Consider the following 142,482-nt stretch of genomic DNA (forward strand, 5'->3'; position numbering starts at 1 on the left):
GGATAGGCATATAGGTAGGTGGAGTGTAGAACTGACAGCAGGGCAAGACAGTGGCCTTGGTGTGCTGATCCTTGGTGGTATAAATTGCTTGTTTTGACCAATGAAAGTATATCAATAAATGTTTCTTGGTAAATCTTATTAATTCAACAGAATGATTATAAATAAACTCATTTGACATGCGGGGGAGCAGTGGTACTATATTTGAAGGTTTTATTTTGAAGGTCCACACAGGAAATGAGTTGGGCTCTCTATCAAGGCTGCTTCTCAGAAGCTTCAGGAGACTTCGGCTCCGCTCGGAGGAACAGCGCCGCACTGTATGGTGGAGAACCGTTTTACCTTTTTACCTTTTTTCTGGAGACCGGCTGTATGATTAAGCTACAATCTTCAATGAGTAAGCATATCCCAGTAAGTAATCGGTTTTATGTGACTGCCATATTGCTTTATGTTTTCTATTTATTCGTCTTGTGTTGTTAAATCGGTACGTTCACCAGCTGGCCTTCACGTTTCTCCGGTGAAATCACGGCCTCCTCCACACAAACCTTGACTTATATCTCTGTGACTCGGATGTTTGGTGTTAATTCGCCTATTCGACGACAACCTCTTTAAAATGCACGTTTGTTTGTGCTGATTATTGAAGGTAAACTGAAGCTTCGTGTGTTCTTCGTCGTCATGGAGAGAAAGCGGCTCGCAGCTCCTGACTCGTCACTGCAAGTTTCTGTCGGTGAAAATCGACGCATTTTAATGCAAAATAACTTAAAGATAACTCGCTGACATTTTATGCATTATATGCGGATCAAACTAGCCTTCTGCTGCTTTAAGGAGACGTCGTGTTTGTCGCCTTACAGAGACGAGTATTTGTCCCCCTCTCGGCTCCTGTCAGGGCCTCCAACGTGAGATGATGGCGCCCAGTCTGTCCTCACACAAAGGGCAGCGAGCCGGCCTTCTTAACAGCAAACACACTGACGATAAGGCGGCTGTTCACCTTTTCTGTGTCGGAATGTGATTTTTTTTTAAATCATTTTACACCTAATGGTAACCATTAGTACATTTTATCCATTCGTTTTGACTCTGTGAGCTATGCGACCATCATCATTTCTAAGAAATGTCTGCAAGCCGAAAACAATTATCCAACCAAGTTTATCAAACATTCACCTGTCAATCCTGGAGAGAAATGCAGAGCTTATTTAAATAACACAGATACACTAAAGAACCTTACCTGCTGTATGATGTGATAGTGAAATATTTATCTTGTCTTTGTATTTTAAGCCGAGCAGACGTGGTGTGAAATACATGAAACATTGGAGCTGGGGTCTTTGTTATGTGAGGGGCTTTAATCTCAGTATTGTTCGATTCCAACCGTCTTCCTGTTTTATTATATGATATCTTAGTATATTGTTGTACACTGGATTACTGGAGAATTAGATATCTAATGGTAATGGCAAAAATCTGATGTATATCACAAAATTGAATGTTCAAAAATGTATTTTTATACATTGTAAAAAAAAAAAAAGAGGATGTTGTTGTGAGTGGTAAAACAAACAAAGGAGCTTAAACCTCAGATTAAACCCAGTGATCTCTCTTTTTCTTTACTGAGGAAAACGATTCTTTCAATCAGTGTTTCACCTTTCTACCCCTTCTTCTGGTTTTTATGGGAGTAGATGGCAAAAAACGTGAAGAACTAAATGACAGTGGACACATTTGTGAGATCTCTGAGGATGTGTGTGTGTGTGTGTGTGTGTGTGTGTGTGTGTGTTTAAAGCCCCCTCTAAAGGCCTCGTGGTGAGCTCAGCTCTCACTAATATAACCTAGATGTCAGAAATGACACATCCCTCCTATTGTACATCAGCGGCCATTAGGTAGGATGTAACACAGCACTGCAGTGTGGCTTTATGTAACAAAATCAGAGGTATAGTGGATTGTTTTTGTCCCATATTTTCCACTGGCGCTCTGTAAAGCATTACTTCTCTTTATGTAAGCTTGTTGGAAAAACGTTCCTATACCACAACAATTTACACCAGCCTAAACCTGTAGCGTTTCAGTAACCCATGAGTACATGTTTTTATTAACGCATATCACCAGGGAATTTTGAGGAGCATTTTGTTTGTCTCAATCACAACAAATCTTCATTGAAAAGATAAAAAATAATCAATTGACACCTTGAAGATATCTGAAGTGTCTGCATGAGTGTTGACTACAGACTTTAGAGTGATTAAGAGCTGTTAAGGTAAGTGATGGTTGCAATTTAAACATCATTTTACTTTGAGTTACTAAATCATCATCACAAATGATTCTTGTGCTTACTGGACTGATGAGACTGTTTTGTAGATAAACTTTTTGGATCTTCAGACGTGATAAGTGTTGGTTCTTTGAGGGGTTTTTTTTTGTTGGCTGGTTAAAATATTTACTCCCATCAAACCAAAGCCAATATCCAGAGTAACCAGGAAAACAAACTTTGAAAAAAAAAAAGGGAAGACGAGCCATTTAACAAAAGTGACCTCACCAAAACAACAAGAGTCCACATCAGTCCCTCTGTTCTCCTGCCTGTTCTAATGCCGTCTCCTCCCTCCTTGTCCCCCTGTGTGTCCTGCAGCAGTTCTGTGGTGTTCTGGGTCACACATTTATGGAGTTTCTGAAGGGCAGTGGGGACTACTGCCAGGCTCAGCACGCTGCCTATGCAGACGAGTGAACAGCCAAACTCGCCATCGATCCGACGCACTTGAGCCAAAGGAGGGACCCCGGAGAGTTGGCAGGACCGGGACGCCTCCCAGAACCAGCGACAACTCGGCCTGGATGGGGTAACTTCACCCGCTGCACACTGCCCTTGTTGGCTTCTGCCTGGTCAGAACCAAGGTGGAACCAGCCTTGGTTTTTCCCCCCTTCTTTTTCTTTTGTTTATTCCAAAGGAGAGGGTTTTGAGTTGTTTCTCTGGTTGTCTACTCTTTTTGTTGGCCGAGAACTACACAAATTTCCCTGTTTTTTTGGTTTTTGGTTTTTGCCCATCGCAGCCTTCCTATTTTTTGTCAGCCTTGCCAACCCCGAAGGAAGGAAGAGCGAAGGATTTATGTTTCTAGGTTTCTAGGAGCACATTTTCTGTTTGACATTCCCTCCGAGTTTTAACTCCGTGCTTACATCAGTGTTATTACTCTGTGGAAGACTTTAGTTCTGTTTAAGTTGTCACAATGGCTCGTATGAACAGACCTGCCCCCGTGGAGATCACTTACAAAAACATGAGGTTCCTCATTACCCATAATCCCACCAACGCCACCTTGAACAAATTCATCGAGGTGAGCCAAGTGTCATTCTTCTTCAGTTCTTATTTATGTTGTCAGATATCAGAGTTGACTTTCTTTCCCGACTTCTTTACCGAACGTGGATTTGTGTTCGTGCAGGAGCTGAAGAAATACGGAGTGACCACGGTCGTGAGAGTTTGCGAGGCCACCTATGATGCCACCCTGGTTGTGAAGGAAGGAATCCAAGTTCTGGTAAGTTCCGTTGATATCCATACATCTAACCAAAGTCATTATTCTTTTTGACGTGCTTCTGCTCTAGACAAGGGCTTTTGACAATTATGTTGAAAACCTTCCAACAATTAAATGAAAATCTTCATATTGTGTTCTCATCTTGACCTGCTTTTTAGTTGCCAACTTGTTGAAGGAATCCATCAATTGAATCCAAACAAACCAACATTTATGATTGATGTTTTCTATACAGTCTGCCTCTCTTTAAGCATGTGTTCAAGTTATATGGAAGGATTATTTTCTATCCCCTGTTTATTTGATTTGGCAAGGTCAGTAGAACAGGAAGTCAGAAATGAGTATAAAGTTGATCAGTACAGTTTCCAAAAGCCTGAGTTTGTATGATCAGATTGCTTCCTTTTAATCCAAAGATATATTTTTAAATATCTCGTCGTAAAAACCATCTACGTCTCTCAGTTAAAAACATTGATGAGATCTGTTGATGGAGTTAGCAATCACTGACTCTTTTTTGTTGCAGCACCAAATGAAACCAACCTGCTCTCTTTGGTTCAGCTAAAAACATCAACAGCTGTGTGTCTCTAAAGTGTTGGACAGATTTGTTCTGAAACTTCAGTGTTATTTTGATGAACACTTAATGTGTGACCACTGAAGAAAAAAAACAAAGACACTTTCTAGAACATTTTTGTTTCCCTGCAGATGGTTTCAGCTTTCACACTTCTTTTGTTATGGTTTCCGAGAAACTGGGCAGATGACATCATTTCCCTCTTTCTTCCCCCTTCTTCTCGTCTAGGATTGGCCGTTCGACGATGGAGCTCCTCCCTCAAACCAGATCGTGGACGATTGGTTGAACCTGCTGAAGCTGAAGTTCAGGGAGGAGCCCGGCTGCTGCATCGCTGTCCACTGTGTGGCAGGGCTGGGGAGGTGAGCGCTCGCTGTGGAGGAGGATTAAAGTATTATGTTCTTATCACACAGGATCATATTTTACACGTGATTTCTGATGCGAACGGTTTGGCAAATGAAATTGTGGCACTTTTAGTACTTTCTCTGAAGAATCTAAAAATGTTTATGGATGAGTAGAAAATAAGTCAACTGCAGTTTAAATTTTGTATTTATTTAATAATGTCTGGTCCTAGCTGTGTTTAGATTTTATTTTTTTCTTCGTGTCATTGTAATATATTTTTGGAGTTTAATCAAGATTTTAGGCTTCAAGAAATAAGAAGCTTCATTTTATCAAAAACTAAAAGTGTCTGAAATGCAGGCGTTAGAATCTGTTTGTTCTATGAAAATCTTTTTTGAGATTTTGAAATTTATAAATGATGAACATTTTAAAGACCTTGATATTGATCGTTTTCGTACCGTGGTGTGGTTTGAAGTTTGGATATTGCAAAGAGCGACAGTGTGTCATCTGTTGCAAACAGCAGGAGAGTTAACAGTCACATGGGTTCCTCTCATGTTTCTGTACATGACTCATAAAATCACTCGCAGTGGTCCCACTCGTGTTTGCTCAGCTTTGATAACCTGCCAAACTGCCAGACCTGTTTTTTATCTGGTTTGTTATAAACTGATCCAAGACTCAGAGAAAATTAAACGTCAAGTCCCCTACGTTTTAAACGTGGTGTTTTCAAACATAACTGATGAAAGACAAAGCTGCTGTCTTACTAACTATGGTCCGATCTTTCTTTACATATCAAAGGATCCTCATGTTGTCAGACTGTAGGTGACAAGAACAACAACCTTAAATGAACGTGTTGTAATCTGACACTATGTCATCATGGATTATGATGCAGCAGTTACAACACACTCAAACCCCAACTGTTGGTCATTTGTTTGTTTGTTTGTTAATGGAGCTCAGCTTAAAACACCTGAATTCCTATGTCAGATCAGATTTAAATGTAGGACGTTGAATTCCTATGAAACCCCTTGAATGAATGTGTTTCTGTTGATAAGAGAAACTGGACATAAACACTAAAAAGACTAGTTTATGAACATCTTTTTAACCAACGTGGTCTGCTTTGTTCCTCTGCAGAGCTCCTGTTCTGGTGGCGCTGGCCTTGATAGAATGTGGGATGAAATATGAAGACGCTGTCCAGTTCATTCGACAGTAAGAACACGAGACTTTTTCATGAACTGAACTGCAAGTTTGCTCAGAAGTTGTTTTTGATGATTCTTACCGATGAGTCTAGCGAATCAATTTTTCAGTGTTACACTGTCTCCATCTTTAGAAGAATGTTTTTAATAATGTCTTCATGTATGTTTTTCGGTATAAACCAAAAACACTCAAATGTTTTAAAGATACTTAAAATATGGTTCTCGAGTACAGGATGTGCAGGGAGCAGAACATTTTCCGGTTGAATACTTCATTTCTTGGAGCTCTCTGTTGTGTAAACCTGCGACCCCTCAAACATGCAGCTTTGTGTCCTTCATGCACAACACATACTTTACTTTGTACGATCCACCTGCCATACACACAGGACCCAGTTTATACTATATAGGCCACCAGTTTAGAGGTCTTCCTGTAAGTCATATTCTCACAGAATCTGAATGTTTGTGTTAAAGCAAGCAGCTATGAGTCAGAACCGTAAATAGCCAAGGTATCAGATGGTGAGAGGACAGTGATTCAGTAGGAGTGTGATGAGTCACCCCTTACAATGTTTTCAGGTCTCACGTGTATATTTTGAAATGATAGTTTGGATATTTCTTTATACAAAGGGAAAATATTAACGTTTAACATGAAACATATTTTGGCCTTTGATTTGAACGCCATGTCAGTTGGATAGTCTTTTACACTTAATAATTACAAGCCGCTTCTCCTAATTATTTTTATTTAATCTGACGATGATTTCTCTTAAGAATAATTTAGTCTTAAAGTAAAAAGTAAAAAGTAAAAAAAATTGCAGATTGATAACAGCTCCTCAAAGTAACGCGTATAAATCTTTTAACCGTTTAAAGAATTGTCATAAGCTACAGTTAGCTACAGCTCGGCTAACTAGCCCTACTGCAAAGCTTTATTCAGCTTATTTAATGGTTTTCATTTCCAACTTGATTTCTTTTGGGAAGGAGGAGAACGTTCCAAATAATTGCACTCGGTGTTAAATCATTATGAAGGATGAGCCTGTCAGGTTATATAGGGTATATATCTGTGTGCTTTCAAGTATGAATATCAAACTTTTGCTGCTTTAAGCTTTTGAAAAGTGCTGATTTAGTCTAACATTGGACATTTTTTGGCTTCTCTCCTAATGTTTCTAATTTCGTCTTTTCTTGTAACTTAGTGTACAAAAACTGCATGGCACACATCTCTGAAAGGACACAATATCTTCACTGTTTTCAGTGTTATATAATCCAGATGTTCAGTTTACTTCTTCTTGTGAGAAAGATTAAACCGTGATCCAAATCTTCTGAACTGATCTTTATCCGTGTCGTCTTGTTTCCTACAGAAAGCGTCGGGGAGCATTCAACAGCAAGCAGCTGTTTTACCTGGAGAAATATCGTCCAAAGATGCGCCTGCGCTTCAAAGATTCCAACGGCCATCGAAACAACTGCTGCATTCAGTAAAACCAAACCACGAGCCATGCCAACCCCCCACGAACCATCCACGCCCAAGATCAGAAAAGTTCAATTCAACCTCACTGGCTTATCATCTGGCAGTCTTGTTTTTTTGAGTTATTGTGTTGAAGGTTTTTGTTTTTTTGTTTTTTTTTAAACAGTACCCTTTCCTGCCCAAATGTCATAAAAAAGAAAAGAAATGATGTGTGTGTACTGGAGTCACCGTATTTTCTCTTCATGTGCCCGAAAAAAAGAAATAAAAAAAAAAGAGGATAGTGCAGAGCTGTGTATCATTGTAAAGTGGGATGAAGTCTCTGCATCCCAAAGATTCTGATTGGCCAGTTTACATCACCTGAGAATGTACTTAAATAGACCACGGATTTAACTTTCATGTTACAAAATATTCTAATCCCTGTACAATCCATGGAATCCGTTTCCAGACTGACAAGACAGAGGTATGCCTTCCTTAAGATCAGATGGTTCATCCATAAATGCCTTACAATCAAAGTGGAACAAAGGCAATCGAGGCGGGAGTCATCCCTCTCTGGCATTTGGTAAAGGTGTTTCATTTTTCTACTCGGAACAAAAAAACGTTGCCTTTGTCTTGTGCAGGAAGTCTTACACTCACTTATGCCCTTTCAGTAACTATTTTTGAATATAAAACGCTTAATTGTTGCAATATTTATTTGTCAATTGAAAGTCTAGGACCTTGTTTCATTTCAAACCTGTTAATTAACTGCCATGTCAGAAAATGTGATTTATTTTTTCTTTTCTTTTTTTGCTTCAAACTGGACTTCCAACGTCTGCGATATTTTGTATGCCTTTTTATTTGATGTCCGTAACTTAAGACTTGGATACTTGATGATTTTATGTATTTGAAAATGTGTACTATTATTATTAGGTTGGCTATTTATACTATCAATGGATGTGTGATTTAGTACCGTGAGCGACAGTTGTAACTGTTCACCAACTTGTGAGAGTACATTAAATGATACACTGAGAAAGAAATGCATCGTGGTTATTTTTAGATATCACATCTTATTTCAACACTTTGCAAATATTAGACAAGGAAGAGTTTCTAGACTTGTCTTAGTAACTTTTATTGTCAGTGACTTCTTCACAGAAATATTGCAACACACCTTTCAATCTTCCTGACATCCTGTCAAAAACAAACCTTATAACCAGCTCTGAACAGAAGGCAGCCTTGTGTGAGATGTGATCCATGTTCAAGTTAATGTAAGGTTGGACAAACCATTAGGGTGTTTAGAAAAAGTGCTTCTTGTGAGATCAAATTGCTCAAAGGTCAAGCTTCTTGGAAAATGCGCAACAGAATGTAGTCAAACAGAAGTGTTATCAATTCGCATTTACGCTATAACTCAATTGTTTTGCATGATGGGGTGCCCTCTTGTGGTTATTTCTAACAATGCATCCTTGAGCATTAAAATCCCAGAGACAAAGTTATGTCCATGTTAAATAATTTCTTGTTCTCATATTAAAATCCTTTAGACGATATTAAACCTAAGAACTTTGTATTTGCCTTGACATGACAGCATCATCTTTAATTGACAAGTCGTAAAATAAACTCAGCTCACTACACAGATAAACACTTCAAAGAACTTTACAGTTTTTCTGTCCATATTGATTACTTAGTTTTTTTCTTTCCCTCAGGTTTAAAAGTCTGGGCATCATTCTCCACAGCGCACTATCATTCCAACCTCACATTAAACATTTTTACTCAGTCCGCATATTCCCATCTCCATAATATGAATCCCCTCTGCCCTTCCCTCATACCCAACAGGACCGTCACTCTCGTTCACACCCTGGTTACATCTCACATTGATTACTGATGCTCCCTTCTCTTTGGTCCTCAATACACAAACTTCAACTGGTCCAGAGTGCCCTTTATTAATCACATAACTCCTGTTCCTCAGCAGCTCCTTTGGCTCCCAGTCAAACATAGTATAGACTTCAAGATTCTGCCCCTCACCCTGAAGGCCTTGAATCAACGTGTGCAATTATCACAGCCTGAAGCAGTAAAGTATTCAACAGGATGAAGCACAGCATTTATATTGTATGATACACTGAATCTTCTGGCATACAATACTCTGATTGTTTTAATAAATTACAACACCATTTTGAAAAAATGCTAGGTTTTTATAAGAATTTTACTCGACATAATAACGTGTAAGGTAAACTTCACTTGCACATGTTTAACCTCCCACCTTAGGTTTGCTTTTAAGGAAGAAGCGACTTAAAGCTGTGAACACAATGATCCAAAAAAATGTTCACTGTTGGTAATTTTTGGCCAGGCTTGGTTGTACAAAACATGCAAAAGGTTATCAAAATGTGTTTATTTCCTACTTTGTACAACTTGAAGATGTCACTTTGAACTTTGGTATAATAAATAAGAAGTCATATAAAACTGCTAACCACCATCCAGTCACAAAAACAACAGTCGTAATGACAGAGAAACCATTAAACATATTCAAAAATCGGGGAAAAAAGGGATTTAAGTGGATAAACAACAGAGATGCAACAAAATGTATGTCATCCAGCAGTGTAATTTGTGTATTGACACATTTACATAAACATACAGAAAACTTTTAGTGTCTCATTGTTCCTCAGATAGAAATGGGACTGGTAGGTTTATACAAAAACAGTGAGTTCTTAATGTTTCTGCTTTTACTGTACAGAGATGGAAACATTGAGGTAAAATGAAACTTTTTTTATGCAAAGGAGCTTCAAAATGCGAGGTGTGCTGTTCATTGTCCTCCTTTATAACCACAAAGATGGCTTCAAGAGACCAAAATAACTTCAAAACAAGAGGACCAAATCAAAAGAAGAAACACACAAACCAAGTGACAAAACCAAATGGTTCTCCTCCAGTCTCTCAGATTTCTCCTCTGACTCCAGCTCACATCTCATTTGGGCCCTTCATGCCGGAGTCTTTTGCAGAAACTGGTGATGCCACCATGGGCAAGACACACTGTGATGACTCACAGTATCCATTCAGACCTGGAGTACCAGGAGGCCCAGGAACGCCCACTGCTCCAGGAATACCACGGGGCCCTCGCTCTCCATCACGGCCATTTGTGCCATAAGCTGCCCGACCGGCATCACCTGAAAAAAGAGAAACAAAGCCGTTCATGCCATTAATTACAGTCATGAGTCAAATCATTAAAACTTTGCTGATGCATCCCATTTTCTAAATTTAAAAGACAAGTATTTTAATCTCTGACTTTTAATTTCACATAAGCAAAAGCTAAAACCTTAGTTCTAAAATGAGATATGTAAATGAGATGGTTGTCATTTACCTGGTAGACCAGGGGCACCCGGAGCTCCTTTGGCTCCTCTCTCTGTAGGTCCTCTATCCCCTTTGTCCCCCTGATCACCTGCAGAGAAGAAGCATGATAACTAACAGCAAGAGGATAACATTTAATTTAATTGACCACATTTAGCAGAAGTTCGAGCTCACACTTCAAACCTCATCTTTTAATAGCATGTATAACCTTTATCTAGTCTTCTCCATACTTTACAGCTGTAAACTTTCTCATTATTACTCATAACACTATCTGCTGTCGACTCTTTTAAGATTTTGGTCTGAACGTTACCTTTGGGCCCTTTACGACCCATCACCCCAGCTGGACCCTTCAGACCGGGCAGTCCTCTTGATCCGGTGTGTCCAGGGAAACCATTCTCTCCGGTGACTCCTGGAGGTCCAGGAGGGCCAGGGGGACCGGGAAGCCCTGCGATACCTGACTCAGGTCTACTGAGGCTGGCTGCTAGCTGGGCCAGCTGCTCTGTGACACAAGAGGGCAATTTAGACATTTAGATTCATAACATGACAACAAAAACAATCATGAAGATTTAGAGGTCACTTTTTCTTCATTATAAAGGAGCTTGAGTAAAACTGTATAATCATACATTTAATGAATCACCTACATGAAAGTATCTGTACATAATATGTCAAATAGCTTTAATACGTGAATGTCTTTTTACTTCTGATCCAAGTTTAGATTTAGTTTGGAGAAACCCACACATATGTAAAATAACAATCAGTTAAAAAAAGAAGAAAAAAAACCAAACTGAGTTTGGTGAGAAGTTAACAAACACTTACCTTGCATTACCCTCATGCAGACTTGTTTAATGTGTGTATCTGTTGGTGATTTTCCCTTAAAAGAAAGAGATAATACATAGAGATGAGTCATTTTTCATTATTTATACCGTTCCATTGTTTAGTTAATGATGTGCATGAGGTTTTTTTTTTTCGTATTATTATTTTTTGGTATGTGAAGTATTATCACAGCTTTGTCGGTAGGATTTTGATTCTGAACATTGGCATGCTTCTTGTCATCTTAAACAGAACAGAGACTGTTGGCCCTGATTTACAACAAGCCAGAAGCATCTCTGATACAGCAGAAAGCTGTCACACAATACTCCAAAGATAAAATGTCTCACCGCTGGGCCCTGAGACCCTGGCAGGCCTGGCACCCCCATGTCTCCCTGCATGCCGCGGGGTCCCGGCTGGCCCAATTTGCCTTCTTTACCCTGCTGTCCTCTGCCACCCTCAGGTCCTTTATTTCCTGTCTCTCCTGGTGGACCTGTCTGAAAACAACAGCAACAGTATAAGATGACTTGATGGCAGCAGACACCAGCACTTTAAGAGATCAATGAGCAATGGCATGTAAATATATGTTTCACATTCTTTCTTTTTTTAAACACTTTAACAGAGAACATGTTGGTTATTTGTTTAAATACAAGATTGTATAGGTGAGATGTAGGAGTGGGATTAGAAACAAGAAGGAAACGATGTCAGTTGTGGTCTGCTGCCAAAAAAAACAAAACAAATCCAGACAATAATGTACCAAAAAGCTTTTGACTGTCCAATGTCCTTTTGTTGCTCCACAGTTAAAACCATAAACCGTACAGAACACAGTCTCAGTCTAAGTAATGTCTTTCAAAGACAGTAATGATGTCAGTTAAAATGATGTAGTTATGGTGCTTTGTGTAGGTCAACATACCGCTCCTTTCTCTCCTGGTTCTCCTTGATCACCCTGTAAGATTAAAAAAAAACTGTTACTGATACAGTTTATGTGTCTGCAGAAAGTTGAATTCAAAATTTGGAGCTACAGCAATGCTACAGAGCCAAAGTAAAATGTATGCTATATATAACATACAAAAACATTGTTCATGTCATAGTACCAGAATTGTTTTATATCTTAACAACGGTCAGGATACAATGATTTAGTATGCCTTTTAATTCTGTTACAAAAACAATAATAGAAACTTCAACCTTTTCAGGACTCTGTTTGTGTGTTTGCATCATAGACTGTAAATAATACAGTCTACGGTCTGCATCAGATCAGATGAGTTATGAAAAGTTCCCCTCAGTTGTCTTCCCTGTGTTCAGTATTATATCCTTTTTTATTTACTTAATCTTTTTTTATTTTTTTTTGTTTACTTTCCCAGTGGTATGGTATTTGGATTGTTGAGTTGCTTGTTGAACCGTACCTGTCGTCATGGAGATTATCAGTGTCTTTAAAAGGCAGAGTGCTTGTGTGACGCAACACCTTTTCATATGACTTAACATTTTGTTATGTTTTGTCAGGACAGAACTCAGCACTGTCCTCCCAAGTAATCAACTCACTTTCATGATCCTTATCTCCATATTGGATAGTGTTGTTTATGCACGTTGGAGTGGTGTAAGAAAAAGGAAGAAACTGAGTTTTTAACTGTGAAAAATGAATGAAAAGTGTTAGAACATAGAGCTGGAGAAATGTTGACCTACAATTTTCCTCCACAGAAACGTGGTGGCCAACTGAAAAATATTGGGTTGATGGTAAATCCGATTTTTTGCCTAAATGTAATGTAGGCATGTAAGTTATTAGCTACTGTTTCTTGTTCATAAAACATGACCGAGATTAAATTGGAGAAAAGCACCCATATCATATTTTCACCATACAACTTAAAGTTTGTGAACGAACCCAAGTGTGAATCACAGCTCATGGGGACCATATGAAGACAATGTCAATGTGAGATCGGCCTGTGGGGACTCCACCCTGTGCCCTTTTGTGTTTAACCTGTGTCAGGATTCCCTGCATTGTTTTTTTCTAATTTCTGTTCTTGCATTTTGCCTTCTTTCTGACTGTTTTGTTTTCTTGTTGTCTGACTGTTGTGCAATCAGTCTTGTTGTGACAGTAAAGACCATTTTATATCACCTCGTTTTGTTCTCTGCATGGGGCATTTGAGTTCTGTTAATCCCTCCCAGTTCCAGTCGTTACATCTTCTCAGAGACACACTGATGTCTGTATGAAAATAAAGTAACATGTTTCAGTACTCCATCACTCACCAGGTCTCCGCCCTCTCCTGCTGTTCCTTCAGCACCTGAAGGTCCCTGAAATGAAGATGTGTGATAGATTTTTGGCATTTTCTGTTCTCCATCTCAACGCTCATTGATCTACAACAATCATCAGGTTTAACATTACCATGAATAAAACATACCTGCTCTCCCCTTGGACCATCAAGACCAACACCCCCCTGAGAAAAACAGAACATGAAGAACACTTAACAATCAAAGCTGTTGAATTAATCGAAGCAATTCGAACTGTAAAATCTATTATAAATTCAGAACTCTGACTATCTCCACACAATCTTCATCAAGAGTGGTTCGTTCCTCGTTGAGTTGGATTTAACATTTAATTCAAACCTTCATATATGAGACTCGTGGTTTTGCTGACTTTTATCAGTTTGTGGTCCTCATATTGAACTCAACAACAGCAGGCTACTTGGGATTTTTGGCTACTTGGGAGCAACAACAAAAAAGTGAAGTAAAAAGTGAAGTTGATAAAGTCGTCAACGTTGTATCATATATATCAAATGGCTGTGGTCATTTGAAATCATGTGTGTCCACATAACCAGCTTTGACAGGATTCGCCCTTCCCCCAACCATCACCATTAATATCAAAATACATTTCACACACTGTCAGCCATGCCCTTTGCAAACAAATTACTATATTTGTAGAATTTATCTCAAATTTATATTCAAATACAGCCAACATATGTCTCCTTTTTTACCCTGGCAGAGCTTAGAAACAATAATGTGGACAGTTAATGATGCAAAAAGGAAATCCTTTGTTCACCAGACCTTGTCATCTCAGTTTAGCCTGAGTGGTTTAGTCAGATTACAAAGGCACGGCCCCTCAGAGGATGCAATCCCTGGGACACAGTTTATAACAACCTTCAGTACCTGGACTGAGTGTGGCGTCAAGGGAAAATGGCTGCTGTGCGAATACAGTCAATGAAATCAGTGTGTTCATTTATAATGCATTTTTATGACGTAAGCCGGTGCACATTAAAAAAAAATATATATATATGTAGATCTACAAGGTCTTAATCTTCAATCAATCTTCACTTCTAAAGTGCATTTATAAGGCTCTTTTTGAGTTTCTTACTCTGTCGCCCTTCTGGCCACGATAACCAGCTGGACCTGGAAGTCCTGGGAGTCCTGGAGCCCCTTTGCTTCCCTGTAAATACACAAGTATAAAAAAGTAAAGAGCCCTCAAAGTACCAGTTAAATAGACAGAAAGCACATGCCCACATATTAAGTCTTAACACAAGACCAAGTGTGTGAAGCTCAGAAAACTTGACCCAACCACAGAAAAAAAGGAAAACATTTTGAGCGTCACATCATCTGAACGGCGAGCTTCAACCTGTCCACCCTCCCTCACATGTTTCTGGGTGTGTGCAGGTCCTGATTCTAGTGAACTGTGGGCCAACAGGTTTCAGGAATTCCTGGGGAACAGAGAGCTCTTTCAGGGGTTCTCAGCTTCTTTTCCTGCCCCAAATTCCCTGCTGATCTGCAATAAACCCCCCTTGGGCTTTTAGATTTCTCTAACAAGGGGCTATTCATGCCCGCTCAGCGTTGGATTAGAGACCTTACTGCAGGGACAGGAGTTCATAAAAGAGCTGCCACTCTTTAATAAAAGAGTAGTACAAGGCTTCACTTCCCAGATATTGTACAAAGTTTATCTTGGTGAATGATCCTCATGTTGAATAATACATTTCAGGATAGTAGAAAGTATTTGTGGACACTAATTGCTTGCTTTGTATTTCAGGGTTCTAATCTCATGGCCGGATTGAGCAAAACTCTGAAAAAACACAGAGCAGGAGGTTCAGCTTGAACTTTGTTATTAAATTTTACCTTGTCCTTATTTTCATGGATACAATTTCCCATATCAGTATTACAATAATCGTTTTGTTATTCCTCTGAAGTTTAATTGGTCTTAACCCTTGACGAGATCTCAGAAACTCCAAAAACCTTCCAGAAAGATTTAAATCGACAAAGTAATAGTTAATAATAAAACCTCTTTTGGGCTCTGTGAAATGTATTATTTCCTACATCTATATGTAAATACAGAGGGAGAATGTGTACTAATGGCACAATATGAAACATGGGTGTGATACAGGTTTTCAGTTCCAACAAAAGCCAAACAGTTTGCAGATGATGGTACCGTAATAGTAAGTGAGTAAGCTTGAAGTATCACTAGCATGTTCTATATAACTTTTTGTATGACATTACATCAACTCTAATTCAACATAGAGGTGTTATCTCTAGCATACTGTGGAGCCACATCCTTTATGAGAACTTATTTAGGGTTGTTTTGTTTTTTTTAAATCAACTCTTGGTACCACTTTCTTTCTTCATCTTTACATTTTGTTCTTTATTCATATATAAAAGTATTCAGATCATTATTAAGTTGATCTGATGAAATCTGATGTGTACATTAATGAAATACATTTTACAGCAATCAAATATGTAAAGACATGGGCTTGTCTGATCTCTCCTTGATCAAACCTGTGGGACTTAAACTTTTAAAGCACTGAGAGAAGAGAGAGTCAGTCATTTGTGTAAATTGTATTTGAAGTGTTGTTTATACTTTATCCTTTAAAATGTAGGCTATTAATTACCCTGGCTCCTGGTAGCCCTGCAGGTCCCTGGTGTCCCCTTCCTCCTCGTTCTCCCTAAAAGAAAAGAGAGAGAGAGAGAATCGTAAAATCTGGGTAGAAAACACAAATACATGCCAAAATGTACTGATGCTTCACACTGTTGTAAGTTTTTGCTGCAGCTTTGCTTGCAATCCAGTATCAGATGTTTAAATAGTGGCTTTGTCAAAATCTTTCTGTTTAGAGGAAATGTAATTGTCCAGTTTAGCTTCTTCTGGCTTTTCTTTTTTGTTATATTGTGGTTTTCTGCGCAAGCTTTTTTTTTACACTTATAATCTATCTGGGCAGCTTATTTTAACACATTTGGAACTTGAATGATGTTGTATTCTTTCTAATGAAGGACTAACATAGCACCTGAAAAAACGCATGAACAAAAAAAAAAATTGCACTGGCTTCATGTTTTGCGTGGCCTTAAGGGAAATAGGACTTTGACACTCCGCCCTGTATTTGGCCCTGCAGAAAAACGGTTCTTTTTGGCCTCATCAGCCACTCTAATCAGACAAGCTTTACAAGCGAAACATTTCCGTCATAAACTAAAGAGAACTACGTGAAGGAGTATTTTTCAGTATCAGCCTGTCTGTCCATATGTATGCTAATATGTATGTAATTCAATTAACATTAGTGGATCTGTCTTACACATCTGTCAGTCAGTTAGTTACTTGTGACTGTTCTAGTTTTACATATCTTCATTGATTTCTGGGACACCCATATATTTTCCTATGTCAGGGGTGGAAACTGTATCGTACAGTTATTTTGTGGATTAAGTTCACTTACGGGTCCTCCTCGGGGTCCCACAGGTCCGACTTCTCCCTGCTCACCACGCTCACCCTGAAAACAAGAAAGTCATCCAATCATTATCAGAGCATAGAAACAGAGTAAAAGTACAACAAAGTGACACAATTGATCATTTTTTAAGTTGAGGAAATAAAAAATGCAACATTTAATGGCTAATTCATTGTTTGAAAGACGTCTTCATGCTTTTTAATTTAAAGCTGCTGAATTATATGAACTTTTTTGTAAAAACAATAAAAGTCTTAAAACGTACTTGTTTTCCTGGAGACCCCATCTGACCTACAACACCTGGATCCCCTGTGACACCCTAGGGACAAAAAAAAGAGACAGCTTTGTTTGTCGACATTTGGCCGACTTTTATAGTCCAAAAAGCTGTACATTTCCTAATATTGTATACATTTTAATCATACCTGTACACCAGCATGACCTTTTTGTCCATAAGCGCCTGGCAAACCCTGCAGGCAGATATAGGATCAATATATAAACTCAAAAGTCACACTGATAATAATGCATCAGGGGTCAGCGGTTACACTTACAGGAAGTCCTTGTGGGCCTGCATCACCTGGAGCCCCACTTTTGCCTGGAAGACCCTAAAAACAGAAGAAATGTTATGTATTTAAACTGCTTCATCCTAAAGCAATCTTCTTTGACTCTTCAGTTGGGAAACACTGCCACTGTTCGCACAAACTACTGTGAAATGTTAAAAAATGAAAAATAGAGTTGTTACCTTTGAAGCTGGCAGCCCAGGTATTCCCTCACGTCCATCAGGACCAGCAAGGCCCTGTCAACAAAACAAATCAGAGGTTGATATAACTGATTATACAAACGAGCCTCTGTTAAAGAAATAAAAATGAGTCAGGATAAAAGTGGGAAAAAGTATCAAGTTGTAGAGCCACAAAGTATTTTCAAGCCAATTTGTGAAAAACGGTAATTAGGATGTATTTTATTTAAACTTGTTTTATTTGTAAATGCCTGCCCTTAATCCACTCAGATTATTCCAGTCCAGTTTTAGACTGTAATAGATCTCTTAGATGGCTTACCTATACTTCTAATTAACACAAGAAAAGAAGAAATAATCACTCTGTTATACTAATTTAGATAAAATTCCCCAAACTCCCAAACCGTAAAGAAAGAAAGATAAGATGGCTCATGAGAATAAACAAAGTAACAATATAATATTCCCATTTAAGAGATGTAATTCCATTAACATGAAAAATAAATGTTAGAGGGCCATGAGTTAAGACAAAAATGAGATATATTGATTTGTAGGATAAATCTCACAGGCTCTCCTTTTGGCCCGGGTACTCCTCTGATTCCAGGTGGACCAGGATCCCCCTGTGACGAGACAAAAAAGTAACCAAAAAATCAATACCAATGCTGTTTATACATCTTCAGTGTAAACAGGATTTAAGGTGATGACATTAGTGTTAAGTCAATTAGTGTGAAATGTGAGCAATGTGTTTTCTGTCAATGCTGTTGTCGGAGGGTTTATTCGTCTTTAACATCTTACATGCACTCCTGCTGGGCCTGGCTCGCCGATGGCTCCTCTTTGGCCTCGATCACCCTGGGAAAAAAAATATTGTTGCTGTTTTTATCCGACTTTTGTCCAAATAAATATGAGGTGTTTAACAGAGATTATATAAAGATGAGTACTCACTGGAGCGCCCTGTATTCCCTGAGGACCTAAATCACCAGGTTTTCCCCGACCTCCCTGTTTGTACAAAAATATAACAGTTAAGCACTTGAAAGCATATTGAAGGTTTAAAGTTAAAAAAAAATTTAAGTTTGTTGTTGTTATCACAACACATTACTAGTCCAAGGAAGGATATTTCTACACTTCTGAGACGCCTCGGTTGGAACGTGTGACGCACAGAAGCAAAACAGAGGGCCGAAGACATTTTGTCACTGAAGTTTAACAGAAGCGTAATAGGCGAGACAGTGGCAATGTGTAACATCGGCAGGGCAGAGCAGCTCTGTGTGCGTGTGTGTGTGTGTGTGTGTGTGTGTGCGCGCATGCCTGGGTGTGTGTGTATGTGAAGCTCCTGGTGTTTGTTCTTTGTCTCTCATCTTTCCGCAGTGCTGTAACACATTGCTTTCTCTTGTCTCTGCCTTCTACTGTAGATCCTGCACCCCTTGTTCCTGCCCTGATTGAACTCACCTGTAGGTCCTCATCCCCTCATTGTCTGTGTATTTAATCCCTATGTGTCCTGCAAGTTGCCAGTGAGTTACTTTTTTGTTTATGATCTCTGCTTGCATTTTGACCTTACCTTCACCTGCTCTTTATTTTTTATTTTTGCTGATTATTGTACCACACCGAATTGAATCTAGACCTATCTGCTTATACTTCCCCCTTCGAGTGTTGCTTGTAAATCCATTGTTCTGAGTGGTTGTCCTTGTATTGTGTATTGTATTGTACTGCCCTGTAACTTCCAGCCCTAGACATTATGCCTTTACTTTTTTTTTTAATTGCGTTACTTTCATTGTCTTTACAGGCATTTATGTTTTTGCCTAGCAATAGTGTTCTCTGATTAAACCATGTGACACAGAGCATATCATGCACTTTATTTCCAGTGTTGTAACCAACAGTGAATGAGTTACTTTAAAAGGCAACTTGAATGATTCTACAAAGTACTCTTTGAGCTTTTGTTTATACATTTTAAAGATGATATATTTGTTATTGGATTATAAAAAGGTGCTGTACTGAGCCTCGAGCCTTTAAGATACGGTTTTATGTCCTGATAAAAGCAGCATGCATTTAAATAAAATTAATAAGTTAGTTGTGTTGCTAAGTTATGTTTAAGCCTGTGGACTTCAATATTATGTAAATTATGAGGTTATGTTGAATTCATGAAACATTTCTGATTGCGATGTTACATGCAATGTGATTTCTTACCCTGTCCCCTTTGGAGCCCAATATTCCTGGGAGACCTCTTGATCCACCTTGTCCCTAAAATTACTCAGCGGATAGAGAAAAGACAAAGAAAATGTCTCATGTTAACATGTTCAACTGTGCAGGAGTCCAAACAGGCTTCTTATCGAGAGGTGTCAAAGAGAAAAAAGGTTAAATATTTTACTGGTAGTCCTTGAGCTCCAACTTCCCCTGGCAGTCCTTGATCGCCCTCTTCTCCCTGATAGAGGGCATAGATGCAGTTTTAGTGTTTAGATTTTAAAGCATCTTCTTTTCCAGCTACATCTTCATTATTCACTTTAGCAAAAGCTGCTTTAAAACAATTTTGCACATGGGGAATTTTAATTTAGAGAATTTTGTATCAAGAAAGGTACAAGGGCTATTTGGGCACACACCATTCTCATTTAGTAAAATTCTTTTGTTGTGGGTATACTGTATGTCTATAATTCTGCACAGTGGGAGAGGAGAGGACTGTACCTTGTGTCCTTGTCTTCCAGGCTCACCAGATTCCCCCTTAACTCCTTTATGGCCCTACAGGAAAGAGTAGCAAGGCAAATTAATACAACAGGACAATACTAATGCTAGATCTAACGTGGTGTGAATCAAAAAAGTATTGTCAGGATCAATATGTTTTACCCACCTTCATGCCAGGAAGACCAGAGTGTCCATGTAGACCAGATGGGCAGGCATTGGGACACTGAAAAACACATCAGCCTATTTGAGGTCATGGAAGAGCCCTGCCACTAGGGGGCTCCACTGACAGTGAACCTTTGACCCAGCACACATCGGATTTTTAATGGCAAGATATCATTTTAAAAAGTATCTAGAGTTAAAGGAGTTCTTGGTTGATGGCTGTTTTTTTAAAGTTTGAGAAATTGGAGCTTAACGAGCACTTGAAAAAGCAGCTCTCTCTCTTTAAGCTGCATAACAACCAAGGGGTGTTAAAAATGAAGCAAGTGAGGATTGGGGGAAACGACAGTTCCTTAAGTTTGAACTAGGCTGGCTACAAAAGATCTAAATTAAGTCCCATGTTTAAATGCACAACAATACAGCCTAGTAAACATGCTTACTCCCTGGTTCAGTCAGTTTAATAATATATATTTTTTAAAGGTGCCATTCAAAAGACTTAAGATCACCTTATAAAGCAGAGATAAAAAAAAAAAACCAACAAACTTAGATCTCATTAGCTCATTTCTCCATTTATGGAAACTGTGCAGGGGTGAAATTCATTAAAAAAATTGACATAATTTTTCAAGATTTTTAGCATAAATCATAAATAAAAGCATAAGTGTACTTGAATATATAGTAGTCAATTCTGGCTCCTGAAGACTATCCTGGCAGTGGCCAAATGCCAAACCTGATATAAACGTTTAAGAAAAAGAGAGCAAATTTGAAAAAAGAAATTATATTGGATTGGATCAAACTTACCAGGTCCTCGCCTTGATATACTCCTGGTGGACCCTTGATAAAAGTACAGTAACAACATTTAGTTGAAATATAATAATGTTTCCTCTGAATGTGTTTGACAGCAGTACAGATAAAAGCGGTGATATTTACTCTTGGCCCAGCAACACCAGGAAGCCCAACAGGACCTCTCTTTCCTCTCGCTCCCTGTGAGGGACAGACTTTTATCAATAAACTTGTATTTTTATCTTCTATCATATTTTCATAATATAAGAATAAGAATAAGAATACAATAATATTTTATGTTATATTTGAATTCATAGCATCAAAACTCCACTCACAGGAGGTCCAACTTTTCCTAGTTCACCTGGCAGCCCATCTGTTCCAGGAATACCCTGTAAACACACACAAAAACATTATCTGACAAACTCTCCTTTTTTGTAATACAACTTCTAATATGATTACAAAAATGTAGGCATGGACTGCTACAAAAGACTTTGCATTAAGTAAATAAAACGGATCTACAAGTCATGACACTTAAATCAAGTAACACTAAAGAGAAAGTTATCACTCAAAGTAGTTTATTTTCTTCTCTCTGGCGGTTAAAGTTGTCACCTTGCTGTCAGAGTGTACTGTGGGCTCGCTCAGGGCACTGTGACATCACTTGGTCTATGAGCCAAAAAATAAAAGAATGTGTTCATATGATGGGGCATCTGGGGCTCAGTGGTAGAGTCTGTCATCTTTGAATCTGTAGGTTAGTCTGTTTGAAGCCATCTCCTGCAGTCCACACGTTAAAAACGTTCTTGGGCAAGACACTGACCTTGAATTGCTCTCTACTACCGCATATCTGACAGTGTGTGACTGAGTATGAATGGGACTACTTAATAATATCGATGGGCACATACATAGCATCCTTTGCCAGCAGTGTATGAATGTGTGAATGTAGCATGTAGTGTAAAAGGGCTTTGAGTGGTCAAAAGACCAGAAAAGTGGTATATAGGCGTTATATAGATAAAGCTATTGTACTCAATGTACAACTCAATACTTTTAATTTGCATGACATACTCTACGTGGCCTCAGTAAAACTGTAACGATGGGGCTTTTTTTGGTTTTAGTTCTTAAAGTATACTGGAGGTTTATGCTCATACATTTGACGGGATGCTCCTTTTCTGTATTTTTTTTTTTACTTTTAGTGTTACTATATGAAAATAGGCAGCCTATTCTACTGACCTGCTGACGTGTTTTTAATTGTGAGCTAATAACTAACCTATTGAGTATATCCTCTAAATTGTGATACTCACATCGAGCCCATCAGGTCCTACACCCTGTCAGAGAGAAATCATAGAAGGACAGTGTCAGACTGAAACTGGTCAACAACAGAAGCAAATAAAGAAAGCTGGAAGCCTTCAATGCATCATAAGGCAGCATTTCTCTTTCATTTTATTATTTTTTCAAACAGCAATAATGAAGAATGTAAACTTGTTAAAAAATTAAATCTGTATTGTATTAAAACGTAATGTTTATGTGACGGTTAATTCAAATTAATGTTTGTACTTACAGGCTCCCCAGGAGGTCCTGGAGGGCCAGAATCTCCCTGCAAAAAGAAGAGCACAGTCATGATCCGAAGACAGGGTATGAGTCATTACACTGTTGTTTTGACAAAAGAACATATTTATTGAAATATGTTAATAATAATCTTACTTTGAGCCCCAGTTTTCCCACTGTGCCTGGATCTCCAGGGGGTCCGACAGGTCCCTATATGAAAAAATCAAAAAAAGGTTTTTTCATTTTCTTTTTTTAAAACATTAAAAAACATTTTCATTTTCCTTTTGAGAGCAACAGTTCAACTTTTTTTCATTGTCAAGGCACCTAGGGATATGGATCCCTATCAAGGAATTTTGCTTCTATAGGTTTCACAACAGATAATATCTGGAAAAACAAGCAAATAAGTTCTCAATTCTGTCTTAGCACACTTAATACACTTCTGGTAAGGATGATGGTAAGGACGAAGTTATTCAAAACAAAACAAGAAGTTTTGGTATCTCCTGACTTATTTTACCTCTAATTATTGTAAAAACAGAAATTTAAAATTAATGAATTAATTTCATGATTGAAGACCAATTATCACATCCAAATACTGAAACGTTTCTTCTTTCTCCCTTAATTTTATCTATAAATGGAACTATACATTTTATCACTTCAACTGCTCTGAAGCATCACACATTGTGCTGTCACACCTACCCCCCTCTTAATACATGCATTTGTGTTTTGAGAAGCCAAAAACCCTGACTACTGACTAGGGATGGTACTTTTCCCCCATATTGGTAAACATGACTCTGCAAGCATCTTCAGCCTGTTTTGCAAACTGTTATAATGTAAATGGGCTGTGGCTGAATGGCTACACTGGAGAGAATCATTCATAATGTTATTTGACATGTTATTTATATGCAAACCTAAGACATAACTTTAGCTCACTTTCTGCACCCGGTAAAGCTGCTAAACATACACAGCAATGATACAGATAATGATACAACCTAATGTCACATTGCAATCCATTATGAATAATATCTGCAGTGATGTATGCTATGCTTATGTCTGTCTTCTTGCTCATTCTCTCTTTTTCTCTTCATAGTTTCATCTGTAATCTTCTTCTTCGACTCACCAAGTGTATCAAACAGTACAGAGATGTGCTCATTGGCTTTGTTTTTATAACTGAAGGCTTGTGTGTGAACTTGTGCCATAAAGTTGCTTTAGCAGAGAATTTAGCACTATATTGAAGAGACTACAGCTTGCAGAAAAGCAAAAGTGCACTTGACCTGCAGGGCACCAGTTCTTTATAACAAAATACAGTAACATTACAACCTGCAACTGGATGGACAATTGGGTGCAAGAAGCACAAGATTTAAACAATCAGATGGTTGGAAACACCAGTAACCCTGTAACCTTAACTTCTTATTTAAATGCCTATGTATTTCTTTTAGTTGACCTGGACTTAAGAGATACAAATAAAATATCAGCTTTCTGGTCATGTTTAGGTTGTTGTGCTGAGTTACACTTCAGTCTCTGGTGGGTAGCATACAGTATGTGTCTATGTTCAAATTTATCAGAAAATTAGGCAATGAAATATCTTGTCTTCTCTCCAACTAAGCCAATTGCTTGCAAAAATTAGCATCCAAATGTATAAATACAGATACACCATGCTGAGTAATCAGCTGGCTCTGGACTTAGCTGATGACCTAGCATTCCTAACACCTCCATCCATTCAAGCTCGATCAGTATATGGTCACTTCTCAATAATTAAAGAAGACAGTAAAGGACAAAGTCAAAGATTCAACACAGTAGTTCCAAAGCATATAGGTTATATCCCAGAATATGGTATATGGTGCAGTAATTCCACTTTGTTTGCTTCTTTTGCATTAGCTTTGCAACAGCCTGAATACTGAAAAAAAGCAATTTGTCTTTGCACGTGGCGTCACCATTGGAGATCAAATGGGTTGGGTACTGAAGTCAGGATAAGAAAGACTTAAAAAAACTACAACTTCTCAATCATCATTTATGACCTGGTCCAAAGTGGCAGCTGCCTCTAAGTTCAGAATCTCTGCCTTCTGTCTGTATTTTTGAATCTGAGGTCCAGCAACTTGCAGGGCTGACAAATACAGCCAACATGAACATTGGAAAAAGTTTGCAGTTTAACAAATAAACTATTTCAGGTAAACTATTTGAGGCTGGCTCCACAAACAAGCCAATCTGCAAATATCTACAGCCTTCAGAATATAAAGGTTTTGGTTTCAACACCTGGGGAGCACAAGATTACTCAAAAAATCTATGACAAAAAGGGGTGTAATACAAAGTTGTCGATCATTTGTTGATTACATCATTAATATCTGTCCATGCAAAACAACGGCTGCAAAGAAACGCCTGAACAAAACAGAACACATTGGTGGCAAACAACCAGTGCAACACTATTGTTTTCTAATATATCTAAACTCTCGGAACAATTGATCCTTGACACTGCAGAAAAACGTTTTCCACTGCCCTACTTCAGAGTCCCAACTGTAGTCAAAAAGCACAAGGAAGACTCATTTTTCTTTCGATTTTTTTCATTGCGATTAATCACATGCTATTTTGTCCTTTAAGGCGCACCATGGATAAACCTCTGTCGTGTCTCTCTGTAGTCGATGTAAAAGAACAACATTGCTACATCTTTGAATGTCTCATTTCACTTTTAAAAACCTCTAAACAGCTCATCTGATGAGTCAAAAATATTATTCACCTTTTGACATCAGAAATTTCATCTTTTCTTCCTTTAGACCATTTTTATTCAGTTTGTATTCACAATATATTTCTTTGTCTCAGGGTTAAGTTAATATTGTAACCTTGATCTACCAAGTCCTTACTTTATTTCAAAATAAGAGCAGGGTTTAATTAAAACAGCATGTAAAGGACCCTCAGCTTAAGACAGAAAAAGAATAGAAACAAAAGCCAAACAATTTCTATTTTTAAATGCAAATTAATGTCAATTTCAAACGTGCAATTAAAAATGTGATTATTCACGAATAATTTTTGAAAATAATCTTGATTAAAAAATGTAATCATTTGACAGCCCTACTTCATATCCAACAAGAAAATGTGGCTGGAATTCAGATTTAGAATGAAATATTTTTAGTTTGAAAGAGTAATGTTGGATTTAAAAGCTTACAGCTATCTATTTAATCAACTAATCAATTCAGTAGTCAATTGATCACTGCCAAAATAGTCCTTAAACGTAGCCCTATTCTATAGCTTTTCCAGTTCGTGACACTTGCTTTGCCATAAATAACTCATTAGAATTATTAGGGCAGGGGCTGCATTTACTGATAAATTGGAGTTTGCTTGGTTTTACGTCAGCTAATGTGAGTCACTTAGTTTCAAATCCTCAACATCTCCCAGCTCATTAAAAAAAATGTCAGTTTTAGCTCCAAAAAGCAATATATCAACAACCAAAAATGACGATTTTACTGCTTTTGTTTTTTACAGCATCCCTAAACTTATGTATTTGATTTTGTTTAAATAATTGTGTAGTTATTGATTGAAATGAAATCCCAAACTACAAAACAACATCTTATTATATTGTTTTAATGGCAAACATGGAGCCAGAACCGTCTGACATCTGTTCATTATTCATTACTAACTGGACTGGACAAGCTAAAAAAAAAAAAGATTAAACTCTAAATTCAAAACATGATTCAAACGCTGGTCTTATCAGGCAGATGAAATTCTCTCTGCCCTTGTTACTTTTTTGAGAATCAGAGAAAATAGTGTGGTCTTCCTTACATTCTTAAGCCCCTCCCCTCTTATGTCTCCCCCATGAATAATCCGAATAACAATCTTCACCTGGTCAAAGGGCTTCACCAAGCGATGGGAAACAAAGACGCCTCAGAGGCAATACTGTAGTCACCAGTTCAGAAACTGTGGGTTCAAATCCGAACTCAACCCTTTCCTGCATTTCATTTCCCACTCCCTACTCCCAACATTCCCTTGTTCTCTTCAGCTGTCCTGTACAATAAAGACAAGCAAGTCTTAAACACAAACAGATAATTGAACAATGAGGAAAAAAAGTAACACATCCCAATAAAAATGCTGTCTAATACTGGATAGTTTGAGTTCTAATTTTTTGAACAAGACCCAAATAGAGAACACAACCTTCTTTCATACTGGATTGCTTTTGTAGTCTATTTTTTATTACTGTATACACATGTGACTCTCTCCTGCTCATATTATATCTGTACACACTCAGAGTAATGTCTTCTGTCTTTCAGCCTACATGAAGCTATGACTCTGCTGGTCTGTCCTAAACACCATCACCACAGCAGACACACTGGGTCCTTTCTGCATCACCTTCACCAGCACACGTTCTCTCTTGTCAGCCATCTCTGAGCAGCCAGTCCCCCCCCCCCCCCCCCCCACACACACACACACACACACACACTAACCCCTCCATCTCACACAAAAGACCCCTGTTTCTGTCAGGAAGCCACTCGAGACGTTCCCCTAAATAACCACATTGATTTATCCAAGCAATGCTTTTTTTTACTCAGAGGAAGCCAATACAAACTGCTCACAGCAGCAGATCTGAATGTCTCAAGTCCTCCAGCTTAGATCATATAGACATTTAATACATCCTCCTATTGGACTCTCATCTAAGGGATTAAAGCAGAATCTTTTGTTATTTCTACAGGTTTTTTAGAGTCAAGCCAACAAGACAAGTTGTAAAATTTGTTAAATTTAAAAAAAAGTCTTGTGCAAAGACCAGACATAACCAAGACCTTTCACTCTGTCTCTGATGTTAGACACCAGTGTTTTAACATGTTGTTTCACTTACATCTGCGCCTGGAAGTCCTGCAGCCCCTGGAGCGCCGTCTTTACCGTTATCACCATCAGCCCCCTGAAAGCAGAACAACTCATGTAAACAACATTGTATTCTGTAGGTGCAAAGGCAACATCCTTGATTCTATATTTTATATGTGAGGGCATAAAAAGTCCACTCACTGGTCCGCCGTTAACTGTTGAGTCTTCTCCTCTGTCGCCCTGGAGATACATAAAAAGCATGTTCACATGAAGATAATTAATCCACTTTTAGCCCAAGTGTATCACTGGAAAATATTTTTTTTAAATTATACTATTTACTTTTTACACAGGACTTGCAATGCATTGAGGGTTCATGTTTGTCTGCATATTTCCTTGTCAAAGTAAACCTTGCTGTGGCCTGATTGCAGTTTTTTTAAGACTTGTGTACATTTTTAAGTTGAATGACCACTAAAGTAAATTATTCAGAAACTACTGTACACCATTTGAGTTAATATTGAGGAAAAGTGGCGCAGGTTTAGCTCAGTACCCCTAGAAGTGGAAATTAACTCTGACCCTTGGCCCTTAGCTGCATATCCTTCCCCCACTCTCTCTTCTGTTTTTGCCTCTATCCATGGTACTATGCATGACGGATGATGACTCAAATCCAGGTTACGGTCCTGTGGTCGGACATCATGGAATCAGTAAAAAAAAGTATTGTTTTCTTTGCAAACATGGCGATGATTTCATCTTGCAGTTTAACCAAAAAAATAAACATTACCATATTGCACATCATTATCACAACAGCTGCTCACACATTAAAACGTGTTTAAGCAATTTCTGTGACTTGGACGTGACACATCACTGTTTAGAATTAAGGGAGCTATTTATTTATCAATAACATTGTTGAAATAGCTGCAGCTTCTCTCTTTCTTGTGTTAAATCCACATCCCTGTTAAGCTGATTAACCCAGAAGTGAACCAGTCGCTGTGCTGACCAACATGAGAAACCTGACGTTTTTGACTAAAAAGACTTGACTTACATCGATGCCATCCACTCCGGGCACGCCGGCTGCTCCAGGCGGCCCTGCAAGGCCTCTGGGACCAACTGGGCCCCTCTGCAAAGCAAACACAAAAATCAGTTTGTTTTTTTCTCACTGAAATTCATGTCTTAATATCATCCAGTACTGCTGCTGGTGTGAAGGGTCTCACACAGAGTCTCTTTGTTTGCTTGAATGTAAGGGGAAAGGTCATGAAACTAAACCTGGTGTCCCATTTTAGTCCCATTATACCACCTAAGTAATCACGTGTTCCGATTACTGGTAATGCAAGAACCTTATTGGTACCAGATGTGCACATGGGCATGAATCGATGACGTTTGGTCCAGATTAAAGTCTCAAAATATGAAATTATGTGTAAAATAATGCTTTTTTTAGAGCCAAATGCATCTGAGTTACACCTCAAACAACACATTTAAGCAATCAGGTTCTCCTAAGAGGTACAGCATAAGGATATCCAATATTAAAACCATAGATATTTAAATATATAGAAGAGATTTCCTCCTCTGTGAAATCTAGGAAATGTTCGGAAATGGCATTTATGTGGGAATATCTTATTATTACTCACTAGCCAAACCACATTAGTTTTCTGTTTTTTTTTTTACCAGGGATAATATCAGCGTTTTAATAAACATAAACAGATACTAACTACCAAAAACTACAAAAGAGTCTATTTATTACTAAGCAAAACAAATCAGCTGAAAGGTGCTGATAGCAATATAAAATATGATGCCATAGGAGATTCAAAACATAGTTATGTATAATATTAATTAAATTAAAACAATTAATCTCTCTATAAATCCCTCACTGAGCCTTAGATGTGTCATAAGCACATAGAAGAAGAAATACATCAATATACATGACTTTCCTTTCCAGTATGGGATGAAGAAGAGAAAGAATGAACACCTATGTCTCACCTGAGCCGAGCAAATCAGCACAATTTGCAGTAAAATCACCAGCAGAGACACTCGACGGATCCTGGAGAGAGGCATGGTCTTCCCAGGGCCGACGAAGACGCTGAAAAGTCCCTTGTACCCAGATTAGACGGGGCTCACAGACGGTTCACTTCTCAGCCTCCCCCCTGACTGAAACCCCAGCGGCTGCTCGAAGGCAAGGATGTTAGTAAGTCCTGATTATTCATGAGACACTGAGGCTCTGCAGGAGGAGGAGAAGGTGGAGGAGGAGGGCGTCCCTGCACAGTCAGAAAAAGACAGTTACATCAAGTTTGAACACAAAATTGACCATGATAGAAAACTGCTTATTATTGTCCCTAATCTGGTTTCAGGACATACAGTATACATTGATTTTTGTGGAAAAACAAAATCAAACAAATGCTCTGTATGCTGTATGTTTGGGGTGGAAAAAAAACATTTTAGAGAAAAAGGGGTTATGGAAAACTTTAAGGGAATATAATATAATTAATTAAAAGTTTAACTTTCAGAACAGATTTGAACTACATTGATAATAAGAAACATAACAAGTGCATTTAAATGTTACTAGAAGTATGCAAACAGCGTGTTTTCCTAAAGGCCTATCTGATGTCTTTGGATTCTTGCTGGAACTGGTTTGTTGTGTAATGCCACTGTAGATGTTTAAGGTATAGCTACTTTTAAGTACTTTGGTGGCTTTTTTACATTATACAAGACTGAAGTGTTACAGTCCTGTGAGAAACACATGGCTTTAAACAGTCCACTTCTCATGAGTTCAGAAGGATTTTATAGCTAATCCAGGAGGAAGCTCATTGTTTATTTAGCGAAAGAAGTAAGAGAATTTTCCAAATCCACAAAAGAACTCTTAATTCTTTCGTAAAATCTCTACATTGAGTACATCAACACTGATGATCAAATTTTAGCATGGCGGCTGACAGTAAGTTAGTCTGTGAGTACTTTTAGTTTTAATGATGTAAGAACATTTGATATTACAGTATGTTAATTGACCATGGACTCTTTATCGTAACTGAGAACTTCGTTGGTATTGTTTATTTTCGTTCCATAAATAATTTGAATACTTCTTCTGGTGCCAAATGTTTGCTGCAGATGGTGGATAGATGGCGCTCCAGCACACAATTCTACTAATAAAAACCACGAAGAAGAAAGTCACCGGAAGGTTTGAGAAGGGCGTCGTTTTTAAAGCTCGTTAACGGCTGTTGTCTTGGAGCTGTTTGGTAAACAAAACAAGAAACACATGTTGTCTTAATAAACTCAGCTGGAAACGTCGCCGTGACGAAGGCAGTGTAACGGAGAAGTGGCTCACGTGCAGGTGAAAAGAAATTCGTGAAACGTTTCACTGGTTTACATTTCTTATTGTCTTTGAATGCTAACTGTTAGCCTAGCTTACTTCTGTGTTCATCGTTGCTTTTCTGACAGTTTAAAACAACTTTAATTTTATTATATTTTTAAGGGAGACTCGCATGATTCCTGTTATACTACAAGTGAAATATTTGGGCTATTTCAACTCTTCATAGAATAGAAGAGAATGCATTTATTGTCATTATTCAAATTGTACAAAGAGATTACTTGGCTTCACCTTAAAGTGCACACAGCTAAAAACAACAAGAAGAATATAAAAAGTGACTCTAGTTAAGGTAAAGTGGGATATGTGTGGTACTGTAGGACTCATTTGCAGTTAGCAGCATAATAAATTAGAAAGTTTATAGCAGAAATATCAGATTAGTTATTGCAAGGTACGAAATAAACTATAGCAGGGTATAGCAATATAAATATTTGCACTTTATGAAATGTAAATTTTGCAGGATATAAAATATTTGCACTGTATGAAATGTAATTTTAGCAGTATATAAAATACTGTAAAGAAGATATACATATTTGCACAGTATGAAATATAAACTATAGCAGGATATAAAATATAAATATTGCATCGTATGAAGTAGACTATAGTAGAAATATACAATATAAGTATTGCATAGTATGGGGTAAATTATTATATAAATAAACATTACAGTCTTAAATGCCAGTAGTGTGTGAGAGTGTGTGGTAGAGGTAGGATGGTCAATGCATGTCCAGGTTCAGTGTGGTTATGGCTCTGGGGAAGAAGCTGTCCTTGAAGAGAGCTGGTGTTGAGTGTGCGGGTGGAGGACACGTGGTTGTCAACTAACGAAAAACACAGAAAATAACACAGAAAGGGAGAGCCATGAGCCGCTGCATCCGTGCGCACCACCATCTATTCTCTTATTGGTAATTTGAGCCTCTTAACTTACTTCATTTAGTAAAAATATCACATACCAAAATTAACCAGCTTTTATTTTATAAACTACATTAATGTGTATGATCTGTCAATACTTTATTTACTTTATTTCTTAGATATTTGTTATGGTTAAAATGTTTACCATGTCTCTGTTTTAAAAACAATACGTGAACAATAATAAAATTAAATGTAATATTACAATAATAATAATGATAATATTAATAACTTTAATTGACAGATTTGTCAAAAGTATTCCAGTATGAAAGCATCAACACTGACTGCTTGATCATTTTCATGCACTTTATATCAGTTAACCCGGTCGCTGCTTCATGATCACAGTCATTCATGAATCCTTTAACTTGTAAATAATCCTCCCGTCCTTCCTCTCCTAAGCCTCTGTTGATTTAAGAATTCATTTTATTATTTGTTTTTAAATGGTAAAATGGATTAGTACATCACTACAATTTTGACCTCTTCCAAATCCATATCCCTTCTGGTCTGTTGTTCAGCTTCTCCTTGTTGTCGTGAAGACCAGGCAGACTTATTTTTTATTCTTTGCCTTTTGTCTCAGCATGAAGGTTATGTGCTTTGTGCCTTTTACAAGAATGTAAACTCATTTACATTTGTCTATGTGCTTTAATGTGATGTCAACAATGTCATGTTGAAGGTTTTTTTCTGGCTTATTGGCTGCTTTGTTTTGTGTTTTTATTTCTGCATTTTAGTCAGTGTGTGTGCGGCTCCTCTGTATATGTCAATGTTTTTAAAAATGTTCTTTATCAATAAAATTGATACATAATTAAGTGGATTTGATTGGGTGGATCGGTATACTACCACCTATTTTTCATTTGTTAATGTTTTATTGTAGAAAGTAAAATGTGATTTTTCTGTTTTCCCTTTAGATGTTGTGAGTCCTCCTTGCCCTGAAGAAAACATGAGCATAGACAACCTGGATTTCACATTAGAGGAAATTCAAGAACAGCTGGAGCTGTTGGGATACAAAAACATACCAAAACACAGGCTACGTGAATTCAAACATGGTTAGACTCGATAGTATCTTTCCTTCAAGTTATTTAGTAGTCATTGTATTGTTGGAATTCTATAAAACACAGATACTGTCCATGTTTAGACTCTTCTAAAAGAAATCCCTCTTTTTGTTTGATGTCAGATCTAGATGAACTGATTCAACAACAAGAATGGAAAAGCCTGACCTCACCCACTCAGACAAAGTTTACAAAAACACACACCGACACATCTCGACCGAGTCCTCCTGCCTTCATCAAAGAGAAAGGTCAGGAAGCCTAACTAACTATTAGAAACAAGTATCAGCATTTCTTAACACTTTTCTGGTGTCATTTTAAAAGATTGTCTTTTGAAAATGTTTTTCTTTACAGTTAGCCAAAGTCACTTTGAAGAATGCAGTGAAGGGGTTTTCACAAATGCTGGACAAGCTTACCATGACAGACAGGTGAAGATTATCTAGCAGTAACAGCGCACTGTTTGTGAAGAGGGCTGTAACAAATTATTACATTTATTGATTCATCTGCTGATTATTTTTTCACCTTATCATTTAGATCTTTGATATCATGAAATGCCTTGTTCTTCTACATTTAAGTCATACGAGAGGACAGAAAACTTTTACATTCCGAAGAATTTGGAATCCGAGAGAAAAATCTCAAAGTGATTGATTTACAAAATAGTTGTTGATGTTAGCTGAGAACATGTCACTTTAGTGTTGTAGCTCCATATGTAAATAGTTGAGCTGAACAGCATCATGTCCATGTTGTGATTGAGTAATCCAATTAATAATTTACCACAGGTCCTTACCACCTGTCAGGACAGAGACTACAGATGGCAGAGGGGACTCTATGACTCGTACGCCCAGCACTCGGTGGCTTCAAAGGTCCAGCTGCCTCCAGGCGCTCCCAGCCGACTGCAGGTGGAGCCAGATCCTGACCACACTCTCCACCCACTCACTGATAGTTACACATCCAGTCCTGACACCCATGGGAGAAGCTTCATCAAGAGAAAAGTCCTCAGGTCAATATTGTTATTATTACATTTGGCAGACACATATTTTTATTTGTTTGTGTCACTGATTAAACAGAGGTAACACAAATGTTTTTTTTGGGACTTGAGAACAAAAACATCAGAATATCAGAAACACAATAAATGTGTATACTATGTCCATAAAGATGCCTTTTGGTCAACAATTTACCTATAAATTAAGTAGAATATTTATATTTAGAGTCATTCGGTAGTGATAATTATTTTGTATTGATGTGTCATTTTCTGGTAATTTCCCCAAAATGACAGCAATAATGACAAAATCACATCAAACTCAGATCCATTTTTAAATGAACTCATTTTTTCTTGATTTGAACATTTAATTTAAAAGTAAATGAAAGTTCCAGATCTGACAAAATCAGTGACGCAGGACAGATGTTAACTCTTCAATCTGTCACTTCTAAAGAGATGATCTTTGCTGAAGATACAACAAGAATAATATTGTGGCTTTTCTTCCATGCAGGAAACATAAAGGGCAGTCTCTTGTGTGTGATGAATCAGTCTACAGTGAAGATTCAGGTAATCTACTCTCGACTCATTTTCTGATCATAGTATTGGAACATTTCGTTCTGTAATTATTTAAGGGGTTCACTTGGTTCAAAGTTGTGAAGTCTTTTGGCCCCACTGAGCCTCATCTACCGAAAGTTAAAAAAAATCTACTTTTCAATTTTGAACAAACAGGGAGCAACAAATCATGAAAATACAGTTCAGAACAGAGCACTCACAAACTCAGTGACCCCTTTTTGTCACTTACCGCTCATTTTCAAATTGACCACAGTTGTTGAATTAGAAATTATAGAATCATTTAGAATAAGTAAATAGAGAAGAACACAGATGTAATAGCATTGGTCACCTGCAGTTGGAGCTGTTCCAGCTTTGTGAACTTGCAGGAGAGGAAGTTGAAGCTCCTGATATCAGTTTAATCCTCTTTTCTAAAGCCGTCTGCCTCCGCAGAGCTCACACTCCAAACACTCCTCAGCAGAAAGGCAAGTCACCAACATGTACAAAATGTACAACACTCAGAGTGATAAGGACGACGACAAGAGCTCGCTTTACTCCTCTTTTTGGTCTGACAGTGAGAGGCAGGAAGATGAAGAAGAAGAGGAGAAAGTGGACATTGGGCGAGGCAGCAGAGAGAAGGATTTCAAAGCTGTCAGAGATGTGCAGCATGATCTCCATTTGGGTTCGGGTGAAGAAAAGTGTGAGCTGAAAACCCAAGAACAAAAGAGAGGGGAAAATTCAGAAAGTGGAAATGATGAAGATGAATGGGAGGAGGAGGAAGTAAAGGCTGGGCTTCTGGTAGGAAAAAAAGACCCCAAACCTATCAGCAAGACTGATGAGTCTCTTCAGGAGGATTCAGATGTGGACAAGTTTAAGTCAAACGATGAAGAAGACTCGAGCGAGGACAGTGCAGAAGGTGGAAGTGAAGAAGAGTCAGAGGAAGACGAAATAAGTGACAAGGACTCTAAAGCTGTTGACAATACAGATGATTCTCTCCAAGAAGACTCAGAGGAAGAGGAGAAAACTGAACTAAACATGAGGGACAACACAAGTGGGGACAGTTCAGAAAGGGAAGAGGAGGAGGATACAAGCAATGCAGAGGATTCTTTCCAGGAGGCTTCAGAGGAGGAGAAACTTGAGTTAACCAACCAGGAAAACACGAGCGAGGAAGGTTCAGAAGTTAGAAGTGAAAAAGAGGAAGAGGAGGATAAATATATCAGCGAGGAAGAAGACCCCAGGGAGGCTGAGGAGAAGAAGCCTGCCTTTAAAAACCCCGAAAACACAAGTGGGGAAAGTTCAGAAGGCGGAAGTGATGATGAGGAAGGAGGGGAGGATATCAGCGAGGAAGACAACAACTATTACAGGGATGCAGAGGATTCTCTCAAAGAGGAAAATCCAGAGTTAAACCAGGAAAACACAAGGAGGAACAGTATGAATGTTGAAAGTGAAGAGGAGGAAGGTGAACACGTGGACGAGGAAGATCTTAAACCCGTCTCTCCATATGAGGCTTCAGAGAAGGACACTCCTAAACTCGACAACCTAAGCTTGGACTATTTGAAAGGCAGATGTGAAGAAGAAGAAGAAGAAGCAAAAAGCAGTTGCAGCAGTTCTGACAGTCCCGCTCCAAGTCTAATGACCTCGGGCTACGGCACGTACAGACCAGAGGAGCATGAAGGCGGGGACTACAGAGACGACCACACCATAGCTGAGTTTGATCAAGACAGCCGAGGAGATCTGTCTGAGATGAGGGACGAAGAGGACGATCGTTCAATCTGTAGCTTCGGAGGGCTGGACTTCGAACAAACACACAGAGACTACAGGCAGACTCAACCACTCAACCTGTTAGCAAACAGCAGGTTCGAAGGTTATCCTAAGTTTTGTAGAGATGATAAAGAGGCGGGCATCGAGGACATGAAGCCGGAGGAAAACAAAGAGCAGATGGATGAGAAATTTGAAGATCTGTATGCAGCATCCAAAAACAAAGTGACATCTGAACATCACTTTAAAATAGAAAGAGACGATGAAAGGCATTTGGAAGATGCATGTGTTGACGTTCAAGCATCAGAAAAAGAGAGGCACAAAGATAAAGAAGAGTATTATGTGGGGGGAGAAGCTGAAGACAGGGCTGAGTCAGACGAGTCTTCAAGCAACAAAGATATTAAGTTTATCGACTCCAAAGTTGGTGCCAGCTGGATGACTTACAACAAAATGTATGAGGAGTGGGAAGGAAATCTTAGACCAAAAAAGGGTACATTTCCTCTCAATTTTTCTATTTTATTTACTTGAGTTGCGTAAAACCAGAATTTTAAACATTCATACAAAAGAAGTCTTAGAAGAAAATGTTTTCCATGGCACACAAAAAATCAAATGAAAAAATATACAAATGAATTGAGTTGAATGATGCTTGCTGATCTCTCTCTCTCTCTCTCTCTCTCTCGCTCTCGCTCTTGCTCTCGCTCTCTCTCTCTCTCTCTCTCTCTCTCTCTCTCTCTCCTTTACAAACGCAGCAAGCTGTCTGGAGGATCGGCTGGCGGATCTTCATTTGTCCTCGCCAGCTCAGCGCGAGTTTGATGCCGAGAATGAAGACATCAGCAGTCCAAGTGAAACACTGAGCTCAGAGGCAGAGGGAATTTCTATGAGTGCCTTTGAATCCTACTTACGAGGCATGGTGGGTAATGTAGTCCCACACAATGTGGTTTCAGTGTGTGTTACTGTAAAAAGTGAAGAGGCGTTTATCTGCATTAAGAAATAATCAATCTTTATTTGTATAGTGCCAAAACGTAACAGAAGGTTTAGACCTGACTCTTTGTTATGAGAACAGCACTAAGCAACATTTAGCAAATGATAAATGTTTAGTACTTCTTGCAATGGCTCTAAATATCCTTTCACTGATTCATATGGACAGACTCGATCTCACAGTGATGGAGACATCAGACCAAAGCCAAAATCCTGTGAGCAAATAAAAATAATTCATATATTCATTTAACCTACACCTTTACACTAAACTGTTTTAATTGGTTTATTTTCTGTTTCAGTCATCAGACCAGTGATGAACCAGCAAACACTGAAGAAGACAGACCCAGTGGCCAAGTAAGTTGTTTTGTATTGGTTAATTTTAAAATTGTCGGCCGATTTCCCAAACTTTAGAGACCACACACATGGCGATAAATAATCTGAGGTTTTACAGTTTTGGTTGTACACAAACCGATTTTCACTTGCGAACATCCTCCGATCAGACAGGAAATGAGGATGCAATAGGGATCGTTTCTGCTGTGTCGTATCGTATTTGTTACATGATGATATGGAGGTGAATTGTTGTTGTTTTGCTTCCGATGTTCCATGCCACTATGTCACCTTTCTAATATGCTAGGCGTCGGAATAATTATATTTATATAATTATCGGAAGGGGAGAATCTGGGCCAAAATCGCCCTAATTATCCTGCCGTGTGAACCAGCCATGTCCACTTATTCAGCAAATGTCTTTACTGTCTTCCAGAACCATGTTTTCTATTGATTATCATTTACACTGTCAATTTCTGCCTTTTAAGAGAGACTGTCCTTCTATTATATAGATGACACTATATGGAACATTATTGGACTAATATGGTTAAAATGTGGTTGAAGTGAACCACATATTCCTTCGATTGAGTCTTAAGAGGTGACTCTTCATATTCTTGTATCTTCAGGTATTTCCATTATAAGCAGCTCTGGGAAATGTTTAAACTTCCGGGTGAGACGGACAGGAAAGCTATCCGCCGGGAGATAAAGGTATGACAAGACGGCTTTACAAGTGGAAAAACAATTTCTATCAAATTCCTCTCAGAATGGGAATTGCAGTCATGCTTAAAAAGTAAATGTCCAAAAATACAAACTAAAATCTTCTGCTTCTCTGAATGTTGTAACCGTCCGTTACACCTGTTTTTAGTTATTGGAATTTTGCTGTCTCAGTCAAGTTAGAAACAACAATTACCCACTTACCCTGAAAATAACAAGTTGTTGTTCAGTTAGTGATTCATGTTTTTCTTCTTGTTCAGGAACAGCTTGCATACCAGCCTCCACCTGTAAGTGTTTACAAATAACTTCTCTGTGAAGTTTTTTAACATGTTTTTTTTTCTTCAAATCAGTTAATCTGCTATGATAAAAGCAACTTGTGTCTTTTGTTTTCCTTTTTTTTTCTTTTTTTTTGTCAGTTGTCTCAAAAAAAAAACAGAAGTAAAATATTTTCTGTAAAAACCAGACAAGTGTTAAAATACCCTAAAAATAAATTTTACTTTTATAATTTATCTCCTGCCATGATTGTAATGATGTAAATCATCCTCCATAACAGCAGATGGCGCTATAGGTCCACTTAAAGGTGCTCTGTGGACTGTTTGTTGGGAAATATAAAAGTTTGAGAAGTGTACAGATTTTGTGGTATAGGTCATAACTTGATACCCAAACTGTTCTCAGAGGAGAATTTTGGTCCCTGGAACATTGAAGATAAGAAGCTAAGTTATGGTGGAGGGCCCGCAGCAGTGAAACCGATGTCTCCTGGTCGCTTTTCAGCTCCAAACAATGTTGAGGGAACCATTTTTGTCTTTGAACAAAGTTAGCGTATTCGGCTCAGATAGAGTACAGAATTTTTTAACTTCTCCAACTTTCAAATTTCATCGAAATCATTTATATTGAATAAGTGAGTTACATAGTTTCTTCCTGAGTACATTACAAACACGTTTTGTAGTTGCAAACATCTTGTGTATCTTGAACCTTAGATTGATTGAGTTTATAAAATATAAAATATTTCATTGAATTCAGTTTTGTGAGAGTCATCTCCAACCTCTTTCCAAACAATAGTGGAGAAGAAACTTGATATTTACTTTGGACATCATTTGTTTAGCAAATAATATATTATATTATCTCTGAGCTGTTATGTTGCATAAGTTCTTTGATACAGACCTAACTTATTAAAATGAATCCACATAAGTGATGCAGTGACACAACTGTTGTTTTTTTTTTGTATTGCAGCCTAAACCTCGCAGAGTTTACGTGCCGAACACCTACATTGTGCCAACGGAGAAGAAGCGCTCAGCGCTGCGCTGGGAAGTCAGGAACGACTTGGCCAACGGTCTCTTGCCACACAAATTCAGTTATCGATTTTAGGCCTTAATGTCGACCTGCCTTTAAGAAACTTTTTACTGTTTTTTTTATCATTGCAATATTTATTCTTTTTTTTTTTGTTCAATGTAATAAACACAGAAAACATTTATCACTGCAGTGTGAATTTATTACAGGTCATTTCATGTCTTCTATGGGAAATCAGAGTACGGCAGTTTGAATGGGTAAAGAGGTGAATATCGCTGGTCGTGCCACAGCAGCTTGTCTTCTAGAAACTTGATGGTTTTCAGAGTGAGGATGAGTGCTTCATGTTTCAGCATGCTGTGGACATTCAGACCTGACAGAGAAAACACAAAAATCACCGTCTAGAGCAGAAAAAACACATTCCTTTCTTAAAGTCTTCAAAGAGTTTCTTTGATAAATGTGTTAATAACTCATGCTCTTTTGTCTTTTTACTACTGAAACACTTGAATTCTGCCACAAGGGATCAAATGATCCAATCTTATTTATTATCATTCTTAAAGATTGATATGGTTAATGAGGGTAACAAACATTTAACCCCATAAATGATTGTTTAATGTTATTTAGGGGCAATACACCTGAGGCTTCCAGCTCACTGAGTTCTATTTTACAGACATGATACTTTAAACTCACCAATGGCAGGAATAATATTCACTGTCTTCAGACTTTCTGTTGCCTGAAGGATGTTCTCAGGAATATCTTCCCCTCTGAAAGCAACAAGACAAATGTCAACACACCAGAGAGCATTCGAAGTTCCTTTTTTTCTTGTATCTCTGGTGATACTCACACATCGACTATTAACACAGACTCTCCCCAGTGTCTGTGTCTGATCAGATCCAGCAGGTACTGAGGGTCAGGGGTGGGGATGTTCAGAGAGTCCACAATGTAGAGATAATCCTGCAAAAGAAAAAAAAAATAGACAAATGAATCTACAGGTATAGTTGAGTAAGAAAAGCTGAATATTCACTTGCTTCTGCTTCTGAAAAAAATGCTGATTTGCTTATGACTTCGATTAGGATTGTATGATTTTTCAGGATTTGGTAAAGCTGGGTATCTTTTGTAAAGACAAAAAGCCAGATTGTATTGGGAAATCAAAAAACTATTTGTGCCTCATATGGTATGGCCTACAATGTCCTGACCTGAACCCCATAGGGCTCATCTGGGAGCAGCTGAAGCAGCGACTGGATGTTTGTACCCAACCTCCACGTAACCTGGCAAAACTGCGTGTCACACTTGTGGAGGAGTGGAACACATTGCCTCAGAACAACATCATGAGGCTAGTTAGGAGCATGAGATGTCGCTGTCATTGCTGTAAATGTTGGAAACACCGGCTACTGACTGTCAATTTTGTTTATTTGGTTGTTTTTGTTTCTGTAACTTATTTCATTAAAATTCAGACCAAATAGGAAAAGCCCTCATGTAAATAACAATATCCTTAACTTATTGTGAGTACTGTATATTTGTATATATTCTGAAACAAGCTTACTAAATAAAACTTTCTCAATTACCCTGTGAAGAAAAAAGTAAAACATTTTGATTCTTAAGTCAAAGTGTGTTTTTTCCATTTTTAAAATTGAAATAAAGAAAAAACACAGTTTTTATCAGGATTTCTAAAAATGTCTTATATGTCACAAGTCTTATTTTCCTTGTGAGAACTATTACGTTTTAGAGTAGTTTAAAAAAAAATTACAGTCTGGTTAGTGTTACGTGATGTTCTTGTATTATTCTTGATTTGCTTGTTCACATTACATTTCAAAGCAATTATAGCAGCATATATAACGTACGCATTCACAAAAACAAAGGAGGAGGAGAGATTGATTAAAAGGTTTGGGAAATACACATTGCTGGAAATATTGCTTAAATATTGCTTAATGAGAAATATAGAAAATAGTTAGCAAACAATTCTGAGGTGACGTACAAGATAAGTTAAGAAAAAAAGAAATTAAAAAAGCACCAAAGCTACGCCTTACGTAAATTGTGTTTATTTAAATGTTTTTGGGCCTTAAAACATATGCAGCATCCCTGTTGACATGTATATGCCATTTCAGGCACCCAAAGATGATAGAAATAATAGTCTTCTCAGTAATGTGTAAAGTCACTTAAATTGGAGTTCACATTAATTTCATTCTTTCCCATTACCTGAGCCATCTTGGAGCTCAGAGCCACTTTAAGTCCCTGCACTCGGACCTTCATGGGTAGCATGTAGTAATAACTGGTCGGCCCTCTGGGTCCATGAGACACTCCGCCTGAGAGAGGGAGGGAGGGAGGGGGAGAGAGGGAGAGAGAGAGACACACACACACATACACACACACACACGTCGTTAGATTCACTCTGTACAACTTGAGAGAGTCAGTCAACATCGAAGTAATGGAGGAAGAAAAGAGGTTTGTCTCTGCTGAAGGAAGAGCACAGATTGACCTGAGACTTCAGATTCATTTATATTGAATCAAAACATTAAAATACATGTAACAGGAAAATAAAAGAACACGTTCACAAAGAACTGGACACATTTACCTCCTCTCCATATTGGTGAGCGGATGCTTCCATGTCGTGCTCGCCCGCTTCCTTTTTGTCGCCATGGTTTCTTGCCTCCACCTCTGACTTCTGACCTGACCTTTGTGTGGGCGTGGCTCTGACAGATTGAAACAACTATTAGTTAAATGATTTGATTATGAGTCTATTCAAGGTGTTAAAAACAGTAGAAATATTTATTTACTATAAATAATACAATTATACACAGTAAAACAAATTTCAAGCTAATTTAGTACGAAATTCCTAGCCATGCGTTTGATAATGACATGCACTGCATGACACACACTTAAAAAAATATTCCAATTCATTCTTTAAAAAGGGATTTGAGAGAAATAATCATACTAGAAGTGAATAACTTAAAAAGATACATTTTACAATAAGCCAGTTGATAACATTGAAACACCACATTTGTGTTTCTGTCTTTGTGTTTTTTCTCATAACAAACGTGTCAAAGCATGAAGCAATCTAACAGCATTCAAGAGAAATATTATAAACATTCTACATTTATAACTTACAACTCTTTTGAAATTTTTCTGCCACGTTTCAACTTGATGAAGAATGTCGAGCCTGAGAGGACAGAAAATAAACCACTTATTAATCCAGGATTTATGCAGATAAAAACTGTTTTTTGTGGCCTTATTCCAGATGTGAGTTTTAGGTATTTCATCAGTATCAACTCTACACTGTATCAATACAACAGAGAGCCACATACTGTTTGTTAAATACGTTATATGATGCTCTTGAAAACACAGACTCTGAACGTCCTCATGGATAACAGCAAGTGATGACTGATGAACAACATTTTGGACAAAAATTGAGTACAGAAGATATCACAAAAATGAAAATATTGCATTTTTGGACAACAAACTATACCTTGGAGGCGCTGCGAACACATCCGGGTGTAGCTGAGCCAAACCCAATGGCTCACTTTCCCGACTCTCCAGAGTCTCCACCCACGTTTGGACAGGACTCAGGTGAGCTGGAATGACAGCATCACACCTCCTCAAGAGAGGCAGAGAGGAGTCAGCAGGAGGACGAGGACGCTCTGCAGGAGGACACACAGCAACAGTCAGAGAAGTGGTAAATGCTGACACTTTGTGTTTTAAGAAATCACAACAGAGGTATTGTAGTGAGGCAGGTGGAAAACTTCAAAACCCTTCAAACCACAAGTCCCCTTTACTCACTTAATCTTAAAGGATCCACAAGGTTTGTGGGCAGCAGTAGATTTGGAGGCAATGCAGCATCTCCAGTGAATGACGAAGAAAACTGAAGAGAAGAACATTGTAAATAAGTGGAGCAGAAGAACGCTCAATACAACCTCAAAAACAAAATGTAGACGATCTGACCCCATGTCTCTGAATCACTTTTGTTCAGATAGGATTATTTTCATATTTAAAATCAAACAAGTTCATATTCATACAGTTAATCCACAATTAAATCAGATTTAATCTGCCAGATATTTTATATAGTACTTTATTATCATTTTAAAAACTTTGACTTTTGCTTTGTTACAGGGCATTTGTTCACCCATAAAGTAGTCAACTCTAAAATATATATAGTTTATATTTGTCAGCAATATGATTCAGTGATGGAAAATAAGAGTACATTTTAATACAATTAATTCAACAATTATTGCAAAAGAAAGAAAAATGATATTCCCAATTTTCTTGATTTATGAATTACTAATTGTGTTGTATATTTAAAAATAATAAATACACAAACGCTCTGTTCTGTAATATATTTAAAATTAATCAATAAACAAACACTCTGTTTTATTACTGTTTTGTAATATATTCAAACGGCAGCAGGTTAAACATTACTCACCCTTTTAGCGACTCCCCTACCATAAATTACAAAAGTGCAACGAAACATTTCGTCTCTGTTTTTCTTCTGCAGTCTCACACACTCTTAAAAATGACTGAAAACATCTTAAAACACTTCATAATCTCAATACTGGACAGCTTGTAGCATGGAAGGTCGCAGGTACCGTGCTGGCGCTGATTGATGACGTCGCAAAAACGTAGAAGAGGTGGGTCTCGCGATGAGTTCCGCAGCTTAATTTCTTCTTCTCCTCTTTTTTCACGTGTGTTGTTTACATTCGTTCTTAACACTGAGTTTAATGTAATCAACACAAACTCACAGTAAAGCAAATATTTTCAGATTAAATTTTGCTGAAAGGCATTGATCAGATTCCAAATGTGGCCTTATAAGTACTGGTTGTTTTCTGACATTGAATCATGTTTCCATTGGAGAAGAAGTATGGAGAATATTGAATGGGGTGACAGCCAGGGTTATTGATCAGTGGGGGCTGCACTAATCCACTTCTATTATTTGTTACTGCAGTGGCTTAAACATGCTGCAAATCATAACACATGTACAGAGGAAGGTTTACTTTGCATATAAACACTGGGTGGCACCCAGAATCAAATAGATTCAAATGTTAATATCACATATTTCAGCCAATAGAAACTCACTGCATTTATCTGGAAAGCTTCCTGGTTTTTTTTTTGGTTTTTTTTTTTTTGGGGGGGGGGGGGGGGGGGGTTGTGACTTATAAACAGAAACACTGATAAATATAAAAACAAGCTAAAATCTACAAAGAAAATACAGATAGTAAACACAGACACATAACAAAAGGGTTCTGTAACTTTTCTGTCCAACAACTTAAACCACAACACACAACTTCATTTAAAGGGAAATTATGTTTTATTTTTATTTTTTTTTAATGAAGACTGAAGAGTAGCCAACTCAACATATCATGAATGTTTTTAGATATGTGGTAGGAAACCGGAGCATCCCGGAGGAAAAAACCTACAAAGGGTTGGAGAGGACAAACAAACTCCACACAGAGAGTTCCCACAGGTCGGTATAGGTTCTTCCTGTGAGGCCACAGTGCTGCCCTCTGACATGACTAGAAGATGTTTTATGTCATGTTTTTTTCATAAACCTTATCAAAGCTGACATTTTGAATTATTATGGTAAATCAAAATGTTAGAAATGAAAACAGTTTTTTTTTTTTGGGGGGGGGGGGGGGGGGTTATTGTCGGGGAGAGAGGGAAGAAGGTTCTTTCTTTTTCTTCCAACTCTCAGGTTTTCTCAGTCCCAGGAAGTGCCTGTCTCGCTTAAACCAGGGCTTCTGCTGCTCTGGCTTTTGAGGCTGCATTGTTTCCACAGCTTCAGTAGCCTCTGCAGTTTCTGTCACTCCTGAAATTCCTACAGTTTCTGTAGGTCCCACAGGTCCTGAATTTCCTTACCAGTCGCGGTTGAATAGTCTGATGTGTCATTATATTTTTCAGTCAGGAAGACAAATTCTTGAGGAAGTGCTTTTTGTAGTTTATCAAAATCTACTTTCATCGGATTGAAGTTATGTTTAGTGCAGCATAGATATACTGTATCTATGTATTTTATACTTACAATTTGACGTGTGTGTAGGTATTGTATATGCTTTTTTATTTTTTTATTTTATTTAAACTTTATTTAACCAGGTTGGTCCCATTGAGATTAAAAACCTATTTTCCAAGGGAGACCTGGCCAAGACAGGCAGCAGCAAAAAAAAAAGAAACTTGTGTAGACTAGGCCAACATATAAGGGATGTTAACTCATAGACTGCTAATATCAAGTGTTAAATCTGAAAACTCCTGCTTTCTATTCTTTTTCTTAATTGTTTCAGATTGAGGCATTGGGCATAAAAACATATGTGAAGAATCCATGGAAATTATTACAATGACAATCAATCAATAAGGATAATTATAACTTAAAATAACCCGCAGAAATACTGTGTAGGGCCTAGTGCCAATAAAGAGTGAAGGACAGAATCTAAGTTCATTTATTGCAGTATTATTATTTTTTTAAACCACTTTAGGCTACTCAACAAATAGCATAGGCTACTTTCGACGAAACAACATTTGATTACGTTCAGTTATTTGGGGTTTTTACTGTTCCTATTATTTTGGAGTTGTAAATCTGCAGCATGACTAAATATAATTTAAACAAGGTGTTTTTTACATAGTTTAGTAGTTCTATGTAGTAGATGGAGTAAAAAAAATAATTACTAAACAAAATGGTATGTCTTTTCATTTTCTATCTCAAAACCAATCTACAATCATAGAGCAATATAAATTAAACTTTATAATAAATATCTTTTTTTTTAATTCCCTGAGTTAACTACATGATGAAACAACTTTAATCTTCTCTTATAAGTGGCACAAAAATATTTAAGAAGCAATAACTTGATTTTGTTTTACATTTATTTTTTCATACAACAAAATAATCAAATGGTACATGGTGTGTCCATTGCAACTCATTTATAAAGCCTACTGGCACCCTTTTAAACCGGTCTTGGTCAGTTTATATGCTTTAGTTTATAAATTCATCTTACATCATGTATCATACACTTCTGACTGCAAATGTGTCAAAGTAAAAAAAAACAACAATTTACATGCCCTAAGGATATAATATATAGTCAGTACTTAAAAGTATAGACATGCAATACAAGAATGCAAATATGTAAAAGCAAGAAAACTATTTACATCCCCTAAGGATGTAATATGTAGTCAGTACTTTAAAGTACAGACAATAAAATATTAACATATGTACACGTGGGGATACTATAAAAACACTTGATAAAATACAACTAAACAAAATGCATGCTTTGATCTTTTCAAGTACCATAAAATCCCTTAAATATTTCCTTGTTTAGCAGCAAACTTGAGAGGAAATTAAGGGATTTGGGAAGTTTTTGGTGTTATAACAAAACTTAAATGTTCTCATAAAAACAATACATACTTTTCAAGCAAGTACTGTATGGATAATACTACAAAAAATTACATATAAACAAGTGCAAAAATGCAGATTTACAGTATATTCTAGGTAAGAATCTTTAATGTGCGACAGGATCGATTTTCCTTACAAAACAAAGTCAGCAAATAACACATTAGAAAAACACAAGCATAAATCATGCGAGAACATGTAACTGTTAAATTTTAATAAATTAAACCTGAATGTGAATCTGAACTATTAATTTTAATAGTTTAAAACCTAGATGAGGTTTGAAAAAAAGAATGTTGATCCTTTTTGGTCATTTCCTGCTGGAACTTCAAGATCAAAGTTTCTTGGATAAAAGTCACGCCCACCAAAAGTGTTGCGGTTCTGTGTCCTTGGATTTTGGGATTGGTTGGGAAAAACTGTGACATAGTATCCATCTGAATTGTTAGGTACCCTTATTCTTGAGTCATGAGTAAAGTGAGGCATAGGTTGGCGAGGCACAGGCTGCATTGCTCTCTGAGGTTTTACATACATGTCAAAATCACCAGAGGGAATTCTTCTGGTTTGTCTGGGGTCCCTCATGCCAACATTGACACCTGGTGGTGACATGACCTGGCCATAGTTGTGTGATACTTGGTGGTTTAGTGTTGAACCTCTAGCCCTGAGCACATGATGCTTTCCTGTAAAATCATCAATATTGAGATCTGAACGGTTGAAATCAATATGGGTGCCTAAATGAGGATCCACCATTGGGTAGCTAGACCTTACTTTTGCCCTTGATGACCTTGTATCACTGTACCCAAATCTGACATCTCGATCAACGTCCAGGTCAGGCATTTTCATGTTTACCCCTGGGATATCTGATCTGCGATTCTCATACAAATCATGATTGTTAAGATTTGGAGATCTGAGATGCATTTGTGGATTTCGCATCGGCATGTTAAAGTCCATGTTAGGAGAACTAACATTTCCTTGCAGCTGTCTCGGTTTCATGTTCAGTTTCGCATTTGGAGGAGAAATACCCAGATTTTTAGAACTCAGTCCAGCATCATAGACAATAGCAGACCCCCTACCAATGTCTGGGCTTCTTATTCCTCCTCTGACTTGAGGGGCACGAAAATTCATGTCAGGTTGACCTATTTTGCGATTTATTCCTAGATTAGGATTTTTTGTATGTAAGTCTAGTTTGGGACCTTTGAACCTTGCCCCAGGCATATCAAAGTCTGGCGTGCTTATACCAGGACCCTTTACTCCAGGCCCTGAAAGATTGATATCTGGTATTCCTGCTTTAGGCCCAGATAAATTGAGGTCTGGCACATTTAGATTTGGCATTTTTACTTTTCCTCTTGGACTATTAAGATTGACCTTTGGCATATTCAAGTCGGGCACCTCAAGGTCACCATTTATGTCAACGTTGGGGCCTTTTGGCATCTTGATTTTAGGCTTTTTAAACTTTGAATCGGGAAGACCCAAGTTGACTTCTGGCATGCTCATATCTAACTTCGGAGCTTTAAGATCCATGTTTGGTAAGTCTAAATTGGGTGCATTCATTCCCCCTTTAAACTTTGGGGTTTTGAGATTCAAATCTGGAGTTTTCAGTTCTGAATTAAAATCTAAATTTGGTCCTTTCGGTAATTTGGCATTGAGATCTGGTGACTTGAAGTGTAAATTGGGTTTATCTAACTTCGGACCAGAAAAGCCCACATCAGGCATTTTAAAATGTGGCTTTTTAAGTTCGGCTGATGGGCTGCCAAAATCAACATCTGGGATTTCAAACCTTGACTTGGATCCTTTGAGGTTGATGTTAGGTGAATTGATGTCCATATCTGGGCCATCAAAAGTTCCACTCGGTCCTTTAATGTTTGGAAGATTAACTTTAGGCATTTTTAATTTAGGCATTTTCATCTTGGCATTTGGTGACCCAATGTTAAGATCTGGAGTATTCATGTCTAACTTTGGAGCATTAAGGTCCATGTTTGGTAGGTTCACATCAGGGGCATTAAGTCCACCCTTAATCTTTGGAGCTTTTAAACTCCAATCTGGTGACTTTAGATCTGCATCGAGGTCCATGTTTGGCCCTTTTGGTAATGTACCTGAAAGATTGAATTTAGGCATTTTCAACTTCCGAGAGGGAGCATTTACATCCCAGTCTGGAGCATTTAGCTCAGGCATTTTCAGTTTACCTGATGGCATGTCCAAATTGAGCTTTGGAGTATTTAGTTTAGGGCTTTTGAGATCAAACTTGGGCATGTTTATGTCTGGGGCATTTATTCCACCACTGAGATTTGGACCAGAGAGATCTAGGTTAGGTGATTTTAAGTTCAAGTTCGGGCCATCTAATTTTGGTCCTGAAAGGCCAAAATCTGGCAGGTTCAAGTTTGGCTTTTTGAATTTTCCTGATGGACCAGCAATATCAAAATCTGGCATTTCTAAACCACCTTTGGGACCTTTGAGATTTACTTTTGGTGCATTTAAATCAACAGCTGGAACATTTAAGTCACCATCAATGTCAGGTCCTTTCAGGCTCGGAAAACCAAACTTTGGCTTCTTGAATTTTGGCATTTTAAATTTCCCTTTGGGTGAACCGATGTTGACATCTGGAGTATTCATGTCAAATTTTGGAGCATTAAGGTCCATGTTTGGTAGGTTCACATCAGGGGCATTAAGTCCACCCTTAATCTTTGGAGCTTTTAAACTCAAATCTGGTGTCTTTAGATCTGCATTGAGGTCCATGTTTGGCCCTTTTGGTAATGTACCTGAAAGATTGAATTTAGGCATTTTCAACTTCCCCGAGGGAGCATTTACATCCCAGTCTGGAGCATTTAGCTCTGGCATTTTCAGTTTACCTGATGGCATGTCCAAATTGAGCTTTGGAGTATTGAGATCCAGTTTAGGGCTTTTGAGATCAACCTTGGGCATGTTTATGTCTGGTGCATTTATTCCACCACTGAGATTTGGACCAGAGAGGTCTAGGTTAGGTGACTTGAGGTTCAAGTTCGGGCCATCTAATTTTGGTCCTGAAAGGCCAAAATCTGGCAGGTTCAAGTTTGGCTTTTTGAATTTTCCTGATGGACCAGCAATATCAAAATCTGGCATTTCTAAATCACCTTTGGGACCTTTGAGATTGACTTTTGGTGCATTTATATCAACCTCTGGAACATTTAAGTCACCATCAATGTCAGGTCCTTTCAGGCTCGGAAAACCAAACTTTGGCATCTTGAGTTTTGGCATTTTAAATTTCCCTTTGGGTGAACCGATGTTGACATCTGGAGTATTCATGTCAAATTTTGGAGCATTGAGGTCCATGTTTGGTAGGTTCACATCAGGGGCATTAAGTCCACCCTTAATCTTTGGAGCTTTTAAACTCCAATCTGGTGACTTTAGATCTGCATCGAGGTCCAAGTTTGGCCCTTTTGGTAATGTACCTGAAAGATTGAATTTAGGCATTTTCAACTTCCCAGAGGGAGCATTTACATCCCAGTCTGGAGCATTTAGCTCTGGCATTTTCAGTTTACCCGATGGCATGTCCAAATTGAGCTTTGGAGTATTTAGATCCAGTTTAGGGCTTTTGAGATCAACCTTGGGCATGTTTATGTCTGGTGCATTTATTCCACCACTGAGATTTGGACCAGAGAGGTCTAGGTTAGGTGACTTGAGGTTCAAGTTCGGGCCATCTAATTTTGGTCCTGAAAGGCCAAAATCTGGCAGGTTCAAGTTTGGCTTTTTGAATTTTCCTGATGGACCAGCAATATCAAAATCTGGCATTTCTAAATCACCTTTGGGACCTTTGAGATTGACTTTTGGTGCATTTATATCAACCTCTGGAACATTTAAGTCACCATCAATATCAGGTCCTTTCAGGCTCGGAAAACCAAACTTTGGCATCTTGAGTTTGGGCATTTTAAATTTCCCTTTGGGTGAACCGATGTTGACATCTGGAGTATTCATGTCAAATTTTGGAGCATTGAGGTCCATGTTTGGTAGGTTCACATCAGGGGCATTAAGTCCACCCTTAATCTTTGGAGCCTTTAAACTCAAATCTGGTGACTTTAGATCTGCATCAAGGTCCAAGTTTGGCCCTTTTGGTAATGTACCTGAAAGATTGAATTTAGGCATTTTCAACTTCCCCGAGGGAGCATTTACATCCCAGTCTGGAGCATTTAGCTCTGGCATTTTCAGTTTACCCGATGGCATGTCCAAATTGAGCTTTGGAGTATTGAGATCCAGTTTAGGGCTTTTGAGATCAACCTTGGGCATGTTTATGTCTGGTGCATTTATTCCACCACTGAGATTTGGACCAGAGAGGTCTAGGTTAGGTGACTTGAGGTTCAAGTTCGGGCCATCTAAATTTGGTCCTGAAAGGCCAAAATCTGGCAGGTTCAAGTTTGGCTTTTTGAATTTTCCTAATGGACCAGCAATATCAAAATCAGGCATTTCTAAATCACCTTTGGGACCTTTGAGATTGACTTTTGGTGCATTTACATCAATCTCTGGAACATTTAAGTCACCATCAATGTCAGGTCCTTTCAGGCTCGGAAAACCAAACTTTGGCATCTTGAGTTTGGGCATTTTAAATTTCCCTTTGGGTGAACCGATGTTGACATCTGGAGTATTCATGTCAAATTTTGGAGCTTTGATGTCCATGTTTGGTAGGTTCACATCAGGGGCATTAAGTCCACCCTTAATCTTTGGAGCTTTTAAACTCCAATCTGGTGACTTTAGATCTGCATCGAGGTCCAAGTTTGGCCCTTTTGGTAATGTACCTGAAAGATTGAATTTAGGCATTTTCAACTTCCCCGAGGGAGCATTTACATCCCAGTCTGGAGCATTTAGCTCTGGCATTTTCAGTTTACCCGATGGCATGTCCAAATTGAGCTTTGGAGTATTTAGATCCAGTTTAGGGCTTTTTAGATCAACCTTGGGCATGTTTATGTCTGGTGCATTTATTCCACCACTGAGATTTGGACCAGAGAGGTCTAGGTTAGGTGACTTGAGGTTCAAGTTCGGGCCATCTAAATTTGGTCCTGAAAGGCCAAAATCTGGCAGGTTCAAGTTTGGCTTTTTGAATTTTCCTGATGGACCAGCAATATCAAAATCAGGCATTTCTAAATCACCTTTGGGACCTTTGAGATTGACTTTTGGTGCATTTATATCAACCTCTGGAACATTTAAGTCACCATCAATGTCAGGTCCTTTCAGGCTCGGAAAACCAAAATTTGGCTTCTTGAATTTTGGCATTTTAAATTTCCCTTTGGGTGAACCGATGTTGACATCTGGAGTATTCATGTCAAATTTTGGAGCATTGAGGTCCATGTTTGGTAGGTTCACATCAGGGGCATTAAGTCCACCCTTAATCTTTGGAGCCTTTAAACTCAAATCTGGTGACTTTAGATCTGCATCAAGGTCCAAGTTTGGCCCTTTTGGTAATGTACCTGAAAGATTGAATTTAGGCATTTTCAACTTCCCAGAGGGAGCATTTACATCCCAGTCTGGAGCATTTAGCTCTGGCATTTTTAGTTTACCTGATGGCATGTCCAAATTGAGCTTTGGAGTATTTAGTTTAGGGCTTTTGAGATCAACCTTGGGCATGTTTATGTCTGGTGCATTTATTCCACCACTGAGATTTGGACTAGAGAGGTCTAGGTTAGGTGACTTGAGGTTCAAGTTCGGGCCATCTAGTTTTGGTCCTGAAAGGCCAAAATCTGGCAGGTTCAAGTTTGGCTTTTTGAATTTTCCTGATGGTCCAGCAATATCAAAATCTGGCATTTCTAAATCACCTTTGGGACCTTTAAGATTCACTTTGGGTGTACTGATGGCAAACTCTGGGCCATTTAATTCCTCATCAATATCAGGTCCTTTAGAGCTCAGAAGATCAAATTTTGGCGTATTCAACTTTGGACCTTTAAAATCTAGATCCGGCATTTTCAGCTCTGATTTTGGGCCTTTGAGAGAAAGTGAAGGTGCATCAATGTCAAATTCTGGCTTTGGCATTTCAGGAGAATTGAGGTCTAGTTTTGGATTGTTGAGATCAAATCTAGGCATATTGATGCCTTCTTTAAACTTCCGTCCAGATAAATCCATGTCTTGAGTTTCGAAGGCATAATCTGGAACTTTAATATCTGGTAAATCAAATTTGGGCATTGAAAATTTCGGAGGCTGGTATTTCCCAGATGGACTCTTGATCCCAACCGATGAAGAGTCAGTGACTAAATTTGGCCCTTTAAGGTCTATTTTTGGTAAATCAGGTGCACAAATCTTTTCTTTCACCCGTGGTGGTTCAAGTAGGCCATGGTCTGGAATTTTAAATTTTGGCATTCTGTAGTCCTCATTTTTTCCTTCAATACACACTGTGGGAACACCACTATCAAAGGATGACATTGTCAAGTCAACTGATGAACTATCAGTGTTTGGCAGTTGTATGCCACCTGTAGTTTTGACTCTTGCACCCTGGGGTAATGTTTCAGACAGATGAAATTCTGTAGTGTCAAATTGTGAACTCTTGTCACTGACTCTTAGGCTTGGTTGATCTCCACTTGGAGAAGTTTTAATCATACCAAGACCCATTGGCGGAAGATTAAGATTGCTACCATTTGATATTTCGAAAGCATCACCATAAGATGAATCATCATGAATATCTGTGCTAAATTTCTTGGTTTTCAGAAGTCCAAAGTCAACTCCAAGACGCGGCAACCCGGTATCTTGTTTTAGGTTGGCCTTTGATGAGCTTTGTACAGTTGGATTTGTAGTTGGCTCCCCATTCACACCAACCTCATCAGCACTGGGAAAGTCACCTTTCATAAACTTCTTGATTTTGGCATTGTAGAGTTTGCTATAGGAATCATTCAGCATCTAAAAATATAAACACAGGCTTGGTTACTTGGAATGAAATGTGAACAAGACTTCTTTTTACAATTGTCTATCAGTCTGAGTTGGGTTCAAGTTTAGTATCATTTAATAGTCAATGCAATGCACAATGTTGCACAAAAATTGCTTATATTGGGAGGGCTAATTGAATTAATGCTCTTCAAAGTACAGAAGATCATATTTGAGCTTTTGTCTTGTGGAAGATGATTAATAGACCCATAACTAATTCAGTTTCACTCAGTATTTTTTACAGTCCACTTACCATCCCCGGACTCTTGGTACCCTCGAACAGATTTCCAACACTTCTGCTTTTGTTCCTTTTGAGGACTTTTTTGTTGTCATCATATGGCTTTGACAGTTCATCCCCTGAAAAAGAAAAATCTAATGTTTGCATAAAACTTTATCAAGTTTAACTAAAATTAAGACCCAAATCATGCTGTTTTATTTGAAAGATAGCTTTACAACAACCTGGCAACCCTAATCATGTAAAATATGGAGTGTGATGTTGAGGAAACACAACAAAACTATTCAGCAAATAAAACAAACAACTATTGTATTTTAATTAAGACTGTTTAACATTCAATTTCACTGCAAGACCAGACTGTAACAAATAGTAATTTTATTAACAGAAAATGTATAATTGACTTGCTAACCCTAATTGTTGGGTTTGTATTGCACTGGACTGAATATTGAAAAGTTCTACCAAAACTATGTAAATTGTAAACTTAACAAAAGTGGCTGGGCTTACACAACCTTACATTTAAGTCTAGTGTGAACTGATTTCCTTCATTTAGAAGACGTGTTTTTAACACATTTTTAAATGCTATAAGCTTTATATGGCTTGCTTTAAAACAGTCAAAATCAGTACACAAAGGAAGGGGCAATAGCAAGTCTTAAGGGTCATACCTTCCATTATTTCTTGATTGGAAGGGGCACCATCATTGATGCTGGATATCACCAGTCCACCCTCCTCTGATCGCTCCAGGGTCAAACCCTCAGAGAGGCTCCTACCCCTGCGGTGTGTTGGCTAAACAAACAGGAAATTACAGGCATGCGATGAAACAAAGGCACTCCTCAACAAAATAATCTTTAACTGCAACATACAAAAGACAATTACACTGTCATAGGCCATTTAAATACAGAACGCTTTTCACGTACCATGACTGTGGGGTCTTTGTCACAGTTGTGTTGAAAAATTCCCTTCAACTAAACCTTCAGAAGGAAACAAAATGCACAGTTAAAAAATTAAGTTATTCAATCTAAACCTAAGCTGCTGGGTGCGGCATATTTATTCTGCCAACTCAGTATTGTCAAGGAAACTCTTTGATTGTTTTGTTTATAACATCTGGAGGAATGAACAGATGACTGGCGTAACATACTGTATTTTCACTGAGCAAACTTAGCAGTTTAAAACAAGGCAATTTTGTTGTCCACGAAAATAAAAATGAAATTCAGGTGACTTTGCAGGTGCACTTCAGGTATTCCAGTTATGTTCTTCATGCTTTTGGGGCATAACTGAGGAAAAACCAGGAACAGGTTTCTCAAGAGTGCTGCTAACATAGGCGCTTGTTGGGTGTTTCCTTTTTGTAAGCACACAAAATGAAACATAACCACACCCACCCCTTTCCAGCAGAGAAATCTTGCAGAGCACTGACAAACCACCTGTAAATCCAGATACAATATGTTCTATTAAGAGTGTGAAATAATATGCATGACTGAAACTTGACTCAGCTGAATCCAAAAACTTCAAAGTATGATACTCCACACATTAAAATACTTTTTGGAGACTAAATAACCCAGTACACTTGATATCAAGCCATTTTAAAAATTGACAAATTGAGAATTTCTACAGTCATTAAGAACTAAATAAGATTAATTCGTACTCATTCTTACTAATAGTTGTGGGAGTATTTAAATATTGTAATTGACTAAGTCATGTCATCATAAATTTTGACTAAATAATGCCCTGATGGCACCAAATTATTATTATTTCCATCCCTTTGCACTGAACTTAAAGTCAATTACAGAATAACTTTCCATGAATATCTGTTGGGATATTAAGCTGAAACAGATTTTCATTAAAATCTTTTTTTTAATCATCCATTGAGCTATGACAACATTTTGTAACAAAACATTTGACAACCAAAAAACACAAAGATGCCAAAAGATAAGGATTAAAATACCTAAATATGTTTCAGTCAAACAGTCTTGAATACTTCAAGAGTAGTTCAGAACTTATTCACATTAACTATATAAACCTCGAAAGCTTATAAATAAAAAAAGCGCATTTTGAGCATGCAAACAAGAATGATTATGAGTTAGAACATCTCATCTCATCTCACGTCTCATCGTTATTCCTCTATACTGATTGATATATTGATTTATTATCATTCCAAGTGCAAATATTGATTAATATTGCCATCTTACTCACATATTTCATTTCCACATATGCTCACTTAAATTATCAGGCAAAATTATTCATCTTTTGCTTTGTTTTAAAAAGGAAAGGCAAATTTGTGCTCATGAATGTAACAGTAATGTTTTAAATGAACTGATTTAAATCAATGTTCTACTGAGGCTGAGTTTGTACCATCTAAAAAAAACTAAATTGCTAAAAGGGTAAATGGTGAAAAGTAACAACATTATATTGTACAATGAAGACATTTGTGGTCATTGTTTTCATTCATTCTTCTAATTATGCATTTCTTTTACATTTAAATATGCAACTCAATTTGTTATTGAAAACCAGACTTTTCCAGCTTCTTTTCCAGGAAGAAAAAAGGCCTGCATAACAATTGCACAAGGAGTCTAGCTGCACCGCATGATGACTGAAACTACCAGAATGACAGCACCCAAAACCTGACACCTGATAAGCAAAGCACCACAAGCATTGAAGCTGAAAACTGAAAAGGTACACATAAATAAAACTGACCTCAGGGTCCATTAGGCAGATGTTTTCAAAGCTGTCCGGACCTCTGTGTTGTGAGATATCTGTCCCAGGGGTTCATCCCAGAGATATCAACCCATGCTGTTTGCTCTGCAGGCTGTGACTGAGGAGAGGAGCGCCAGTCAGTTGGACGAATACTGGTCTCAAAGCAGATGAACAGGTTCTAACTTTAAAGTATTGTGTCCCTGAACCGTCAAAGGACACACAGACACATGTTCACCTCACACACCCACATGCAAACACACCCTAACTACCTCCTGCCTGCGGCTCATACTAACACAAACAACAGCACAACTTTAGGCTCAACTGTATCCAGATTCAATTAATTGTTTATTTTATTTTCTGCCTGTGTAAAGTTCTTTTAACTTGGATTTTAAAAAGTGCTTAAAAATAAGCCTGTGTCAACAAATCTGTGCTCACATAAATGGAAACACACAAACACTGATATATAAATAACATCCATAGTCAAAACCTAAACTTTTAGATACAAGCAAAAACACAACCCAGACACTCCCCCTTGAAACCATGCTAAGTTTGCCAACATGAGAAAAATATTTACTTGTGCCAAGGGAGCGGCAGGCGTTCACTGTTTGAGTCACTTTGATTACAGTCACCTGTTGGTCACAAAGACAGCAGTCTGTGTGAATCTGGATGGACAGAAAAGGGAGACAGTTCAGCCGCATTCAATCTCAGTTATTATGTAATTTAGCATTATGTAAGAATGACTGTCCTCAGGCAGACCTGGTGACGATAAAATTACAAAAAAATTATTTGTTTATTACAGTTGAATAACCATTTTATGATAAAGTACTTTTTGGGTTTTACAAACCCAACAAAACTTAAAAGCAAAAAAACTCTCCCAAAATCAGTAAGGTGTAAATGTGTTTAATAAATTACATATAATCAAATTTTACACAAAAAAGGTACAAGCCAAAGGTTTATATAAATACCAGCATAACCAGAGTTTCCTCTTAAAGGATAGACAAGCTATTTTTGGATATAAAGTTGACATAAGAGCCTTCATGATGACTCAATTTATTGACCATGTGACTACTTGAAATTTTTGCTAAGACCATTTCCAATAAGCCAGGAGTTGTAATTTCTCGAGAAACTGAATTTTTTATTAAAATGAGCCTTTCACTGATATCACACTATAGTTCATAAAACATGTCTATTATTGACACCACATTGTGCTTTTGGATGTGAGGGGAAGTATTTAACAAAATTAAAAAGACCTTACAAAAATATTCTAACAGTATATTTTATAATGCCCAGAAAAATCAATAGCTGCACATTACCTCTGGTTGGATTTTTAATCAAACACACTTTTGCCCAAATGAAAAAGATAAGCACTCAGTAGAGCAATGCTTCCCACTTATTCCCTGCTGATCCGTCACATTGCCTTAAACCCACAACGCAAAGGTGTACACTGATGGATGAGAGCCACAACATCTCTGGGGTTATCATGTAAGATAAAATAAGATACCGGTAATCCTTTATTCTTCTCGCGAGCGGAGAAATTTACAATGTTGGCATCTACTTAACGGATGTTTTGTCAAGTTTCGCCCAAGACACCTCAAGGAGGCTAAACTGTTAGCCCTTGTGTCCCAGAGCCATCTATGCCTGCTCTCACTGCACCACACAGAGAGATGTTAGAAAGAGGACAGAACAGGCAGAGCCAGCACGAGAAGCCTGTTTGAGCTCAGCCCTGCCTGTTCATGAGGAAAGAGAGGAGAATAGACAGAGAAGAAAAAAAGGAGATGACTTTTTTTTAATTTACCATTGTTTTGGTTCCCTCATTTGTCTCATTACACCAGCTATCTCATTACAGTTCACCCAGTAATGAGATAGTTGATTATGCTATAAAATCCTATATCCCACCTCTACTGGACAAAAGTTAACTTTCCATCCTTGCCGTTTAGCTTCTGCTGCTAAATCTGCTTATCACGTTTCCCTTTAATATGCTTCATCAACAGGTTTCCTATACAACAGCCCCAGCAACCACAAAACATGTTAAGTCTCAAATTATGGGGAAAATGGGGAAAAGGAGTTTCAGGTCAGCTGCTCCGGCAGCCTAGAATCTCCTGCGGGATGATACGTGTCTGGGCGAGCTGGTTATTTAAAATCTTTTCAAAAGTAGATTGAAGGTGTTGGAGGAAGATACTTCATGTTGTAGATGCTTTGACTAATGACTTTCTGCCCTGTGACTCGAGACATGTTAAACTGTGTTTGTAATTGCTTTGTAACTTTTGTTGCTGCCCCTCTTGGCAAGGACACTGTTGTAAATGTGATTCTTAATCTCAAAGAGGTTCTTATGGTAAAATGCTTAAAAATAAAATAAAATGATCTTACTACACTTTCCTAATTTTTCATCGTCTCTGCTTCATCTGAGCCAGAGCCAATATGCCTTAAAACTCCCTCTTGTTGATGTACCTGTTCCACTAACAGTTTCCTTTTTTTCTTTTGGACCTGCTTTGTTCCACAATGGTTTAAATGAACTAAGCCCTAACCCCCTGCGTCCTTGCCTCACACTACCTAAGATATCTCTATAACTAAATATACAATAGATAGTGTTTATCTAAGCAGACACACATTGTGTATTTTGGCTGAAAAGAATACTACAGCACATCAGTCATTTCCAATAAAAAGTATGACGATGAAACAAAAAGAACAATCAACTTCCCGAAAAAATATATTCACTGCTATGGTAATTCTGATTCAAAATAATGAAAAAAACCAACATGAATCCCTGATAAAAACTTGATAGTATTGAACTAGATCTGATTTATTTATGTTTTACCTCCAACAGACAAGTAGACAGGGTATGTTTTTGTTAATCATCAGCATACAGCCGTAATAATCAACATTATCACCCCATAAATGTTCACGTAGCAAAAAAAAAAAAAACAAGGGACCAAAACCGCTTCTCTGAGGAATAATTAATCATACAGTATGCAGTGATTAATATGAAATATATTGAATAAGACTGAGAAAATATATTTAGAAAATAGCAGCAAACTATATATATATATATATTTTTTTTTTTCAATTTTATTTCCAAAACGTACAAACACAAGTGTAACTACTGTACCCCTTAAGAAAAGTGACTCAGTAAAAACAATAAATAGGTTACATGCTAAGAGACCGGTTAAGTGTATCATTGTATAACTGTATGTCTTTAGGTTTAAACAAAAAAAAAAAAAAAAAAAAATCCCTAAAATGCAATCAAGATGGCAAAGAATGCTAAGAAATCATGTATAACGTTAAATAATGCTGTTTTAATATTAAAAAGATCACTTAAAAAAATTATAAATGTAGAAAATTACATTGAAAATTTCTCAGCTCAATATTCTTCTTATGAAGAAAATACTCCGGAGAACAGCATTCACAGCCTCTCCACCTTATTAGTAGACAAGTTTTTTGTTTTTTTGTTTTTTTTTGTAAAAATGCAGCAGAAATCATTGGAGTCATCTGCTCTCTCCTCTCTGACCAACCAGCTCCTGGAAGATCGAGTGGTGAGTTTGGCAGAGAGCAGCCGGCGTGTCGAACTCCATCACCTTCCCAGCATGCATCACCAGCACCCTATCACAGTCCATGATAGTGTTGATCCTAGTGGCACAAACACAGATGGGTAATAACAATCATTATTTTAATTTCAAGATTCTTAATAAACACTTTGACTTCCCCCTCATGTGATTCAACAAGAATGAGGAAATATAACGTTAAATTTGTACTTTTTTTTGTGCAGCATTTACATGAGAAACCTTTACCTGTGTGCAATAGTCAGGACAGTCATGTCCTTAAATGTCTCTCTTATTGTCTGTTGCAGCAGTTTGTCTGTCTTCTGATCCACACTGGCTGTGGCTTCATCAATACACAGAACCTGCATGACCAGGATAAAAAAACACATTTTGATATAAGTGACTTTGTTTTGGAGTTTGAAATGTGTTTATAAACAAGGAAGATTTCTTGGTCAATTCTGATTATATAACAAAAAGTCAAATATTTGACGGGTGGCACAATGCAGCCTATGTGAGCAGTGTATGTATGTAACTGTCAGTGAAGGCTTACTATCTCAATAGTCCACTGTATGAGGAGAGGCTGGGGATAAAATCCTGGCATCACATCAGATTAGCTCAGGTTCATGTCAGTCTCAGTTCATCCCCTCTTCATGGAGAACTCAAAAATGATCTTATGTGTGGCCTTTACATGTACATACCAGCCAATATAAACATCTTGGCTAAATCACAGAAAACAAGAAAATACACTAAGTGGGGAATTTAGAAAAGGTAATAATACACCAATTACTTTCCTTCTGTATTGTTGTCTTCATCATATAATTTAGTTTAAACATTTGGACCAATATAAACTACAGAATGTAGAATTTCTATCCATTCCCTTTTTACTGTTTCTTGTCTAACCACTTCTTGGTCATGTAGAAGGTATTTGTCCTGGGCATTAAATGTGGCTGATAAATTACCTAATTATATTGTGGTAAAACTACCCTCAATCTTAACACCCAGTAATCATTGTCTGGTGCACAACACACAGGTTTAAAGCAATACAAAACACTGTATGGGGAAGAAGATATGCCTGAGAAAATGCCCCCACAAAGTTTTTATTCCTAATGTTTCCATAATATGTTCTTTTTTGTACCATACCACCAAAACCGTCTCCCCTGGATACTTTGTTGGTATTAAGTCTTGATATTAAAGATCAAATTAAGGATAAAATAAAAATACAACTTCTGATTTTAGAAAAAAGAAAAAACACATTTTTGTTTGACAGAAAATGAATTAAAGAGCAGCCTTTGAACTTTGAAGTGGATCGAGTAAAAGTTTAATGCTACAGGCTAGATGTCTCACCTTAGCCTGAGTCAGCAGAGCTCTAGCCAAACACAGCAGCTGTCTCTGCCCCACAGAGAAGGATTTCCCTCTATCTCCAACCTCAGCATCCAGACCACCTGAGACACACACACACACACACACACACACACACACACACACACACACACACACACACACACACACACACACACACACACACACACACACACACACACACACACACACACACACACACACACACACACACACACACACACACACACACACACACACACACACACACACACACACACACACACACACACACACACACACACACACACACACACACACACACACACACACACAGAGAGAGAGAGAGGTTATCTTGTATGACTTGACCAACTCAAGCTGCAGTTAAGGATGTTAATGCAGGTGAACAAAAACAAAGTTCTGGTATATGACTGCATGCGTGAATAAATAACTGATTCTGCAATCAAAGGTGTAAACATGACAACGAGAGGAGGCTTCAAATATTGATGAACACATAAAAGCTTTACAAACATCTTCGACCGAGCAGCACAGAAGATTGATGCAGTCACTATAAATGCATAGTAAGCACCCAAACATCACTAGTCACAGGGACGTATGCAGGACCCCCATGTGAGGAGACACCGAGAAGGTTAAATAATGAAGAGCTATAGAGTTTGTCTGTTGATGTCAAAAACCCTGTGGAAGTTTAAACATCTGTCATAACAACCCTCGTGTTTTACTTGTCTTTTCTTCTATCACCTAGTAGATATTTGTGTTGAATCTCGTCATAATTACCAAATAGACAAATAATGATCTTTGAATAACAAATTCTAATCAATTCCTGATGGATTGGAGGGTGAGTGTTAGTAGAAAATAAAACCAGTGAAAGCAGAAGAAAAGATAAAAGATAAGATATGTCTCTGCATGTTATGTACCATAATCATCAAAGCATCCTGTGACCTGTTCGGTTTGTAACATTCCTCTCACATAAGTCATGCTGGGAAAGGGGCGACTACTAACCGCAGTAACGATGGAAATGCACAAAGTGAAAAGATAAAATATGTAATTGCCTCCAAGGCAGTCACTAATGATGTGACTACAGAGGAATGAAGAAGGGTGGAGTGAAATGAGAACAGCAAGTTCGGTGGTTAAACCCAAAACAGACACACCTCAGCTTACTGAGCATCACTCTGCTCATATTTCACTGGGTCATCTCATTTTGAACTTCCTCATTACACTTGTGTTTTAATCCCCTCTCTGTCACAGTTTCCCACCTGTCTTCTGGACCACCAAGCTTAGGTGGCACTGGTCCAGGACCTCCATCAGCTGCTGGTCTGGGTGTCTCCCACACGGGTCCAGATTCTCCCTGATGGTCCCGCTAAATAGGAAAGGGTCCTGAGGAATAATGGCCAACCTGGACCTGCAGAGGGCGCCAATGCAACAAATACAACTTAAACTTGAGTTTGTTAACTGAATGCTTTTAAAACACGGCACAAAATCTTCAAAGTCTGAATAAGCATTAATATAAAATTAAGATCATGTTTCAAGTGTTATGTTGTAATGTTTAATCATTTTTTATTACTCTGTTTCCTTATGAACCTGCACATCTTTTTTAAAGTAAAAAAATAAATTAAAAAAACTTAATTGTGAAAATTAAATTAAAAAACTTGGTATGGCTCCTTAATATCTCTTTGACCTACTTAATGGGTACAGTCCAATCAGATTCCTCAGATCATCAAGTGCTGGGCTCCAAGGTACATCTAAAGTCTAACTCTTTGTTTACCATGTTTGTGCCAGATGCAGGAAAACTCTTCTCTTTTGCCATCTTATCAGGAACTACTGCCCTCTATCAAAAGCAAACTAGCATATTTCCTGTTTTTTTGTTTTGTTTGTTTTTTCCTCACTTCTCGGTCCTTATGTGGATTATTCTATGAAAAGTTGGGCCAATTTTTAATAAAAATACCAGCGTTGAATGCTATTTTAAAAAAACCCCAAAGTGAAATCTTCTGACTGAATCCAGTAAAATGACGCCCAAAGCAATACTTCATAAGCAAACGTTTTTCACTGCAGACCCCAGGCAGCTCCTACCACCTCAGACCTACCTGAGCTGAGCGAGTCCCACAGTCCTGATGTCCAGCCCGTCCAGAAGAATCTGACCCTGGTTCAGCTCCATCATCCTGAACAGTGCAAGGAACAGGGTAGACTTTCCAGAGCCTGTCCGTCCCATGATGCCCACTTTCTCTCCAGGCCTCACCACCAGACTCACCCGGTCCAGAGCATTAGGAAAACCTTCTCTGTAAGTTAGAACGACATCCCTGAACTCCAACCAGCCCTGCTCTGGCCAAGAAGGGGGCAGCTGATGTTTAAAACAGAGAGAGGGTGAAGTGAGAAAAGAGCAGTGACAAAGTTGACACAAAAAATATACCTGAAAGGTTGCCCCTGAAAATGTTTTGCTTTTTAAGCAATACAAGATTTATTTTTTTGTTTACATTTTTATGTAAGCTTTAAATCTCAATTTTAACCTGAACTTAATTTTTTTTTGTCAATTTGGTGAAAAAGAATCCAAAAGGAAGCATAGTTGTTCAACAGTTGTTCAATGGAAGAACAAAAAAAAAAAGAAATAATCATTAACAAAACAAAACACCAAAACACCCTTTCTCTAATTGTTGCTACACAACAAATCAATGTTCAGTATATTTGTGGCAGTTTAACAGCCAGTCTGACCTGTGTGTTCTGCTGCTGTGGCTCGTTGGGAAGTTCAGTGGAGTACTCCTCAGTCCTCTCCACACTCACCAGCTGCATCTCAGTTTGTGTGAAGCTAAATATGAGGCCAGACAGCAGCGATGTGATGGACAGAGCGTAGGACAGGGAGAGACCCACCAGACCTGACGGAGACACACACACACACACACACAGCCTCTGAGAAACTGACCATCTGTTATACGTACAGTTACTAAACTCAGCTGTATGCTCACCTGGATCCACGGTGTTATACTGGTGCTGAACGACAGCAATGACACCGAGGCATGTCACCACAGCAACACCAATCAGCTGCAGGCGGATGTCCAGCCACTGCATAGCGGCATTGCTGAGGAAGAGGCAGCGTTGGTTCTGCTCCAGACGCCTGGCGTTCTCCTCCTCAAACCTGGAAAAACCAAACAGTTTAAAGAGCCACTGAGACTGTGCTACAGGAGACAATAGTAAAGTAACATGGAATTGTTTGGGCATTCACAGCTTCTTCTATGTGAGATATTTTAAAGTGAAACAGCACGTGTGAGAGGGTTAACACACTTTAAGAAGTATATAATAAAAAGTTGTTTTCTAAAGTGCAATTATTTCACTTCAAATTATCAGTAAAAAAAAAGCAAACCAGAAAATAATTGACATGACATGAGCTTCTGTATTATTCACTTTTTACTCCTGCTGCTTGTTTTGCAAATACTACAAATCAACATTTCACAAGCAGCACTGTACAGATTACACAGATTATATCTGTATATCATTGGCATATTATCATTATCGAGTATCCACCTAAAATGTCAATTTCTCACCTGGCAGAGCTGCCACTTGCTCTGATGGTCCCCAGGCCCGTCAGCGTCTCAGAGAAGTGTGAGTAGACAGGCGACAGAGTGAGGCTGCACAGACGCTTCAGCTCGCGGGAGGTGTGTCTATAATAGTGCTGGGTACTGTAGTAGAGCAGAGCAAGGGGCAGCAGGGGAACCAGGACCCAGGGGAGGCCATAACTTATCACCACCAGCATGCCGAGCAGGCCGAAGACGTTGGCCAGGAGGATGTTTAGGATAAAAGGCAGGCTATCATCCACGCTGTACAGGTCTGAGGAGAAACGGTTGAGAATGCGGCCCATCGGGGTGGTGTCGAAGAAAGTCACTGTGGCCTAGAGGCGGGGTTGGAAACAAGAGGTTAAGATTGCCGTTGATTTTTCAATCAATTAACCTTTGTGTGTAAAGCTGAGAAATATGCTTGAATATTACTGAATGTAAAATATCTGTCATATCACTTGTCCCTTCCCCTGAGCTTTACAAAGCTTTGAAGAGTCTTTTAGCTTATGTTTCAGTCCAAGGGTCTGTTGCTGCTTTAAACTAAGAACTATAATTAATGATTTTTATATATATATATATATATATATATATATATATATATATGGTATGGAAGATGGTGTTTTTATATCACCATCTTCCCTGCAATAGATATGTTTACTTTGATTGTAACCTCACAACAAGTGAAAATGACAAAAACTAAATACAGTAAATAAATGAACAGAAATCAAACCTAAAGAATAAAGTTCTATCTTATCTCAAACAACAAACATGGCCCGATCTTTTATACCCTCCATTAGCATGGGGATCACCGAGTAATAATTAGGACACAAAAGCATATATTTTCTGAGTGATGCATGATGTTTGGGTCAAAGTCAGTCAGTTGCCAAACATTTAATTCAGACAGCTGGATATTTACTTGGAGCTAATTTGACGCACCTTAAGGACTCGGTCCAGCAGTCTGTTGTGGATGGTTTTGGCTGCCCGGATCGCTCCATATGCAAAGAGAAAAGCTCGGAGTGCAGTGAAGACGGTGTTAGCCCCAGCAATGGAGCCATACACAACCAGGTAAAACTTGACATCAGAGCTGAGGTTGCTTGGAGGGAACGTTTGAACAAAGAAGGATGGCGAGGACCTAGGTGTGCAGAGGTAAATATTTGTATAATGACGAAACAGAGACACACTTTGAGGTACAGGTTTAGCTCAGTTGGTAGAGCAGTTGCCCAATGTGCAGAGGCTGTGTAAGTCCTGGGGCTGTTTGATGCATCAGGGGAATGTCTCAATGTCAAAATGTCATGATACTACTTGTATCTGTTGTAAGCTGAGAAATTGTCATTGTGATAACTGTGCTTGAAATCCCATTTTATTATTTTGAAGTTAAATCTTAAGGTGTAAGAACACACCTTCAGAATCAAATATTGGTTCAGTCATCAAATGTGCTTTGACATACTTGTTTTGTCAGTGATTTCTTTCAAATAAAAAAATAAAACAAAACTGTTTTTCTTTTCGTGAAAGTCAAAAAGCAGAACAATTGGATGACTCACATTAACCCTCCAGGAGAGAAGAGCAGCAGGTAAGGTGAGCTGAAGGCGCCTGATAAAGAACCATTTATTGTAGCAGAACCGTTGTTTGTCAGCTCTGATATCCAGTGGGACAACCACCAGTCAGAGACGTTCTTAGAGGCTGAAATATATAACAAAACATACAAACAGCAGCGCGTTAAGTTTAAATAATTCAATAGTAAAACACTGTAAAAATGCTTTTACAAAATGTATGACTGAAGCACTTTAAAGCAAACCTGAACAGGATACTTTTAATGAAGTGCAACATTCCCTAAAATAGAGCCTTTTATTTATTGCAGTTTTACAACTTTTCTCAAGAACTCAGAAACATTTGAGGGAAACGAAGAGCCTGTTTTACAACAGGGAATAATGTCTAAATGAAAGTTTTTGTGTTAACATTGAAGATACACTGTATCTCACAAAAGTGACTCCACCCCTCACAGTTCTGCACATATAGAATATCTTTTCATGGGACAACTCTGTAGAAATGACACTTTGAAACATTGTAAAGTAGAGCGACAGCTTGTATATCAGTGTATATTTACTGTCCCCTCAAAATAACTCAAGTTATCTGCAACAAACATGTTGTGGACATAGATGAACGTTCACAACAAATGACATGTTTTAACCTGAGAAGAAAAATGTACATCGCAACATTTCAGCTGCAGAGTGAAAAAAAAAAGCCTGAAGAGTTTGAATGAACTGGAAGCATTTCTTTCCACTCTTCACTCGATGAGAATAAGGTGCAAGGCATCCTTAACATCTTTAACTGCTCTGGACATTTTCAGAAATATTTAAATACAACATTTCAGATCATTTTTAAACAAGTCTCATACTCTTCATAGACTTTGATTTCTTTGTACTTTGTGTCTGTGCTGTTGTTTTTTACATTTTTGTATATTCTATATTTTTTATGATTTTATATGTCCTTAAACTTTAACATTTTCATTTTGTTTTCAATTGCTCCTTTCTGGCTAAGTAAGGGATACAGAACAATATAACATCTTCATGTGGTGGATCCAAACCTTGCATGAAGAGCAGACACATCAGGATGGAAGAAGCCAGCACTCCACCCACAGCAGCCCAGTAGGTCCTGTAAACTCTCCACGCCAGCCCACCCACCTGCTTCTGCTCTGCCCCCGATAGGTCAGGCTCATCATCGAGACAAAGCTCAGGGGAGGAACCCGGCCCCTCTTCATCCTGCTCCACACCCTCTAGTTAAAAAGAAGAAAGACTGTAAACACATGTAAAATTCTACAGCAATAACAGCCTAGATAAAAAGGTCCCTAGTAATTCTTTTGGCAATAAGCCTCTAAAAGCTGTCAAAGCAGCTCTGTAAGACTGTTCTTTTAAAAACCTAAGTTTGGCAAATTAGCATGATAAGATGCATTTTCTGTACTTTAAGGTTCAGGTTTTGAATTGATTGAGGAATATTACTGTGATAGACGCTGCAATATGACACAACCCTAAATCATAATAAATTATACATTACAATACATTTAATGCACATGCATACAAATGAAAACTATAACTACATATATTGTAAATAAATTAACTTTTGAATTTGGCTTCCCCACAATAAAAACTGTAAACACGTCACTGATACTGGTTTGTGAAAGGTCTGAATAGCCTCTCTATGCTTATCTTAACTATCTTTGATCACATTTAATAATTTGCAGGTAACGTATACATTGGCATTTTTAACTACCTAATTAACTGGCCTAATGTTTAACCAGTTTCTGCCTTTGATACCATTTAAGCATTAAACTGCCTTTGATATACTGTAATTTAAAAAAACTTTTTGGTCTTTATGGTTCAGTGTGTTCCAAGGCAAGTTTATTTATATAGTGCTGTTCAGACACAAGGCAATTCACAGTGCTTTACAGACAAAAACAGAAATACATCAAAACAAAGCTTCCAGGTACTTTGATTTATGGTGTACTTTAGGGGTTAATCCTGGAACAATCTCATTGTTTCAGATTAATTAATCAGCCAAATCTATCGTGGTTTAAGAGCATCATTCCTCATAAAGCAGTAGTCACTTCAAGTGAACATACCTTTCTCTTTCATGTTGTGGTCATTCTTCCGTTTTTTTGGCACTGCCTCTACCAAAGGAAGGATTTCAGCAGGTGTGCCTGTTGATTTGAAGAAAAGTGTGTGTGAATAAAGAAATGATCTTGGTTCAACAAAAACATTTGCTTTTGAATAGAGTTTCCCTAACTCACTCAACCACTAACAAACGTCTCCAAACTTGACAATTGTAAATTCATTTGAATCAGAATTTACAGACTGTTACTGTGTTCAGCTTGTTCTGTTGTTATGTTCAGCCGTTGTAGCTTCTTTTCCTCTGTCAATTAGGATGAGAAGACACATCAGTCTTTACTGTCTGCAGCTGGTCCAACTTCCTCTCAATACTGCTTTCAGCATGTTAAAAAGAACCACCATAGTTTGAGTTTTGTTCAGTGAAATGTTGGGCCATCTAGTTTTAAAGTCTTCCAGGCACTGTATGGTTGTAAATATAAGATTATATACACAACGATTAATTTACCCGTGTTTTTTTATGGTATTGCTGCTGGCTAATGCTTATTTGCACATTTTTACACATTGTATTTTTTGGCTTTAATGATATGTTAATCTGAGCTGTCTGCCTTTCCTTCTCTCTTCAACATGAACTTTTGTGTGTAAGAGTTAGCTCTAAAGCTCATTGAGGTCCTTTGGTACACATTGTGTATTGTCAACTCTTCTGAGGATGGTTTAAGGAGGTTTGTGACATTTTTTCATCATGCAACATTTTTCTACTTTAAAATTCCACTCCACATCGCGTCCATTTTTTTATTCAACTGGGGGGAAAAAAGCTTTAAAAGGTTTCTGGTTGATTGTATCGAAAGGCTGAAAGAATTATTCATAATTTCTCAAGAAAACCCAAGAAATGACTTTCGGTATTGCAACACCTCATCCCACCATCATTGACAATACCACAATTGACATAGTTGAGCATTTCAAATACCTGGGAATCACACTTGACAATAAACTTAGCTTCGACCCACACACAATGGACATTCACAAAAGATGCAACTAAAGACTCTCAGTTATCCGTAAACTTAAAGGACTTCAGGTTTCCCCACACCTTCTGTTAATGTTGCATGAAAGTATCATCCAGCCAATCCTCCTATACTGTTCTCCCATGTTCAACATGTTCACTAAAATAACCTCCATAGCAGCTAAAATCATTGGTCTCCCCACTCCCAAAGTTAAACACTAAGGCCATTGCACACATTGCACAGGACCACATCCACCCACTGCACCATTGCTTCTCCCTGTTACCCTCTGGTCAACGATACAGGTCCCTCAGATACAACAGAGTACGATTTAAAAACAGTCTAATCCCCACAGCCATCAACACTCTGAACAATATGTGATCATCATGGAAATAACATATCTGTACTTTGCCAGAAATGTGTGTTATATGTGTGAGTGTGTGCTATGGTGTCTCCCTGCCTGTACAGTCGTGAAAATGAATGTCCCCACGGGGACAATAAAGTAACTAACTAACTAAAGAAACCGGAGTTAGTGACTGATTTAAGTATAAATGCATAAAAACCTAAAGAGTACAAACAACTCCTGCTGTCGGCCTTAACAGACATCTGGCCAATGTATCAGAACTTCTGAAGGCTGATGACTTACTGACTTTGTAGGTCTTTAAAATATTTAGACCTGTGTCTCAGAATTACCTTTCAAAAGAAGCATTGCTGTTTAAGTCTGAGAATTATTACAAGATGAAGGAAAGACTTTAGGATTAAAGTGAACACAAAAGTATTCTGTTGACTACACTAAAAGACACATGTGAAAGCACAAACAAATCCTAATTTTGCTGATAACTCCAAACAGTTAAGCAATTTTATACAGTTCAAAATACATAAACTAAAACAAGAGAAATTTAACTGTACTCATGACAATGAGCATGTCTGTTAATTTCATTACCATCCAGCTTAGGTTTTCCTTTTTGTTTCTACCTGTTTTGATTATTGTTCCATTCTCCATGAGGACCACCATGTCTGCTTTGTCCACAAACTCAATGCGGTGTGTGCAAAGGATTCTGGTCTTTCTCCTGAGGAGCTCCATGATGCATTTCTTCATTAGGTGTTCGGCCACGTCGGAATCGACTGCCGCCAAGGGGTCGTCGAGGAGGTAGATGTCTTTGTCCTGAGGTGAAGAATCCAGGTAAATAAATTAAATAATATTTTAATTACTCGTTTATATTTTTAATTAATTGTTAATATTTCATGTTTATATTGTATAGAGAGAGCACAGTTTACCAAAGTTAAATTCCTTGTGGCCAAAAAAACTGATTCTGATTCTGGAGGATTGAGCAGCTATACTAATGGTCAACTTATAGTCAGCATCCCAGGAAATAGGATCAAGCAGATGTGTAAACATAGAGTTTTTTTAAACAACAGAGTTTGTATGTCTTTCTCCTGGCACACGGAGAAAGTAGGGGGACCCAATTGGCAAAAGAAAATTGTGTTAGTGTCCTACAAGTAAACCTATAGATAATGTTTGCATCAGGCAAATAGCATTTTATGTGCCAAACAGGCCTCCCAAACCATCAACTCAACCTTCTAACTTCATTTATTTTAAAGTTCAAATAATATCTTGACCACTTCTGAGATGCTTCATTGCAGTTGTATGAAAGTTACAGTTTTTGACACCAGGAATACATTTAAGTATCAGATTCTGAAATGTTTTATCCTTGTTTCCTGCAGCACGATACTTAATTATTCAGTGAAATCTCAGTGGTGTCTCTCTGTGTTCAGTGCAGATGGAAGGTTTGTGCAGAGGACTGACCATATAAACTGCTCTGGCGAGGGCCAGACGAGCCTTCTGTCCTCCGCTCAATGTAACTCCGTTCTCCCCCACTTTTGTCTTATCACCATTTGGCAAAACCTGAAGACACATAATAAAACAGGGATGTATAAAAAATGTTAATAAGCATACAAAGTGGCTGCAAAGACAAACTGATAGACCGTTATTCAAATCTTCAAGAAACTCCACTTAAATCAACAATATGTAGAAATTTGGTTTGTTGTGCTTTAGCGCCAACCAAAGGTCTCAGAGTGCAACTGCACTGTTGTAAGACACAAATAGTGCTACTGTACATGTGTTAACAAGCAGATGGTGTGAAGCCAAAAAAGACTAGTGAGAAGCGAAACAGCTATGTCCATTAAAAAATCTACAGTAATGTGTAACAGATTTTGCCCAAATCACTATTGTCTTCATCCCGTTGTTTGTAAACTGTTTGTATGTAAATGAGTAGATGGGTTTTCATAGTTCATGTCTATGAGCTGTGACTAAATGTCTTTATTGAAGAGGGTAATTCATCATACTTGTTGAGATAGGTTTGTGCGGTTCCACTTAAAAATTATAAAGCTTGCTTGAAGATGGACGAGGAAAGATACAACTTTTTGGTGTGAAATGGATTTATTTATTTACGTTATATCCAACCTAGAGACAGAAGTTGGATTAGATGACTGTCTGCGTAAAGCTGCTAAAGATGAGACAACAATGTGACAGATCTTCTGTCACAGAAAACAATACAGACCAACTTCACCTCACAAACTGTTAAGATATATATCTGCAGGGATGTACACTCTGCTGTCGATTGTTGCTGTATGTTTGGATTCCTACTCGCTCAGTCTCTCTTACTCTCTTCTTAGTTTCCTCTGTAATCTTCCACCCACTTTATCAAACAGTACAGAGATTGGCTAACTGGCGTATTTTTGAACTGAAGGCTTGTGTGCCAAAGTTACAAAGTGCAGTAACCAGCTGTTGATGTGAAAGAGACGCAATTTTTACAGCAGAAAGTTATTGTGCTCTTAAGTCAACTATTGACCATTTAAAGTTGGAAAATGTACATATTGTTGCTTTCGATAAGAAACAAAACGAAAAATAAACCCTTAATCACAGTAATACTCAGGGTAACTAAGAATCATCCAAACAGGAAAAGAAATAAACCATAAGGATGCAGTAATCTTACGTTGAGGTCGTCTGACAGAGCACAGGCCTCAATCACAGACTGGTACAAGGCGTGGTTATAGACTTTTCCAAACAGGATGTTGTCCCGTACTGATGCATGCTGGATCCATGGCTCCTGAGAGGCTAGACCAAAACCCACCTCTCTGTCTGCGACGTACACCACTCCACTCAGCCTGCACAGACAGGAAGGAGAATATAAAACTTCAGTATGAGATGCGACTAGATTCCACTTTATTGTCATTGCACATATACAGGTATATGAGCAACCAAATGAGGTTTGGCATCTCACCAGAAGTGCAATAATAAGCAGACAGTGCAGGAATCTGTAAATAAAACTTCAGTATCTCCTGATGTTATTTAAAGGTCCCATATTATGCCCTTTTTAGGGTTCATATATCTAATTGATGTGCCTACTAAATTACGTTCATGTTTATTATGTTATGTTATAATCGCTATGTTTGTCTGTTTTCATGTAGGCCTACTGCTGCTCCATGCAGGCTCTCTCATCTGCCTGTGTTTCTAACACTCAAATTCCCCCACTAAAAACAAACAAACAAAAATAATAAAACGTGCAGGCTCCCCAGGTATGCCTAGTCTCATCTGATTGGTCGGCCGATCTGCTCTCTCATAATTGGTCAGTCGTTCGACTTTGTTCTCGGGATACGTCCCGCGCCTTTTACTATATTGGGAATGCTACAGTCAGTGAAGGGAGCTTGTGCTTGCAACAACGAACCAATGGGCTTGGATCAGTGACATCGTGGGTTTGTGATGTCTCAACACATCACTAGGGACCGAGCGTTACATGCGGCTATTGCTACTGCTAACAGGAGGACGTAGGAGAAGCAGGGTTTCCACAGACTTGAATTTTTGCACATAGATGTGCTGAAACATGCACAATACACCTGGAGAACAGACTAAAGGGCATCTAGACCAGAAAAAGCACAATATGGGCCCTTCTGAAGAAAATACATTAGACTGTTGTGATGATTCATCTTGCCTTAAAACTTTGTTGCAAAACCTTTAATTATTTTAGTTTACTCCAAAACATTAGAAATGAATACATTTTTGCCTCATCAATAAAACACCTTTAATTCAATGCAGAAAAGTCCAACTACTACTAACACTGAGATCAAAAATCATTTGAATAGAGAGCTATAAAAACTACAATAATATAGAAACAAAGACACAGAGGTTGTACCTGCTGAGTTCTCCAGTGAGGGCAGCCAGTAATGAACTCTTCCCACAGCCTACCTTGCCCACCACCACAACCAGAGAACCCTGAAGCAAAAGAAAAGTTTCTGCTCTAACATGCCAAGCACTCAGAGCAAAAAAAAAAAAATGTTTCTAAGTGAGAAAAATATGGAAGAAATTATTTGAAGGCAAGTCTATTTTCTGTAGAACATTTCAGCAACAATGTCATTTAAAGAGCTTCATACAAGACATCAAAAGCATTCATGACAGGGAAAAAGAACAAATAGAAGAAAGGTAACAGTGTTATATAGTTGAACCAGATTCTAAGAGAAATTAGTAAAATCAGTTTGATAAAAAGCAGCTGTAAACAAGTTAAAGAACTAAAAAGGAAGGTCTTGATTAATGCAGTGAAATACTTTTAAAAGAAGCAGTTGATTCTATTTTAGACATGTTATATTCATCTCTATCTAAAAAGCAAACCTTACAATGAGTTCAGGAAGTGCTCCCTTTTTCCTTACATGTATCAACTTGATCTTACTTTGTTTTGCTTACAGGTAATTATTTTCATTTGTTAAACCAATGCACTGAACCAATGTTACAGTAAAAAGAATGCAACAAGAGTACTTTCCATATTCATCCTACGTGTGTGTTAACAGAAGGCTTGTACCTGTGTGATGTGTAGATTGAGACTATGCAGCAGCAGACTCCCTTTAGCAGCTCCACGTTCACTTTCTACTTCGTTGCTTTGGTTTGAACTGTTGGGCCCCTGCCATGAAAATGTCCCCTGACTCAAAAGGATGGATGTTTGGCTGTCTTCAGGAGTCACTGGAGTAAAAGAGGTAAGGTTGAGTACAATGTAAATATGTTTATCAATTACCATGACACATATTTAGAAACTCAGTCAGATTGACTTTCACTCTTTTATGCACTAAAATAAGGTGCACTTCTTCATTTCTAATTTCTTCCCTTAAATGTTGTTTTTAGGGACTGTTACTAAATAACACTTTACAATATTACTTTGAATGCAGCCATTCTGAGTCCGTTGAACTTTGTATGGTTTGATAGTTTTACATATACATAGCTGCTGTGAAGAAAATGAGCAGAAATCACCAAAAAGTTTTGAAACTTTGTGCAGAAATTAAATGTTTCTTCCTAACTTCGGCTTGTTTAAAACGTAATTAATAATTAATCCTCCCTGTTTCACCATCATTACAGTTACTTATGTTAATATTTGACTGATCAGTCTATTGTCATACTGAACTGCTACTGCTAACACTAAACACACTTTTACCATTATTACTGACATTGTAGCTATTCATCTTTCTTGTTGTTGTTGTTCCTATCTGTCTCCCTCTTTCTCTATTTTTCTTTCCAAGCCCAACACAGCTTCTTCTGATGAGCCGGCTGTTCAATGTGAGTTTGGTTCTGCTCGAGGTTTTTTTTTACTCTAATAGGCATTTTTTTCATGCCACTTTAACTTTGCTGAATGTTGCTAAGTGCTGTGCTCATGAAGGATTAATGTTGGGTCTTCATAGATAATAAAACAAAGAGTACAGTCTTTTAGCTGCTCTTCTGTAAAGTGTCTTGAGATAACATTTGTTATGAATTGGCCCCATATAAATAAAGATTGATGAAAATAGTCTTACAAGAGAACAACAAATGGTATGAATAAACTATATGACCTGCTTTGGCTCATTGATTTAACACAAAACACACAAAGTTGAAAGCAGCAGAATACCCAGGGCGTAGTACGCCTGCAGATCCTGGTTGGTCAGTTTAAAGAAGCGCTGGATTCGCTCCAGAGACACTTTGGCCTCCAGGATGCCGTTGAGCACCCAGGGGAAAGAGTTGAGTGGGATGATCAACATTCCCACCAGAGCCAGCGTGGTGAACACCTACAGAAGGATAAAGAGTCTGAACTAAGCATAACAACAGGTGACAAAGAAGGCTGAGGAGCTTGTTCCTGAGTTACGGGAAAATCAATAGAAAATCAAAAAACTTACAAGTTTTTAAAAACAATACACAACTTGTATTGTAATAACAATACAAGTCATACATTTGAAAAACGTGGCTTCAGTTGTAGGTTAAGGCTTCACACTAATAACTGAATAAAAAAAGGGTTTTATAAAGAACAGATTATCTCTGATGAAAAACACAGCACCTCCTGATTCTCGTGACCATGAAGAAAATCTATTATACATAATGCCTGTCCTTCATGTCAAAACAAATAACTCAAGCATCCTGCTTTGGAACAAGAGGACTTTTACTATGCTGCTTATGAACATTACTCAAATGTAAGGATTAAAGGAAGTTACTTAGGTCTGTACTAAAAAACAGAACAGAAAAAAAATAGAACAGAAAAGAAAAGGAGGATAATTCATTACTAAAATTATCAAATTCCCTATTGAATTATTGATTATTACTATTAATTACCATTATTATTATATTCTTATATTTTTTGGTAAAATCGTCTCATGTATGCCAATAAAAGCTCCCAGAATGCAACAGAACAGGATAGCTGTTTTTTGCCTTTTGCACCGTTACAGCAAAGTACAGTCTATAGTGATTTTTTTGTAACAGTGTAAAAAAAAACAGGGATTGAAAAACTCCAAATATTTATAAATATAGAGTAAAGACATGACTGAGGGGAGATTTTCTGACTTTATGTTGGATATTTAACAGAACACATAAAAGACAAATATAATGTAAAATCAATTTAATATATATATATAAATCTCAAATATTGTGTGCAGCTCAGTACTGGTGTCAGCATAGTTAGAAAATATTCAGATTTAATATCAAATCCATTTCAAAGTACATGTCCTTACCTTCGCTGCAGTCAGCTGGTGTCCCAGCAGGACGTATGTGACAAAGGTGAGTATAGAGATGACCACAGGCAGAGCGGCCCAGGTGTAGACACACATGGCGTCCAAGTATTTGAGGGCTTTGAGGTGGGACAGCTCTCGCTCACGACAGTCTGCAACTTTCTGAGTGAAATGAAGCTCCCAGTTGTAGAACTTGATGACGCGAATACCAAAGAGGATTTCTGTCATTAACTTGGAGAGAAAGTGGAAAGAAAGAAAAAATGTCAAAGTGAAATAGAATTAACTTGTTACATGTAAGGAAAATGAGTTAAAACTCCTCATGATGGCTTTATTCTAAGGTTTAGAGAGCATAATGATGACTTCGTAGATATTTCATTCGTTTTATAGGTATTACAACTTTTTAATAATCAATGTTACACAATCCAGTCCGACCTCAGCTCCAGTGAGTACATTTTGGGCGAGTTAGAAAATAAACTGAACAGATCAATTGTAGATTCAAAGGAAAGCCTTTGGCTTGAGTTGCAGAAGGATTCTGATATTTTGACACCATGCCAGAGAGATGTGCTGCTGTAATTGCTGCAAAAGGTGGACATACCAAATATGAAAGTTAAAAGTGGATCATAACAGTACATATGTGCAGAATCATCTTTACATTTCATGAACATTAGAAAAGTCCATCACATTTTGCAGGCAACACTTTTCCCATCTGTCAGGTGTTATTTTATGAAAGTTTATATTTAGTATAAAATATATTTATTGAGTGTGACAGCTTATTTTGTTTTATTTTGGAAGAAACATCATCTTGCTGACAGTATGGTATTTTATCAGAGTTTATCTAATTGTAACACTTTTGTCATGAGATATACTGTATGCACTATCAAGTTTGATTTAAACAAACGATTAAAAATGATCTGTGATAAATCTAAATTAGCCTTGTGATTGTCTGATATATCTTCACCTCTTCTCTGAATTGTTATTTCTTTCTTTTGTTCTACTCATGTACACAGTCACTTGTGGACTGAAGTCCTGGGATTACTGCAATCTAAATAATAAAAGAATTTCTTTGTTATTATTACAACATTAACTTCATTAAGACTGATATGTCGACAATTCTTATTCTATCACTACCATAGAATTGTAGCTGTTCTTACCTTAACACGGCTGTCTTTCTGCCTGAGCATATGTTGGTTGTTGCTAAGTATACGAGAAGCAAGGAACTTGTTGAAAGGCACCAGCAGCAGCGCCACACATAGCCCACCGAGGAAAGCCACACCCACCTGCAGGTACAGCAGGTAGAGTGTGATGCTAAACCTAAAGGGCAAGCTCCACAACTCATGGAAGCTGTTGAAGAAGTTAACGACGCGGTCTGTGTCGGTGCTCATTAAGTTCACCACCTCGCCCAGAGTGAAACCGGCCAGGCTGCTGCCACTGACCCGAAGGGCTTTTGCATAGATTGCCGACACGAGAGCTGTGCGTGCTGACAGCGCCACCTTGGACACCTCGAAGACGAACACGTTTCTGAGGACAGCTGCAAGAAGAGTGGAAGCAAAGAGTCCCAGAGCGCACCAGACACCCCAGCTCACTGGAGCTCCCTCCTCCCCCATGAAGTCCACTAGACTGCTGAGGAGAAGGGGTCCTGCAAAGCTCAGCATGTTCACCCCCACTTTCAGAACACCGAGGATGTAGTACCGCAAACCAAATGCCTTGTGCATCACTCTAAAAAGTCCTACATTCCCCTCGAGCTCCAGAGGTTCCTCCTGGTAGTGAGAACTCCAGGTGCCGCTTAGAAGGTTCCTGCTGACCGGCGGGGGCCACTGATCCTGCCCATCAATGACTGTTTCCCCTCGTCTGCAGGCTTCCCAGCACTGATGGAAGTATCGACAAACCACACTAGTCCTCAGTTTCCGTGGGAGGTGATAAACATCGTCCGGTCTGTCTAGTTCCCCTCGTTGTCCTCGTCTGAGCAGAGGAGTCAGCCAGAGGTAGAAGAGCCGTGAGAAGCAGCTGCTACCGTCCTCAGCCACCATCTCCCCAGTATCCAGCTGAGTGCTGTCTGTGATGAGCGGAGATCCATCCACAGTGTTGATGTATAAAGTATATCCAGCGTCACTGATGCAGGGGAACACAAAGGCCAGAAGATAAACCAGAAGGGGAAGTGTCCGGGCTGAGACCAGCACAAAACGCGCAAATTTAAGAGGTTCTTTGAGGTCCAAATATTCCTGATTGTCACAATATATTATCAGAGTGAACACCAGATTTGGTAGGGACAGAAGAACCAAAAGCAGCAGCAGAGTTGGTCCTCTGGTTCTCTTGTAAGCAGTCCTCTGGAGCACTATGATGGCACTGAAGTGGACCAGCCAGGCCACGATGGCACAACTGTCAGCCAGGACGTCCAGATACATATCAGCCTGTTGAAGGAGACTTACGAGGATGACGTCTGCAGTGAAGAGCAACGTAGCCAACAGGGCGGTGACCAGCCTGAGCGTCCAACCACAGGGACGAGACGACTGCATGAGGTCACATCTGAAATACAGAAAAAATTATTAAACCACAGCTGTGTTGAAATTTCTGATTTCAGGATATTTTTTTTACAAATCACAAATGACTTTAAAATTGCACAATCATAAAGAAGACGATGCTAATATGTTGGAGTAATGTTTATTTTCCTGCCAAATAAAGCGTATTTAGAGAAGATGTTCAAATAAGGTATGATGTGAAATCAGCCAAAACAAGCGGACAGTGTTTGTTTGTTTTTTACTTTTGTTTTTAAACAAACAAACACAATACAAACTGCTCTGAAAGAGTGAAGAAAAATGATTTCTTTTAGTAGAACTATGAATTTTAGTACCTGAGCTGTTGCATTTAATCACATTAGACTTTAATGTGATGTATCTAATGTAGTGGCTGGTGAATATCTTAATTAATTATTCGCCATTGCTTTTAAATTCTGAACCTATAAAGATCTTTAAGGACTGATTTTGTTTCTTATTTGTAAAAATGCTGCAGCTGTAAGATTTCAGTCTCTTTGATTGAGAGCATCACAGAATAATGATGAAGAAATGTTGTGACTGACATGATAATAAAATGTGACCAACCTTGGCCTGCTGAGGTAGCAGGCACTAAAAACAGCCATCCCTGCATGAGGAAGAACTCCGAGGACGAGCTGGTTAAAACAGGGGCTGATGTGTCCATTCTGAAACAGAGGAAAAGGATCCTGCTGGTCTGTTTGACAAATGTCAGCGAGAAGCTCTGACGGCCTGAAGTCTCTCATTTCTCCTCCTGTTTTACAGCCATCATGTCATTAAATATCTGTAGAGCAGATAAAACACACAAACAGCTATTAATGAGAGATAATAGAGGAGAGCTATTACTTCATCACATAAACGTCCTCAAGTGACTGACTTTAAAGATTAGATTCATTAATGAAATACAATAGTAGGCTTTATTTACTTTAGAAAGTCGTCAAGATTAAACAGGATTTCACTTACATTTGTTGGTTATTTTATATGATTACACTCATCCTGTGTGTTGACCTTGAAGCACTCTTGTAGCAGCAAAAACAAACCCGTTTGAACGACATTAAAAGAGAATAGGTTCAGGAAGTAGTCTGCTGGTGTCTTAATGTAAACAAATCAGACTAGCTCATTAGCCTGACACATGACTTCTCGTCCAGTTTAAACGGCAGTGACATGCTCAAACAAATATTACATTTATAAATTCTGAGGAGATAATAAAAAGTATGAAATAAATCACAATGACACCGCGATAGCCAAATAATTCACACGAGTAACCTTTAGATATTACCGGCTTCGACGAGCTAGTATGAAATATTTATGTCGCGTATTGATGACGCAGATTGCACTCTTCAAAATAAAAGCATATTGTGAACCTATAAATAGATACCTATTGCAATAGTTTTCTTTCTTTTTCACTACCTGAAAAGTTTGGATTAACACTTTTCATTTAAAGCTAAACTTGACTAGTAACGCATTGTTTACAAAATGTTGGACAAAACTCCTGTAGGCCTACATTTTATTTTTACTATACTTAAAGTGATTGGTGTGAAAACAGCATTCATGGATCTTGGTTATTGTTCATTGATATACAAAATAATATTTTGATGGGTTGTTTATGCTTTTGTTCCTTGAAAATAGATTAAAACATCTTTTTGGGGAGCTTTCCACTTTGAAGATGTTTTAATGTAAGAAATTCCTTTCACTATCTAAATGCTTGTTTGATAAGAATTTAAACTGGAGGGACAATGACTGAAACAGTTCCAGGACTCCATAGTCTTATGTGTGTTAATATGCTAAATAAGATACCTGCTAACTCACTGTGGTCAATTAGTAAGTTTTTTGTGTTCTAAGTTGTAGGTTGGAACAAATAAAGCAGGAAAAGCAAAACAAAAACACAGTTTTTTATTTAGTGGTGACTGTATAAAATTAGCTAATTATATGTTAAGCACCTTTACAAAAGTTATATTACAAGTTGCTGGTTTACTGGGCTAGGGTCATTAAAAATGACTGCAGAAACCTCTCAACGACATCTAGGCTTGGGAAAGGTGACACATTTAAATCACTCAAACCAAGCCAAAAATGTCCTAAATTGGAAAATTTGGTTATGTTTAATTACAATCATGATCAGAATTACAAATGTTGGAACCTGGAGTCAGTGCACATTTCATCAGCATTTAACATCAGTTAAAAGAAATAAAACAAATATTGTTGCCAGGAGTTAGAAAATAAAAACATTTAATACTGGGGGCATCTGTCTGAGGCATCTTTAATCAAACAGAAAGAAAGTTCTAGAAGTCTTATACGAAGCAGGAATAAAGCTATACAATGTCACATTATATTTTATTCCTTACACAATGTACAAAATCCATTTCCTTCATGGCTGGACACGCCAACCACAACGCTAGGCAGCTTAACTTTTGTTCACAAATATTCTACATTTACCAGTGTCTACCAGACACACGCTGTATTTACAGATTTAAACATAAAAGACAAACATAAATACGGGCAGGTTCTGTCCATCAATCCCAATGGCATTACATGTTCTCAGACACATTCCTGAATAATAATACACCAAATATTGGCCACTTAAGATTATTCGTCTCCCCTTTGTGACACTTTTACCTTCAGAGTGCTCCCAAATCAGATGTGGACTTGCACTTATTGGTTGAATTTCTCAGTTGTGAACAGAAAAAAAGCCCTTAAGCAAGGAGGAACCATCCGTCCGATGTATTTATCACAGCATTGAAACTTGCCCAGTGATAACACAACTACAGCACTTGCTGCTTGACGGCACCAAAAAGCTTATTTGTAAATGAGTTGGTGTATTTCTTTGAATGACAGATTTTTTAAGACTTGGAAATGTTCAAGAAATCCAAATTATACTTAAACCCCCCCCCCCCAATATAATCAACTAATTGTTTTCTGTTAAGCAAAGGATATTTAAGTTAATGTCTTCTGATACTGTACAGAAGGCCTGATGCTTGCCTGAATGTATATTAAAGATTTCTCAAGTTTTAAATCAGAATTAAAGCTATCACATAGCTGGAATAATAATGTACAAGAAACTGATAAAATGCCTGAGAAAGATGGGGTTTTTTTCATTTGGGGATGTGATTGTCAAGTCAGGCCATTGAATATCTGAACATATATACAGCAATGCAAAGGCTACAAATTTTGAATCAAAATTATACCCTTTTGCAAAAGCAGAACGGCAGTTACCCAAGAAGTGCGTCAGAGTGGGTCATAACAGGGCTGGGTACTAACTGGTACAGCTACCAATGAATTTTTTTGACACCTCATTTTGAAAAGTATAAAAAAATATAGCAAAATATAGGCTCATCATAAAAAGTCAAAACCTTTAAAGTGGAAAAAGAAAATAACTTTTGGTGAACAAATGAGAGTTTTAAGGTTAGATCAAAAAAATATTAGCCAAGAAGTTAACTTGAAACACAAATGCTGAAAAACACAAAACTTCAACACCTAGAGCTTTCTGATAAAAGAACAATTAAACAGAGAAGTCAATCTGGTTACAAATTAAATGCCAACTTTAAGTACAAGACAGTTAGACAAATATAACTGAGGACACATTTTAGTACCGCTCAGTATTATAAATGTACCATACACAGGCCTTAGAAGCGTACCTGTTGTGACATCCAAGATGGATTACCAACTGTGTTACGTAACCTTGTTTAAAAGTGTGACTGGGTTAATGATCACACATTTTTCAAAGAATTCAGGGGGCACAAAGCTTTGTCTTCCCTGAGGTTGTTAAAATTTGAACATGCAGGTAGGCCTGCTCTGTTGGGATGTTAAAAGAAAGTCACACTTATACTAGAAAAAAGATGAAGAGGATGCCTTTTCATCATATGGGTCCTGGTGGGACTAAGCTTTTCTGGGATGCAAGTAGAAGTGGCTCTAAGGAAAAATGGTTGGGAACCAATGTTGTACATTGTTAAGCAAGATTGGCAGGAATCAAATTCATATTGTGTACAGGTACTGTATGCAAGAGTAGTTTGACAATTAAATGTGTCTTTTTATTGTTTGTATTAAAAGTATTAGCAAACTATCCAATGCCGTTTTTTCAGGTTACTAACTCTTATAAGAATTGGCCATCATCAATAACACAAATGTCTGTAAAATCCATGTTTGACCTTTTACATCATTACTTTTAAGTATTGAAAGTTACCAAAAGACTCTTTCCTTGTCACTAATACCAAACCTTTTAGAAGAATTTGAATCAGGTATTAAAAATCATCAGAGGTGACACCCTGTAACAGCTTGGCCAATTCATAGCCTTGATGGATAGTTTTTTTGACAAAAGAAAAATCTTCGCTTGAACAAAAAACTTTACTACTTCACAGAAAAGTAGAAACGAGAATTTGATAGTGTCAAAAGTTGGGTTTCTAAAGTTCAATTCTGGGTCCTTTATGATCTTACAATTACATGCTTGCAATGTATGCCTCTGATAACTGATCGTCACAAAAATACTGTCTCTATTACAAAATGTGTCAGTATCTGGTGTTCCACAGGGATCACTCCCGGGTCCTCTTAATTTTCAATTTAACATGTCCGCTCAAGTATTTCTAAAATCATTATATGTTTGATGCTCTTAATACTGAAAAACATTTCTTAATAGTGCCATTCTTGCTCTTCACTACAGTTAACCAACTTCAGACCATAACCTGAGTAAGGTTTACAAATTGTACCTTTGTCTATCTAAGGTGGCTCTCAATTTAAGCAAGTCGTAGTTCATAGAAAATTCCAATTGAAATGTGTACATTCTTCCATCATTTTGCACTTAGCAAGCTTCAAGGCTAGAATCAGTGTGATCTCTAAGATTTTATTGTACCTATCTTATCATATTTCAGCCACTTGAGTAGATGTTGAACGACAACTTCTTAGGCACAGGGTATTCAGCTCCTGAACTGTACATTAAACTCCTTTCATGCCTGAGCCCAGCCTGAAGTGCCGCTGTTTTGCTGTGAGGTCTTGGCTGCCAAGTGACTGCATTTCAAATCTTGGGTGAATCCATTGGAGGAACTCAGACCAGCCTTATCAGTACCCTTTAAGATCAGTCGAGCAAAGGATAAAATGACAATGATGTTTTTTACATTCTCTGCATCTCACCTGCAAGACTTACAGCCCACTGCTATTAACTGTGAGTCTCAGTATGTTTGCTTGTTTTTTTGGTAAAGATTTTCTACATGCCTACATAAATCAATTTGTACATACTGTATTCAAAATGTAATAGTTTATCAATTATATTTATTATAATAGTATGCATATACACAATTAGCTGGTGTAAACTTCTAAAGATGTTTTTAAAGTCTTGTATGTTGTATTTTTATGCAATGTAAACAAATTCTTGGGGGAAGTCAACTTTTGAGTCAGCAGTGATTTTATAAACCAAATGTCTTTTAAATATAAGTTTAAATACAAACCATGGCGATAAGTTTTCCTCTTTTTTGGTACCTGTCTGCCATTTTTTAGAGCTCCCAATGTTCACAACAAACAAAAAACCAAGCAGCATTTTTGGAAAGAAACAAATGAAGCAAAAAAATAATACTTTTGACTGACTGGAGTCCTGCGGTCCCGTTGTCGATATCTGGATAAATGTGTCACTGTTCCTTCAGAGAATAAATAATGGTGGTCATCTTGTCGTCTTACTGTTCCAGTTGGAGCTGATTCTGGTCAACACTCAGATTAGAGGGTCATAAACAACAGGATAAACTATTATTTATTCATTTGCTGAATGATTTTTAAGTCCACCAGAGAGGATTTTTTTGTCCAAAACGCTACACAGAGTCCTAGTGGAGTGATAGGGGATATAAGGGACTTTTTTGGGGGGAGTCATTTCCCATAATAGGATAAGTCACAGACATTCCCTTTTCATCGTCTCCTCTGTCTCTCTTTTCTCCAGTACAGTCTTCAGTTTTAGAGAGTTTTTCTGAGTATACACTCCACTGACAGGCAGCTCACAGGTTTTTGGTATTTATGTGAGTCTTGTAATGCTTCGTCAGGTGGTCACTCCTCATGAAGCGTTTTTGACACTGGCTGCATTCAAAGCGCTTGTCTCCTGTATGACAAAAAAAAAAGGAAGTGGTTAATAGATTAAAGTCTCAACAAAAGAGGTGGATTCTTTCAAAGCTGAGGTAATTTATCAATAGGCCTTTCTACATTGAGATTCTGCAATAACGAAGTTGCGCCATCCAAAACCTTTTTTACTTATGAATTGCATCCGCACCGGTGTTATAATCCCAGTGTCCATTGCGCTTTGGAAACAGTCGAGGCATGGCATGTAAATGTGCAGTGGGAGCTTCAACTTCACACACACAGATTTTTAGTGAAGATGACAAATAGTGAGGTTTTTAAGAATTCTGTCCTTTAAAAGATTGATTCACTTTTCATTCTATTAAAAGTCTATTCACATTTTCTACATTTACATTATTTCAACCAAAAAATAGTTATTTTTTGTGAAAAACTAAATCCCTACTTCATTGCAAATCAAACATTCAGAAGAAAAACTATATACATCTTTTTGTGTTTATAAACATACCTGTGTGTGTCCTGGCATGCCGCTGCAGCTCATCGCTGCGTGTGAAGCGTTTCCCACAGAAAACCCAGTTGCAGACAAACGGTCTTTCACCTGTGTGTAGCCGGACATGAGCTCTGAGCAGCGACGTTTTCCTAAACGTTTTCTCACAGCCAGGAACGTGGCAGATGTGCTTCCTCTTACCTATCTCTCCTGGCCTGCAGAGAGTACACACACAGAGAGATTCATTCAGTGAGATTATTTAAAAAACATAAAACCAGTCTCATTCAGGCCAGTTAAAATACTGCCTAACAATAATAATAAAACGTCACGTTTTTTTCCTGTGAAACTACTGTTGTGTCAGTGATTCTTGTGACATTATCTGGATAGTTAGTGCTACAGAAACAAGGTAATCATAAGTGACTACCCAACGTTTCTTTGAGAAAAGTTACAATAAAAGGCCGGTGTAAGCTTTGTATTAACCGAGATCATGAACAAGTCGGCTGTTGGCAGATCAGTATTTTTAACAAACTTAAAGAAAGAAAATGAAGAAGTGAAACACACAATCCAACCTTAAATGGACACAACTGCAGCGACAAAAGCAGGTACAACTGGAAGAATTATAACAACGAATGAATGACTGCATTACGGCTTTTATTGTACTCATAAGTGTACAACATATTTAGAAATAAAAAAACACCCCTTTCAAAATTAAAATCCAAGGCTATGCCTTGTTGATGCAAGAGGCCACAGGAGAATGGCCAGACTGGTTTAAACTGAAAGAAAGGCGACTCTCAAATTACCACTCATTACAAACAAGGTGTGCAGTAAAGCATCAAGAAAAGCTCAACACATGAGATCCTTAGACCCCTTGTGAGACCATATGCTGATGCGGTTGGCCCTGGGTTCCTCCTAATTCAAGACAATGCTAGACCTCACGTGGCTGGAGTGTGTCAGCAGTTCCTGCAAGATAAAGACATTGATGCTATGGACTGGCCCACCCGTTCCCCAGACCTGAACCCAATTGAGCACATCTGGGACATCATGGACCATCCAACAACATCACAATGCACCACAGACTGTCCAGGAGTTGGTGGATGCTTTAGTTCAGGTCTGAGAGGAGATCCCTCAGGAGACTATCCGCCACCTCATCGAGCATGAGGCGTTGTAGGGAGGTCATACAGGCACGTGGAGGCCACACACACTACTGAGCCTCATTCTGACTTGTTTTAAGGATATTAGATCAAAGTTAGATCTGCCTGTGTCTTTTTTCACTTTCATGTTGAGTGTTACTCCAAATCTAGACCTCTATTGGTTAATACATTTGATTTCCATTGATCATTTTTGTGTGATTTTGTTGTCAGCAACAAACTATGTAAAGAACAAAGTAGAAGACTACTTAACTCGTTCAGATCTAGGATGAGTTAGTTTAGTGTTCCCTTTATTTTTTTGGGCAGTGTATTTTCCTGCACAGACAGCAGCTTCCATTACCGGTAATTTATTTCTATCGGCTACATTGTTTTCTTTGCGAGCCACTTCAAGTCAGCATTGTGCGGCAGGCAGGTGAGAGTCAGTAACCATAGTGACTGTGTGTCTGTCAATTAATGATGTCCCACCCATGCATAAAACTCTCTCAGTAAAGCTTACTTTGATTATTTGTCTGTGACATAATCACAGTCATTCTGGATTATGGTTGATTACATAAAATAACTCAAGAACAGAAGTCTTCATGTTTTCGATTGAATGCATCACATTATAAAAATGTACATGCTGAACACTAAATTAGATTTAAAGACACAAAGTGGAAAACAAATCACTCAAATTGTACATAAATGGATGAGAATGTAGAGAAAGACAGTTCTGGTATTAACAATATTCTGGGCGGCAGACCTCCATAGATGAAAGAGGAGAGGTGCAGAAGAATGAGTGACTTTTCTTTCTAAATGGCTGTGAGTGGCTCGTATTCGACCAAGAAACGAATACCTTGTACAGTCAGGACTGCCAGGTTTACACAAAAGACAGCTGGTGGAAAATCTGCTTGGCTGGTAACTTTAAAAATCTACTAAACATGTTGCGTGGTAATCAAAAAAGTTCATTTAAAGCCCTGGCACCCATCCAAGCTCACATCCTCTCAAACTTGTTTCTTAAACTGCTTGTATCTATGATCTCATTCTTTTGGTCACTTCCCATGGCTCATGACCATTGGTGGCGGTTTAAACTTGGATTGACTGGTAAATTATTGACTTTGCCTTCAGGCTCAGCTACCTGTTCACCACAACGTTCTGACACAGCGTCCACTCTACAGTAGTAATCAGTTTTACCCTCACTCGTGAACAAGAACTGGGAACTCCTTCACTTGAGGGCAGAGACTCGCTCTCCACCCGGAGGGAGCAGTACACCATTTCCTGACAGAGAACCTTAGTTTCGGACTTAGAGGTGGTGGCCCAAATCCAGAGCGCTTCACACTTGGCCGTAAACTGCCCCAATCCCTGCTGGGGGTCCCAGTCTGGAGAAGCCCACAACATCATCTGCAAAGAGCAGAGATGAAACTCCGAGGTCCCCAAACTGGACTGTTCCTCCTGTAGCCGAGGATCAGCCTTTTTGTCTCCCTCAGTAACCTCTGACAAGGATATGAGAGAGGTTCCCCCAGGGGTCCTCAGACACTGCCTCCTCATCTGAGTTGTTGGTTGGGTTAAGGATTTCCTCCAAGTATTCCTTCCACTACTCAACATAATTTCTCCCCTCCTGCTGTGAACAGCCTAAGCCAATCCCTGCTTTCCCTTCCTGAGCCAGCTGACCGTGTGCCAGAGCAGCATTTAGTGTTTTTCAGTATCTGCTTGAGTGTGATATTTGTAAAGCTTTAATAATATCTTTCACAATCATTTATAACATGGAGGCAAAGTATCTGTTGGTCTCTCCCTCTTATCCTCTTTCACAGTCATCTTGCAGTTCTCCATGATCAAGAGATCTTTTTCATACAAGTTGCTCAAAAATTATCATGACGATTTACTCTGTCAGAAGCAAACTAAATAATGCTCACTGTATACCTACGGTGTGTAAATGTACTGCATGTATTTGTTTAACACACTTACCTCTTGTCTGCATCTTTACAGTTGGGACAGGTGCAAGCCATCCGCCGTTTCTTCTCTCCTGGCTGACTAGGCAGCTCCAAAGTGAGGGTCTGGTCTACCTGGATGGCCTGCTGGCCCTGCGTTGTTGCCAGCTGGATACCTCCGCCCTGCATTGTCTGCACCGTGAGGTGCTGCTGGCCTGACAAATACAGAGAGAGCGATGTCACCGCCATACAGGAGCTATAAATACTCGTTCCTCTAAGACTGCTGCCATCTACTCATTGTTAATAGTTCCATTCTCGACTTTGCCGTCGTTGTGGAGAAAATAGCTTGTTTGGAACAGACATAACTTGTAGTGACTTTACTGCCTAACACTGCATTGTACTTTGTGCTTCACAGTCCTGGTCATAAACGGCAATCAAACAACTGAGGAAGTGGACATGTAGATAACATCTACTTAAAAAAATGTTTTTACATAAAACAACTCAAGTTAAATGGTTATATTCCTCACTTTCTTTTTCAGCACTTTTTCAAAAACTTGAATAGATATTAAATATGAAGGTAATTCCGCCTTTTAACATTAGAACGAAGTGCTTTTACTATTATCTATTCTGAAGTATATATTTATTTTTCTCTCTCAATCCTCTGTATCTGCACAAAAATACTTTTTATTCATTCACCACAGCAACCCTTAATGTTTCTACTTCTTATTCTACTTTTTGACATTATTGAATAAAAAAAAGATTTAAAAAAAGACAATAAAAGTGCAGAGGGTAAACAGATGAAAAACATTGTTTTTTTTAAATGGCAGAAAAGGGCCTCTGACAAATGATCTACTTAAAGTATAAAGTAGAAAATAGCATAACTGAACTCTATCTGTGGTGGTTAGGTTTTTGCAGGAGAATTGCTGTTTTCTTTGTGCCATCACACTCACCCCCTGCGTTTGTGATAGTTACAGGAACCCCCTGAACTTGGACCCCGTTGATGCTAATCGTCTGCACCGCCTGAGCTGCTGAGGATAGCGAGGACGCATTGAGTGAGATCATCCCCCCGGCAGGGGCAATTTTTGCCAAAGTCCGTTCCTTCCGTCCCCCCGCCAGTGTCCTCTTGGCGGTAGTTGTTGGAGGGATGGTGGTGGTGGTGGTGGGTGTGACCGGAGTGGTGGGTGTCGTTGTGGAGATGGAGTCCTGGAGCTGAACAGACTGCCACTCACCCGACACTGTTTTGAAGAGGAACTGAAGGAAGAAGATAAAAAAAAGGGATGAACCTCTGTCATGTTTCTGAAGGTACTTCACTTCACTTCTACCTCAGAAACGCTGTACTGCTTAAAATAATGTAATTTTACTGAGACCAAACACATTGGAGTGATGAATGCTAACTTAATAATGAATTGAGACACAGAGAGAGAGAAATATATATGTATCATTTCAATTAAAATTAGTTGTGAAGTAGCCCTCATATATATTGATACCAAAGTACAGACTAGCTAAAAACTATAAAGTGTGTAAAATAGATGTGATGAAGTGATGACGCTGAGCTGGTATATTAAAACATGTTCATCCTCCTTGTTTTATTGTTAAACGAAAACAAACTTATTTGACAAGAAATGTACACATTTATTTTGACAGCGCATTGATGTAACTATTGGGAGATTACACACAAACCAAAATTGTCAACCTGCTGATCAAGCTCGGAAAATGTCAACAAATAGCTTAAGTCATTAGGGTTTAAGATCTGAATGGCACTGAGAGGGGAAGTTTTATAAAACTCTACCTGTGTCTGTGATGACTCTGTTGGAGTGACCTGCAGGCTCGTGGGGACTGACTGTCTCTGTGGGACCTGTGGCAAAGTGGCCGACGCAGCTTGCACCACCTTTAAGGCCTGTTGGGGAATCTGGACCACCTGAGACTCTGGTTTAGACTGGACCAGCTGGACCTGCTGCACCACAGCTGGCTGTCCAGGACTCTGCACAATCAGGAGGTTGTTACCTGCCTGTAGAGAGACAGACAGGAGAGATTACCTTGAGATGATTTTCAGGTAATGGGGCTTTAACTTTAACACTCACATCGTACAGAGAGGGTCAAATTTAAGTCTGGTTATGGAAACTATTTTATTATCGTACAGGAGAAAAAAAAAGTCAAGAAATTAAAAAAAATTAAAAATAAAAATTAAAGCTAAATACAGTATGTATTAGAATCAACAAATGATTTCACATTCATGTTATTGTCGCTACAGCAAAAATTTATAGAAGTTTCACAGCAACACTTGAAGCTTGAGGTGACTTAAAAGCCAGTATGAGAGAACACAACTTAGCTTTCTGTCTCTTTAAAATTATGCTTTGATATTCAGACTTACTTGTATGATGTTGTCTCCAGCTTCTATCAAGATGGTCTCCATCTGCTCGGGGGGAGGGGAGGCAGCCTGTGCAGGGGGGAGAGGAGGAGGCTGAGATGCTAGAACCACTTTCTTCTTCCTCCCTCTTCGCCCTTTTCCTGGTGTTGGCAGAGCAGCAGCCGTCTCTGTGATGATTTGAGTCCCTCCCACCTCACCTGTCGCTACATTAAGTGGCAGCGTGAGCCCGCCCGGCAGCTGAACCATGTTCGCCGTAGAGTTGTTTGGCTTGCGCAACTTGGGTGAGGGCTTGATTGCTACAGTCTTCTGTGGGGTGACCGGAGCAGTGGCAGCATTAGGCGCTTGAACAGTCATTGGGGTTGTTATGATGGCCTGGTTAGTGCCTGGTATGAGCTGGATTTGTCCTCCCTGTGGCATCACCTGGATAGTCTGGGCACCCTGGATCTGCGGCACCATCTGGTACTGGATGTTAGCAGAGGAGGTGGTGTTGGTGCGGGCCGGGCTCTGCTGGATAGTGAGTACGATGGGACTACCAGAGGCCTGGGAGCCCAGGCCGGCAGGGAGCTGGATCACATTGCCCTTCGCTGACAGGAAGCCCAGGTTTTTTGGTGGAGCAGGGGCGATTGGAGCTGGCTTTATGGGGAGAAGCCTGCGAGGCTGTGGCTGCGGTGGAGGAGTAGTGACAGGAGCCTGAGCAGCCGGAGGGCCTATTTTACTACAGGTGGCAGCCAGAAGGGCAAGAGGAGAAGGCTGGGTGTCCTGTAGGGGGGAAACAGTCAAACCAACCTTAGTTACAAAGAACCGCCTGCATAAGAACCAAGTGGAGCACCAAGAGATAAGACACCAGACACTAAAAAAACAGGAGAATACATCATTACAACTGAGGACTGATTTATGTTAAATCTATCTGCCTTATTTAAGAAGCTGATCCAGCAGGTCTGTTGGTAAGGTTTACAGTCAAATCATGACAATAGATGTTCACCAGCAAGTCCTTTTCATGTTACAAGAGTTTCTACACAGGCTGGATCGACTGGCTAGACGGACTTATCTTTTTATTTAAGATAAGTTTAGATATCTTAATTTCGGACATATTCATTAAAATGTCTGAGAAGTTTTGGGCTGCAGACATCAACTAATTTGCATTTAAAAATTGTTAGGCTTTTAATCTGAATTTTGTATTTTTTTATGCCAAGAGAATTATACTTGCTGTTTGAATTCAACCCTGCTTTTAGTCTGAAGAAAAGTAAGCTGTATTTTACAAAGGGTTACAACAGAAGAATGGAAAAAGGGACTCCTAAAGTTAAAAAAACGCTTGTTAAATCAGCTAAATGAAACGGCAAAAAAGCTAAATGAGCTAGCTGAGGGTTTTTTAAAGTGAAATAAGACATTCCAAGATGCATTATTGTTGTTCTTTTCCATCACTGTGACTACAGGGAGACAATGCAGACACTTAACTGCGGTGCATCTAAATGGACAAAAAGGCAGGCAGTTAATTAATAACCTCTTATTATCTTGACTCGTTAATGCAGCTCACAGCTCTACTATGAGTCATTATTTATAAATCTGTTTATTAAAATATTCCAAATAGCATAAATTTGTTTTGTTGAAATGTAAAGATAATTTTCAGGTATTATTATTATTAGTATAGATGTACTGTTCTCAATGTGTGGCAACACACTTTAACAGCAAGCCAAACTCTGTCCAAAAATGCAGAAGAGTCAGGATTCATCTTAGTTGTCACTTTTAATAAGATGCCGTTGCAGATGTATTTATGAATGAAACAAGAGTCAAACTGTAGAAAAATGAAATGTAAAATAAATCAATATCAACTGACTAGGAAGCTGTAGCTTACTGCTTTATACTACATGAATTTCTACAACTCAAAAAATGTGTTATGACTTGTATGCTTCTTAAAGCATGATACACTTCAAAATATACTCTTAACAATCTATGTTTCTCAAAAATCCACTTTAGATGTTTCATATTCCCATTAACCACATATGTTAAGTTTCAAATCATTTACCTTACAAATATGAAAATGTATGATTTAAATTAACTAAACAGAAAACACTTACAAATGACGCTTTCACAAGCTTAAACAAAAGGCAGCAGATGCAACAGTCACCATCTAAGAACACTCCAATTGGAGGAGGTAATCCGACCTTTTGGGTGAGTCGCATGGCTGGGGTAAGTATCAACAGTGAGTCTGGATCTCTAGACAGAGGAGTCAATGGCCTAAAATTGATTATCCCAGAGATTTCTGCCATGAATGTGCACAGAACCTCATGGGAGAGCAGTCTGGACTTGTCCTGCATCAACATGAATTCCAGTATCCTCCGTGTTATCCAAATCATGCACTCCCATGCCCCTCCCATGTGGAAGGCATGGGATAGATTGAATTCCCATGAACAAGAATTCCCTTAGGAATTTCGACAGGTTCCTTTGCCATGTTGTGGAATCCCAGCTCTTTGCTTGCTCCTACAAAGTTTGTCCCGTACTCAGAGTGCAACTGCTTTGAAGTTCCTTGAATAGCAAAGAATCTTCTGAGCGCATTTATACAGCTTGAAGTGTCCGATCATCTCAATAACTTCAATGTGTACTGCACAGGTGCTCATACAAGAGAAAAGAACAGCCCAGCGTTTGCTGTCTGCATGCCCTCATCTGGTTCTACGTGCTGTGACAATAAAATGACCAAACACGTCCAAGCCAACATAAGAGACTGGAGGAGATGTGCTTAAACGTTCCTCTGGTAGGTTGGCCATAACCTGATGTTGGTGTTTTCCAAGAAGCCTCCTGCATAAGAGACATTTGTGAAGTACACTGCTGATATATTTCTTGCCATCAACCAGCCAGAATCCCGCAGACCATACAGCTCCCGTGAACAGGCGGCCCTGGTGTTTGACTTTGTCATGGTAATGATGCATCAGAAAGGTAGAGATGTGAGGTACTACCTGGTAAAATAACAGGATACTTTTCATTACTGTTCAGTTGTGCTTGTGCCAGACGACCACCAACTCTCATTATTTCCATTCTCATCTAGAACTGGATTCATCATAGCCAGAGGACTATACTTGGGAATATTCTTCCTATCCATGAGAGCATTGTATTCATCTGTGAAAACTGACCTTTGAACAGAGAGAATGACTACATTCTTAGCTTTAATTAGCGCCTCTTGTTGAAGTAGTTGGTTACACTGGTGCCAGACTGTGCACTTGTGCTTGTCAGACAAGAACTTGAAAAAACAAGCAACATGGATGACTACAGTGATTCCATTCAGCAAACTAACCCATGTAGAGAAACGCTCAAACCTTTCTGAGCCAAGTTGTTTATCTTTCACAGCAGTAAGAGGTGTGGTCACTTGAGGCTGAGATCGAATCTCTGCATTGATCTCTGGACACACCAGTTCGAAGGAGGTAGGTGTTGTATGATGATCATGTGACTGGTAGAGAAAATCTGGACCTTTGAGCCAACTTGTGTTCTGAAGTTGAGAGGCAGGAACACACCTTGAAGCGTGGTCAGCTGGGTTAAGCCAAGCACGTAATGCCATTTCTCAGGTTTGTTGACTGTTTGATTCTCTGGATCCTATTGCGTACATACATAAAAGTGTCTGCTCTTCGTCTGTGTAGTAAAAGCGCGCTTCGTCTGGCTTGATATCAATTGTGTGTAGAATGTTGTTGGGGTCCAGCCAAAATGACAAAGTTCAGGCTGTGTCGTTTGGAGAACTACAACAAAAGACTCTTTATCCCAGCATGCCTTGCAGGTACTCCCAGAATGCCTTGCCACACCTAACACATAGGTGTGAAGTCTGGGAGGTATAAAGCCGGCCATGCTTCATTGTTCTGCCTCTTTCAAACGTCGGCTGCCGATGTCCGAAGATACCCAACTTTGTTCCTGTTTCCAGCACGCTGCTCTTTGTTTAAGTTTGGCGCGCAGCTAATCCAAAGGCCTTGAAGCACACCGACGTCCGAAATTCCGAGCTTAGATCATCCACTTGAACGCATCTCCCAAGCAGATCGTTTATTTCTCCCGTGTTAAAACGGTATAGAGAGAGATTGTAAGGATTACGTCTCGTTCCGTCCTTTAAAGAAAGGACACCCACGGAGATCACCTCGCTCGACGGAGGACACGACGGCCCTGCTCAACCCCTTTGGACACACACGCCGCCATCAGCTAACAACTGCAGGAAGGCCGCTCCAGGACCTCTTTTCTTCCTTTCATCAACCGTGGACGAAACGGTGACAAGTGAGGCTTAGCTAGGTCTGGGCAGTTAGATATAGAGAGTGTGTTTAATAACTGAGTTATTATGGTGAAACGGTGATAATATTTTGCTTGGTGTTTGACCGATGTGTCTTAGATTTTACTAGAGTAAAATCTCTTTTGTTTCCTTTATTTGTGTCGCTGTGTCCCCTGTGTTTATCTGTGAGCTCCCGCGTCATAACCGGGCAATAGACTCATTATCAGAAAGACTAGTGTGAACGCTGTCTGATACAAATCCAGCCGCTGGCTTCTGATAAGTGGAAGTTACTATGCTCTGAGTTGTGGTGAGCTCCAGTCCGAGATTGAGCTGTCGAGGGGCGTTGTATCTCTCCCGCTCTCTCGCTTTACACACACACGCACCTTTCGGTAAACGCACACACATAGAGATCTGTGGCTTTCCAGACGCTGCTGAAACATAGATCACGTTCTGTGTCCGCCATCACGTGACCACGCGTGGTCGCCGCCATTTTTGATCGCTGTCTGTCTCTGTCTGTCCCTCCCCCTCTCACTCTCTCTCACACACACACACACACACACACACACACATACACACATGTGCCACGCTTGTTTGTTCTGTTTGTTACTTGTAGTTTGGCTTATGATGGTTGTTTGTTTGATTGAGTTTCATTGATTAACTTGATGTTGCTTTGTTAAATAAATTCTATTATATTTTACAAAGTCGTTGTTTGTGATCACTGTGAATTTGCTTTGTGACTTAGGCTGGGTGAAAGGGCTTTGTGTTCGGATTTCACACCTTCAATTAAATACAGATTATTAATTATTAATGATATTGGTATTTAATTAAATAATTTGAGACTGATATTGGTAATATTTTGGTTGTTCCCTGTTTACAGGGTGGTGCCCCGAGGTTTATTAAACACAGTTTAATAACAATTATTGATTTAGATTAATAATTAAATAAACTTAATTATTAATTTATTTTGACAATCAAATTTTACTTCATAAAACCCAACATAACAGTTGGTCAGGTATTCGCTCCTGAAAATTCCCAACAATGTCTAGGAATGGTGGGTTCATGTTGAGGCGTCAGCTTTGCTTTTCCCAGAATGAAGCCAACATCACACTTGCCGTCCTCATATATGACTCTGATATAGGCCACCGCACCAATTGCCTTGGTGGAGGCGTCAGAGAAGAGACAGAGTTCAGTGCGTTTTGCCTTTGAGAGGGATTCTGAACTGTATGTTCGGGGAATTTGTAGCTGTTGTAGATCATTAAGTGAGTCTTTCCATGCTTCCCACTCCTTGCACTTTTCTACCAGGAATGGAGTGTCCCAGTCTTCAACTTCTTTGGAGAGTTCTCTTAACAGGAGTCTCCCTTGTATTGTCACCAAAGCTGCAAAGCCAATTGGATCGTACAGACCATTCACTGTTGACAGAACTCCACGTCTTGTAAATGGTTTGTTAACACTTGTTACCTGGAAGGTAAATCTATCCGTGGTGATCTCCCAGCAAAGACCAAGGCTGCGCTGAATAAGCACAGTGTGGTCACCTAACTCCAGGACTTTTATGCCCTTGGCACAATCCTCAGGGAGGAATGCTGACAGGACTGTTGCACTGTTTGTTGCGATTTTGTGCAATCTGAGATTCGCCTCTGTGAGTGAAGCCTGTGTTCGACTTAACAGGTTGATAGCCTCTTCTTCTGTAGGGAGTGATGTTAGACGGTCATCCATATAGAAGTCACGTTCCACACACTTGCACACAGGTTCACCTTCTCTTGCTGCCCGTCTCGAGCCCAAAAATAGCCACTGCAGGGGAAGGACTATTTCCGAACATGTGGACCTTCATTCTAAACTCCATGATGTCTATGTCGGTGTCAGGGAACCACAGAAACGTCATATAGTCTCTGTGGTCCTCCCTCACTGTGAAACAATGAAACGTTTGCTGGATATCAGCTGTCACTGCGAATGGCTCCTTTCTGAACTGGATCAAGACACCTAGGAGATTGTTGTTCAGGTCAGGACCCGTCAGTAGGACACTGTTAAGAGAAAGACCCTGATACTGTGCACTTGAGTCAAAAACTGATTTGATCAGGCTTCTTTGGGTGATAAACACTGAAAGTCTGCAAATACCAGCATTCTTGACCTTCAGCCAAAGCAGGTGCTGGCTCTGCATAATCCTTTTCTAAGATTATCTGAATGAATTCAATGAACTTTTTCTTCATTTCAGGTTTCTTTTGCAGGTTACGTTGTAACGAGAATAGGCGATTTAGAGCTTGCGCTCTATCTATCTATAGGGCAGGGGAGATCTTGGCTGTCGAAATGGGAGTGGAACCACATAACTATTAGCTTCATCTTGGAAGGTCTCCTTTTCCATAATATCCAAGAAGATCTCACCCTCCATAGAGATGGCAAGTTTGTTGTCATGCTCTGTCTGTTCAAACGCTGAGTGTCCAAATTGATCTTTGTCTGGTTTTCCTGTTGCGTTGTCTTTGGAGGTTCGATGAAACACATTTTGTTTTTCATCCCGAGTACTAAGCTTCTTGAGATTTATGTGATTTTTGCAGGGAAAGACAGTGAAGGTGGCCTGCCATTTCCCAAAACATGGGTTCTAAAGCATTGCACCCTCTGCATATGAGAACTGCCTAGACACACGTCGGCTTAGCTAGTGATCGGTTGCTCTCATCATCGATCATTGCATACATCTTGACTGCACTCTCCCGCTTACCCTCTGGATAAACTAGAACCAAACTAATCTTCGCACAAGACCTGGATGTTAGACCTTTACCACAGGTCTCTGTATACAAATAAGCTTTCCGCTAATCCAGTGACATCATCCTGAAGCCTCAAGACTTTCTCAAAGGGTGAGGTTTGTTATAAATAGAACAATTTTACTGGGGTCAGTTCCTTTTGGAGATTGATCAATGTTGCACGGTTTAGGAGATACATCCACTTTGTTGACCATAACGGGTATTCTCCTACTGTTGTGCTTACGGATGACTACTGGGGCTGTTGCCTCATGACACACAACTAGTAAAATACCAAAATGGAGGGAAGCGTTCTTGGTTTTCCTCTTTATACTTAATGCCATGAGAAATCTTACAGATTATGGGGCACCTTCTCCACTATAGGATTGATAACTCGTGCTGTGTCCAAGTAAGCCAGTCCTGCTAAGTATCCATCATCTTTTGCCGCTTGCAACTCCATTAGAAGGCCTCCAAGTTCTCTGAGTTTAGCAAAATCTCAGTGAGAAATTTTAGGAAAGGCGTCAAGCTTGTTGAAAACTTCCTTGTTTTAGGACTTCAAACTATACCAGTCTATATGGACGAGGATCAGATATCATTTAGTTAACTTTGAATGTGATGTACAGTATCAGTTTCCTCTTTAAACGCAGTGTCAGGAAGGTTAGGCAGCTTACTTCATTGTGTTTTGCATTAAGACTGCATGGCACCTGTTTTGATACTTCTTCTTCGCCCCCTGATGCTGCTGCCTCTAGTACTTCGGCCTTGACTAAGGCTGCAGCTGCCTCTTTTTCATGATGTAAGACATTTAAGTCTGCTTCTAATTTTGCTTGGAAAAGCTGATGTGTCATCTCCAGTCTCATTTTATAAAGTTTGATGGCATTTTCTTTCTGTGAAAACACCGCACGCATCCTTGCAGCTTCAGCAGCAGCTCGTGCTGTGATGGCTGCTGCTGCTGCAGCTGATAATTCAGATCGATGGGATTGTCCTGATCGTGAAAGTCTTGAGCCCAGCTCTGACTTGTGATCTGTCGTATAGTGTAAGTAGCCTGACTTGGCTTTCTCTGCTGTATTTGTAGATTCGCCTTCTTGGGACATGATGCAGAATATGTATGTGGTCCACTATCATGAAGCTCGCTTTGCTTGTAGGATTTCCCTCTTTTCACTGTACTGTTCTCAATGTGTGGCAACACACTTTAACAGCAAGCCAAACTCTGTCCAAAAATGCAGAAGAGTCAGGATTCATCTTAGTTGTCACTTTTAATAAGATGCCGTTGCAGATGTATTTATGAATGAAACAAGAGTCAAACTGTAGAAAAATGAAATGTAAAATAAATCCATATCAACTGACTAGGAAGCTGTAGCTTACTGCTTTATACTACATTAATTTCTACGACTCAAAAAATGTGTTATGACTTGTATGCTTCTTAAAGCATGATACACTTCAAAATATACTCTTAACAATCTATGTTTCTCAAAAATCCACTTTAGATGTTTCATATTCCCATTAACCACATATGTTAAGTTTCAAAGCATTTACCTTACAAATATGAAAATGTATGATTTAAATATCAATTAACTAAACAGAAAACACTTACAAATGACGCTTTCACAAGCTTAAACAAAAGGATGGCAGCAGATGCAACATGTCTACTCCTTGCACTGCATGTGGAGAAAATGACTAGAAAACTTCCTGTATAAACAAGCTACTTCCTCTTCCAACAAAGCAACCACTAGGAGGTGCTAAAATAATGCTCAAGGCGCTGAACAGCCTGAGGCAGGACCATAGACTAATAACAACGTTGAAGCTAAGATGTTTGGGTTTTCTATTTACAATAACACAAAGAATTGTTATAAGAAAGTAAAGTGTTAAAAAAAGGTACCAGCTCCCAACTCAGTACAAATACTGGCTCAAAGTAAATCATGCCCAAACACAATGAATGGACCCATGACCACATGGGAAAACTGTGTCAAATATACTATCTCAATAATTGTAATAAAAGAAAGTTTAACTGAGTGACTTTGTGATCATGATGCGTAAAATGTTTCCACTGAAACAAGTTACTTCAAAGCTCATACTTCACTCACTCAGCACAGTCCAAATTGAGTCTACCCTGTGCAGTGACGTGAAATCAGTGTGGGTCACCGGAGCTGATAAAGTCAGAAGAAAAGCGGGAGCACAACGTCTGGCTGCTACTTACTTGTGTGGAAGAAGTGGAGGGCTGAAGGTATTCACTGGGACTGACAGCAACAGTGGTGGCCATACTGTCCTGTTGTTCTGAAAACACAGACACAGCAGAGTCACATTCAGGCTGCCTGTGAGATCTACTTTCAGTCTTTAGACTCTTTGAGGGCATCATGTCCAACTGCTGTAAAACAGGAAAAATGTTATTAAGTTAGCTTATTATATTTCTACCTGCTTGCTAATTTTGCTAAACATGCGGTGAATGTTGGTTGTTGCTGGGTACAGGCTGATCACTTTCCTCATAAACGTTACATTTGTTTCACTTTTCGTTTTCTAACATTTGTAGGCCAGGACATCTCTACAGCATGACAATGCTGTACTTCATTTGTGGACTGCTTCATCACACATTTTGCCTTTAAAAAAAATGCAGCCACTGCAGCCATTGAGTCCATCTCTATTGAAATGTTAATGTTTTAATAACCGGTGCATTCCTACATAACCTCTGCATTGGGGAGGCAGGACTATTATTTTATGGCAGGAGCATTCGTACCAGATCACAAAAGTCTCTGTCCTGATCCGATAACGTTTTTTCCCCACACAGGCCAAAAAAACGTCCTCATTATACAATGTTCATACTCCTCAGCTCGCTATCACTACAATCAAAATGCACCTCAATAAATCACAATTATGTATCACATCAACAGTTTATTTTACTTTAAACACATCACTACTATAATTATAAAAAGCAGTCAGATGAACTTCTCCTTTTTTATTAAGACTTTTTTTTTAAACAATCTGAAAAAAATCTGTCTTTAATATAAAACGCATTGTTTCAAATCATTTCAGAATCAGTATTTATTACCTCTGACCAGGGACATCAAAACTGAGATCTTTTTTCGGATAACAAGTTTTATGTAACAAGTTGTTATTTTGATCAACTTTGATCTGATGCACCATCCCAGAACAAACATTTAAAGACAGCTTCAACAGAAGCACTTAGAAAAAATAAAGTAACTGAACAAACTAATACCAGGGGAAAAATTGTCGTGCTCTTTCACTCAATGCAATAACAGTTAAGATAATATTCCGACTCAATCATCATAACAGCATGTTGTGTTAAAGCACATGTAACATAATGGTCATTCTACTCACAAAACATGAATGACCTGCCTCTTTTGACCTTTATAACTATAACCAAACACATCTTTGACAAGACCTTTAAAAATGAAGATGCTATAGAGGAAAGAAATTGACTCCATGACTGCACACAGAAACACTGTATGAAGGAAAGACAAAATATATTGAGCACAAAATGTTTCTGTTCAGACCGTCAACATAAGTACAAGCAAGCTGCCCAATTGGTTAATAAGACTAGAGAAAATCTTGAGTGGAGCCTGACAGATAATATCAGCCAATATTAGCATATCCAGTGACTATCTGCATCAGTTAACTTTAAATCACATATATCATCAGATATATTCACCAATCAAATAGCATTTCATTTGAGTATTGTAGTACACCAGCAGTTCGCTTTCTGGCTGTCCTCAGCAGAGTTTGCTACAAGCATTATCCCCTCTAGAGTGTCAAGTGGTGAAGCACAGACATGCACATTTACTTTAAAGTTCAGGGACTCAACTTTAACTTGTGTTGTTTTATATCTACTTCCACAAGTCTTTGATTCTGCATTTGCAGGATCAGCTCAGTAAATGTGTGTATAACTATATCTATCTGTATCACATTGTTTCCCTCCCCAATATCAATATCAGCCCCCCGAAAAAACGTATCTGTCGGGCCCCAACCTTGAGTGCCAGGCAGTGCGTCCTAATGGTCAAAACATGTTGAGGCTTTTACTGTCAAACAAAATTGCCAAGTCAGGTGCTACTCTCAGGGTTTAGTAACTTATTTCAAGCTTGTTCAAAAACCACCATTACACATTAAATATATATACCCAAAATAAATTCCAGGTGCAGAAAAAGATTAAAAGGATGCAAGTTTTTTTGCAAGCTGAAACATATGTATTTAAAATGTTATGGATTAAACAAACTAAAGTTGAACATCTGTCAACATTCATGAACATTCAAACTAGCAGAGCGCTGCAGTCGACTGAACCACATGACAAACATAAGCAAGGCACTGTTTACCAACAACATTTGAAGTGTAAATAGGTTGCATGAAAGGGACTGAATATTAAAATATCCTCTCTGCTATGCTGTAACAATGATATAGTCAAAACACTAAGCATTTGTGTTTGTATCTAAAAACCTATGAACCTAAAAAAATACCTATTACATAGTTGAGCAACACATTTTAAAGGTAGTAAAGAAAAATACTCTTAGATGCAGGTGGAAAGGATAATGCAGCACATATAATTGCTCTTTGTTTATTGTGAAACACAAATAATACAGACGTCTGTTTTGTACATATACTTAAAAATAGTAATTAACCATATTATAGATTAATATAACTGACAACAGATGTGCAAATATACAAACTGTTCAAGAAAGCTTCAAACTACCCTCTTTGTTTGGGTTATTAAATATGAACAATAATTTGAGTTTTCCATGTTTGTTTTTATTTTCTGTGAACACAAGCTCAGCTCATGACTCCAGGTAAAGGTAATGCAACCTAAGGCTTCATTGAAAACTTATTTATTACATAACTGCAAATATAAGTATCTTGTTTAGACTTTAAAGTGTACATCTAAAGCACTGTCGGGATACAGATTCATTAACATGCCTCATCTGCCTGTGGTGAACTTTTCTTTAACATAACCTTGTTGTGTTTGGGGGGCTGTCCTCGCTGTTTAAGCTTTCTGTTTCATAAAGTGAAAGTGTTGTAGAGCCAGCTGTGGATCATGGTGATTAAACTTAAACTTTGAAAAAGGGGATAACAGCTCTTGGCTGAGATGCGTGTTTTGGATAATATATTGTGGACTGATTTACAGAGCTGCTGTAGTAACTTTTGTAACAATGAACATTGCCTCAGTTTTTTTCTCCACCACCTACGAATGTCTGAGTGTGGCTTTAAACCCTGACTGTGGTACACACAGAAGAAAAAAAAAAAGAAAGACAAAAAAACAGTGCGGCCTGAAAATAGCGCCGCCATCAACACATACTGTCTGTTTGGTTTGAGGACAGCCAGCTAACGTTAGCTAGCTAGCTGTCGTTAATACAGACTAAACGGGACAGGGATATGAAGCTAGCAGCTAGTTTAAGCTGATTTGCTACGTATGCAGCTTAGTTTTTACTTAATAAAATGGGGTCTGTTACTTGCGATACCTAAAAAAAGCTATAAAGGTTATTGTAGGTATAAGGTAGTTGGGCGAACCGGTTAAACAAAAAGTGTGGGACAAACTACAAAGCTTACAGTGGCTTCTTTGGCTCTGCTAGCAAGTCAAACTCTCTTTGATAACGTTACAGAAAAAGGCAGCCCTTTTTCCGGAAGTGCACTGCTTATTTTGGTTCACATCACGGCTCGAGCTCCACTAACACACACTTATATGTACAGCGCAAAGCCAAGTTATTTTCTGTCCAATGCAAATATACGTTTTTACGAAGCAGAATGTAATATAAACACCAATGTTTTAATTCCTACCCACCGCTCATGACGACACTCGCTCTCCGCGACCCTTGAAGACCGAGCCCAGGGAGGATCCCGCCCGCGCTGCTGCACCAATCCACGGACAATGGGTCGTTGATTGACGGCAGTGCTGACCAATCAACTGCCGCTGTTGATATGATTGAAATTTAACTGAGCCAATCCTGATACTGTAATTCTGTACGTTAGTCGATGGATGAAGTTTTGGCCTATTGGATGTCGAGATTGTGACGGACAGGGGCGTTTCCAAGGGTACAGCTCCAACAAGCTGGTACCCTATTACGGTAGGACCACGGTTTCACTGACGTCCCCGACGACCAATGTGGTTCTGGAGGGGCAGTCCGACTTGGACAAGAATGACAGCCGTGTTGATCAATGAGCTTTTAGTCACTGGAGTGTGACCTGTTTAAACTGTGCCATGTTGTATGGTATTATAAGGACCAGACCGTTATGTGAGAGGAAAACAAAGAACATGCTGTAATGTTTATGATTTGAATTGTGATAACTCCAAGTAAATTACAGTGTAGTTGAAATAGACTTGCCTGGCTTTCTAAAGAAAACAACCCAAAACATTTTCATACTCTTCAAAATTTCAGATTACATAATTTACATAAGCAAAACTACATTTCTGTTGGGCAGTGGGCCCATCAGAGAATAAACCTTCATAGACGCAAATAAGGTGGTGAACAAACACATCTGGAATGACCTACACAAACTTGTACTTCATACAACAATGTAGCCCAATGAAACATAACAATACAATATTTTTTAATCTGGCTTCATACAATTTTCCAATGTTGTGTTTTTTTTGTAATATATGCACATAATGGTTCATTTTATGAAGAAAGTTCTAAGTTGCTTAAATAAAATTAAGTAATCTCAAAAGCTTGCAATACACGTGTTCTTTGGTATGATGTCGTTAGTCAATTGGTGAAGTTACCTAATGATAGCTATTGAAAAATGTCCCCCTATTTAACTCAATTGATTTAGACTATTGGACACAACTTTGGCCTTTAATCTGAAAAATATATATGTTCCTCTCCATCTGTTGCGGCAGACTTTTAATGTATGATTCCTTGGTCGCTAGTTTAACGCAAATCTCAAAGATAACAACCAAGTGGAACAACTCAAGCAGGACACCATCTGTGGCCAACACTGCTCTCCCAGGCAAGTTGAAGCTGTTGTGTTTCCAGTTTGGGGGGCCATTGATGAAGCATACGAAAGGAAGAGCCTGTGATATGCCAATTTAGCAGCTTATGCAGAGGATCGGGGCTGGAGTATTAAGGTGCATTTCAGCAAATGCAAAAGTGCCAGTTTCATAATAAAAACTAATTTCAAGTGAAAGCATTTTTTTCACTTTCTAGTCTTTATTTATTGATCCTGGTTTACTAATTATTGTTGCTCCCCACATACCCATGGAAATCTGGGGAATGTAACAATTTGGGGACTCGTTCAGGATGAGATGCTTAATGTGAGATGAGATAAGACAATTATACATCTATTTTCTCTCCAATCTTTTCTTATTAGATCTTAATGGAAATGGAATGGAAATTCTAAATTGTGAAGTCTTTATCTGAAAAGTCAAATACAAATAAAGTAAACTATAAGGAAGCATGAAATGTCACCTGAAAAATATTTTCAAAAACAGTAGAATATAACCACTGCAAATTCATCTGATCTCATTAATCAAATAATTTGTCTTAAATCTGCACTGCATAATCCGGGAATGGAGCTTGACAAATTTAGGTCTAGCTATAAAAGGGTTTTGTGTCGCTGTATTTTAGGCTATTGAAACTAAGAATAACCTAGACCCATAGTTTTTTGTGTGCTTCTAACCATTAATACCTATAGTGAAAAAAGGCCAACATGATCCACGCAGACCTTTGACCTTGCAGAAAAGGTTCCAGTCGTGACTGTCTCTTGCATATGTTGTCAACATTCTCTGAGTTGCCCCCCAGCTCTTTCATCCGGCATGTAGACTATGAGCTGTCCCTTTTTTTCCCACAATACATGCAACCCTTTTCATGTAGGCTTTCCCAAAGAGTGCAGTTGACCTTATTCACATTTAGTTGTCTTGGTTTCTCCCTGGTGCATCCTCTCCCTGCATCACTGCAAGAGGATTTTTTTTAAAATGCAGACCAGAGTCCTGCTTTTAACTGAAGCACCTTGTCTCTCTTCACCTCAAGTGAGCTGTAGCTCGCAGCAGAGGATGCAGCTATGTAGTCTATCACCTTCCCCTCAGGAGAAAAAAAAAGCTGTATAATTTAACATTGATATCCCACTTTGCTGTCACTTAACATGCTTCATGAGCTAGCCAAAGCTTTTACTGTGGACTTTTTAGCCTCAAGCATTTCAAAGTGAATATTTGATGTTCGAAAATGTAACACGTTTAATGCCTCTAAACTTGAAACATAAACTGATTAAAATCTTTATAGTGTTTAACTTACATAATTGCCCTAAAAGCTTTAAGAATCCATGGGACAAAGAGCTGCATTCAAGTGCTGATGTGTAACCCAGGTCACACAAAATGGAAAACAATATATATCATTGTTTGAAATTAAATTAAATGTGATACTGTGAGTTTAATTAAGTGTACCGTAATATGAGTTTTAAAGTAAATGTATTGATTGCGCATCCCACAATATTTTGTTCTTAATCTCACAGGCTCTTGTAGACAAATCGGAGTACCCTATTAGCGGTTATAAACATGAAGGAGCATTACTTGATTCAGCTCACAGACAGAGGAGAGGCGAAGATTTCACAAAAACTTTTACAAACTTCTTTTAAAGATAGGGTGGGAAGAAAAGTCGTATATGATTTCTTTTGTTTTTCTTTTATGGATCAAAAGACTCTGAATTTACCAAAGAACCTTTATGATAAACATTAATTATGGACTGAAGATGTTTATGATGAACTGAAGAAGATTCAGATTGATAAAATATCTTTATCTTATTTCATCAAGACTTTATCTTGATGAAACAAATAAAGATGTACTTTGAATTGAATATTTGGTGTTGTTCTTGCATTTTTTTCCCCTTGGGTTATTGATTTTCATTTAATTTTTCTTACTGTTTATTTTCTAATAGGCTACAAACATATTTGGTGAACCAATTCCATTCCAGTCATCTGTTTAAAATTTTCCTCCCTCTCTCTCTCTCTCAATTAAGGATTTTCCAATTTCTGTTGGCCAATATACATTTTTTCGTCCTTTAATTCATCAGTATAAGTATATGGTCACGCTATAAATTTCTTTTGGCTTAACATTTAACATTTTATGGCCTACATAGCCATTTTAAGTGCAGTAAAGGGATGCAATACATGTATCCATAATGTCATTAATGTTATAGTGGAAGAAGGAACTTTTTCAACTTTGATGGCAACTAATTTGAGTTAGTTGCCATTTATTTAATGTTGTTAAAGATCCTTTACCTCATTCAGTTAGAATTGAAAGCACTAGTGAGGAGTTAGTTGGTAGTGAAACAACCTATTGATGCCTCTTTATGAATTTCAAAAGCAAACGAGACTACCAAAGAGAAGATTGATAATATAGTTATTTTATATGATCTCTGCTGCAGGAAAATTATTAGACATGCATGCTGCAGAGCTTTTTTTATGTCTTTATGCAATTGCTCATTTAGATTTAGATGTTATAAATTTGAAATAAAGAGCAGTGAGATTTTTTTCCATCAGAAATCACAGGAAATGTTTAGAAAAGAAAAGTGATTGTCATGCTTCGTCTACAGGGGGCATCGTTAATCAACACAACCAGTTCCTCATAGACAACTTGAAATACACAGTATATTCCAGTGAAAGTTTTGCCTATGAAATGTTGCTGCAGTAAAAGTACAGATTCATTTTAGCGTTTAGGTTAAATGCAAGATTAAAGTACTCATTCTGTAGAAAATGTCTCCCATAATTTATATAGATGATTATATTACTTTGGTGTCTGATCCATGATTGTAGAAGTTACTTTGTGTCCCTACATGAAGCTAGCTTTAGAAAAAAGCTTTGCTGGGAAAAAACACATTTAAAATAAATCTAAATTCAGCTTCAGGTTAAAAAGATAATAGCATAAACACCAGACTTTGGTCAGGTTGGCATTTTGGTCTGCACAGTCAAATCATTTCGCAGCTTCTGATTAAGATATTTTCACTGTGAGTAAATAATGATAAAAAGACAATTAGGTCCTCAAAATAAAATAAAAAATTATGCCACACAAATGTTTATTTTTTTCTTTTTACTAAAATGCTGAGCCAGTAGCCAGCGTCAGGGCACTGAGAAATAGAATGAGCAAAATACACTGGGGCATTTCAACAAATAAAACGGACAGATAGAGACAAGTCATGGCAGATATACACACTTTGAGGCAGGACATTGTGGGGAAATGATGCATCTGGGAATAACGTAATAATGAAGCTCATAAACTACCAAAGAATAGACACCAAATGAACAATAACATGTTGTCTCCAGAAAGGTTTTTGTCCAAACTCTCTAATGTTTAAGGTTTTTATTTGTATTTGCTGGAACTCAGCAGAAGTAGGTCAGACATGGAGACATATTCCTGATGAAGAAACCTCTGCGCAAACATTTTGTCAAGTCACAAAATAAATGATGTTATTTGAACTTCTAAGAGAACAATACAGCTCCCTTTTTACATTGTGTTACCTTTAAATCCACTGAAACAATGGAATAAAGCAGCATGATGTTTGTTTTGTTAATTGAAATTTATTTTTCCCTTGGTGTATATTTCCCTTTTAATGTATACCTTTCGAAATGTAAACAGCATCTATATGCTGTATCAGATATAGGACTGACTGGGCCAAGCTTAAACTTAATCAGTGGGGGAACATTTTTTGTTTTCTATTTCGGACACATTTCACTGTAGGGGGGAAAGTCTTTAAACATATGTTTTGTTTTCTTTTACATGGCTTATTCTGAGAGTTTGCAATTAAACGTACTATAAGATCAACTGATTCTAAGTGATGCACCACCTGAGCATTAATGGACCAGAATGCAATGGGGTTTCAGGGCATGTTGTGCTATAAGTACCTGATGCAGCCGATGCACAGCATGGACACATCCCAGTGTAAACAAGCGAGCTGGTGACCAGCTACAATGTGATTTGAAACCCTTAAAAACAAACAAGTCGTGTTGGTCCTTATTCTTGTTGAGGACAGTCTCCCTCATCCATAAAAGTTATAAACAGCAAAACTGTAATAAAACTTTGTTTGACTGACACAATTCTACAGGTTGTTCTTCAGTTAAATTTAGAAATTAAGTATCCCTCTCTTGGCATTAGACCATAATTAAGTAACCATACAAGCTACTGGTACAGCAACCCCCATGTACATTTCAAATCAGCTGGATCAGGGGGCAGGAGACATCGCCAACTGCTGATTGTAGTACAACAAATTAAAAAAAACTAAATTTGCTTCCAAAATGTTAGACCAAATAACTGAAACCAAATACAAATTTGAATGTGTTTATAAAGCTTAGAAACATTCACAGCTAAAGCGGAGTATGCTTCAGTAATCAAAGAAGCTGAGAATGTTTCATCAGTCTGGCTGCACCAGCAAATATGGTAAAACAGGATTTTAAATTCTTTTTGTAGGTAATTTTAGGTCAGATATGTCTGATTAACATTATCTTAACCCTGCAGCTAACATTGTGATTTTGTCACGTCAATGTAAAACACCTCTCTCTGAAAGCTCGCAGACATGCCTCTGCTACCCTGCCTCTGTGTGTATATCTAGCCAAAGGGGAACGTTTAATCCAAAACCCTCATTTTGACAGAATGGAATTAAGGAAAAACAAGGAAACGGCAGCAAACAACAGTAGTACAAATTGACCAGTGCATTTTGTTTTTAAAAGTCCAGTTCAGCAGGTTCAGAAAATCTGCAAATCAAGTTCATAATTCCTGCTCTCTTTTTGTTCAGAACCAACGTGTTTTTCAGACGAGAGAACATCTCTGCAGTCCCTCTGAAGACAAGGCAACGTCCCCTGAACTCAATGACAGTTATCTCACTGTCCATCAGCAAACACTTGTCCCTCCTTTAGTGTAGTCCATATGAAGAGATAGGCCGGTCCATCCAAGTCCTTCTTGACACATCAGATTTTCAGATACTCTGATTGGATGATGCTCTAGACCATAATAGATCAATCCTCCTAACAGTAACCTGCACAGAGATACAGCTGTAACACAAAGTGCGAGTAAACTAAAGTTAAAAAATATATTAGCTGCAAAGTTTGAAGTCTTAGAGCATATAGCGCCTGTCAAGCAGAATGATCCCTATCATGTATGCTGTAGTATTGCAATATTATTATAAAAATAATATAATGTAAACAATTCTACCCCCTCCCTATGGAATTAAAAGCAGCTTTTTACACACTCTTTCTGGAAATCATAAACGGTTTTGACTCAATAGTTGGACAACACATAAAAAGTATTCCCACACTCACTTGAGCTCAGAAGATCTCTGCCGCTACGTCTGGGACTCCGCCTCATTATCTGCTCCCATCACCCTCCTGATGGTCTTGATTGACAAGTACATCTCCTCCTCGGGGTCGTAGTAATAAAACTTACTCAGGTAGGACAGAAGTGGTCTGGGAAGAGATAACATGATAAAAAAGACCAACATTAAGCCATGTGTTTGTTGAATTAGTCATCTTCCTGCACAATTAAATCAACATTAAAGCCGAGTAAAAAGCTGTGAACAGACTTCAATCATTATTGTTGAGACAACACACATCGAAATCTTCAGACAGTTACAAAAACACTTTTTTTGAAATGATTGTTTTATTTATAATCATCATGACAAAGGAGAAATTGTTTTAAAGAGGAACTGGGAATAAAAGGGCTTCAACAATCACCAGGTGCTTTTTACAGTGATCATTATAGACTTGTATTTCATGAGAATGATCTTCAATCATATATTGTGTCATTTAGAAATGCACATTTTCATTTATAAAAAGGACAACCTGTGTTTTTATTTTTAAAAAATATATAATTTGAGAATTCACATGATTGAGTACCTTGTAAGACAATGATCATTAGCAATAATTATTAAATAGGGTTTAGATTGAACAAGTTAATTCTTCTTCCCACTCTTTTTAGGACATGTAAACTTAAATATAAGTTACAATGAATATGAATATAATGACGACTGAACAAACTTTAGACGTCACAGTGGAACTCCTTGAGCCATGAGTTTTCAAACGGTTTAGCTTCTTGTGTTAATAGTGCCATGCTTTACATCACAACCGCTGTATATATTTCACCAGCGCCGGAATATATACAACGGTTGATCACAAGACCGTGGAGGAGAAGAGTACCTGGGCAGTGGAAGCTCCTGGATGTGGTCGATGCGGACTATTTGTCGGATGCAGAATCGACAGAGATGCTGTAGAGACTTCACGTTACTGAAGCGAGATACAGGGTAGAGCAGCTGAACCGGGGTGGGAGGAAGCCCTGCAAAACACATGCACACACACAATAAAAACATTTCAGTGCATTTAGTGCTGTCTGCTGTAGCCTTTTTGCTTTGTTTTGGATATAGTATACAAATCCCATAAAAAAGACCGAACAGAACTATAGTGCAGTAAATGAGAGTATAAATATAATCTCAAGTGCAGTAAATGAGATTATATTTATACTCTCATTTACTGCACTATAGTTCTGTTACGTCTGTTCATTACTTCAGTACATCACATATGTGCATTATGTCTGATTACATCTTAGTCCGATCACTGTCCACTTAAATCTTCTCCTGCACTACGGTTCCGTTTACATCTGTTTCAATAGTCTACTACACGTCTGTTTACATTATATATGTCTGTTCACGTCTGCTTTCATCTGTTTACATGCATGTCTTTTTACAGCTTACTCCGTCGCTGTCCTCTGGATCTAACTCTATAACTTGTATTTTGAACTTGTACTAACATCTCGACACTTTACTCTCTACTGTTCCTTGTATCTAACTTTGTAATTTTGTGTTCTAACTTTGTACTAACACTCTTGTCATGTGTTCGTCTTTGACACTTTATTCTTTGTTGACTCTTATCTTGGTTAAATGTTTTAGCATAGTTGCACTGTCGTTCATTTACTGCTCTGTGTGCCCTTGAGTCCCCCCGGGGACAAATAACGTTTTTTGAATTGAATTGAATGTACTTTCTGATAGTCCATTTTCCGAGCCCCTCAAATATCTTCCTGTCTCTAATTTTCCTTGCAAAACTGCATGCTGTAGTTTTTCATTCAAACACAGAAGAAGATAATGTGCATTTGTTGGGAACTATTTTCAGCAGTGGATTAATCTACATTTGGTGCTCTATTGAGTATTTGGGGCAGCTTGTACCCACGTGTGGGACTGAGTCAAAATAAACTGAAGCTCTGGTCATTGTCATGAATATTGACCGTAAAGATAAAAGACATGTCTTTGCCTCCTTCCATTGTACAAAAGTAAAGCCATCCTGAGACAGGTGCTGATGTATTTCACATTTTGAGCCAGAGTCTGGGCAGAAGGAATCTGCAGGAGATGGCATGAGATGTATGTATGTATGTATGTATGTGTGTGTGTATATATATATATATAGTAGTAATTTGTAAATGTAGTAGAAATGTGAAGCATTTGGTTGGTGCCTTTTTGACCAAGAAAAACCAAAAAGTGTCTCCCACTATAGCTGCGGAGCTCTATAGACATTTACGAAGGAAAGGAGCAACAGATTTGACTCTGTGCTGGACAACAGTCTCTGTACATGGAGTATGTGAACGAACCACTGGGACACCGGTGCCCCAATCTGTAAATTTTAAACACAAGGATAAACAGTTGCCTCTAATTTGAAGAAAATATTTAAAAAAAATTAAAAGGCAAATATACACAACTACCAGTAGATAAATATTAACGTATAGTATATGCCAAACATATAGATGCATTCTCACAATAATAAATCATACATAGGTCAAATGCCACATTCAGAGGTTTGTTCTGTCCTCTGTCTCTCAGGCACTTATCACATCAAGTGGCAGCTCACATCCATTTTTGATCAGTCCTGGCTGAGTGCAGATGTACAGTATATGACCTATATTTTACCTGGGACTCTGGAGCGGAGGAAGTACAGGAATTTGCCGTTCTTGGAGTGCATGATTGCTCGCTCAATGAACTCCACCACCGAGTGGCAGCGGTCCTCAAACTTCGGGTGACACCACAAGCTGAACGTTCCTGGAGGCAGATAAATGTGTTTCTTTAAGTAGCATTGTCATCTGTATTATCCCCATTAATTATAAAACATTGATATATGTACAAGATACACATAAGACTGGGAAACGTCATCAATCTCTATGTTTGAAATTATGTCCCTGGTTTATGCATCTAATTTTCCTTTCCTCTCTAGCGATTGTTTATACTGTAAGTGAAATCCCAAAATTTCCTAACACATCCATTAAAAACTGCGACAGTAGAGCCGCATAAAAAGAAACTTAATTGGTTGGTTATCAACACTATATTCTGTAGCTGTTGGTACAAACGTCATACCCTGTTTTTTATATTGCTGGACGATGGGAAAATGATGCATCTGTAATGTTTAGCCCATGTAGATATATAAATGTAGATAACAATAAAATACATTCTTCTATCAGTGCCTGGCTTTCAATTGTATAAAAAAAAACTAATAAAAAGCAACTTTCTTGATGGCTAAAGTGTTAAAGGAGCTTTAAAAAGTAAGAGAGACAGCAAGAATTCCACATGGTGTATTTCTTTCAAATGAGTCTTTTTTTCCATAAATTGGGATAAACAGGGTTATTGCACTGGCATACAGGATAACAAGTCTATTGAGGAGTTTTTTCGGAAGTAAGCCAACAGTCTCTCTTTTTAATGTCTCATTTTAAACCACAAATGTCAACGTGAAATGTACAAAATTTTCCTTTCTGATAACGTTTTTGATACCTGGATTTGCATATCATCCATTTCGATTAACATTATTATACAAATAAGACATTATATTAATATTACTTGCATGTACTGAAACTATTCCATTTTACTTCAAGAGCTTCTTGTGTACATTTTGCCAAATTGCTTAAATGTATGTCAGCTCTGATTCACATTGCTAAGACTGAACTGGAGTTATCTGCTATCATCAGGTGATGAATTACCTGAAAAATGATTCACCTCACCTTCTGAAAATAGTCGTTGTCAGACATAATTAAGCTGTAGGCCTAAAGAAAAATTGTGACCAAGTTGATTTTTTTCTTTTGAGGGAACAAATGATGGCAGTGCTCATGCAATTGATGCATAGACAGTCGTAGTCAGCTAAACCTGAGCCTGTATCTTACAGGCTTATAATGATAACATATTGAATAATAAGCTACCATTAGACAACAGCTAAAGTTAGCATAAATGTTGTTTAACGCTACAAGACACACTCGGAAAAAGTGTTAATTCCAAGCTAACAGTTTTGTGTGAAGCCAAAGAAAAGCTTTCTAATACTAATGAAACACAAAGTTCTAGATAGCTAATCTGAAGATGCATGTTGTACCTTTAAGTCCTGTGACATTAGCTATAGTTCAAGTGCAGCTGTTCAAATTGCTAGGTGACAAGGTCTACAGCTACAAAGGATGCACACATTTGAGACATACCAAATAACAGCATTTGAACTTCCCACCCTGAACATGAAATCATGAAAAAATGGTTTCTGTATCAATATGTATATACTATATATATTTGTCAATGGTTGTTCATATCTGAAGTCCACTGTGCCCTGGTTTCCTGTCATGCTGCAAATGCATTCATGCACACATGATCGTGTTGATATGAATGTGTTGTGTCAGTCGGGGCTGCACATCTGAATAATGAATGTTTCAGAGTATGACTCTATATCTTTGTAGCAGTGACTCATTAACGTGGAGCCCCGTTTATGTTTGCTTGAGTGTGTGTTTGTGTGTCTGCTTTTATCTGTATTGTATGAGTCACGAGTCAGTTCGTTGCACGTGTGGTGTGTATGTGAATATGTGGCTTTTTATTTCCAATCTTCAATGCAAAAATTTCAATTTCAATATATATATATTAAAAAAATAAAGTTGCATTTAGCTTCACATACATTTAAAACTTTTGTAAAGTATTACATTTTAATATTTACACAAATCAGATTTTTGACAAGCTTTTGGTGCAAAACAATGAGTGTTTGGTTGCTGAAAAAGAATGTAAGACTAAAGTAAAATATTTTGCTTTGACAGAGGAGCAACACCTCAGTACCATTACTATGTATTTTAATACTTTTTTCAAAATCTTACAAATTCTAGGTGGACTTTATTCACCTTTTTATGCATTCAATTGGTTCTATCAAATGAGTTTGAATTTTCTATCTAATTCTAAATATACTCTACCAGTAATAACAATTATTAACACTATAATTTGAAAAAGAGATGACAATTTATTTGGTTTGACTTCTGTCTAACTATTGTGGCACTCTTATCATTTATTTTATTTTATGCTGTGTTCATTTCCAGTTTCGTAAAGAACTTGAGTGGCATTTCTTGTTAAGGGGTGCAGTATAAAGAACATTTTTTATCGGTATTAATGTTACTGTCATGTACTCTGCTTGAGCTTTGTGCTCCTTGTAAACCCCTCCTGCACCCCTCTGCTCATTTCTTTATTCAGCACCCACCAGCTTTTCCCTCCAGTTCCTTGTCTCCACCCAATTCCTGTATTGTCCCTCTGTACTTAAACTAGTCAACTTGCCTTGCTTGTTGCCAGATCGTAGTGTGTGTGCATGCCTGCTTTGTTTCCAGCCTGATTGAATTGCCTTTTTGAATTTTTTGCATGATGCCTTTGTATTTCTGCCTGGTTCTCCTGATTTTTGGAATAGAATGAACTGAACTCTGCCTGAAGCAATTCTCAGTTCTTGCCTTACTCCTGCCTCCGCCCTTTGATTCTGTGTGGGGTCTTCTCTGATTTGTAACAAATATAGTGTCAATAAAAACTCTTTTATAGATTAGAGTCATGTATTTTTTAGGTAAAAGCCTCAAGACTAAAGCATCAAAATATTAAAGGATAAAAATAAATTCTTAGACAAAACATTTTCCATTCTATCCATCTAATTTCCATTAAATTACATATCTTTTCACAGTACTTGGCTCAAACTTTCTAAAGAAGGCAAGTGTATTGGCTTGACTGATGACAGACGGAACAAAATCAGGTGAAAAAAAATCAATTTCTTTAAATGCCTGTAGAAAGAATGTGTTGGCTCAGAGCATGCAGTACAAGTATATCTGCACACATAATTGAATTATGTACAGCATGAAGAGCAATGTGTTTGTTTATGCTGTTATAGCTCCATGAGGTGAGAGCCTTTTTACAAGTTTTAGGGCACAAGCCAAGCAAGCTTTAATGTCAACACCTTGACTAGCAGGTACAAACAAGCAAATCAAAAGAACATCTTAAGTGTGCACTATCAGGCAACATTAAGCAAACAAATGTTGGCTATCTTTGAAGTGGCAAAGAGCTTATTCAAGTGTTAACATACTAAAGTTAGAAAAAAACCTTCTGCATTAATTTTGAAATAAAACAGGGATAAAGGGCCATGAACATGTCACTCCAAAGTGCTAAATCTAATAGTAGGGCATGTGTTTTTTATTCAAATGTACTTTTTGTTCAATTTGATGAATATGTCTCAACCATATACTGTCCCCAAACACATGCACAAGCATGTCACCTGACATGCATTAATGGAGAGATGTCAGAGTGCAGCAGCTGCCCCCACTGGAAGCGCCCCCTAAGCATGAGGGGGTTCGGTGCCTCGCTCAAGGCAGCGCTTGAGAAGTGGTCTCGCACCTCTTCAGCTACCAGACCAACTTCCATATTTAGGTCTGTATCGAGACTTAAAGCAAAGACCCTACGAACTGAGATACTGTTACCAAAGGTATAGTTCCCTGACCTAGAATGACACCCCGGCCGTGGCAGAGAGAGCGCCAAATTCTAACAACTAGACCACCAGAGATAAAAGTATGTACCATGTATGAAATAAAAGTAATTTGAATATGACAGAATTAGACATTAGTCTCACCTCTATAATGTTCCATTCGTGTGTGGTGTGTGACTCCCTGTGACCTGAAACTGAGGCTCAGGATATATCGGGGGTCTGAACTGTCTCTGACCAGGAACGATCCGTCTGGTTTCCCCTTCAGCTTCATCTCTGCATCCTCCCAGTTCATTGGACCCCAGTACCAGCCACACTGAAGAGACACCAACAACACCCATTATATACATTACACTGCAAGAACTAACATTGCTGCTGCTCTCTGATTTATTTCTGTTTCTCATGAGCATACACCAAAATGAGCTAACATGCTTGGGTACACATAAGTTGCACCAGAAATTAAAGCATTATCCAGAAACATGCTTATGCCAGAGGATGAAACTTAACATCCTTGATGCTTTTTTCAGCTGCATAATATTTTCATAGCTGCATAGATTTTCATAGCTGCAAAACAGTGATGACTGCAACGTAATCGATATATTATACATCCACCAAAAATGTAGATGGTTATTCCAAGTTTGTCAACATAACGGAAAAGATACCTAAAGAGATGGAGCTTTTTTTTTAAACTCCCTGTAACAAGAAAAAGCTTTATAACATGTTTTTCTTTAAGCCAACAGACTCTTTACAAAATAAGTAATTTACCTTGCAAACAGGGGAGTTGCTTTTCTACCAGTAATGGATAAGTGTTTTTTGTTATAGTTAAACAAGTTTTTTAAACAACTACCAAACCAAATTTACACAGCAGTTCAAACAACCAAACAAAGCGACATTCATCCAGCAACTCTGCTTTCTGCAAGGTCAAATTTCTGTTTTGTCGATGCAGCAATAAATGTTAATTTAATTAGCCAGCAAGGACCATGTTGCAGCTTGAACAGCCTGTTTATTCCTCCAGACCCATTTACTCGTTTGTTTCAGATAGTTTACAGTTAGGTGGTAAAAGCAAAACAATTCACGACATTAATCTTTTTGGGGTATCGTGAGACTTTTTTTGATTTATTCATCCAAAGTAAATCAGTTGGTTGAGACAAAGTAATCAGCAAGGATTGATAATGAAAATAATGTTTGGTTGCTTCACAAGGATCAGGAAGTTCTCAGCATGAATACATGATGTGAACTTTGTCCTGTTCAACACTTTGGACTTTTTTGACAATTGTTTTTCCTTCAGTGTAACTCTTACCTTCTCCAGCTCTCTAAGGCTGGCAGTAAAGTTGCTGGCTTCCGACCTCCTTAGTGCACAAAGCATAGGGGGTGGGGCTTGTCTGGAAGGGGGTGCAGCATCAGCAGTTGTTGAGCTTGAATGTGGGAGGGCCCGAAGGAAAGCGTCTAAATAAGAAGAAGAATTTCAGAGGAATTAGAATTGCAAATGTTTTAAGTTGAACTTACAATTAGTGTAATCCTAGACTGTATATAATAAGTGAACAAAAGCACCATGATCTCACCTGTTGGTTTGTGCATTAATGTTAAGAGGACCCTAGTTAAACATGTTGGCAGGGGCCTTTTTTGGAGACGTAAGACATTGTTAGAGCAGTTGTCTTGGGCACATCCTTTCAGGGTTACTGAGATATAGAATGGGATTCTTAATTTACCTATCGCCTGACACAGGCATTTAACAAAACACACTTAATGAATAAATATACTCCTTTTAGTATATTTTTAATACAACAGAACAATTAACAAACCTGTTAACAACTTGTCCAGCACAGGTACCCTGCCCCAAAGCAGGACCTTGCTTTGTACTGTAAGTATCTGACTCTAAATGGGACTATTATTTACAAAATGGACATTATGTGTATGTATGTTGTAATGTGTGTATGTAATGTAAGTTTTTAGACACTCCTGTGTGGGCTTTACATTAACCCCCTGCTGTTATGTCCACTTCTTACATACAGTCCGTGAATATTAAAAAAAAGTGCTACAAAATAACTGTATGTGCAATAGCTGTTTAAACAATTGTTTCTATCCCATGTGTTAACTATCCTAATAAAATAAAATAAAGCAGTTGTTATATTTTGGAGGGACTACTCCAAAATTAATTAAGAACTCTACCAAAGAAAGATGACGCTTATTAGCCTAACTTGCCAACATTAGTAACAACAGCTATAGGCCAATTTGCTTGAAGATGAATTCAAAGCTCTTTTGAATGTCTGCCAGCACATACTGGACTACACTGATTTAAAAAAAAAAATCAGTAGCAGTTTAAAGATTATTATAACATCATCAAAATAAACAGGCACTCTTAGCATTAATTTTGTATTATAGCTATTATAGGAGACAGCACAAATACAGTTTAATGTTTTCTAGTTAATATACGCCACATAAAAATAAACAAGCACAATAGATTGTTTAATATCAGTTAGAATGACCGCATCGTATAGCTTACTTAAAGAGGTATATGTTTAAATAAAGTGCACTAGAACATTGAATATATACATTTAACCCTAACTCTCAAACATTCCTTATTCTTTTGTTATTTTTTTTTTTGTATTATTTTTACACGTATAATATCTAATTTGAACCCTTTTTAAATTGAGCTTGCCAGCATGCATAAGAATTTCGCATGACTGTACTTGCTTTTAGATTAAAATTTTGGAAGTACATTTTGTATTCTCTAAACCAGAGGTTCGCTTCATGATTGGCACGTCTTACCATTCAAGCTGAGACTGTGTTGGATGGTGGCGTGCGAGGGAGGAGGAGGAGGAGGGAGAGGCAAGGGAAGAGACTGCAGGGAGGCACCCATAACACTCACTAGGAAAGGCCCAGGCTGAGGCCCAGCTATGTCATCTGGAGGAAGGAGAGGAGGGACAGAAGGGGAAGGAAGTAAGGGCATGAGGGGTGAGGGATGGAAGTAAGGAGTTTAGACAAAGACAAGGAGGAAGGAATGGAAGCAAGGCAAGTGTAAGTATAGAACAAGAAAAAAGGTAAGGTGAAAAAGAAAAAAGAAAAAGGGAAGATTGAACAACAGAGGAGACGAGGAAGGAAGAAAGTAAGGAAGGATACATATTTTTTAACACCATCAGATAAAAAGCCTTGGTTAAAGACTACACTCTTTTTTTATAATAGACCAAGTGAAAAGTTTTTTTTTGTTTTTTTTATTAGACCTCTTACTTCCTGTCTTGCCTGTATATACCTACCAACGTTAAAACTTTTAACAATTTAAATTTCTCCATTTGTAAGATGAATAAAGGATTATCTTATCTTATGATAAAACAAAGATTTAGTTCAAATAAGGTTAATGGAAGAAGAAAAAATATGCAGAAACACAGTAGAGAGAGGACTGGTGATGTAAAGTATGGACAGTAAAGGAGATAAAAAAGAATAACATGAAGTCAAAAATTAAGAGACACAAGACAAGCACCTTTAAAAAGTTCTTAGCCCTGCTTTTGAAAAACATATTCAATCATGTAATAAAATAATTGAAGGATATTACAACAAAATTTTATTTGCATATAATTATTTATTTTAAGAGACCAAAAAGGGCTTTAGCTGAGGATCTTATGTGGCAGAATTTCTCAAAGAAATAAAGTTTGCTATAAAGTAAAGAACCAGATCTAGAACGACTGTACTTAAAAAAAAAAAATGTTTCAAGTATTTGCAAAATCAACTACAAGGTAAGAGTATAAATCCCCAAACCTCAAGGAATGGATGGAAAAGTTAAATGGAAAATACTAGGTTTTTCTATCAAGCAATTACAGGGGCAACCTTCGCAAAGTAGAGGGAGAAATCAACTGACTTTAACAAAGAAGGATGCTGCCATCTTTATACATCATCTGAGTTTGGACTGATATTTGTGTTGTTTGTTTGCCTCCGCCTTACTTACCAACATTTGTGAATTTGTCAGATCTTTTGTGTTGTATATGTTTAGGATGGTGATTGTTATTGCCATAGTTATCGCCATTGGCTAAGAGTGAATTGATGTACGGTAGTTTGACATCCTTATGTTTTACATCCACATACCTTTCGAATGTTTTCTGGCGTTCTGAACCATATAAAAATAAGGGTATACCTTAAAAAGAATAATCTGACACTATAGGAAGTTCCCAACAAATGCACAAATTCCTCTTGTTTGAATAACATTGCTAAAGAAACTGCAGTAAATAGCTGCTTAAGGGAATTAAATCGTACCAAAATACATGTAATGTGTTTTAAGGATTGCAGTAATCAGAAAGGCTTTTGGGCTTGGAGATTAGTGTCAGTGACAAAGTTAAGAAGCCTGTAAAAGTGAATATAGGGCTTGCATTAAAGGGGTAATGTTGCCAATCTTTTCTTTTAAGCTTGTAGTGTACATGGGTCAGCAAATAACACCAGAATCATTGGCAAATAAATTAAGGCATTTGCAAGGTCAGAGAATGGGCATGAAATCAGAAATTGTGTGATATTTATGAATACAACTTTTGAATTTCACATTTTTAAAAGGTCTCAGGTAAAGGGCAAAGCTTTGTCTGTTTGCTTTCAACACATTTTAAGACATGTCAAAAAGAATCACATTTTGATTTAAAATGACAAATAATGCATCATCAAAACACAAAAGCAAAACAACAGAGAAGATATACCCTGGTACAGATTGCTGCCTGTTTAGAGAGGGAAACTATTTTTGTCTTCGATTGAGTCATCTCAAATTAAATCTGTTGTTTTAAACTGACCTTTTAAAACTACTCCAATCAGATTACAGAAGATTACAAAAAACTTGTCAGTCTACATTTTCGACATAAAACTAAATTTATTAGAATTTGACTTCAACAGAAATATAAAGCATAAAGAGATACGGGAAGAGCTTTTGTTTCATCTATATTTAAACAGACTGGAGTAAAGCACTCTGTAAAGCTAGAAATGACAGTTGGGCTACAATTGCTTTCTAAATGGTGGTCCCTGGCTGATGACCCTGCAGCTGACCCGTGGGTACCGGAGGAGGTGCAACCAGTAGCAATGTCTAGCAGGTGTTCCATCTACCTATATATTTACTATCATTCAAAACATATTGTGTTTATTTGTCTTATTATTAGTATATCATTGTAAAGACATATTTATTTTATCACACTAATTGAATCCATGACAAATTTCCCTAAGTGGACAATATAAGTAGTTCTACCTAATCAAATTGTTTGTATCGTATTGATTCTTACTGCACCCTCAACAGTATTTTAGTGAGCAGGTTGTATCATTTTAATGACCTATCATGTTGGATTGTAATGTATATGTTATGTCATGTATCACATTGTGTCATTTCATAATATGGTTTTGTATACTTCTGCTTCTTAACTTATCGTGTCGTTTCGTATGATGTTTATTCTGTTTTTTATCATATTGTATGGTATCATGTTGTTCTTGTTATCTTGTTTGTTGTTTTAAAGTATACTATTATTGTGTTGTTTGTATCATATTGTTTCCTATAGTGTCCCTTTTATCATATCGTATATCATGCCATCATAGTATTGTACCAGATTGTGTCATGTTCATCTTATCGTATTGTACAATACGATGCTACTGTATCATACATAGTACCATATTGTATCCTATCATATAGGGCATCATATTTGATCATGGAGTGTCGTATTGCATTGTTTCTGTTTTTACTACATGTAAGAGCCATTTGTTATGTTTGGGTTGAACTGTGGTCACTGTGGGAGCTTCATGTAACTAGGTGTCGCTGTTGGGTTGCTTTACGCAGCCTATATGAGTATGAAGTTTGCTAACAGACAGGTTGTTGTTGTTTGACCCCGGAAGGGCTCATGGTTTTTGACCGCTGAGGTGGCATGCAGCATGGAAAGACCCTGCTGTGCCGGATCTGTATGTATGTATGTATGGTCAGAAACAAACTTGAATGACATATTTTTTCTTTGCACATGGTGCTTCGTAATAACTGTAACGTTGAAACCGAAGAAAGACATGCCTGAAGAAAAGTTATTGAAGCAACATACTACAGAGCAGCGCGTCATCCAGGTCACTCCTGGGAGTTAAACAAATCAACTTAAACTTTGTATTGGAATAAGCTTCAATACTACATCATATCAACTTGTAGCCTGTCCTATCTAATAATATTGCTTTGTATTATGTCGGACATGTTTTGAGTCATATTTTATGGTATTGTTGATTATTTACTTATTTTCTTTCTTATTATGTAATAAATACTGTGTGAGTTTGAGTGTTTAATGTTGAAACTGTGTTTTGCTGCTATTTTTGGCCAGGTCATAAAAGAAAATAATCCATCACTGGGGCTGCACTAGGGACAGTATGCTAAGTGACTAAAACGTTTATTTGGGATGTTAATCTCATCACGTATTAACACTGAGGTCGGTAATTGTAACGTATTATAAGAAAATGTTTTGTACCGTATGATAATGATGATTGTGTGTCTGTAGAAGGAACAATATGTATAAAAAGCAGATATGGATAAAGAAAGAAAAGAAGATAGATAGATAGATAGATAGATAGATAGATAGATAGATAGATAGATAGATAGATAGATAGATAGATAGATAGATAGATAGATAGATAGATAGATAGATAGATAGATAGATAGATAGATAGATAGATAGATAGATAGATAGATAGATAGATAGATACTTTATTGATCCAGAGGGAAATTCAAGAACTGTACCTAACAAACTGAGACTTCGACGTGGAGGAGGGGGAGGTGTGGGAGGGTGTGGCGTGTTTGCCCCTCTCCGTGAAATATCCACATCCACCAGGGAAACAGTCTCACCTGAAGGCAGGAAAGACAACATCGTAGAGGAAGAAGAGAAAAGTGAAATAAAGATCTAAATATTCAAGTAAAAAATCAAAACATTTCTGGTTTGTGTATCTGTGATTGTGTTTTGTTTTGTCTGTTCTTGTAGTGAAGAGGAAACATTAAAACTGCACCAGGCCTGACATTTATGGAAAATTACACCCAGCTAATCAGCCTAAATCACAGCAATGAAGAAGAACATCCCAGCCCCTCTAAATGAGATTGTGTAGATTCACTGTTTACCAAAGTGATATTCTGCAGTTGGGGACTGTTACTGGCAGAGAAAGAAACAAATGCAAACATTAGAGCCAAATCCCCACCGTCTCATGAACAGCAGTGAGCGCTGGACTCTCCAGCTTTAGCTCTCTTCTTCTATCATCTCTTTTCCTTTTTTTATGTGGTGATGAAACATCACAGACCAGCTAGTCTGGTACTCACCAGCATGCTATGCGTGGGATTTTTGTGTTTTCAAACAAATCACCCTCTTGCTATTGGAGCCACCAATGTGAAATATTTCCTTCTTGGTGCAACGTTTATGTCTCTATCTAATTGGAAGCACTGTGTAGAGATTTCTCTGCAAAAAAAACCCACAATATTCAAGATGCAAATATAGCACGCAAAAAAGAGCTCCATGAGCAATGTGGGGCACCAACATTTTATCCTGAGCCCTGCAGAGGTTGTGGGCTGATTCTTATAAAGTCAGCTAAACAATTTTTGTCTGCCAAGCTACAGATCTCCCCATCCTTCCTACCTTTAGGCCTTTGGTGCTAATGCCTGTCTTACCTTATCTCGTGCATCAGTTACTTCACATGACTGGTACACGTAGTTTAATAAATGTTCATCCTTTTTCAATTCAATTCAAAAAAACTTAATTTGTCCCTGGGGGGCAATTCAAGGGGCACACAGAGCAGCTAATGAACGACAGTGTAACTATGCTAAAACATTTAACCAGTCAACAAAGAATAAAGTGTTAAAGAAGAATAAGTGTCAAGAGTGTTAGTACAAAGTTAGAATACAAAATCACAACGTTAGATACAAGGAACAGTAGAGAGTAAAGTGCCGAGATGTTAGTACAAGTTACAGAGTTAGATCCAGAGGACAGCGACGGAGTAAGCTGTAAAAGGACATGCATGTAAACAGATGAAAGCAGACATGTGAACAGACGTATATGATGTAAACAGACATGCAGTAGACTATTTGAAATAGATGTAAACAAAATTATAGTGCAGGAGAAGGTATAAGTGGACAGCTTGAGTTTTTTTAAGCTGATATTCTATTGGTAGTATTTTTTATAGGAATTAAAGCTTGCCAGGAAACGGGGAAGCAGCTATCCAGGAACTATTCAAACGAAACAACGGTCCAGGGTGTGCTATAATAGTCTAGCCCAAACACTGAAAGCAGTTGGAACCAGTTAGTCTACATCAAAACTTTTTTTTAAATTATTTGACTAAATGATGATTGAATGCATTATTTGAGCTGCTTCTTTTGCTGCTACATTGTTTTTCTTCTTGTGTAGGGCCAGAATTTCCACCAGAAGCATGATAGGAAATAACCTAGGTGGGAAATCAAACTTCTTTTTTAAACGTGCACTACTGACAATATCTAAAATTTCAAGACAGTTTGCCCCTAACCCTCTCGGGAGTAAAGACATGACATAGAAAGGATGTTGCTATGTGTAATTGAACATATCCACAGTATAAAGGGATAAGTGGAAAGGAACATAATATGGAGCAGGAAACAATGCAGCGCATGTTTGAAAAAGCTGTAGCCTTTTTGCAAGTGACCAAGCAAGATGCTTTGAATTTTTATTCATGTATGTAAGGACTCAAACAACAAACTGTGACTGTTACACATCTATTACGTCTCCATCTTTGAGTTTGTCGAGGATAGATGGAGATTTTTGGTGTGACTTATAAAGATAAATGAGGGAACTCTCTTTGGTCTCGAATAGAGGGTGTGGACAAAGGATACACAGAATGTGGCTGTTTGGATTGGAGGAGTTATTGAGGGACAAAAGCTATTTGAGGACATTCCCTTGGGTATTTTTTTTATGTGTGGTCGTGAGGGACAATATTTAGAATTACCATGCATAAAGGGGTGTAACAGTACATAGAATTCACAGTTTGGTTCGTACATCAGTTTTGGAGTCACTGTCCGGTTTGAGTTTGGCACAACAGAAAAATTAGAACTGTGACAGTAGTGGAAGTTGCAGTTCGTATGATCTTGTTGTATTTTTAACAATGTGATAGTTTCTACAGACAGTAGTTCATTAAGTATTAAACGAGTAAAATAAGAAAAACAAAAAAATAATGCTTAATAAAAATCAACACAAAAATAAATGACATCTCTGGATTTTAATGCATAAATAAAAAACATATTAAATAAAAAACAAAATAAAATGTCTACCTTCAGAAACACTGTGTTATAAACGTATGATTCTGCGAGTTTATTATACAGCTCTTAAACATTCATAATGATCCCATTCAAATGATGAAATGTGGGGTTGCTGTGAGATAGCTTTAAATGCCATGGGAGGTCCATCCATCTGTTAGTGCAACAGAGGATGATGCAGTTATTTGTGCTCAATCAGCGCTCGTGTACTCCACTTAAGTGTATGGACCACAGCCTGGCTTATGGGTGCACAGGACAGGATAATGATGTTTGGGAACTTTTAATAAATACTTCAAGTCAGGGTACTCTCCTACTGAATATTGGTGAATAGCCATTTAAATGTATACACAATTAGTTTCAGGAGCACAACGTGTTTCAGATGTTTGTGTGAGAGCTTTTCAGCTGGGTATGTCAGCAATACATTTTTTTAGTTTGATTTGATATCAGTATGTGAAAGGAAAAGTATATGCGTGATCAATCTGAATAATGTCCCGAACAGTCGCTGTTAATTTTCTCATATTTTCAATAATTTACAGAATAATTTGCTAATAGATGTTTTTTATGTCAGAAACTCTGGAGGGTTTGTAGAGGCCTGTGAGCAAAATACAGTGTTTTACCGGAGTTACAGAAAAGCAGTGAGCAACTCTTACCCGTGAAAGCAGAGAGGGAGGCAGAGAGGGATGCAGGGGAGAAGGCACTGTGGGCCCTGGTCAGTCTGGGCTGGCTGTGGCTACAGGACACACAACAGGACGTGCAGAGAGGAAAAAGAAAAAGAAGAAGAGTGAGAGTGCTGTTACCAGCTGCAGAGGTTTAGAAAAGTAACTTTTTAGTGTGAGCATGTGCCCTGTTATGTCTTGCAGGGTTGATGTTTTTTTTTTTTTTTTTTTTTTCACTTTTTCAGTTTGATGCTCTTAGTCCTGGCAGTCCAGACTTTTAAAGCTATGTTTTTTTAATTAGTCTCCCTTAAGCGTGCTGCTGTGAATAATGACTAAACAGTGAGTGGTATAGAAGGTGACAAGCAACAAAGGTTTAAAAAGAAGTATGCATCTTCCCACAGTGTGAATTAAAAAGTCTTTGTATGTCTTAAACTGTCAGTTGAAAGAGTTAATTCAGGCCATGAAAAGACAAGTCCTCAGCCAAAAAGAAAGAGATTGAAAGAAATATACTTGTCTGGACTCAATGATCGTTTACCAGGAGAGCAAGCAGTGGCTGGACTCAAAATGTGTCACTGGTTTTCAGATATTGAATGTTTACTGCACATCAGGTCTGTCTGGGGGTCTCTGCTTGGCTTACTCATGTCCTCCCGACCTGCATCTTGGAAAACAATCAAGTTGCTCCATTCTACAGTGTTATGGAGTAACAACAAACCTTAACAAATAAGAGGAAACCTCTTAAAAGATATCGATATATTTACAACCACATAGAAGTTAGGCTGTTGCGTAGAATGCAAATTATGTTGTGATTTGAAAACCATTTAAAACGCCATATTTTATTAAAAATAGCACAAAGACATGTGATAATGTCAGATTATTTTTTACATTCGGCCAACACAATACAATACAAACATATTTAATAGCCTATACCTTACTGCTGATCGTGGCCTTGATTGCCTCCCTCATAATGATATTTGATTAGTTTTCAATAGATGACGTGAAAAATCAGCGTCATCCATTAGTTTTATCTTTTTTTAAAAAGGTGCAAAATATGAATATAAGACTATATGGGTAATCTATAGGGCCCCGTAGAGCTGCTCACCTGTCTGCATCCTTCTCAGCTCCAATGCTGCTTGCCATGTCCACAAGACTCCCGGCAGACGACACAGAGTATGTCACTGAGGGCCTCTTGTCCAGCAGGTTATTGGAGCCGCTGCAGCTTTTAGTCCGGAACAGTTTACTTAGGCGAACCTTTAAACCTTTTTTGGACTTTCCTGGAACTTTAAGAGTTTTATCCCCACACGAGGCCCTGCCTGTGGGAGTCCGTGGCGCGCTGGCGCACCTTTCCGGCCGCCTCCTGGGTGTCGACGCTTGGCTGAGAGTCGGTGTGGTTGCACCAGGTGTGCTCTGGTTCGGTGTGGGTGCAGGTGACATGGCTGAGTCCTGGGTGACGACCTCAGCATCTTCAGAACTTACCTGTGACATATGACTGGAGGAGTTACCGTGCAAGCTGCACACCTGCGCGCCTTCTGCCGCTGGGGCCATCACCTCTACCTGCCGTCTCAGCTCCGCCTGGAAGCTGCTGATGGAGAAAGCCCCGGACATTTTCTGAACTATTTCCCTTTTTCTGTTTAGTAAAAACTCTCTGCGTCCGTTGTCATCGTCCGTCTCTGCCTCCGGACACTCGTCCATGCCCATGCCAGCAACATCCCCGCTCCCTAGCCCCTCCAGGACCAACAGAGCATCGCTGGTCTCTGTGGGGTCATTCCCGGGCTGCCCCCCTTCCCCTGGCCTGTGTGCCCCTTGACACGAGCACTGCGGAAGTTCGCCTGCTTTGAACAGCATCTTTGGGACAGCACCGACCCCCAATTCTCCGAATCGCCGGGCCAGCTCGAACACAGCTCCCTCTCGGTCCCTGGCTGCGCATCCCCACTTAGATTCCATCACGGTCAGAGGGTTGGACCTCTCCGACAACAAGGGCCAGTCGGGCGGGGTGGTGATGAGTCGATGCCGTCGGCAAAGCTCCGCTGCTCCCTGCATGTCCCCGGTTAGAGAGACTGGTGAATGAGCACCCCATGTCCGGTCCAGCAGGTTCTGCTGCACGTCTCCGGGACTCAGGGTGTTGTTGTTAACGGTCGGGCCGGAGCAGACGGTCCCCGCGCTCTGCTCCAAACCCAGAGCATCCCTGCTCTCATTCAGACGATCTAATTCTAAAATCCCTTCTCCGTTCCGCATTATGTTGGAGAAGACAAGCAGCTGAGGCCGTAGGCCGGGGCTTGGGGCGAAGTCAAAGCCCTGGGCCTCCATAGGGCTCTGCGGCGGAGGAGTCGCGGACAGAGAGGCTCGGCTTTCCGTCCCTCTTGTGTCAGGTGCAGCCTTGCCCTCCCCGCTCTGCTGGGCTTTGTTCAGGTGGGAGCAAGGATGCTCGAGGCCCGCTGTCGGATCTCGGCTTATATCCAACCCCGCTTTGACGCCACTGTGAGCCAGGACCTCCTTCCCCAACCCTGCCACCATTCCACCCGGCGGCAGATTCCCGTTTTCTGCGTCCAAGCGGTCATCCTCGGCCGCGGAAACCAGGCGCATCAACACGAAATCGGGCGACATATCTTGCGCGTTGTTCATTATTATTCCTCAGGATCGCGAAATGAGAACGATTGGGCGATCTGCTCTTCACATAGCTAACCGCGGAGATCTCATTCCTATAATAAAGAAAGGGCCAAGCCGTCGCTGCCTCCGATACATCGGCTATGAGCGAAAAAGCCAACAAATATATCAGGCGATTTTTTCATCCTCTTTCCTTCACGGGACAGTATCCATCTGTCAAATATTGGGGGAATGAATGCAGTTTGCTCCCGGCAGCAGGCGGACCCTTGGGTCAGACATGCGGTCTGATTTGAGCGGAATAAAAGCAGCAGAGTCTCCGGTCAGTGACCACAGTCTGCCTCCCTCTGTGTTCACAGCCAGGCCCCACCCGCTCCTCCTCCGCTCAGCCCATAACATCGCTTTATGAGCGCCGATGATGAGAGCTATAAATTAGTCTGTGGCATTTTAATATCATACCTGAATCTGCTCTACAGCTGATCAGCTGGTTTCTGTTTTCATTCCAAATAAGGAGCCAGAATAAATCAGAAACAACGCATTTTTAAGATAATCTTAATATATTTAGCCTACGTAAGAGGTTATTTGTTTCTGCTGCGTCTTGCAGGTTGTCATCTGGTGTTTAAGGTCCGCTATAAAAGCCAATAGAAAAAGAAAATTCAATTCTCGAGTATTTTTGTAAACAACACTTTCTGTTACTGTAGCCCAACTTAGATGTATCAAGAGCAATTGTCGATGTTTTCAAGTAAAGCTAGATTTGTGGTACAGTTGATTGAATAGGCGTATCATATGATCTGTAATCTTGCATGTAAGAGTGGATTAAACAGTTTTAGCTTTGACAGGTAATAAGGACAATGATAAGTTTAAGAGGAGAAAATTAACCTGATGACATTGCTTGGATGTCTCAGGGATGTTAGGGAGTTTGCTTGAGACATAAAATAAGTATGCTAGCCTAAGCCTCTATCTGAAAAACTGAAGTCATAAAGAAAGTGCCTTAAAACTATATTATTTCTCATGGACGGCAGGTGTTGAGCCTTAGAAGTAATTTGAGAAAAGTAGCTAACTACTTACTCTGTTTATGAACTGATTTATCATGTTGCTATGAGTTTATAGTCTCAATCTCTCAGTGTCGTTTCAAGTGCTATTTAATACAGCCAGATGTGCATTTGGTTTAGAGGACACAGGCTGTATTAACAACAAAAGAAAAAGCACATGGCTTGGTAAACAAATTTTGTCTGTGCTTGTCAGTCATCCAGGTCATACCTTTGGATCAAGCTTCCAAAGTAAGCACATTTTGTTTATTTTTACATTTATTTTCAACCAAAGTATATGTTTAAAGCCATATTAAATGGTAATTGATTAAATAAATAGGCAATACTATTACTCCAAAATCATCACTTTATATCTTTTTTTCTATAATGATTTCAATGCAGTTGAGTATTTGTACTTTGCTGTATTAAGTCTTTTACCAAAGAAAAAGCTCTGAATTCTTCGCCAATCACAGCTTGACATGGACTACTTTAATTGTCTTTAACTATTTTACAACTCACATTTAATGAGGTGTAAGGAAAGTAAGTGCTTCTCTTTGGCTTTCTCCCAGAATTGTGTGAGCCGAACAAGTTTATTAAGTCCTCAGCCACAGTGCTGTCACTCTGTCCACCCAATAATCTATTTCTTGGCTGCAAAGTCCCTGATTCTGACTGATTCGTCATTATTTCTGTGTTCACTACCTTTCACTTTATCTAACACTTTACTCATCGTCTGACACAACGTAACTGTTTTTAACCTGAAAATGTCATGGTTTGGTCTTGTTAATGTTTTCTTTTAGAGTTTTGAGTTCTGATGTTTTATTTTTCCTTAGTGTTGCCTGTTTTACATGTGTTAATGTTTCCTAGTTTGATGGTTCGTGTTATCTGTTATCTTTATTTTGTCATCTGTGGCCATTGTGTTTCCCTTGTGTGTTTCTTAGTTCAGTCTTAACTGTTTCCTGATTTATATTTTTGCTCTGTCTTCAGTGTTTCTTGATTGTAGTTTGTTGGATGTCATGTTGGATGTCCGTGTTTTCTGTTCCCCGTGGCTCCCTGTGTTTTCTTCTTTTGGATATTTTTTAAGTTAGTTTAGAGTAAGTTTTAGTTTGCCTATTTGTTTAAGAAAATAAAATATTCTTTTAAGTTCTGCAATTGGTTCCTCCTCCCTGTTGTCATGGCTTCAGTCAGTAAAGTGCAGGGAAAACAAAGTATTAGATTCACAGTTCTTGCACAAAGCTAAAAAAAAACAAAAACCAAAAACTTTAGATTATATTGTCTGCATGATCTCCAGCAGCAGATTGTTTTCATCACAGACAGCACTGAACACACCCAGTTTGAGTCTGATCTGTCAGTACCAACATTGACCTGGACTGATGCTTTATTGCAGTTTTACAGGTAGAGGGCGCTGCAGGCTAACGTGCACTGATAGATGACGCTGTTGGTGAATACAGATAATGTGTGAGAGTGGATGGAGGGTGATCAATCCTTGCAGAGTGTGTGTGTGTGTGTGTGTGGTGTGAGTGGTGTGAGTGGTGTGAGTGGTGTGAGATGAGGTATTGCTATAGTTGTGGGGACATAAATGTGTGTTTCCCTCATACTGAAGAGAGTAGCATTAATTTGAGGATGATTTAAATCCACTCACTTAAATCGTCAACATTTGTATGAATTAAGATTATGTTAAGGTCCTTGGGAAATTAATGTCAGTCAATGTTTGTTCAGTGTTGTCAGTGTTTGTTCATACCAGCTTTACGTAGAGTAATCAAACTAACGAGCTGCCTGCACAGCTGACTGATGATGTGATTTATCCTGTATCCTGTAGGTTTGGGTCAGCAGTTTACAGCATTAACATTACATCACAGTTTTATTGTTTTGTGTTGTAGGATTTTATTTTGTGTTTTTCTGTTTTGTTTCGCAGAATAAATCATCTGGCATGTCTTTATCTCTCATCCTGTCTGACATTGTCCTGATTTGCAACACAAATCAGTTATCTTAGATTAGATTGTCATTGTGACAATGTAATGAAAATGTGGTACACCTTAAGTATGTGCAAAAATGTGTCTTACTTTTCTATTGATTTGATTATGTCCAACAAAAATCTACTTTACTGAAAATGGTCTGTGGTTTGATATTAATTTAGTAAGCTCACTGCAACAGCATCATCTTGTATATATATCTTGGTTAAGTCATGTCAGGAGGGTGCGACGCTACAAATGTTTTAGGACTTCTAATGTAGTTCGCGTCAAAGGACTCCTGCATGACCAATACTTTTCCTTCCATGCGTCAGCTCTGTTTACACACCGATTTATAATTTAAGAAATTATAATAAGAATTAAAAGTCATCAATTAAAGCCAATAACCAATAATGGACTACAGGATTTGTTTATGAGGGGTTGTGTTGTCCTTTTCCCATTCCATATGTACTGTTGCGTACAGCCAAACTGTTTCAACGCTTGTGTTCAATAGACTTAGACTACAAACTAAAACCTTTCAATAACAATTCTGCTTTTTCATGCAGAATCTTTAACTAACGGTTAAAAGAAAGATCAATGTATTGGCTGAAATAGTACCTCCATGTTGTATTTTGGTGTCAGAAGGTAACAGTTTTCAGTGAAAAATTCTTCGTTGTGAAGCACTTTTTTATGTCTGTTCTTGAAAGGTGCTATTTAACAAAACTTTGCTTACTTACTTTCTTTGAAAAGAAAATGATTTTATAATGTTGGACTGAAGACAAAAGTAATCTTTATTGTAATGTTCATGTCTAAAAAAAAACTGGATCCAACATAAAAAAGAACCAGAGTAAAAGAAGAATTTCAAGTTGCAACAGGAAGATTGAATGAATATAGAAAAAACATTCTCTCAAAACACTGATGTGACTGTTCAAATCTTGCAGGATTCACAGGCTCTGATTAGAAATAATTATAACAGACTGGGGCACATTTATTGAATTGCAGGACAGAGCAGATTTATGAGGGGATATCTGGAGTGGCGGCAACTGAGCCAGTAGTGTATTAAGAATGGTCCTTCCATTATAATAAAGATGGAAAGATGAGGTGACAGAAAGGGGAATACGAGAAATGAAATGAAGGATGGATTTAATGGTATAGGTAGGAATTACAGGTTACAGGTATTATTAAAGCCTTGTCCTGCCCCATGAAAAGAGCAAAGACTGTGTGAGAGAGGGAGAAAGTGATAGAGTAAGATTAAGAAGAAGTTAGGAATGGTTAGTTCCTCTCCCCCCTTGTATCGAGGCTATTGTCCACAAAGCAGACACTCCGGATTCAAATCTGACCTTTGGATCCTTTCTCACATGTCACTCCCATTCTCTCCTGTCCCAATTTTCATATCCACAGTCCTGTTTCTTCAATAAAGGTACAAAAAGCCCCCAGAAATAAATCTTAAAAAAGTGTAAAAAATTATACACAACAATTTATGTTGTGTATAACTGATGGCATCTTCTAGTTCAGACACTTGTTTTTTTTCCCTTTTCCCTCTGTATTGAAATACATACAATGCAACATATACACATGGGCTCAGACAAACACAGTGGCACTCTCTCAGTTTCTCTGCCTTATTGTCTTCTTTAAGCTCGACTGCAGCACCTTTGACGTTCTGCAGTGAAGTCATGGTGGGAGGTTGGAGTGTCTGTGTACATAATTGTGTGCATCTGTGTGTATACAAGAGGAGTTGGGAGCTTGGGAGTTGAGGGTGGTGGTGGGGTTCTCAGAAACTGGTTGCCATGGTCACCAAAACAAGGATTCTTGTCTGCATCACTCCTCTGTAAACATGCTCTCTATCTTTCTTCCCTTTATTCACTCACACTTCTCATGCAGTATATCTTTTGCTCAGCCAGACTTTGATGTACACATATACACAACAGGCGCGCGCGCGCACACACACACACACACGTGCGTTGTATGCAAACAGGGAAATCCCTGATGCTGCAAAACTCTGTGTGCGCGTGTGTGAGTGTTTATGAGTGTCCGAAAGGGGTTAATCCATTCATCCATCCTGCAGGTCCTTGATGGAGTCCAAATGCAGTAGGGCTTAACTTAACCTTGATCCCTGACTACACCATCATATTCTGTGATCACACGCACACGCGCGCGCAAACACGCAAACGCAAGCAAGCAAAAACACACACACACACATTTTTTTTTTCCTCATCACCTTTCAAAAGAGCTTTCCTTTCGATATGGCGGGTGAGGAGGGAGGTGAAGATAAAAGGGAGATGATTATCGGAGAGAGGAGGGGGGAGGAGGGTGATGGACAAGCATCAGGAGTCTCCGTCAGACGTGCTGGAAGCTGTTTGGAGTGCAGATAGCAGAGCGGCAGACAGACAGAGAGCTGAGTGGAGAAAATACATCTGCACTCCTCCCTCTCTCCTCCATCTATCTCTGCAACACAGTACTTTCCTCCTCCTTCTCTCCTCCTCCTCCCAGCAAGCACGGGATTCCCCCAGTTTTAGCCTTTCCCCTCCTACTCCTCCTCTTCCCCGCCTCCTGCTCATCTTGCACTCACCGCATTTGCTTCGGAGGTTGGCGCACGGCTTTGCGTCTTTGAACCGCGCAGACGGCGAGGCATCACAGGTTGGCTAAACAAGACGCAGATATGCGGGGATTGATGCTCACCTACCCACGCCAACGAGGGCACCGAGCTTTCATAATATTTTCATGCGACATTTTGAGCCAATGTTAGAGTGCGCGAGTGCGTGTTCATGGTGCGCACAGATGGAGCTTTACGCACAGTTTGTGAGTGTGAGCGCCACAGAGCGAGGAGCCGCGCTCCTCCCGGACACCTGCTGCTTCGTTAAGATAAACAAAGCCCAAGTCTAGGCAAACATGTGAATTTCTTTTCTCACAAACGGATTTACAAAAGGGTTAACTTGCAAAAAGAGACGGAGTTGTGGGTGTGTGAAACCTTCTCCTCCTCTTCTTCTTCTTCTTCTTGATTTTGCGATGGATCCTGTTTGGCTTCTCCTTCTGCTCCCTTCCATTCTCAGGGCGCAAGTAACTCCAGACCTCCCATCAGGAGTCACGCTTGAGGCAGACAACAGCACTGATTCTTTGACAAACAGCACAAGACAATTAGACCTCCGTCTAAGGCCCCCCAGCTCTTCTAGAACTCCCCAGCCCTCTTGGTCTGCAGTGCTTTCTTCAGAAGCTCCAACATTGCAGGAGGACGACTGGACCCCAGCAGATACCTTTATGTACACAGGAGACCCCCTCACTCTAGAGGGGGGCCGCTGCTCAAAACCGTACAGCCCCCCGGACCAGATGGGTTCCCTGCCGGACAGCTTCAGCGCCCCTCTCAGACCGGCTCTGAACGCGCTGGCAAACACAGCAAACTTCCTGAACATGATCTTCCAGGCGAGTGACCTAAGAGAGAGCACAGTGCAGGAGGACATGGAGTGGTACCACGCTCTGGTCCGCGCCCTCCTGGAGGCCGACCTGCTTATCCAGCGGGCTTTGCTCACCTTTGATGCTGACCCGATGGCAGCAGTACCACAGCTGGTTCTCCGCGCCTCCAGAAACCCCACAGCAAAGATTCAAACCATCATCCTTCAGGACTTATCCAAGGCCTGGGAGAGCCTGCACCCACCTGCACCCGCCCCTGACGACAGTTGGTTCAGAAGCTTTAAATTCCCCGAGTCCAATCAGCCAATGACAGTACTGTCAAAGCGGGTGCTCCTTAATGACCTAAGCACCCTTGATACGCCCAAGTGGAGACAGGGGGACAGCTACGTGACCAATCGCAGCGGGGTTCGCTGGTCCAGCGCCCCCTTTCTGGACTGTAAGGATGGGCGTTTTGAGCCCCGCTGGATGATCATCCTGTCAACGCCCTTCTACGGTCTAAAGCCTGACCTCACACCAGAGTTCAGGTTAGGACACACACATCGAAACCAACTTACAGATTCATGCAAACCCGCAGAAATGGAAAAAAATGCACGATTTTAAAACATCTTAATCGTATAAACATACATGCTGAAACTTAGACTTAGCTTGCCAGACTTTAGACCTTCTTGCAGGTCAACAAGGGTTGTCCAAACTATTAATTCAGTCAGTCTGCAAAGTTCATAATTGTTTCTCAAAGTTTGCGTAGAGAATTTCATAAGTTTCCCAACTTAGCCATCATGTTTCCCTAACAACAAAGAATTGGGCTGCATTTGTCACTGAAACAAAGACAAAATAATTATGCATTTAAACTCAATAAACATATCAAATGTTAATATGGTCAATTATCTTGCATTAATGCCAAAACAATGAAAAAGAGAGTGAGTTCTGCAGCACTTGGGAGAACATTTTGAAAAGCATTTTGAATGTTTAAATCAATAGAGTAACCCAGCCTGTGTTTTTTTTTACTTGTGTGTATGCGTTTCTGTGTCAGAGGTGTGATCCGTGTGGATGTCAATATTCAAGACATTGACCTGGACCAGTGTGCTACAGGAGATGGCTGGTTTGCAGACACTCACCAGTGCAATCGCACCACCATGGAGGTAAACACAATGATGTGTTGTTTTTGAGCTCAGAATAAGAAAGTTAACTGTTGTGCACTTTTTCATCATGGTAACAAAAGTGAAGAATTGCTGATTTATGAGCTAATTTTGTTCGAAGTTGCTACATGTGGATGTAGAAATCCTAATTGGAACTATACTTTGTACCTGCATTCATTCTATTGTCCAACAGGGGGCGTCTCCACTGGTTGTATAGAGAAGTTAGTAAAGTAGTATTTAAATAAGTAATAGGTTATGATTACACCCAGCGTTTAAAATATTGTAAATTCAAAAAAATGGACAGAGCTGTCTCCCTAGGCCCCCTGTTGCCAAGAGCCAATGAATGTGGGTTGCTGAGTCCTGTACTCATTCATGTTTAGCTAGTTTTGAATCACTCTTAAACTCACAGTGGTCTTAAACAACATGCCCATTGCCACAGTCTTGGTGTGAGTAAAAGAAATGAAAATTCTTAAGTAAATAATTTAGTAATCAGAGTAAGAAAATATTCTTTGTGTCTCTCACCGGATTTATGTATTGAATATGGGTTTTATTTAACATGGTCCCAAATTGGTTTACCAGATACAAGAATTAGAAAATTACATTGGGCATATGCTTGTTTGTACCCCAACATCTATTAAAGTTGCATCTTTAATATGCATATCTATACCTACAGATTCTATGTAAAAATTAATGTGTACGTGGTTCTGTTTTATATTTGTAGTATATTTGAGGTGCATTGATCATTGAGGTATCGGCAAACTTTGGTAGATAGAGGCAAGACATAATCCAGTGTATGGACATCCTCATTCCCACTGACGATAATCTCTAATCTCTATCCATAAACAGAAAATTCCATTTGACAGTCTATTTTAGATCAAAATTCAAAACTTCAGCCACAAATCTACTTGATGCAGTAATGAAAGCCAATCAGCTGAAGAAGATAAAACAAAAAGCGTGCATGTTCTTACTGTAACAAAGATTCTTACAAATTATGATGTTTTAATTTCCCCAAACTTGACAACCGTTAACAGCAACACAACACAATACAATACAATACAACACAAAAAACTCTTTATTTTATCGGTCATTCTGCTAAAGTAAACCAGAGGGAATACTCTGTGTAATTTACTATTAAAACAAGACTCACAAGAAACAGTAATCATTGATCATGAGACAGGAAATATTCAGGACAATTCACAGAGTGACCGATGGAATCCTTGTGCACATAACAAAGCAGCTTCATATGTTCTTCATTGCTCATTTGTTGATAGATGTGTCTCGGGAGCTTTGATAGAAAGACAAACATTGATTATGTTGCTTTTTCTGCCATATTGGGTAAGTTTGTAATATTTCACAACATCCTGTGATTATTATGTCTTGTCTCATGAGACCCCAGAGGGGACTTGTTTGACAAGGCAGCTGTAAAAGGTTTTATGGTCATTCTATCCTGAAATTTTTTAAATTACTTTTTTTATTCTATTTTTCTATTACACAAATATAGTTGTCTGTTTTTGATCCTTTGCACATGTTTTTGCTTGTTCAAACTTAAACATTCCTATCTACTGCTTTACTGTCCCTTTTCCCTGCCAGCGTGTCTGTACTGGCCCAATCCTCTAACTCTTATCTCAGCCATCTATTTAAAGATGGTTTCTCTGGGTGGCATGCCGCAGGATGATCTGATGGATTATGACGTTAATCCAAGCCTGCTGACATAGTTCCCCTTCATGTACAGGAGTCTGTAACACAAGAGGAGAACAGTCTCCAAATCCACCTGGCACCCACTGTCCTATCCTACCTGGTTTAGAGGATTCAAACCTGAATGAGCAAGTACCAGGTCACACATTTCCTGCTGTCTTGCTCAACTTTATATCACCTTTATTCCTCTTTCCTTTTATGCAGGTATTGTTTGGGATGCTCATGTCAGTCAATCAATGAATCAATCAATGTATTTGTTAAGCGACACAATACATAACACGTGTGATTTCAAGACACTTGACAAAAGAGCATTGAAACAACCTTACTCTCATTATATGAAGTTACAAAAGGGCAAGTAAAAAGCCTTACTCTTTGTAATGTTATCTACAAAGACCATACATTAATCACTCTCAGCACTAAGCAATGTTTAGCAAGAGCAAAAACTGCCTTTAAGAGACAATTCAAAGAAACCTACGTAACAAGGTAGTTCAGGAAGTCTCAGTAATATTGTCCAAAATAATAAAATAAAAAAAAACAACGCAAAATGCTCCCCTTCAGATATATCTGCGAAATAAATTCCATAATTTCTTAGTTCATTATGTCCCCATGTGCTCATTTATCTGTTTATGGCTAATCTTAGTTTAAAAGTAAATACGAAATTACACAGAGGCGTTCCTCTGGCTTTCTTCAGCAGTATGAACATGAAAAACTAAAATATTAACAAGTCATGTACCGTATTAGCTTTTTATTAGTCTAAAGTTTGGTGAAAACAGGTGATGGAGGTGGAATCGGTCATTTCTGATGCTTTGGTCTTCACTACACAGTGTCGAGCAGTTTTGTCGCTCAAGTGGAAAGGTTTCATTTGATGGCTGCTCATAAGGACAAATAAATCCCTGTCAGATAACTAGTTATGGGTGGATTGTTTCCCGTTTGCTTTTGCTCTCCATACAGACAACTTTTCCTGCCTTCAACATTGTTTGCTGATACCTGATTGGCCAATTCTAGTTGGATAACAAATGTACTACAAACACAACACTTATAATGCAAAGGTCCAGACCCCGAAAACAGTTTCTATATTTTTATATACAACTTGAGTATAGATATTATATCTCAAGTGGACTTTTGGATTACATTTTCAATTTACTAACGCTAAAAACCGTGTTAATTTCTATATGTTATATGGTTAGGTGGGAGTTGTTTGTGATTAGATTAATGGTTACTAAGTAATTAAACATCAAGAATCATAATGCATTTAAATACTGCAGAATTAAAGCTGCAGGTTTCAATGTATTTCACATCAAACCTGCTTAATAACTGAATTCTTTGATCTACTACAATTTAGTGCGCCTTCACTTCGATAGTGTTTAGATGTGACCATGAGGGGACTTAAGTGATCCCTCTATTTAATCCATATCACATTAATGTTCAGCCTGTGGCATTAGAGCTATGATGGGGGTGGGGTGTTGGCGTATACATTTGAGAGGACAGTGTGTGTTTGTGTCTGCATGTGTACATGTGTGCGTATTCATGTGTGTGGGGCCAGAGCTCTCTAGAAAGGATAATGCTCAGGCATTATGTGTCCATTTAGCTTTTAACTTAGATCAACAAACAGACAGTGTGTGTGTGTGTGTGTGTGTGTGTGTGTTTGTGTCATGTTGGCTGAATTGACGTTAGAATCAGAGTGAGAGGAACATGGCCACTTGTTTGAACCGTATTTATTGAGGTATTGAACCAGTGGGAATCAAATATACAGTATTAAGTCATAATAGCTGTGTTTTTTAGATGATGATACCAAGCCTCCATACACAGGCTACAATCCAATTCAGGAACGAATAATGTTAAATGTTAAAATATTGAATGATACGATCTGATACAATCAGATGCAGCTGAAAAGTATGCCACTTAACAAATGTGAAACAATAGCTTACTATAAAGGGATTTTTTGGAGATTTGTAGTTGTAAAGGACTTTGTTATTTCAAGTCCTTTCTCATTAAGCACAAGAGCAAATAAAAGGTCATTACAAAACATGCCTATGTTATTTAATTAAATCTAATTTTTTATCATTACTAAAAAGTGGACATTCAATCTCACTCAGCAAAGAACATCCAAATACAAGCATAATAGAAAACAATCTCTCTGTCTCTTTCAGTGTGTACCTGTCCCAGGCAGGGGTTTTCGACTGGGTCAGTACTGCTGCCGCTGTAAAGAAGGTTACTACAACCCTGAGATTCAAATCCAAGACTTAGGTAAGACAATTATTAACCTCCAATTATGTTCTGTTTCCTACGGTAAAATAAAGGAATTGTTGTAGAAATTAGATTTTTTTTAAATCTGTATAGGCTTTTCATAACTCATCCCATAAATGTCTGTTTTAATGAATTTAACTCTCTTGTAAATCAAATCAAAGAGATAAGGATGACATGATGGAAGAACAAGTTCACCTAATATAAGATCTGTATACCTGTTTGCATTGAAGGCATATCTAACAGCAGGTCAATATGCTCCTGTTTCACAACATGACCAAACTTTTAAGCTCCTCTATTTTAAAAAAAAAAATGTTTTCACAGCCAACATTAACTGAATAGTTTAGTTAAAGCCATTTTCAAAACCTCTGAAACCTTTTTAAAAGCCATGTAGCTGACAAGAAAAAAGACCTGATAATCCTATTTAACGCTCATGTGGACCAATAGAAGAACACAATTTGTGACTGGCTGCTGAAAAGGTTCCGTTGACCAAGTGCGGTACAGTTTTAAAAAAACAGTATGTAGTAATAAAAACACAAAAAAGAAGCATAATAAATGGTGGTTGATGCAAATCTGTACCTATAATATAAAACAATATGTTGTAGCTTGAATTGGCCTTCAGTCTGTTTTAGTCTAAACCACAAACTTATAATTAGAATTGTTTTTAATTGTTACTTCACAGTTAGACATATTCATTGAAGAGCTGCACAATGACTCTCAAGATAGGTTCAGTCATGAACTATGCACCCCATGCAACAGTCTTGAAATGCAAGGAAGGAGGTTTTTCTCAATCATCCCTGAGATGTGTCCTTCAAAGATTATAGACCCTATTGGCACACAGCGAATACAGTATTTAGATAAGAGGGTGAATCAGGTGAGGAGCAATTGTTTGAGTTTTAAGTTTTCAGCTTAGGCCTTTAACTACAGTGAGTATCAATATGCATTAGTAATTCAGATGAACTTTGAGACTTATATATTGAAAAAAAAACGTGTTTAGTCCAACTGAATGCTGGTAAAAATATTTGTGACATTACTGTGGTAGAAACTTGTCAACCACAGGTATGTGTTATGTGAGGTTCTAAGTCACATGTTCATGGAGCCGCACATGGGTTTGTGTGGGTGTTCGCGCAGATGGTGGCCCTTTGAACGGGAGTGAAGACAGCCGTGTGTGTTACCCAAACTTGCCCATCTGTCTGCCGTGCTGGCCCGGCTGTAGGAGCTGTCAGGACGGCACCCCCTGCTGGGTGCAGGAGGCCTGGCTCCTTAGGGCCACTGTGCTGGCCGTTCAGGGGGTCTTCATGCTCCTCATCTTTGTCAGCATGCTAGTGGCCTACAAACATCGAAGGAACCGGGTGAGTCAGATTTTTTTGCCTCACCTTTGGCTCCATCTCCATCCATGCCATCTCCATCCTCCATCCCATCTGTATGGTGGCTCACAGCCACCATACAGATGGGATGGAGATATGATAAAGAGAGCTTATTCAGGCAGTGAGTCTCATGCAAAGACTTCTCTGGTTTATGTCGTGATCTGTCCTTCAGTTAAATCTTGTTTTTTCATAGTTTCTTGCAAAGAAGAAAGATGAAATGCATGAAAATAAACATGTTCTCACATGGATCTGAAGCCAACAAATATGTTATCAGCCTTCATGAGGCTAATAACATATTTCCTCAAAAAAAAAAAAGTAAGCTTAAACTATATTCCACCGGATTCCAAAAATTAAGCCTGTTTTTTCCTTCCCATGTTGCCTCAACAACAACAACTAAAAACACCTTAAATAGTTTAAAAATAGTTTATATTGTTAGCCTTCATCACACAACAGTAGATCAGTCATTTTGTATCATCAATGCAGGAATCTGAAAATGACATTAAAGATCTTATTCTTCTCTCACAGTTATCA

General features: G+C 38.5%; 9 protein-coding genes across 16 annotated transcripts in view; 3 read left to right on the forward strand and 6 right to left on the reverse strand.

Annotated features, from left to right (window-relative positions):
- The first annotated feature begins 238 nt into the window (after positions 1–238).
- ptp4a1 (protein tyrosine phosphatase 4A1) lies at positions 239–7,299 on the forward strand. The gene is made up of 7 exons (XM_079338235.1): positions 239–391; positions 2,591–2,795; positions 3,197–3,284; positions 3,390–3,482; positions 4,267–4,397; positions 5,503–5,577; positions 6,911–7,299. Exons 1-7 carry the CDS (start codon positions 367–369, stop codon positions 7,026–7,028), a joined length of 735 nt encoding a protein of 244 aa, XP_079194361.1. The 5' UTR covers positions 239–366; the 3' UTR covers positions 7,029–7,299.
- Positions 7,152–29,887, reverse strand: col9a1a (collagen, type IX, alpha 1a). Its single transcript, XM_079338227.1, has 32 exons — positions 29,425–29,887; positions 28,493–28,567; positions 27,655–27,693; positions 27,488–27,550; positions 22,828–22,881; positions 22,685–22,720; positions 22,428–22,451; positions 21,468–21,521; positions 21,280–21,333; positions 21,151–21,183; positions 20,363–20,419; positions 20,200–20,253; positions 19,889–19,942; positions 19,708–19,761; positions 18,472–18,525; positions 18,325–18,378; positions 18,096–18,149; positions 17,542–17,595; positions 17,351–17,404; positions 17,225–17,269; positions 17,068–17,121; positions 16,797–16,850; positions 15,987–16,040; positions 14,471–14,542; positions 13,521–13,556; positions 13,369–13,413; positions 12,041–12,073; positions 11,478–11,624; positions 11,137–11,191; positions 10,631–10,819; positions 10,334–10,411; positions 7,152–10,139 (listed from the first exon to the last, which is right to left on the reverse strand). Exons 1-32 carry the CDS (start codon positions 29,497–29,499, stop codon positions 9,934–9,936), a joined length of 2,064 nt encoding a protein of 687 aa, XP_079194353.1. The 5' UTR covers positions 29,500–29,887; the 3' UTR covers positions 7,152–9,933.
- Positions 29,888–32,589: 2,702 nt separating this feature from the next.
- Positions 32,590–39,504, forward strand: hyls1 (HYLS1 centriolar and ciliogenesis associated). Its single transcript, XM_079338232.1, has 11 exons — positions 32,590–32,748; positions 32,877–32,999; positions 33,103–33,176; positions 33,528–33,748; positions 34,239–34,294; positions 36,784–36,944; positions 37,182–37,227; positions 37,312–37,366; positions 37,963–38,044; positions 38,311–38,337; positions 39,281–39,504. Exons 1-11 carry the CDS (start codon positions 32,643–32,645, stop codon positions 39,413–39,415), a joined length of 1,086 nt encoding a protein of 361 aa, XP_079194358.1. The 5' UTR covers positions 32,590–32,642; the 3' UTR covers positions 39,416–39,504.
- Positions 39,505–39,517: 13 nt separating this feature from the next.
- mrpl4 (mitochondrial ribosomal protein L4) lies at positions 39,518–43,954 on the reverse strand. The gene is made up of 9 exons (XM_079338233.1): positions 43,749–43,954; positions 43,109–43,190; positions 42,798–42,969; positions 42,440–42,491; positions 41,907–42,024; positions 41,531–41,637; positions 40,179–40,288; positions 40,025–40,098; positions 39,518–39,707 (listed from the first exon to the last, which is right to left on the reverse strand). The coding sequence occupies exons 1-9, from the start codon at positions 43,794–43,796 to the stop codon at positions 39,562–39,564; spliced, it is 909 nt and encodes a 302-aa protein (XP_079194359.1). The 5' UTR covers positions 43,797–43,954; the 3' UTR covers positions 39,518–39,561.
- Positions 43,955–46,174: 2,220 nt separating this feature from the next.
- LOC306819768 (uncharacterized protein) lies at positions 46,175–56,590 on the reverse strand. Of its 2 annotated transcripts, XM_079337314.1 has the most exons (5): positions 56,485–56,590; positions 54,711–54,764; positions 54,459–54,579; positions 53,815–53,918; positions 46,175–53,537 (listed from the first exon to the last, which is right to left on the reverse strand). In XM_079337314.1, exons 2-5 carry the CDS (start codon positions 54,711–54,713, stop codon positions 46,962–46,964), a joined length of 6,804 nt encoding a protein of 2,267 aa, XP_079193440.1. In that variant the 5' UTR covers positions 54,714–54,764; positions 56,485–56,590; the 3' UTR covers positions 46,175–46,961. The 2 variants fall into 2 exon arrangements, with proteins under 2 accessions (XP_079193440.1, XP_079193441.1); XM_079337315.1 differs by lacking the exon at positions 56,485–56,590 and having other exon boundaries at positions 54,711–54,852.
- Positions 56,591–59,538: 2,948 nt separating this feature from the next.
- abcc10 (ATP-binding cassette, sub-family C (CFTR/MRP), member 10) lies at positions 59,539–80,369 on the reverse strand. 3 transcript variants are annotated; one of them, XM_079337679.1, is made up of 23 exons: positions 80,015–80,369; positions 79,622–79,835; positions 78,953–79,049; positions 77,678–77,803; positions 76,530–76,757; positions 75,440–75,596; positions 74,369–74,526; positions 73,709–73,788; positions 72,512–72,683; positions 71,323–71,421; positions 70,491–70,680; positions 68,535–68,612; positions 67,503–67,691; positions 66,460–66,598; positions 65,855–66,050; positions 64,910–65,253; positions 64,334–64,503; positions 64,083–64,243; positions 63,461–63,714; positions 62,633–62,778; positions 61,365–61,462; positions 60,270–60,382; positions 59,539–60,108 (listed from the first exon to the last, which is right to left on the reverse strand). In XM_079337679.1, the coding sequence occupies exons 2-23, from the start codon at positions 79,795–79,797 to the stop codon at positions 59,967–59,969; spliced, it is 3,513 nt and encodes a 1,170-aa protein (XP_079193805.1). In that variant the 5' UTR covers positions 79,798–79,835; positions 80,015–80,369; the 3' UTR covers positions 59,539–59,966. The 3 variants fall into 3 exon arrangements, 2 of the variants coding, with proteins under 2 accessions (XP_079193805.1, XP_079193804.1); XM_079337678.1 differs by having other exon boundaries at positions 77,678–79,049; XR_013778630.1 differs by lacking the exons at positions 59,539–60,108; positions 60,270–60,382 and having other exon boundaries at positions 61,384–61,462; positions 63,461–63,535; positions 63,625–63,714; positions 77,678–79,049.
- Positions 80,370–84,393: 4,024 nt separating this feature from the next.
- sp2 (sp2 transcription factor) lies at positions 84,394–103,835 on the reverse strand. Of its 3 annotated transcripts, XM_079338222.1 has the most exons (8): positions 103,734–103,835; positions 100,152–100,228; positions 91,001–91,756; positions 90,419–90,637; positions 89,580–89,880; positions 88,667–88,844; positions 85,599–85,792; positions 84,394–85,118 (listed from the first exon to the last, which is right to left on the reverse strand). In XM_079338222.1, exons 1-8 carry the CDS (start codon positions 103,738–103,740, stop codon positions 85,018–85,020), a joined length of 1,833 nt encoding a protein of 610 aa, XP_079194348.1. In that variant the 5' UTR covers positions 103,741–103,835; the 3' UTR covers positions 84,394–85,017. The 3 variants fall into 3 exon arrangements, with proteins under 3 accessions (XP_079194348.1, XP_079194346.1, XP_079194347.1); XM_079338220.1 differs by lacking the exons at positions 100,152–100,228; positions 103,734–103,835 and adding an exon at positions 98,662–99,178; XM_079338221.1 differs by lacking the exons at positions 84,394–85,118; positions 85,599–85,792; positions 100,152–100,228; positions 103,734–103,835 and adding exons at positions 87,944–88,102; positions 98,662–99,178.
- Positions 103,836–108,682: 4,847 nt separating this feature from the next.
- On the reverse strand, positions 108,683–129,489 carry socs7 (suppressor of cytokine signaling 7). 3 transcript variants are annotated; one of them, XM_079337072.1, is made up of 10 exons: positions 127,632–129,489; positions 126,527–126,606; positions 123,357–123,461; positions 119,408–119,542; positions 117,939–118,084; positions 116,786–116,954; positions 112,819–112,947; positions 111,065–111,200; positions 110,192–110,335; positions 108,683–109,908 (listed from the first exon to the last, which is right to left on the reverse strand). In XM_079337072.1, exons 1-9 carry the CDS (start codon positions 129,149–129,151, stop codon positions 110,215–110,217), a joined length of 2,541 nt encoding a protein of 846 aa, XP_079193198.1. In that variant the 5' UTR covers positions 129,152–129,489; the 3' UTR covers positions 108,683–109,908; positions 110,192–110,214. The 3 variants fall into 3 exon arrangements, with proteins under 3 accessions (XP_079193198.1, XP_079193197.1, XP_079193199.1); XM_079337071.1 differs by having other exon boundaries at positions 108,683–109,924; XM_079337073.1 differs by lacking the exon at positions 119,408–119,542 and having other exon boundaries at positions 108,683–109,924.
- Positions 129,490–134,465: 4,976 nt separating this feature from the next.
- Positions 134,466–142,482, forward strand: part of gpr179 (G protein-coupled receptor 179) — a 22,311-nt gene continuing 14,294 nt past the window's right edge. The window contains exons 1-4 of the mRNA XM_079337429.1: positions 134,466–136,033; positions 136,540–136,648; positions 140,491–140,587; positions 141,716–141,936. Coding sequence (XP_079193555.1) covers positions 135,111–136,033; positions 136,540–136,648; positions 140,491–140,587; positions 141,716–141,936 — 1,350 coding nt within the window. The 5' untranslated portion in view covers positions 134,466–135,110. The remainder of the gene's footprint in view (positions 136,034–136,539; positions 136,649–140,490; positions 140,588–141,715; positions 141,937–142,482) is intronic.

This window comes from Symphodus melops, assembly GCF_947650265.1.
Source record: "Symphodus melops genome assembly, chromosome: 2".
In the NCBI taxonomy this organism is placed as follows: domain Eukaryota; kingdom Metazoa; phylum Chordata; class Actinopteri; order Labriformes; family Labridae; genus Symphodus; species Symphodus melops.

Coding starts and splice junctions, on each gene's coding strand:
- sp2 (XM_079338220.1), bottom strand. CDS start 99,048: ATGTCCCAAGAAGGCGAATCTACAAATACAGCAGAGAAAGCCAAGTCA. Junction 85,793..88,666: donor TGTAAAGATGCAGACAAGAG/GTAAGTGTGTTA, acceptor TACTCTCTGCAG/GCCAGGAGAGATAGGTAAGA. Junction 85,119..85,598: donor GCATGCCAGGACACACACAG/GTATGTTTATAA, acceptor TTTGTCATACAG/GAGACAAGCGCTTTGAATGC.
- hyls1 (XM_079338232.1), top strand. CDS start 32,643: ATGAGCATAGACAACCTGGATTTCACATTAGAGGAAATTCAAGAACAG. Junction 33,000..33,102: donor TGCCTTCATCAAAGAGAAAG/GTCAGGAAGCCT, acceptor TTTTCTTTACAG/TTAGCCAAAGTCACTTTGAA. Junction 38,338..39,280: donor TTGCATACCAGCCTCCACCT/GTAAGTGTTTAC, acceptor TTTGTATTGCAG/CCTAAACCTCGCAGAGTTTA.
- socs7 (XM_079337072.1), bottom strand. CDS start 129,151: ATGAACAACGCGCAAGATATGTCGCCCGATTTCGTGTTGATGCGCCTG. Junction 123,462..126,526: donor CTCCCTCTCTGCTTTCACGG/GTAAGAGTTGCT, acceptor TCCTGCCTTCAG/GTGAGACTGTTTCCCTGGTG. Junction 112,948..116,785: donor ACGAATGGAACATTATAGAG/GTGAGACTAATG, acceptor ATCTGCCTCCAG/GAACGTTCAGCTTGTGGTGT.
- LOC306819768 (XM_079337314.1), bottom strand. Junction 53,919..54,458: donor CAATCAAGAAATAATGGAAG/GTATGACCCTTA, acceptor TTTCTTTTTCAG/GGGATGAACTGTCAAAGCCA. Junction 53,538..53,814: donor GTACCAAGAGTCCGGGGATG/GTAAGTGGACTG, acceptor TTATATTTTTAG/ATGCTGAATGATTCCTATAG.
- col9a1a (XM_079338227.1), bottom strand. CDS start 29,499: ATGCCTCTCTCCAGGATCCGTCGAGTGTCTCTGCTGGTGATTTTACTG. Junction 22,882..27,487: donor CAGGACTTCCAGGCGCAGAT/GTAAGTGAAACA, acceptor TTTTTCATATAG/GGACCTGTCGGACCCCCTGG. Junction 21,334..21,467: donor TAGGAAAAGTTGGACCTCCT/GTGAGTGGAGTT, acceptor TGTCCCTCACAG/GGAGCGAGAGGAAAGAGAGG.
- ptp4a1 (XM_079338235.1), top strand. CDS start 367: ATGATTAAGCTACAATCTTCAATGA. Junction 3,285..3,389: donor CCTTGAACAAATTCATCGAG/GTGAGCCAAGTG, acceptor GTGTTCGTGCAG/GAGCTGAAGAAATACGGAGT. Junction 3,483..4,266: donor AGGAAGGAATCCAAGTTCTG/GTAAGTTCCGTT, acceptor CTTCTCGTCTAG/GATTGGCCGTTCGACGATGG.
- abcc10 (XM_079337678.1), bottom strand. CDS start 79,797: ATGAGAGACTTCAGGCCGTCAGAGCTTCTCGCTGACATTTGTCAAACA. Junction 79,050..79,621: donor TGCTACCTCAGCAGGCCAAG/GTTGGTCACATT, acceptor TCTGTATTTCAG/ATGTGACCTCATGCAGTCGT. Junction 74,527..75,439: donor GCAGGCGTACTACGCCCTGG/GTATTCTGCTGC, acceptor CTTTTACTCCAG/TGACTCCTGAAGACAGCCAA.
- mrpl4 (XM_079338233.1), bottom strand. CDS start 43,796: ATGTTTCGTTGCACTTTTGTAATTTATGGTAGGGGAGTCGCTAAAAGG. Junction 43,191..43,748: donor GTAGGGGAGTCGCTAAAAGG/GTGAGTAATGTT, acceptor TCTTCTCTTCAG/TTTTCTTCGTCATTCACTGG. Junction 42,025..42,439: donor AGAAAAATTTCAAAAGAGTT/GTAAGTTATAAA, acceptor TCAATCTGTCAG/AGCCACGCCCACACAAAGGT.